Raw genomic sequence first — 144,179 nt, 5'->3', positions numbered from 1 at the left:
ACTAACTAATCAGCTGTTATTCATGACATGCAGCCAGGTGATGACCTGAGGAATACTAACTAATCAGCTGTTATTCATGACATGCAGCCAGGTAATGACCTGAGGAATACTGACTAATCAGCTGTTATTCATGACATGCAGCCAGGTGATGACCTGAGGAATACTGACTAATCAGCTGTTATTCATGACATGGGGCCAGGTGATGACCTGAGGAATACTGACTAATCAGCTGTTATTCATGACATGCAGCCAGGTGATGACCTGAGGAATACTGACTAATGCAGCTGTTATTCACTGACATGCAGCCAGGTGATGACCTGAGGAATACTGACTAATCAGCTGTTATTCATGACATGCAGCCAGGTGATGACCTGAGGAATACTGACTAATCAGCTGTGTATTCATGGCATGCAACCAGGGTGATGCAATCATAAAGTTGCAGGTCTTTGGAACTCGCACCAATCACATTAGTTCTGCCCTAATGAGATTGACTGAAGATAAACTCTAAACTCCACTGAGCATGACCCATTTAAATTGAGAGAAAGGTACTTTTCCAGGTTGTTTCTTTTTGTAGTCTTGTTGCACACATTATCTGATGTCACAACACCTGGAGAAGTTTTTTCATCAACCCCATTCATGTGATATAACACTCTTCGTGCACGTAACTGCAAAAAAAGATTTAAAGGAATAGGTGGCATTCCTGATACTGTTAATAGAGTCTCAAACATGGCTAAATAACAGTTGGCAAGTAAAATGTCAAATCATCATCTTTTATTATTATAGTTTTTTGCCAGTCAGCTTGCAGCTTGTTTTAACAGACTCAAGTTGTACGTTGTCATAGTTTTGATTGACTGAAATACATTTAAAAATGAAATGAAGATCAACAATATATTAATTACTAGAGCATATTAATCTTCCTTGAATAGTTTCAAGTTGAATTGTCTACATGCACAGTATATCTTAACTTTTAACAATCTTTGCCATTTTCTATGGAACTGTTTTGACGGTAGACTGAGGGTCACTTTCAATGACACGTTAGTATGGCAATTGTTTGATCAACAACAGTAAACAATTTCCTAATTACAAAACACATATAAACTCAGCAAAAAAAGGAACGTCCTCTCACTGTCAACTGCATTTATTTTTTAGCAAACTTAACATGTGTAAATATTTGTATGAACTTAAGATTCAACAACTGAGACATAAACTGAACAAGCTCCACAGACATGTGACTAACAGAAATGGAACAATGTGTCCCTGAACAAAGGGGGGGTCAAAATCAAAAGTAAAAGTCAGTATCTGGTGTGGCCACCAGCTGCATTAAGTACTGCAGTGCATATCCTCCTCATGGACTGCACCAGATTTGCCAGTTCTTGCTGTGAGATGTTACCCCACTCTTCCACAAAGGCACCTGCAAGTTCCCGGACATTTCTAGCCCTCACCCTCCGATCCAACAGGTCCCAGACGTGCTCAATGGGATTGAGATCCGGGTTCTTCGCTGGCCATGGCAGAACACTGACATTCCTGTCTTGCAGGAAATCACGCACAGAACGAGCAGTATGGCTGGTGGCATTGTCATGCTGGAGGGTCATGTCAGGGTGAGCCTGCTGGAAGGGTACCACATGAGGGAGGAGGATGTCTTCCCTGTAACGCACAGCGTTGAGATTGCCTGCAATAACAACAAGCTCCGTCCAATGATGCTGTGACACACCGCCCCAGACCATGACGGACACTCCACCTCCAAATCGATCCCGCTCCAGAGTACAGGCCTCGGTGTAACGCTCATTCCTTTGACGATAAACGCGAATCCGACCATCACCCCTGGTGAGACAAAACCGCGACTCGTCAGTGAAGAGCACTTTTTGCCAGTCCTGTCTGGTCCAGCGACGGTGGATTTGTGCCCATAGCCGACGTTGTTGCCGGTGATGTCTGGTGAGGACCTGCCTTACAACCGGCCTACCATCCCTCAGTCCAGCCTCTCTCAGCCTATTGTGGACAGTCTGAGCGCTGATGGAGGGATTGTGCATTCCTGGTGTAACTCGGGCAGTTGTTGTTGCCATCCTGTACCTGTCCCGCAGGTGTGATGTTCGGATGTACCGATCCTGTGCAGGTGTTGTTACACGTGGTCTGCCACTGTGAGGACGATCAGCTGTCCATCCTGTACCCTGTAGCACTGCCTTAGGCGTCTCACTGTACGGCCATTGCAATGTATTGCCCTGGCCACATCTGCAGTCCTCCTGCCTCCTTGCAGCATGCCTAAAGCACGTTCACACAGATGAGCAGGGACCCTGGGCATCTTTCTTTTGGTGTTTTTCAGAGTCAGTAGAAAGTAGAAAGGCCTCTATAGTGTCCTAAGTTTTCATAACCTTAATTGCCTACTGTCTGTTGGCTGTTAGTGTCTTAATGACCGTTCCACAGGTGCATGTTCATTAATTGTCTATGGTTCATTGAACAAGCATGGGAAACAGTGTTTAAACCCTTTACAATGAATATCTGTCAAGTTATTTGGATTTTTACAAATTATCTTTGAAAGACAGGGTCCTGAAAAAGAGACGTTTCTTTTTTTGCTGAGTTTAGTAGAAACACATTAGAAGCAATAAATAAGATGATGTAGTTAATGTCTTAGAGGTACATGTGTAGCAATTCAGGCTGTGCTTCAATCCACCTGAATGGAAAAAGGGCAGATGGTTCATACCTACATACAGTATATTTAAACTCTATATAGCTAATATTTAAACTATACATACCTGGGAGAAGCCCACCCCGTGCACCTTCCTCTTGACCGACTAGATGGACTTTCCATGCCAGTTCTCTGCTGACATTGACTGTAAACAGAGATCTAGAAACTGTACAGTATGAAATGTGTTCCTTCAAAACAGGTTTGGTTTGATACTTTGTACCATCATAAATGTTACCTGTTAATTGTTGACTCATTCTCCTACTCATAAGGTGAATGCACCAATTTGTAAGTCGCTCTGGATAAGAGCGTCTGCTAAATGACTTAAATGTAATGTAAATGTACTCCTTCACTCATCTCTTCTAAACCCTCTCAGCCCCCAGTCAATTGAATATTCCTCTAGGTGGCAGCAGAGAGGACTTTGTGGAGCTGATGGGTCCTAAGATGTTGGCAGAGACAGCAGACAGGAGTGGAGGAGCTCAGGGATGCTTTCAGAGGTACATACTCAGATGATTTGTTGAAGCTGTTGATATTGTAAAACCACTTAATATCAAATAACGTGTTCTCTCTAAACCTGCACCTCCTCATTCTCTCACTCACTTTCATACATGTTTCAGGGTTGTTGTTCATACTTATTTTATTGATACAATCTCTAATAACAATATTTTATTGTATAACTGTAACATTCTGATAACGCATTGAAACCACTTTACAAATAAAGTTATATTCAAAGCACTACATTATGTAATCAATTAAAAAATCTTGATGATTTATTCATTTATAACATATTTTGTAATTATTAAGAGTCTGTGAACAGATAAAATGTCCATTGTCACACCCTGATCTGTTTCAACTGTCTTTGTGCTTGTCTCCACCCCCCTCCATGTGTCGCCCATCTTCCCCATTATCCCCTGTGTAATTATACCCGTGTTCTCTGTTTGTCTGTTGCCAGTTCGTTTTGTCTCGTCAAGCCTACCAGCATTTTTCCCATACTCCTGTTCTCTATAGTCCCTGTTTTACATTTTTCACGGTTTTGACCATTCTGCCTGCCCTGACCCTGAGCCTGCCTGCCGTTCTGTACCTTGTGACACTGCCCTGGATTACTGACCTCTGCCTGACCCTTGTACTGCCTGCCGTTCTGTACCTTTCGGACTCTGCTCTGGATTACTGACCTCTGCCTGCTTTTGACCTGTTGCTTGCCTGCCCCCTGTTGTTGTAATACACTTTTGTTACTTCTTACTGTCTGCATCTGGGTCTTATCCTGAGGTCTGATATCCATGGTATAATTAAATAATATAAGGTAGATTGGAAGGAATTCATCCTACTCAATAGTTAAAATATTTCACTCCACAAATATTGATACCCTTGGTAAATATGGGCAAAAAGAGCTGTGGAAAAAAATGTCTTTGCTGTTTATCCTCTTGGTCTTTCATTCAAAATATTCACAAAAATCAAACCTTTAATTGAAGTAATATGATTGAAAAAAAATTATCTGAAAAATATTTTCTCCGAAACATATGTGCCACAATTATTGGCACCCCTATAAATTCTAATGAGTAAAATCTAACGGAAGTATATTCCCATTCATATTTTATGTTTTTAAATTCACCTGAGTGATTAGGAATACTTAAGTGGTAAGCCATGACTTCCTGTTTCACTGGGGTATAAATATGAAGTGACACACAGGCCAAGCTCCCATAGTCATCCATCACTATGGGAAAGATCTGAGAATACAGTAATGATGTGTGACAAAAAGTTGTTGAGCTGCACAAATCAGGAAATGGCTATAAGAAAATAGCTCAACGGTTGAAAATGCCCATTTCCACTATCAGGTCAATAATTAAGATGTTTAAAGCAACTGGAGATGTTAACAATCGGCCTGGAAGAGAACGTGTGTCTATATTGACCCCACGAACATTGAGGAGGATGGTTAGAGTGGCCAAAAAATCTCCAAGGATCACAGCTGTAGAAATGCAGACGTTAGTTGGGTCTTGGAGTCAGAAAGTCTCCAAAACTACGATCAGATGCCACCTACATAACCACAAGTTGTTTGGGAGGGTTGCCATAAAAAAGCCTTTGCTGTCATCAAACAGAAAACTAAAGCGCCTACAATTTGCCAAGCGTTACTGGAACTTTAAATTGGACCGGGTTCTATGGTCAGATGTGGGTTTGGCGTAGACAGAAAGATCGTCAGAAAAGTACCTCATCCACCAAAAGTACCTACTCCCCACTGTGAAGTATGGTGGTGGATCTTTGATGTTGTGGGGCTGTTTTTCTTCCAAATGCCCTGGACAACTTGTTAGGATACATGGTATCATGGACTCCATCAAGTACCAGTAGATATTAAATCAAAACCTGACAGCCTCTGTTAGGAAGCTTAAACTGGGCTGTGGTTGGATCTTCCAGCAGCACAATGATTCAAAGTACACCTCAAAATCAACACAAAAATGGTTCACTGACCACAGAATCAAGGTTTTGCCATGGCCATCCCAGTCCCCTGACCTAAACCCCATAGAACACCTGTGGGATGAGCTGAAGAGGAGAGTCGGAATCTGAAGGATCTGGAGAGATTCTGTATGGAGGAATGGTCTCAGATCCCTTGCCATGTGTTCTCCAACCTCATTACACATTATAGGAGAAGACTCAGAGCTGTTATCTTGACAAAGGGAGGTTGCAAAAAGTATTGAATGAAGGGGTTCCAATAATTGTGGCACACATATATTTGAGAAAAATATTTGTTTTATGGTGAGAATTTATTTTTCTTTCAATTATTTTACTTTAATTAAAGGTTAGATTTGTGTGAATATTTTGAATGAAAGCCCAAGAGGATAAACAATTAAAAAAATATATAAAAACACTGCCCTGATTTGCTCATATTTACCAAGGGTGCCAATATTAGTGGAGGGTACTGTATGAGGGAATAAAGTAAAATTAACTTCATGTCAAAACAGTTTTTATTCAAAAAGTCCTTCAATTATAAGAGTTATACATATTTGTTCGTATGATGATAAGTAGATGAATCATAGAATTATATTACATGAATTTTTCTTCAATAAAATAACGCAGAGAATTTTTTTGTGAAATCATATGTAAATACATTCTTTACATCTGAGACAAAAAAAATAACAATAGCATAATTAACTTGTTACATGATGGAAAGGCATGCATGCAACTACAGTAGCCCTTAAAGCAATATAACTACAGTAGCCCTTAAAGCAATGTAACTACAGTAGCCCTTAAAGCATAGTAACTTAACTATATACGATGCAGTCTAAAAAGAAAAGGTTCATGGAGGATCCTTTAGGGGTTCTTTAACTGACTTGCTAGTTAAATATATACAAATATTGTCACAGATGGAGCCTCTGAACAACAGTTCCTTTCTTTAAAGTTACAGTCGGAAATCGGGGAAGCTGTTCAATGGTAATTTCAGTTTTTATATTTACCCAGTGATTGAATATAAATGCCTCATGACCAGAACTGTCTGTCTTAATCATTACCCAAAATGTAGTCATTTCCATAGCCCCCTTCATCAGCTGAATACCAAAATGTAATGTTTTATTAGTCATTTCCATAACCCTCCATCAGCTGAATACCAAAATGTAATGTTTCATTTGTCATTTCCATAGCCCCATCCATCAGCTGAATACCAAAATGTCATGTTTTATTAGTCATTTCCATAGCCCCATCCATCAGCTGAATACCAAAATGTAATGTTTTATTATTGTCACGTTCGCTATCTTCATATTCCCTGTCATAAACCAGCCAAGGCGCAGCGTGCCGGTAGTTCCACATATTTATTTAGTGAACCCGAACAAAACAAGAAACAGGTGAAAACTGAAACAAACGTAACGTTCTGGGGCTGTTCAAACACAGCTGCACAAAAACAAGATCCCACGAAAACACAGGGAAAAACAGGCTGCCTAAGTATGGCTTCCAATCAGAGACAACGACAGACACCTGCCTCTGATTGGAAACCATACCCGGCCAAAACAGAGAACACAAAACATGGAATGCCCACCCACCTATCACACCCTGACCTAACTAAACAGAGAAAACACAGCTCTCCTACGTCAGAGCGTGACAATTATTCATTTCCATAGCCCCATCCATCAGCTGAATACCAAAATGTAATGTTTTATTAGTCATTTCCATAGCCCCCTCCATCAGTTGAAGACAAACTAGTGGCGGGGGCCCCTTTGTTGTTTATCAAATCACACATTGTTTTGGAAGTGCTAATTGCTATTTATTTTATACAAAAGTTCTTGATTGAATGGCTCCTAGCTTTGTGTTGCTGTGTTGCCATGTTCATGCTTGGTGAGTTATTTCTGGTCGCCATGTCTGAAATCTTTGATTGGCCAATTTTATGTTTTGGTCAAGAAGAGTCATGCTATCGTTTTCCACTTTATTTCATGTTGAATATGTTTTTCAAGCTCTTCATTGCATCATCATGTGTTAATGCCTTCCAGTCCTTTGGGATATCAGCAGGGAGTGCATCTGTGTCTTTAGCAATTCTCTCATTGTATGTGTCCATCACATACTTCCAGTAGTCTGAAGCCTTGATGCTGGAATCTCCAGTTATGGTCCAGTCAGGGTAATATGTCTGGTAGTCCTTGTAGGGGTGATATTTGTCTCCTGTCAGGGTGGTCTGGAATGTGTAGTCACTAATCACATCAGAGGAACATATGTTAGTCCATAACACTCTTGTCTTTAAGTTCCTCCTACCCGTGACACCCTGTGGACGGTGAATAGAGGTGAAGTGTTTGGCATGCTCCTTACCTCCTGCTTCACAGGGTGCTTTGCAGAAGGGACATAACTCCCCACAGCCAAACTGACTGGTGAACATATTGTCCTGAGGCTTAAATGGCAGAGATCTGAGCCTCTCTTTGATGTCAGTCCTCTGGTCATACTCTGATGCCACGGTCTGCTCCATTTCCCCCACAAACTCTGTGAGGTAGTCAGCAAACTGCTCTGTGTTTGCAGAGTTCAGAATCATAATGGAATCCAGAGCATCTTTTGGAAAGACAAGCTTCTCTCCAAGGGCACTGCAGATGTTCTGAATGAAAGTCTTTATATCTTTTATAGTGCTAGTTGTTTTTCTGATGTTAGAAATTGCATCAGTGATTATCTTGACTATCTCTGAAAGATGTTTCATCTCCAATTTCTCCAGACAGCTGTCCTTTGAGAGTTGTTGGACAATCTGGTCAAACAGCCAGTCCTTCACAAACTTTTCATAATTTCTTATGTACTTTCCATATTTCTCATATTCTTTATCAGTCAGGAGCTGTTTCAAAACCGAGAACTGGAAGGACATCCGTGTGCTGTAATCCTCTGACCCTTCACCGGTCTTAATTTCATCAACTACATCAGGACCAATCATTTTGGACACATAGTCCTGAACAGCTGGCTGTAAGAGCTTTGTGAACTCCTCAGCTTTCTTTAGGCACTGATCTTGGTTATGAAATAAGTCTATGAAATCAGTAAGGTACTTCCTCTTAGACTGTTCCAGACACTTCTTTGGGTTATTAACTTCAATGAAATCATCATGCATCTTCTGGAACTCTCTGGCTGCTATGCCACAGATATGTTGTTTGAGAGAAACCTCACACTCCTCACTAACTTTACGTTTCGTGTGTTGTTGTAATGTTTCATCAATCCTGTTCAGCAGTTCTTTGATGTAAGTGTCATGGTAACCTGTTTTACTTTTCACCTTCTGGGTTATAAACACCTGACACCGTGTTATGATGTCATCACAGAAGACTTGTAGTTTTTTCCTGTGATGGTAATGATCCATGTGCTTTGCAAGGCCTTCAGCATTCCGCAACCAATTAACTGATTTCACAACAAAGTCTGTCTTCCCACAATCTACCAAACTGCTTCCAACCAATATTTTATTGACATGACTGCCCCTATTTGATAGATTTCCACTTAACATGAGGAAGCCATCCTGAGCCACATCTCTCTCTGGCAGTCCACTAAAGTTGATATCAGACAGAGTTTCCTCCCACATACTTTCAAACTCTTCTCTGAGGTCCTGTTCTGATAAATCCGTTTTTTTCTGTCTACAGGTTTGCAGCAGATCTAGCACCTTCTTCTCCATTGTATTTGTCTGAGAACTCTTGATGTTGTTCAGTTCTATCATTCCCTCTTTGATTTCAACAGCTTCCAGTAGAGTGTTCTTCACGGTGTTTTCTGTCTCTCGTCTCAGTGTTTTAGCACTGGACACGAAGTCCTCCTTGTATTTTACCACCAGATTGACATGGCCATCTTCCTTTTCAAAGTATTTCACTAGATTGTCTTGGATTTCCCTTTCTCCAACTGCCATCTTCTCTGATGCTTCCCACATCAAGTCCTTCAGCATGTTTCTTATGCTAATTTGGGGGTTTGGATCTGTTATGCCAAAGTTAGACATTTTTGTTTCAGCACCCACCATCCAGGAATACATCTCCTTCTGGAAGGCCCATTCCCAACTACTGTATTCAGAGCATAATCTGGAGTATGCATCTGCAACCAAGCTGTTTCTGAAACTGAAAATGAATTTCTCAAATTTCACAGTCTCCCACAAGCTTTCTGTCCACTTCAGGAAATGTGTCATGTCATCATTATTCTGGAATTTTATTAAGTCTTGCATTAAGCTCTTTTTTAAATCATACACAGCCTCACTGTAGCCAGCATTGACTGGAGCCATAGGGGGAGTCCCATGCCAGAGTCCTGGGATGTAGCAGCTGCTTGTGTCTGGATCATACTCCATCACATCAGTGAACTTGGTGATATTCTCCTTCTTCTCCATTCTGGCTGCTGCCTGGGTCATTTCATTCAACTGTTCCAACAACTTCTTCCTGTCCCTCATGTTGTTGTCATGAGCAGACATGTCTGACACATTCTGGTGCACAAAATGACATACTGGCTTCTTCCCCACTTCCTTCATCCTGATAAAAGCATGAACAACAATCTGCAGGATGTCTTTCATCTCTGTGGAGTTTTCCATGGCGATGTTGATGATAGTGACATCACTGAGTCCAATCACCAGTGTTGCCAGTTCATTGTCATGTTCATAACTGTCATCTAGTTGGGCCAACTCGGGTGATTTCAACCCCTCTGTGTCAATGACCATGATGAAGTCACATTTCAGCTCCTCCTTGAGTTCTTTGTTGACTTGAATCAGTAGCATGAAGGCCCCTCTGGTGCATCTTCCACTGCTGACAGCAAACTGGACCCCAAACATGGTGTTGAGGAGAGTGGACTTCCCTGTGCTTTGGACCCCTAAAACTGTCACAACCCGGATCTTGCTGTCAGATTTCACAAGAGTATGAAGCTGAGTCAGAACAGCTGATATCCATTTCAGAGGGATATTTGATGCATCTCCATCCACAAGCTCAACGGGGAAACCATCCAACAGCATCTGAGCACACAATCCAGGGAGATGCTCCATCTGTTGCCTTTGAGGGCTGTCTTCAGGGAGAGAGCAGGAGGCTTCAAACAGCTGGCCCAACTCACGAAGAAAGTGTTCAAGTCCCAAGGAACAATTAGACATTTTCCTATCCAAATCTGCAATGTCGTCTTTTTTCTCTGGATGATTTTGGCAAAGCTCTTTGTACCGCTCCCGCAAACCAGACAAGTTCTTCCAAGTCAGATCGTCCAAATGAATCTGCATCCATTTGAGGAAGTAAGATCGCTCCACTTTTGAACTTGACATGCCAGTTATGAAGATTGTTATTGCTTCTGTCATACCAAATCTTTGTTGCATTTCTCTCTGTTCTTTTTCCTTTCTCTTCAGATAGCTCTTGTAGTGTTCAATGTCTTGACCCCCTGCTTTTCTAAGCCTACATCTCTCTTTCTCTAACTGGGAAATCTCTTTCCAGACTTGCCCTTGTAAGGGTAGTTGTTTGTCTTTGAATTTTACTGTGTCTTTTATGTTGCTGGTGATTTCATCTGCCATCTTCTTGGCACTCTGACACTCATCACTGTCTTCATCAACCAGAATCCCACTCTGACGAGCTACGTCAGCCATGTTTTCAATTGTCAATCTGTTTGGACTTGTTTCGGTGATGTTACCGACAGATAACTGCAAGGTTTTTACAAATTCTGCATCATTTTCATTTTCCTTAACAATCACATTTGTTGGATTGATATTGAATTCTGAGGTGAATTTTCTCAATGCGTCTACTGTGAATGTTTTTCTCTGAGAGTTGACAACCAGAAATAACTCTGCTTTTGAGTTGTCTTCCAAAATCGCATAATCTGTCTCTAAATCATCACAAAAAATGTAAACTGCAGCCGATGTTTGACACAGAAAGGAGAACTGTTTTTCAAAGGCCTTGATGTCTCCTCTGAGATTGGCCACAGCCATAGGTTTAGTGAAGATGTCTATGTTTCTGTTCCCACATGGAAGGTACCAGCTGATTTCAACCAGACCATCTGAGATTGTACGAGGGACATTACCACATTCCATATTATGATGAACAAATGTTTCATTGTACTGTTGAGGCTTAGTAAGTAACTTGTTAAAAATCTGAGACTTAGACAAGGTACTCTCTCCTAGCCCAACAAATGACACCATGGGAATATCAGAGAGTACAATTCTCTCCTCTATGAAGGACTTTGAGTCAGCTTGTGAAGATGGCCTGAACTTCTTCACTATGTTCCTCAGGGCCCACAGCATCAAAGTGCTTTGTTCTGTGTCACAGTTGGGCAGCAGGAGAGGAACAGCAAACTGACACATGGACATTTTCTGGACCATCTCCTGTTGCAGGAAACCATCTGAGCACAGAAACAGGGCTGTGATAAGGTCTAGAGGGTTTACCTTCATATGATCCTCCTTATCAGTGGTGATGTTCTTTACATCTCTTGCTGAGACGTTCATCCTCATCAGTTCTTTCAGAAAACACCACGGTAGAGATTGAGGAGTTAGACTATCGATTGAAATCACCTCATTCAACGACAGTTTCTCCTCAAAATGCTGTGTCAGTCCCAACTTCTGCATGAAACGTTTCAGAGTGAGCTCTGCAATCAAAAAAGGGAAATGTTAGAGTTAAAAAAAAATATTCTCGTTCCTTTTCATCTTAAAACTGCAATTGATTACTTACTTGTATGTAGGTTAGTACAGACTGGGTCACTCTCCATATTTATCTCGTCAATGGTGCAGACTGTGATGGTGTACTCCGTCCCTGGCGTCAAACCAGTGACATTTCCACAGTTTACTTTGGTAGTGAAGGACTCACTTGGACTGGCATTGTCACACCATGTCACCCTGAAGTGGTGCTGGATGTCCTCCATGCCATCAGGATGATCCCAGATCAGTTTGGCAGAGGTCGCACTATAGGAGCATATAACAAGATTGCTTGGAGGAGAAGGGTCTGTGTAACAGAAATAACACAAAACAGAGTAGTATTGGATTATTAAAAGCAAGGTGATTTGTTACATACAGTGGCGTGAGAAATGATTGAACCACTTGATAAAGATGAGCAATAATGACTGTATAAAATAAATCCAATACTGGCCTATATTGCAAAAAAAATATGGGGATATTATTTTTATACTAATACAACTGCTCATAGAAATATATATATTATTTTCTCAAAAAAGGTAGGGGTCCAACTTATTGACACCCCTAAAGATTCTTATAAATAAAGTGGTCAAAGGTTTAGCATTTGGTCCCATATTCCTAGCACCCAATGACTACATCAAGCTTTTGACTACAAACTTGCTGGATGCATTTGCAGTATTGTTTGGTTGTGTTCCAGAATATTTTGTGCCTAATAGAAATTAATGGTAAATAATGTATTGTGTCATTTTGGAGTAACTTTTATTATAAATAAGAATATAATAACATATCTACATTAATGTGGATACTACCATGATTACAGATAGTCCTGAATGAATCATGAATAATGATGAGTGAGAAAGTTACAGAGGGTCAAACATCATACCCCCAGACATGCTAACCTCTCAACATTACCAATAACAGGGGAGATTAGCATGTCTTCGGGGTATTTAAAAACAACTACCCCTGTACTGCGTCACTACACCACTCATCTCTTTAGCCTTTTACAACACTAGGCTCTAACAATTACAATTCTAAACTTCTTAGACTACCATAATAATACTTTCTGGACAGCTAAAACAAGCACACAATTTCTCTTCAGAAAAATGGTTCAGTCTAGTTCAGATTTGTCCAATTGAGCCCCCCAGAAGTGAAGTGAGTCGGTATGCGGCTTACTTGTACAGATGGTTGTAGAGAGAGGTTTGCTCTGTTCTCCATTGTTCAACACAGTTGAGACACTGATGGTGTACTGAGTACCAGGTAGCAGGCCAGAGAGAGTTCTGTAGGAGTCCTCAGTATTGGCTGCACAGGGCTCTGTTCCCGGAATGCAGTAGGATATGACAAAGCGTTGTGGGACTTTCTCCAATTCTTCAGCCTTGGACCAACTGACAGTGAAGGATGTCGCTCCTGACTGGTTTATTTGTAAGTCCCTGGGTGCTGGGACCACTAGGAAGAAATATAATATGTTTGACAAAATATAAGATAGTTATAGGCTTAATGTCTTGTTTGGACATCACATGAAAAAGCAACATCCCTAGAAGCAAATAACCAAAGACAAACTCAAGTTACTGTACCAGTAAATACAGATGCTGAGACCTGTCTGCTTCGGGTGCCATCTTCTCCCTCTGTAGCCACACTGAACTGGAACTTTTTACCAGGCTGGAGTCCATCTATTTCAACATTATACCCATCTTCCACCCTCAGGCTCCCCTGTTCCCCGTCACATCCCCAGGTCACTCTGAACTTCTGTGCTCCTGTCAGTCCCTCAGGAGAACCCCAGCTCAGAGACACAGAGTCTGACGTCACTGACAGGAACTGGATCTCACCAGGAGGAGGCAGCACTTCTAAAGAAATAAGGGAATAGAAAAATAATGACTTTAATTGCACTGACATACACTAAAAAGAAAAAGACATATTAATCAAACAATCATTATGAAATAAGAATTATTAATCTAAACAAATTCATCTTCCTCTTTTAATGGTCTTAAAATTGTATGTATGTTGTTGAACACAGTGTAAAGGTCTCAAAATACATTGTTTGGGTAATGTATTTCTTGATTGTACACCTACCGTCAACTGAGGTCAGCTTTAGTCTTTGACATTGATCTCTATCAAAAGTCTTGAAAACAGAGTAAGAATCCATAATTTTGATGAAAAACACTTGTTGTTTTACAGAACATACGATGAAAAAGCTTGTTTGACTGAACATCATTATTATCAAATTCAATATCTTCTTTAAAGAGCATCATCAGGTACAAAAAAAGAGAACAGAACCTACCTGTCTTCCAGCTTGTTTTATCTCTTCAATGATCATGTCATGACCTTTGTGCTTTGTCACTGAACATTCGAAGCAGATCAGCTTCTGGTCTGTCCTGCAGAACACCTCCAGAGCTCTGTTGTGTTCCTGGCAGAGTCTCTCCTCCAGGCTTCCAGTTACCTCCACCAGGGTGTGTCTCTGTAGTTTAGGTAGTGTGTAGTGCTTCCTAACGTGGGTTTCACAGTAGGACTGCGTGCAGGTTAGACAGGACTTCACAGCTTTGACCTCATCACAGATATCACAGACCACCTGTCCTGGCCTGAAGTGTAAGACAATTACACACATTAAAATGTAAACACTAAAACATAACAAAATACATTAATTTATTAGATTTGCCAAGCAACTTAAAATTTCACAAGAAAAATGTACTTTATATACATGTCAATCATGTACACTATATATACAAAAGTGTGTAGACACCCCTTCAAATTATATTTCAGCCACACCCATTGCTGACAAGTGTATAAAACTGAGCACACAGCCATGCAATCGCCATAGACAAACATTGGCAAAAGAATGGCCTTACTGCAGAGCTAAGTGACTTTCAACGTGGCACCATCATAGGATGTCACCTTTCCAACAAGTCAGTTCGTCTGTGGTAGGCCGCACAAGCTCACAGAAAGGGAACGCTGAGTGCTGAAGCGCGTAGCCTGTAAAAATCGCTACCTGCCCGAATGCATAGTGCCAACTTTAAAGTTTGGAGGAGGAGGAACTATGGTCTGGGGCTGTTTTTCATGGTTTGGGCTAGGCCTCGTAGTTCCAGTGTTAGGGATGGGGCCCCGTTTTCTCAATTTCCGCCTAAATGACATATGTAACAGTATAGCTTCCATCCCTCTCCTCGCCCCTACCTGGGCTCAAACCAGGGACCCTCTGCACACATTGACAACAGCCACCCTCGAAGCATCGTTACCCATCGCTCCACAAAAGCCGCGGCTTTTGCAGAGCAAGGGGAACAACTACTTCAAGGTCTCAGAGCGAGTGATGTCACCGATTGAAACGCTATTAGCGTGCATTTTGTATGAAGACAGTCTTCAAAATCGGTTTCTTCGTGTGCCCTGATGTAGTTGCGCACTCACTAAAATCGGTGTCCTATTGAACATACTTCTTTCCGAAAGATATATTCAAGTTTGATTACATTTTAGGGTGTCTGAGGAATAAATACAAACGTATTTTGACTTGTTGAAACCAAGTTTAGGGGTAGATTTTCAGATTCCTTTCTTTGCAAGTTGAATGAGTGGATTTCCCAAATCGATGGTGCCAACTATAGGGACTTTTTGGGATATGAAAAATTATTTTATCTAACAAAAACGACACTACATAACGTCTCTGGGACCCTTTGGATGACAAATCAGAGCAAGATTTTCAGAATGTAAGTAAATATTTCACCTTTATATGTGAATGTATCAAACCTGTGGCGGTGAAAAAAATATTTTGTTGTTGAAAGCATGGCATGTTTTCGCTGTAATAGCTGCTGTAAATTGGACAGTGCAGTTAGATTACCAAGAATTTAAACTTTCAGACGATATAAGACACTTATATGTACCTAAATGTTTAACCTCAAAAAGAACTACTTGAATTACGTGTCATGCTGCTTGGGTAGAAATTATACAGTTAGCTGTACACCCATCCCCAACAGATTTCACTACAGCATACAATGATATTGTAGACGATTCTGGGGAAGTCCCTTACCTGTTTCAGCATGACAATGCCCCCGTGCACATAGCGAGGGTCATACAGAAATGGTTTGTTGAGGTCAGTGTGGAAGAACTTGACTGGCCTGCACAGAGCCCTGACCTCAACCCCATCAAACACCTTTGGGATGAACTATTACAAATTTCAAAAAAATCACATTTACATAAGTAATCAGACTCAGTACTTTGTTGAATCACCTTTGGCAGCCTCACGTCTTCTTGGGTATGACGCTACAAGCTTGGCACACCTGTATTTGAGGAGTTTCTCCCATTCTTCTCTGCAGATCCTCTCCAGCTCTGTCAGGTGTAATGGGGAGCGTTGCTGGACAGCTATTTTCAGGTCTCTCCAGAGATGTTCGATCGGGTTCAAGTCCGGGCTCTGGCTGGGCCACTCAAGGAAATTCAGAGACTTGTCCCGAAGCCCCTCCTGCGTTGTCTTGGCTGTGTGCTTAGGGTTGTCCTGTTGGAAGGTGAACCTTCGCCCCAATCTGAGGTCCTGAGTGCTCTGGAGCAGGATTTTGCTCCGTTCATCTTTGCCTCGATCCTGACTAGTCTCCCAGTCCCTGCCGCTGAAAAACATACCCACAGCATGATGCTGCCACCACTATGCTTCACCGTAGGGATGGTGCCAGGTTTCCTCCAGACGTGACGCTTGGCATTCAGGCCAAAGAGTTCAATCTTGGTTTAATCAGACCAGATTATCTTGTTTCTCATGGTCTGAGAGTCTTTAGGTGCCTTTTGGCAAACTCCAAGTGGGCTGTCGTGTGCCTTTTACTGAGGAGTGGCTTCCGTCTGGCCACTGTTCCATAAATGCCTGATTGGTTGAGTGCTGCAGAGATGGTTGTCCTTCTGTAAGTTTCTCCCGTCTCCACAGAGGAACTCTGGAGCTCTGTCAGAGTGATCATTGGGTTCTTGGTTACCTCTCTGACCAAGGTCCTTCTCCCCTGATTGCTCAGTTTGGCCAGGCGGCCAGCTCTAGGAAGAGTCTTGGTGGTTCCAAGCTTCTTCCATTTAAGAATGATGGAGGCCACTGTGTTCTCGGGGACCTTGAATGCTGCCGAAATGTTTTGGTACCCTTCCACAGATCTGTGCCTTGACACAATCCTGTCTCAAAGCTCTACGGACAATTCCTTCAACCTCATGGCTTGGTTTTTGCTCTGAAATGAACTGTCAACTACGGGACCTTATATAGACAGGTGTGTGCCTTTTCCAAATCATGTCCGATCAATTGAATTTACCACAGGTGGACTCCAATCAAGTTGTAGAAACATCTCAAGGATGATAAATGGAACACAGGATGCACCTGAGCTCAATTTCGAGTCTCATAGCAATAGCAGAATACACTTGCTAAAATTTTTACTTTGCCATTATTGGGTATTGTGTGTAGATTGATGAGGAAATTGTTTTATTTAATACATTTTACAATAAGGCTGTAACGTAACAAAATGTGGAGAAAGTCAAGCTGTTTGAATACTTTACGAATGCACTGTATCATGGTGGCATGGCATATGAACTAATGGGTTATAGAGCAAACAACGCCATTATTACAACACATAGATTGTAGTTGTAATATGGCTTTTTTTCATGGCTCGTCTTCCCCAGTGATTTTATCCACGCACCACTACTGCTCGAGCAGCTCAAGAATTGCCTTCACGAAAGGCTTGCCCCTACTGTTGTGGGGGGTTAGGAAACAAGCAGAAGCCAAATTTTCTTTTTTGCTAATTTAATAAAATGCACTTAAATAAAATTAATGATCTTATGTGGAGTGGTGAACAAATATGGACTACTTAAATCTACAATATTTAACTTTTTGGGCAACCCAACCAAAATTCACATAGAAATGTGAGGGACAGATATTTTATTCCCATTGAAAGCAAGTCTAAGAAGCGGTAGATCTATTCTATGTGTGCTATTTCTATGCTTTGCATTCTGAAGTTTCATTTTTGTATCCTTTACTTTCGGTTTTGTACACCCGCTTCAAACAGCTGGATATCCAATAGTTTTCGTTATGGAAAAGTTATTTCACAGCGGTTCAGATGGTACAATGACTCTCCACACAATGACTGCTTGTTTTGTCACAAACTGAAATTAGGCAAACTATTAGAGTTTTAGCAACTAGGAAATGGCAGAGCGGTTTCTGCATAGTGCATATTTAATGTGGTGATGCCATTTGGCACCCCTGTTACTAGAGACACCTGCTGATCAATTGACAGTTTTCTCAACCAATGAGAAGTTAAAAAAGGTTTTCAGAGAAAAGAGGTGTATCTAGTGGATAACGAAGAAGGAGAGGAAATGAGAAGACATGCATGTAAAATACAATTTAACGAGAGTTACAGAGTCAAGGAGTGTATTTTGAGCTGAGAAAGTAACTGCATTATAAAGGTAAATTAAAGTGCTGACAGCGTTTTGGCAACAAGAAATCTCATTCAAATCTGTTTACTGAGTCCTTTGCTCTCTGAGCGTTCAGAGCACACACTGCACTATTGCCACTGGACACTCTGGCCGTGGAGTAGGGTTGATCCGAGCGTTCTGACCTCACAACAGCAGTCAAGCACCCAAGCTAACTGGCTTCCAGCCACAAAAAGAGAACACCTCACTCTGACCATTTTACTCACCCTAGCAAAGGTGTTTAGGCTGTTTTAATGTTATCTAGAGCATTTGTAACTGTGCTGCTGGCAACAATTTAACTATGTTTTTTTGCCGACTGTTAACTGACACGGGGCCTATTCAACGAGTATTGTGCGTTTGTAAATTCATCAGTTATATATGCTGCCTCAATTTAAGCAGCACACAATGTACCAGACCAGCTGTGATTTACAACCTGACTGCAATCAATATTTTTGGGACAACCAATAAATGTATTGGTGAATTATATTAATCATGCATTGAACTGCATCCATCTATTCAGCCAACAATGCCTCATGGAATTTTTTGTAAAAAATAATGTATTTTTAAAACCTCTTATAAAGTTGGTTTTGTAACATATAAAATGGGAATTTGACATTTTTTATTGATATTATGATTGCTCCATATCTGCAAAGTAGTTTAAAACGCTGTCAGTTCCACTTTAAATAAGATGCTTATGGATGTTTTATTGCAGATTATGCTGGTCAAATGTGCCTAGCAAAAGTGGTAGTGTAGTCAGCTAGCCTTAGTCAGGCTGCACCAGTGCTACAGTAGGCACATGAAGAGGGAAGTGAGACAGATGAGCTGCATGTACCTGAATGAGAGACTTCACCTGTCAAGAGGAGAGAAGGGCTACGGTAAAACTAGTTTGCTTATGGCCTTATACAGCTCGTTGAGTGCGGTCTTAGTGCCAGCATCAGTTTGTGGAGGTAAATAGACGGCTACGAATAATATAGATGAGAACTCTCTTGGTAGATAGTGTGGTCTACAACTTATCATAAGGTACTCCACCTCAGGCGAGTAATACCTCAAGACTTTTTTAATATTAGACATCGCACAAGCTGTTATTGACAAATAGACACACACTCCCCGCCCTTCGTCTTACCAGACGTAGCTTCTGTCCTGCCGATGCATGGAAAATCCCGCCAGCTGTATATTATCCATATCGTCGCACAGCCACGACACAATGAAAACATAAACACACCTCCTTTGTCCCACCTCCCACACATGCGGTGACTTCACCCAGCATAACTAGCGCGTCTAGAGATGCAACCTCTCTTATCATCACTCAGTCCCTGGGCTTACCTCCACTGTACCCGCACCCCACCATACCCCTGTCTGTACATTATGCCCTGAATCTATTCTACCACGCCCAGAAATCCGCTCCTTTTATTCTGTCCCCAACGCACTAGACAACCAGTTTTGATAGCCTTTAGCCGTACCCTCATCCTACTCCTCCTCTGTTCCTCGGGTGATGTGGAGGTTAACCCAGGCCCTGTGTGTCCCCAGGCACTCTCATTTGGTGACTTCTGTAACCGAAATAGCCTTGGTTTCATGCATGTTAACATCAGAAGCCTCCTTCCTAAGTTTGTTTTACTCACTGCTTTAGCACACTCCGCCAACCCTGATGTCCTTGACGTGTCTGAATCCTGGTTTAGGAAGGCCACCAAAAATTCTTAGATTTCCATACCCAACAACAACATTTTCCATCAAGATAGAACTGCCAAAGGGGGAGGAGTTGCAATCTACTCCAGAGATAGCCTGCAAAGTTATGTCATACTTTCCAGGTCTATACCCAAACAATTCGAGCTTCTAATTTTAAAAATTAATCTCTCCAGAAATAAGTCTCTCACTGTTGCCGCCTGTTATAGACCCCCCTCAGTTCCCAGCTGTGCCCTGGACACCATATGTGAATTGATTGCCCTCCATCTATCTTCAGAGTTCGTTCTGTTAGGTGACCTAAACCGGGATATGCTTAACACCCCGGCAGTCCTACAATCTAAGCTAGATGCCCTCAATCTCACACAAATTATCAAGGAACCCACCAGGTACAACCCTAAATCTGTAAACATGGGCACCCTCATAGATATTATCCTGACCAACTTGCCCTCCAAATACACCTCTGCTGTTATCAATCAGGATCTCAGTGATCACTGCCTCATTGCCTGCATCCGCTATGGGTCCGCGGTCAAACGACCACCCCTCATCACTGTCAAACGCTCCCTAAAACACTTCTGCGAGCAGGCCTTTCTAATCGACCTGGCCCGGGTATCCTGGAAGGATATTGACCTCATCCCGTCAGTCGAGGATGCCTGGTCGTAATTTCCTCACCATCTTAAATAAGCATGCCCCTTTGAAAAACATGTAGAACTAAGAACAGATATAGGCCTTGGTTCACTCCAGACCTGACTGCCCTCGACCAGCACAAAAACATCCTGTGGCGGACTGCATTAGCATCGAATAGTCCCCGCGATATGCAACTTTTCAGGGAAGTCAGGAACCAATACACGCAGTCAGATAGGAAAGCAAAGACTCCCTTTTTCAAACAGAAATTTGCATCCTGTAGCTCTAACTCCAAAAAGTCATGGGAGACTAAAGTCCATGGAGAATAAGAGCACCTCCTCCCAGCTGCCCACTACACTGAGGCTAGGTAACACTGTCACCACTGATAAATCCACGATAATCGAGAATTTCAATAAGTATTTCTCTACGGCTGGACATGCTTTCCTCCTGGCTACCCCAACCCTGGCCAACAGCTCCGCACCCCTGCAGCTACTTTCCCAAGCCTCCCCAGCTTCTCCTTCACCCAAATTCAAATAGCAGATGTTCTGAAAGAGCTGCAAAACCTGGACCCCTACAAATCAGCTGGGCTAGACAATCTGGACCCTCTCTTTCTAAAATGATCCGCCGCCATTGTTGCAACCCCTATTACCAGTCTGTTCAACCTCTCTTTTGTATCGTCCAAGATCCCTAAAGATTGGAAAGCTGCCGTGGTCATCCCCCTCTTCAAAGGGGGTGACACTCTAGACCCAAACTGTTATAGACCTATATCCATTCTGCCATGCCTTTCTAAAGTCTTCGAAAGCCAAGTTAATAAACAGATCACTGACCATTTCGAATCCCACCGTACCTTCTCCGCTGTGCAATCCGGTTTCCGAACTGGTCACAGGTGCACCTCAGCCACGCTCAAGGTACTAATGATATCATAAGCGCAATCGATAAAAGACAGTACTGTGCAGCCGTCTTCATCGACCTGACCAAGGCTTTCGACTCTGTCAATCACCGTATTCTTATCGGCAAACTCAACAGCCTTGGTTTCTCAAATGACTGCCTCGCCTGGTTCACCACTTCTCTGAGTTCAGTGTGTCAAATCGGACAGCCTGTTGTACGGACCTCTGGCAGTCTCTATGGGGGTACCACAGGGTTCAATTCTCGGGCCGACTCTTTTCTCTGTATATATCAACGATGTCGCTCTTGCTGCAGGTGATTCCCTGATCCACCTCTATGCAGACGACACCATTCAGTATACATCTGGCCCTTCTTTGGACACTGTGTTAACCTCTCTGGGCTAGGCGGGACGAATTCGTCCCACCTACGCAACAGCCAGTTGAATCCCGTGGCGCAATTTTCAAATACCTTAGAAATGCTATTACTTCAATTTCTCAAACATATGACTATTTTACAGCATTTTAAAGACAAGACTCTCGTTAATCTAACCACACTGTCCGATTTCAAAAAGGCTTTACAACGAAAGCAAAACATTAGATTATGTTAGCAGAGTACCCAGCCAGAAATAATCAGACACCCATTTTTCAAGCTAGCATATAATGTCACAAAAACCCAGAAGACAGCTAAATGCAGCACTAACCTTTGATGATCTTCATCAGATGACAACCCTAGGACATTATGTTATACAATACATGCATGTTTTGTTCAATCAAGTTCATATTTATATCAAAAACCAGCTTTTTACATTAGCATGTGACGTTCAGAACTAGCATACCCCCCGCAAACTTCCGGTGAATTTACTAAATTACTCACGATAAACGTTCACAAAAAACATAACAATTATTTTAAGAATTATAGATACAGAACTCCTTTGTGCAATCGAGGTGTCCGATTTTAAAATAGCTTTTCGGTGAAAGCACATTTTGCAATATTCTCAGTAGATAGCCCAGCCATCACGGCTAGCCATTTAGACACCCACCAAGTTTAGCCCTGACCAAAGTCAGATTTACTATTGCAAAAGTTTGATTACCTTTGTTGTCTTCGTCAGAATGCACTCCCAGGCCTGCTACTTCAATAACAAATGTTGGTTTGGTCCAAAATAATCCATCGTTATATCCAAATAGCGGCGTTTTGTTCGTGCGTTCCAGACACTATCTGAAATGGTAAATCAGGGTCACGAGCATGGCGCAATTCGTGACAAAAAATTATAAATATTCCATTACCGTACTTCGAAGCATGTCAACCGCTGTTTAAAATCAATTTTTATGCCATTTTTCTCGTAAAAAAGCGATAATATTCCGACCGGGAATCTGCGTTTAGGTGAACAGAGGAAAGAAAACAAAGCATTCGGTCGACGCGGGCACGCGCCTGAGTCTCACAGTACTGTAACCAGCCACTACCCAAACGCGCTACTTTTCTTTCAGCCAGAGCCTGCAAAGCCACGATTCAGCTTTTTGCCGCCTTCTGAGAGCCCATGGCAGCCGTAGGAAGTGTCACGTAACAGCAGAGATCCTTTGTTTTGGATAGAGATGGCAAAGAAGGCCAAGAAATTGTCAGACTGGGTACTTCCTGTACAGAATCTTCTCAGGTTTTGACCTGCCATTTGAGTTCTGTTGTACTCACAGACACCATTCAAACAGTTTTAGAAACTTTGGAGTGTTTGCTATCCAAAGCCAATAATTATATGCATATTCTAGTTACTGGGCAGGAGTAGTAACCAGATTAAATCGGGTACGTTTTTTATCCAGCCGTGTCAATACTGCCCCCTAGCCCTAACAGGTTAACTAACATCCAAACGAGCTTCAATGCCATACAACACTCCTTCCATGGGTTCCAACTACTCTTAAAACGCTAGTAAAACCAAATGCATGCTTTTCAACCGTTCGCTGCCCGCACCCGCCCGCCCAACTAGCATCACTACTCTGGACGGTTCTAACTTAGAAAATGTGGACAACTAAAAATACCTAGGTGTCTGGCTAGACTGTAAACTCTCCTTCCAGACTCATATTAAACATCTCCAATCCAAAATTAAATCTAGAATCGGCTTCCTATGTCACAACAAAGCCTCCTTCTCTCACACTGCCAAACATACCCTCGTAAAACTGACTATCCTACCGATCCTCGACTTCGGCGATGTCATTTACAAAATAGCTTCCAATACTCTACTCAGCAAACTGTATGCAGTCTATCACAGTGCCATCCGTTATGTTACCAAAGCCCCTTATACCACCCACCACTGCGACCTGTATGCTCTAGTCGGCTGGCCCTCCCTACATATTCGTCACCAGACCCACTGGCTCCAGGTCATCTATAAGTTGATGCTAGGTAAAGCTCCACCTTATCTCAGCTCACTGGTCACGATAACAACACCCACCCGTAGCACGCGCTCCAGCAGGTATATCTCACTGGTCATCCCCAAAGCCAACACCTCCTTTGGCCGCCTTTCCTTCCAGTTCTCTGCTGCCAATGACTGGAACGAATTGCAAAAATCACTGAAGCTGGAGACTTATATTTCCCTCACTAACTTTAAACATCAGCTATCTGAGCAGTTAACCGATCGCTGCAGCTGAACATAGCCCATCTGTAAATAGCCCACCCAATCTACCTATCTCAACCCCATATTGTTTTTATTTACTTTTCTGCTCTTTTGCACACCAGTATTTCTACTTGCACATCATCATCTGCTCATCTATCACTCCAGTGTTAATTTTCTCAATTGTAATTACTTTGCTACTATGGCCTATTTATTGCCTTACCTCCTCACGCCATTTGCACACACTGTATATAGACTTTCCTTTATTTTCTATTGTGTTATTGACTGTACGCTTGTTTATTCCATGTGTAACACTGTGTTGTTGTTTGTGTCGCACTGCTTTGCTTTTTCTTGGCCAGGTCGCAGTTGTAAATGAGAACTTGTTCTCAACTAGCCTACCTGGTTTAATAAAGGTGAAATAAAATGTAAACAAATCAATACCTAAGATATGGTCTACATTGTATTCGGTGCATGTGACGAATAAAGTTTGATTTGATTTGACTTCCCCAGTCAAGAGGAGAGAAGAGCTACAGTAAAACTAGACAGACTTCCCAGGTCAGGAGGAGAGAAGAGTTACAGTAAAACTAGATAGACTTCCCAGGTCAAGAGGAGAGAAGGGCTAGGGTAAAACTAGACAAACTTCCCTAGTCAAGAGGAGAGAAGAGCTACAGTAAAACTAGACAGACTTCCCCAGTCAAGAGGAGAGGAGAGCTACCGTAAAACTAGACAGACTTCCCAGGTCAAGAGGAGAGCTACGGTAAAGAGCTGCACACTTCCCCTGTCAAGAGTCAAGGGGAAAGAGAAGGACACACGTTGAAGTCAGCATACACAACAGACTGCTGATTCAGACTTGAGATACGTGGACTTAAAGGAACTTAACACCTCTGGACAGAATGCTAGTCTATCGCAGGGCCTTACCCCAAATCTATCTCCTTAATACTGAGTGCCAAGCAGAGACGATACAGTCTTTAGTATGACTAGGCCGGGGATTGAACTCCCAACCTTCCCACGAGGAATGCAATGCAACTCGATGCACAATTTGATAAGAACTATTATAATGGTGAACTGAATTGTGGACAACCCAAATATATTTCTATCTACACAAACAGTATGTATTTCACGTCATATACTGTATGTAAACCACGTTGACTTCAGATAACCACTCGCCCACACCACGCTAGTTGGACGTACTGACATTCTCCAAAACGACGTTGGAGGTGACTTATGGTAGAGATATTAACAGCTCTGGTGGACATTCCTGCAGTCAGCATGCCAATTGCACGCTTACTCAAAACTTGAGACATCTGTGGCATTGTGTTGTGTGACTAAACTGCACATTTTAGTGGCCATTTAGTGTCCCTTTCAAGTTGATATTCAATGGTGTATGGACCGGCGGCCATCTTTGTGGTAGTAATTCAATTAAATTCTCAATGGTGTAAATTGTAGCGGTCTTAAGGGATAGGCCCATTCTAAAAATTATATTTCTATGATTGAAATGACACTCACCCTGTTTTCAAGAGTATGCTGTGTCTCAACCAATACCGGCAATACAAACACCTCAGACGATATAAAAGAGGGTATATAGAAGATGGCTTTTTATGGCAGTTTTGGAGCAGTGGCTTCTTCCTTGCTGAGCGGTCTTTCAGGTTATGTCAATATAGGACTCGTTTTACTGTGGATATAGATACTTTTGTACCTGTTTCCTCCAGCATCTTCACAAGGTCCTTTGCTGTTGTTCTGGGATTGATTTGCACTTTTCGCACCAAAGTACGTTCATCTCTAGGAGACAGAACGCGTCTCCTTCCTGAGCGGTATGATGGCTGCGTGGTCCCATGGTGTTTAAACTTGCGTACTATTGTTTGTACAGATGAACGTGGTACCTTCAGGTGTTTGGAAATTGCTCCCAAGGATGAACCAGACTTGTGGAGGTCTACAATTTTTTTTCTGAGGTCATGGCTGATTTCTTTTGATTTTCCTATGATGTCAAGCAAAGAGGCACTGAGTTTGAAGGTAGGCCTTCACAGGTACACCTCCAATTGACTCAAATGATCAGAAGCTTCTAAAGCCATGACATCCTTTTCTGGAATTTTCCAAGCTGTTTAAAGGCACAGTCAACTTAGTGTATGTAAACGTGTGACCCACTGGAATTGTGATACAGTGAATTATAAGTGAAATAATCTGTCTGTAAACAATTGTTGGAAAAATTACTTGTGTCATGCACAAAGTAGATGTCCTAACCGACTTGCCAAAACTATAGTTTGTTAACAAGAAATGTGTGGAGTGGTTGAAAAACGAGTTTTAATGACTCCAACCTAAGTGTAAACTTCTGACTTCAACTGTATATATATATATATAAAAGTGTTGTTAAATTTGATATAATTTTGTTAAAGTAAAAAAAAATTAAGACAGTTGTTGACAACTGTAATTGTCACACCCTGATCTGTTTGTGATTGTCTCCACTCCCCTCCAGGTGTCGTCCATCTTCCCCATTATCCCCAGTGTATTTATACCTGTGTTCTCCGTGTTGTCTTTTGCCAGTTTGTTTTGTTCGTCAAGCCTACCAGCGTTTTTCCCCTTGCTCCCGTCTTTCTCCAAGTTCCTGTTTTCTAGTTTTCCCGGTTTTGACCATTCTGCCTGCCCTGACACTAAGCCTGCCGTTCTGCAACTTTTGGACTCCGATCTAGATAACTGACCTCTGCCTGCCCTTGACCTGTTTGCCTGTCCCCTGTTTAGTCGACACCAATAGCAACAGCTAGCCTTATTGGGTCCAACACATGCTCACTTGCGCTATAAGATGGGAGTTTCATGTACTCATGGCTCCATATATTACTGTATAGTCCTTGAATTTCTTCTGGCCCTGGGAACTGTGAAAAGACCCTGGTGGCAGGCATGTCTGGTGGGGTAAGTGTGTGTGTCAGTGCTGTGTGTAAGTTGACTATGCAAACTATTTTGAATTTCCAACGCATTGTTTCTTATTAAAACAAGAAGTGATGCAGTCAGTCTTTCTTCAACTCTTAGCCAAGAGAGACTGACATGCATAGTATTGTTATGAGCCCCCCGATTACAATGAAGAGCAAGATGTGCCACTCTATTCTAGGCAGCTGCAACTTAACTAGGTATTTCCTTAACGCACTTGACCATGTGACTGGACAATAATTAAGATTAGACAAAACTAGAGCCTGAAGGACTTGCTTTGTGGACTGGGGTGTCAAAAAAGCAGGGCATATCTTTATTACGGACAGACCTCTCCGCATCTTTAAAACCATTCAATCTACAGTGCATTCAGAAAGTATTCAGACTCCTTCACTTTTTCCACATTTTGTTACGATACAGGCGTATTCTAAAATGGATAACAAAAAAAAATAAATCCTAATCAATCTACACACAATACCCCATAATGACAAAAACAGGTTTTTAGAAATGATTCCAAATGTATTCAAAATAAAACACAGAAATACCTTATTTACATAAGTATTCAGACCCTTTGCTAAGAGACTCAAAATTGAGCTCAGGTGCATCCTGTTTCCATTGATCATCCTTGAGAATGTTTCTACAACTTGATTGGGGTCCACCTGTGGTAAATTCAATTGATTGAATTATATTATTATATTAATTATTATATAGACAGGCACACACCTGTCTATAAAAGGCTCCACAGTTGACAGTGCATGTCAGAGCAAAAACCAAGCCATGAGGTCAAAGGAATTGTTCGTAGAGCTCCGAGACAGGATTGTGTCGAGAGGAAAGGTACCAAAACATTTCTGCAGCATTGAAGGCCCACAATAACACAGTGGCCTCCATCATTCTTAAATGGAAGAAGTTTGGAACCATCAAGACTCTTCCTAGAGCTGGCCGCCCAGCCAAACTGAGTAATCGGGGGAGAAGGGCCTTGATCAGGGAGATGACCAAGAACCCGATAGTCACTCTGACAGAGCTTCAGAGTTGTTCTGTGGAGATGAGAGAACCTTCCAGAAGGACAACCATGTCTGCAGCACTCCACCAATCAGGCCTTTATGGTAGAGTGGCCAGACTGAAGCCCCTCAGTAAAAGGCACATGACAACCCACTTGGTTTGCCAAAAGGCACCTAAAGGACTCTCAGACCATGAGAAACAAGATTCTCTGGTCTGATGAAACCAAGATTGAACTCTTTGGCCGGAATGCCAAGCATCATGACTTGAGGAAACCTGGCAAAATCCCTACGGTGAAGCATAGTGGTGGATCATGCTGTGGGGATGTTTTTCAGCGGCAGGGACTGAGAGACTAGTCAGGATCAAGGGAAAGATAAATGGAGTGAAGTACAGAGAGATCCTTGATGAAAACCTGCTCCAGAGCGCTCAGGACCTCAGATTGGGGCGAAGGTTCCCCTTCCAACAGGACAACGACCCTAAGCACACAGCCAAGACAATGCAGGAGTGGCTTTGGGATGTCGCTGGATGTCCCAGCCAGAGCCCGGACTTGAACCCGATCGAACATCTCTGGAGAGACCTGAAAATAGCTGTGCAGTGACGCTCCCCATCACACCTGACAGAGCTTGAGAGGATCTGCAGTGAATGGGAGAAACTCCCCAAATACAGGTGTGCCAAGCTTGTAGCGTCATACCCAAGAAGACTTGAGGCTGTAAGTGCTGCCAAATGTGCTTCAACAAAGTACTGAGTAAAGGGTCTGAATACTTATATAAATGTATATTTCAGTTTTTTTATTTTCTTTATTTGCAAAAATGTTTGGGGTATTGTGTGTATATTGATGAGGGGAAAAAACACTTTAATCAATTTTAGAATAAGCCTGTAACTTAACAAAATGTGAAAAAGGTGAAGGGGTCTGAATACTTTCCGAATGCACTGTATATGTTTTGACCATGACAGTTTACAATCTAAGGTAAAACCAAGTAATTTAGACTCCTCAACTTGTTCAACAGCCACACCATTCATTTCCGGATTCAGCTGAGGTCTAGCCACCCATTCCAAAACTGACTACAACTCTTTGTTAAGGGTTTCAGTGACTTCCTTAGCTGTGGTTGCTGACACGTATATGGTTGAATCATCAGCATACATGGAAACACAGGCTTTGTTAAATGCCAGTGGCAGGTCATTGGTAAAAATAGAAAAGAATAGAGGGCATAGAGAGACGCCCTGCAGTACACCACACTTTACATGTTTGACATTAGAAAAGCTTCCATTAAAGAAAATCCTCTGAGATAGATAGTTAGCTCTGAATCCACAATATGGCAGAGGTTGAAAAGCCATAACGCATGTTTTCTTAAGGTCAATAACATCAAAGGCTGCACTGAAATCTAACAGTACAGCTCCCACAATATTCTTATTATCAATTTCTTTCAATTAATCATCAGTAATTTGTGTAAGTGCAGTACATGTTGAGTGCCCCTCTCTATAAGCATGCTGAAAGTGGGTTGTTAATTTGCTTACAGAGAAATAGCATTCTATTTGGTCAAACACATTTTTTTCCAACAGTTTGCTAAGAGTTGGCAGCAAGCTGATAGGTCTGCTGTTAGAACCAGTAAAGGCTGCTGTACCACTCTTGGGTAGCAGAATTACTTTGGCTTCCAGGCCTGAGGACAGACTCAGATTAAAGATATGACAGATGGTAGTGGCTATAGAGTCAGCTACCATCCTCAGTAGCTTTTCATCTAAGTTGTCAATGCCTAGTTGTCACTATTGATCGATAACAATAATTTGTCCACCTCTCCCACACTAAAAATCAAACTTACAATGCTTTTCATTATTATTTTTATACATGAACACCATGGCTCACTGTTCGTTGTTGGCATTTCCTGCCTAAGTTTGCCCACTTTGCCAATTATTTTAACAATTAGTTAATTGGCAACATCTGTCACAACGTCCACAGAAGGTGGCGCCTCTCCCCGGTCGGGCGGCGCTCGGCGGTTGTCGTCGCCGGCCTACTAGCTGCCATCGATTTCCTTTTCTGTTTTCGTTTGGTAATGTCTGGTTAGTGTAACACCTGTTTTGTGTTTAGTAATTAGTGGGGTATTTAGTCTGTCTGTTTTGTGTTTGGGGTTGTGTGGGATTGTTTCGTGTCTGTTGTTGTAGGTTGGGGATTTATTTTTTCTTGTCCTTATTCACCGTTATGCATTTTGGGCATTAGGGTTGCTGGGCTGCGTCCCGCTACATTCCTAGACTGTGTTTGTCTTGTATGGAATTATTTTTACCCTGCCTTGTCGGTTTGGTTCTTTGGACTTGCATTCTTCATTAAAACGTGTTTCACGTACCTGAGTCTCCTGCGCCTGACTTCACCCCTCCTGCAGATCTACTGAATGACAACATCAAATGGTTTAGTGATGAATAAGCCATCTGATTCAATGAAAGATGGAGTTGAATTTGTCTTTCTGCCAATCATTTCCTTTAAAGTACTCCAACGTTGTTTTTCCATCATTATATCATTGATCTTGGCTTCATAATACAGTTTCTTCTTTTTGTTGAGTTTAGTCACATAATTTCTCATTGTGCACGAAAATCAGCCAGTCAGATGTGCAGCCACACTTATTATCCACTCCTTTTGCCCCATCTCTTTCAACCACACAGTTGTTCAATTCCTCATCAATATATTGATCCTTAACAGTTCTAAGTCAGTTTCCTAACAGGTGCATGTTTATCAATAATTGGAAGAAGCAATTTCATAAATTAATAAATTGCAGCGTCTGGATGCTCCTTATTTATCATATCAGACTAAATAGAAATATTTTAATATCATTCACTTAAGTCACAGCAAAAAAAGTTAGATGATCTCGTATACACTATTTTAGGCCCAGCTTTCAGGAACTTTGTCTCTCCTGGATATAGCCACTATATTGTGATTACTGCAAACAATGGGTACGGATACAGCTTTAGAACAAAGTTCTACAGTATTAGTAAAAATCTTATCAATACATGTGGATGATCTGGTTCTTGTAGTGTTTGTAAACACCCTGGTATGTTGATTAATAACCTGAACCAGATTACAGGCACTGATTACAGTGAGAAGCTTCATCTTGAGAGGACAGCTTGATGAAAATCACTCAATATTCAGGTCCCCAAGAAAGTAGACCTCTCTGTTTACATCACATACACTATCAAGCATTTCACACACATCACTTAGATTCTGACTGTTAGCACTTGGTGGCCTATAGCAAAACCACACAATTATAGGCTTTAGATGAGGCAGGTCAACTGGCAACCACACATTTTCAATAACGCTTGACATGAGATCTTCTCTAAGCATTATATGGATGTGGCTCTGAAAATGCAGTGCTTTCAGAAATTATTCATACTCCTTGACTTATTCCACATTTAGTTGTGTTACACCCTGAATTCAAAATTGATTAAATATTTTTTTCTCTCACGCAGCTACAAACAATACCCAATAAAGACAAAGTTTGCAAATCTATTGAAAATGAAATACAGAAATATCTAATTTACATAAGTATTCACACCCCTGAGTCAATATTTTGCAGAAGCACCTTTGTCAGTGATTACAGCTGTGAGTCTTTCTAGGTAAGTCTAAGAGCTTTTCACACCTGGATTGTTTGACTATTATTCTTTTCAAAAGCTTTCAAACTCTGTCAAACTGGTTGTTGATCATTGCTAAACAACCATTTTCAGGTCTTGCCATAGATTTTAAAGTAGATTTAAATCAAAACTGTAACTCGGCCACTGAAAATCACTGTCCTCTTGGTAAGCAACTCCAGTGTAGATTTGGCGTTGTGTTTTAGGGTATTGTCCTGCTGAAAGGGGAATTCATCTCCAGTGTCTGGTGTAAAGCAGATTGAACCAGGTTTTCATCTAGGATTTTGCCATTCTGTTTATTTTTTATCCTGAAAAACACCCCAGTCCTTAACGATTAAAAGCATACCCATAACATGATGCAGCCACCACTACGCTTGAAAATATGGAGAGTGGTATTCAGTAATGTGTTATATTGGATTTGCCCCAAACATTCCATTTTGTATTCAGGGCAAAAAGTGAATTGCTTTGCCACATTTATTGCAGTATTACTTTAGTGCCTTGTTGCAAACAGGATGCATATTTTGTAATGTTTTTTATTTGATTCTGTACATGCTTCCTTCTTTTCACTCTGTCAATTGGGATAACATTTTGGAGTAACTACAATGTTGATGCATCCTCAGTTTTCTCCTGTTGGTGAATTCCCTGAGCAGTTTCCTTCCAAATCCCGGCAACAGTTATGAAGGATGCCTGTATCTTTGTAGTGACTGGGCGTATTGATACACCATCAAAAGTGTAATTCACAAATTCACCATAGTCAAATGAATATTCAATGTCTGTACCAATCAGTGCCCCTCTATGCAAGGCATTTAAAACCTCCCTGGTCTACAGTTGAAGTCAGAAGTTTACATACACTTAGGTTGGAGTCATTAAAACTCGTTTTTCAACCACTCCACAAATTTCTTGTTAACAAACTATAGTATTGGCAAGTTGGATAGGACATCTACTTTGTGCATGACACAAGTCATTTTTCCAACAATTGTTTACAGACAGATTATTTCACTTATAATTCACTGTATCACAATTCCAGTGGGTCACACGTTTACATACACTAAGTTGACTGTGCCTTTAAACAGCTTGGAAAATTCCAGAAAATTATGTCATAGCTTTATAAGCTTCTGATAGGCTAATTGATATCATTTGAGTCAATTGGGGGTGTACCTGTGGATGTATTTCAAGGCCTACCTTCAAACTCAGTGCCTCTACTTGACATCATGGGAAAATCAAAAGAAATCAGCCAAGACCTCAGAAAAAGAATTATAGACCTCCACAAGTCTGGTTCATCCTTGGGAGCAATTTCCAAATGCCTGAAGGTACCACGTTCATCTGTACAAACAATAGTACGCAAGTATAAACACCATTGCACCACACAGCCGTCATACCGCTCAGGAAGGAGACACGTTCTGTCTCCTAGAGATGAACGTACTTTGGTGCGAAAAGTGCAAATCAATCCCAGAAGAACAGCAAAGGACCTTGTGAAGATGCTGGAGGACACAGGTACACAAGTATCTATATCCACAGTAAAACTAATCCTATATCGACATAACCTGAAAGACCGCTCAGCAAGGAAGAAGCCACTGCTCCAAAACCACCATTAAAAAAGACAGACTACGGTTTGCAACTGCACATGGGGACAAAGATCGTACTTTTTGGAGAAATGTCCTCTGGTCTGATTAAATAAAAATAGAACTGTTTGGCCATAATGACCATCGTTGTGTTTGGAGGAAAAGGGGGGAGGCTTGCAAGCCGAAGAACACCATCCCAACCATGAAGCATGGGGGTGGCAGCATCATGTTGTGGGGGTGCTTTGCTGCAGGAGGGACTGGTACACTTGGGGCAGCAGGTAGCCTAGTGGTTAGAGCGTTGGACAAGTAATCGAAAGGTTGCAAGATCGAATCCCCGAGCTGACAAAGTAAAAATCTGTCGTTCTGCCCCTAAACAAGGCTGTTAATACACTGTTCCTAGGCTGTCACTGAAAATAAGAATATGTTCTTAACTGACTTACCTAGTTAAATAAAGGCAAAATAAAAAAAACTTCACAAAATAGATGGCATCATGAGGATGGAAAATGATGTGGCTATATTGAAGCAACATCTCAAGACATCAGTCAGGAAGTTAAAGCTTGGTTGCAAATGGGTCTTCCAAATGGACAATGACCCCCAAGCATACTTCCAAAGTTGTGGCAAAATGGCTTAAGGACAACAAAGTCAAGGTATTGGAGTGGCCATCACAAAGCCCTGACCTCAATCCTATAGAACATTTGTGGGCAGAGCTGAAAAAGCATGTGCGAACAAGGAGGCCTACAAACCTGACTCAGTTACACCAGCTCTGTCAGGAGGAATGGGCCAAAATTCACCCAACTTATTGTGGAAGGCTACCCGAAATGTTTGACCCAAGTTAAACAATTTACATACACTCAAATGCTAATTGAGTGTATGTAAACTTCTGACCCACTGGGAATGTGATGAAAGAAATAAAAGCTCAAATAAATCATTCTCTTGTAACGACTGTCTTCTGAAATGAACCAAGGCGCAGCAGGTATGTGAATACTCATTTTTTAATTACCCAACAAAAGGAGTAAAGCATCCACAGGAAACAATAAACGTGACAGCAGCAACAGTTTGCAGGCTAAAAAAAACGCAGTGCAAAACAACCACCCACAAACCCCAGTGACAAACAACTCCTACATATATGACTCCCAATCAGGAACAACGATTCCCAGCTGTTCCTGATCAGGAGTCACAAGACACACACAAGACTGCCACGTCCTGACCCCCAAACTACTACACCAGCTCCATCTGCTGGTCAGGACGTGACATCTCTCTACTATTATTCTGACATTTCACATTCTTAAAATAAAGTGATGATCCGAACTGGCCTAAAACTGAATTTTTACCAGGATTATAAATGTCAGGAATTGTGAAAAACTCAGTTTAAATGTATTTGGCTAAGGTGTATGTACACTTCCGACTTCATCTGTATGTAGTTGAATCTGTGTTTGAAATTCACTGCATGACGGAGGGACCTTACAATTATCTGTATGTGTAAGATGAAGTAGTCATTAAAAATAATGTTAAAAACTATTATTGCACAGAGTGAGTCCATGACACTTATTATGTGACTTGTTAAGCAGATTTTTACTCCTGAACATATTTATGCTTGCTATAACAAAGGGGTTGAATACTTATTGACTCCAGAAATTTCACCTTTCCATTTTGAATCAATTTGTACAAATTCTGAAAAACATAATTCCACTTTGACATCATCTTAATTTAACCCATTTTAAATTCAGGCTGTAACACAACAAAATGTGGAACATATCAAAGGGGTTAATACTTTCTGAAGCCACTGTATCCAGCAACACCTCCCTTATAAGCATTCCTGTCTTGTGTTATATCCTTGTATTGCTACTGCTGTATTATCAAAGGAGTTATCTATGTGAGTCTCAAAAATTGCTAATATATTAATGTTATCTGATGTTAGCAAGTTATTGACTTCATGAACTTTACTTCTAAGGCTACATATATTAATATGTGCTATTTTCAGCCCTTTCCTGGGTAGCTTATCAGAGATAGACATAATATGGAAAATAACAAATAAAGCAAGAGAAAAACAAATATTCATCAGTCCATTAATCATTTGGTGTGTGTGTGTGTGTGCGCGCTGTGGGCTTGAAGCTACGAACCAATAGGCTTGGCTCTCTCATCCCTTCCAGGCTTTTGGGAGGGAGGGTGGACAATGAGCCTGTCATATCGGATGTAAGCAATGTCCCCACGCGCTCTCGCAGATTTCATGGCTGGGATAACTTCTTTCCTCTTTTGGTGCACAGCTTCAGGAAAGTCCTCTTTGAGGAAGAAGTATGTTCCTCTCAAGGTCTTGGCTCTTTCCAGAAGAGCTACCTTTTCATTGAAACGTAGAAATTTGACCACTATCGTGCTTGTCACCTGGGACGGTGGTGAGTTTTCCAGTCCTGTTGGCACGCTCCACCTCAATCTTCCTGTGGTCCATCTTCAGTTTCTCTGAGATCCTTTCTCTCACTTTGTCCTCAGACTCCAGGTCTCGTAGAGATTCTGCAATTTCGTCCACAACAACGATGTTCCGCCTTGATTGTCCCTCAATTATCTGATTTCTCCATCATTGTTATCATGGATTCGCATAAAGAACTGATGTCCTCTCTAAATGACTTACATATTGCTGTCATATTGCAGTTTTCCTGTTTAAACTCATTGAGCTGACCCTGGGAGAACTGCAAACTGTTGTCCAGGTCCCTGACCTTTCTGGTCCTGGACCTCTTTGTGGCAACTGATAATGTAATAACAGTCAATAACGTAATACCTGCAAATAACATAATAACTTTTGCATTTATAATGTAATAAATGCTGATAATGTAATAAATATTCTGACCACATAACGTAATATCATTTTTGTGCTTAGTGTAATAATTACTATAATTATATTACATTTCCGTTGATTATTACAATATAAAGTGGTAACTTTTTTCATCAATAGTGTAATAACTTAAACCAATAATGTAATAACACAATTTCTTTAATATCATGCATACTAAGTGTCACACACTTGAGAAACACTTTGCATTTAAAATCCATTGCCACAACAGACTTGCGCCGTTACAGAGCGTAGATGGAACCAGACTCATGTCCAGATCTCTCTCTATCATTTACACATACAGACAGAGTCACTGGGTGTGTATTGGGGGGGATCAATGATATTGTAAATTGAAAGTTGATATTACTGCTAGAGTCAGGTTTAGAGCTAGGATTCAGGAATATGTTTTGGTGCACAGTCAGCTATTACAGAAGCATGACACTTGATAAGCATGAAAAAAAAAATGTTTTAGATTGTTAACATTATTGGTTAAAGTTACTACAATATTAATGATTTTTTTTTACCCACTTCAAATCAAATTTTATTGGTCACATACACATGGTTAGCAGATGTTAATGCGAGTGTAGAGAAATGCTTGTGCTTCTAGTTCCGACCGTGCAGTAATATCTAACAAGTAACCTAACAATTTCACAACAACTACCTTATACACACAAGTGTAAAGGAATGAATAAGAATATGTACATATACATATATGGATGAGCGATGGCCGAACGGCATAGGCAAGATGCAGATGGTATAGAGTACAGTATATACATATGAGATGAGTAATGTAGGGTATGTAAACATTATTTAAAGTGGCATTGTTTAAAGTGACTAGTGATACATTTATTACATCCAATTTTTTACATCCAATTTTTTATTATTAAGTGGCTAGAGATTTGAGTCAGTATGTTGGCAGCAGCCACTCAATGTTAGTGATGGCTGTTTAACAGTCTGATGGCCTTGAGATAGAAGCTGTTTTTCAGTCTCTCAGTCCCAGCTTTGATGCACCTGTACTGACCTCGCCTTCTGGATAACAGCGGGGTGAACAGGCAGTGGCTCGGGTGGTTGTTGTCCTTGATGATTTTTTTGGCCTTCCTGTGACATCGGGTGGTGTAGGTGTCCAGGAGGGCAGGTAGTTTGCCCCCAGTGATGCGTTGTGCAGATCTCACTACCCTCTGGAGAGCCTTACGGTTGTGGGCGGAGCTGTTGCCGTACCAGGCGGTGATACAGCCCGACAGGATGCTCTCGATTGTGCATCTGTAAAAGTTTGCGAATGTTTTCGGTGACAAGCCAAATTTCTTCAGCCTCCTGAGGTTGAAGAGGCGCTGTTGCGCCTTCTTCACCACGCTGTCTGTGTGGGTGGACCATTTCAGTTTGTCCGTGATGTGTACGCAGAGGAACTTAAAACTTTCCACCTTCTCCACTACTGTCCCGTCAATGTAGATAGGGGGCTGCTCCCTCTGCTGTTTCCTGAAGTCCACGATCATCTCCTTTGTTTTGTTGACGTTGAGTGGGAGGTTATTTTCCTGACACCACACTCCGAGGGCCCTCACCTCCTCCCTGTAGGCCGTCTTGTCGTTGTTGGTAATCAAGCCTACCTCTGTAGTGTCGTCTGCAAACTTGATGATTGAGTTGGAGGCGTGCATGGCCACGCAGTCTTGGGTGAACAGGGAGTACAGGAGAGGGCTGAGAACGCACCCCTGTGGGGACCCAGTGTTGAGGATCAGCGGGGTGGAGATGTTGTTTCCTACACTCACCACCTGGGGGCGGCCCGTCAGAAAGTCCAGGACCCAGTTGCACAGGACGGGGTCGAGACCCAGGGTCTCGAGCTTAATGACGAGTTTGGAGGGTAATTATCATAATGTAATAATGTAATATTTATTACATTATGCACAACATTTTTATTACGTTATTGCCATGTATTACATTAAGTAAAATACTTTAAAATACTACTTAAGATATTTTTGGGGGGTATCTGTACTTTACTATTTATATTTTTGACAACTTTTACTTCTACTTCACTACATTCCTAAAGAAAATAATGCACTTCTTACTCCATACATTTTCCCTGACACCCAAAAGTACTTGTTACATTTTCAATACTTAGCAGGACAGGAAAATGGTCACATTTTTTAAAATCTTTATTTGACCTTTATTTAACTAGGCAAGTCAGTTAAGAACAAATTCTTATTTTCAATGACGGCCTAGGAACAGTGGGTTAACTGCCTGTTCAGAACGACAGATTTGTACCTTGTCAGCTCGGGGATTTGAACTTGCAACCTTTCAGTTACTAGTCCAACGCTCTAACCACTAGGCTACCCTGCCGCCCCAATTCACACACTTATCAAGAAAACATCCCTGGTCATCCCTACTGCCTCTAATCTGGCTGACTCACTAAACACAAATGCTTTGCTTTGTTTGTAAATGATGTCTGAGTGTTGGAGTGTGCCGCTGGCTATCCGTAATTTAAAAAAAACATGAAAATCGTGAAAATTTGGTTCGCTTAATATAAGGAATTTGAAATTATTTATACTTTTACTTTTGATACTTATTTGAGTATATTTATATTTGAGCAATTACATGTACTTTTCCTCCACTGTCAGTTGCTACAAGGTCATACATTTTTTTATTAGTTGACACCAGTATTTGGACACAACACATGAAGCTATTTTCTTGTTGTTGTAACAACTGCTCATAGAACTATTTTTGTTTGTTTAAAAGATCCTTCCCCTGTGATAAAGAGACACCACTGTCCTCAACGGTACTCACAGCCAGTCAGTGGTTGTAAGCTTGTAACGCTAACGTCATGTTGCATGCAAACAACTCACTTGCAAAAATGCACTCATTGAAAATATTCAATGCGAGCTCCATGTTTACCGGAAATGTTTACTGGACATGAACGGATAGGGCTCTGGAAGGATGTCTGTCTACAGAGACTACTCTTCTTGTGTCAAGTCATTTTGAATGAAAGTTAACCCGTAACTGGTTTGCTTCTGGTATATTAACTGGAAAGTGTTAACACCAAACATGTCCGCCATGAGTGGGTGGGACTTTTAATGTTGAATCCAAATTATGAAGACACTCCCAAAGAGCTTGTTGCATAAGTCTGATTACCAAAAACTGCGATGTGCTTCATTCCAAAAACACTTTGGGAACGTGTAGGCCTCATTCTTAAAGGGATAGTCCAATATTTGGGCATTTTGAAGGAAGTTGCTAAATAGCATTAGTGCAATTGCAAGTTGTCTGTACACTTCCAATCATTGCGCTAATGCTAGTTAGCAATGGCTCACAAAACGACCTTCAACTTCCTTCCAACTGCACGCAGAGACATAACAATGCTATCCATGAGTTCATATTGAAGTCTGAATTGATCCCTAGTTGAATGAAATACCCTTAAAATAAGATGGAGTGGCAGGGTTGCTTAAAACATTGTGTGCCTCTTCCCAGTAGCAAAAAAAAAAGAACCTTCTGCACATGTGCAGGATTCTCTACTTATTTTGCTCCCAACACTGCCACTTCCCTTTCCTGTGTGTGTGTGTCCTTGTGTTAAATTGGGAGAGTTAGTTAAGTGTTCAAGTTTAATTTATTTTTGATCATTCTGGGATACAATGTTAATGCCATATTTCCTCTGAAATATTACCACAACCTAGCAACCACTGTTGCTTGTACTTTAGCTGTCACCTTGATTAAGTGGCTACACTAGCTAGCTAGCACTTTCCTTGCCATGATGTTAACAGAACTATTCAACAGTGGATAAACCCCCACAAAGGACACTGTGACCCGACTTGCCGTGCATGCTCTCCCCACTGAATAGATTGTATCCCGGTGACATCCAGATGGTTAACAATACCAATATTATAATATTTCTCATGAAGAGATCCTCTTCATGAGATCCTTGGAATAAAAAAAACTTAAGAGAAAAACATTTAGTCAAGACACTACTGGCAGTGACACTGTCTCTGATCCTGTCTCAGCTCACATGTCTCACAGCATCTGTAACACATGCGCAGAACGTGATACGTTTTTTGGCTCTGGGTAAGAAGTCTGATGAGGTCGCGCAGCCTCTGCTTAAATAAAATGTATGATCTTACTTCTCTTTTGGAGCCGAGTTCTCCTCCTCGTCTTCCTCATCCGTATCCATTGACTGGTGACTGTTTGCTGATGCATAACTCAGAGTCGGTGACTCTGCTCTCTCCAGAAGGACACTGAAAGTACAATAATTCATAACTTCGAGGAGTAGAAGCATCAAAAGTCAACTAATTAGTATTGCTATCAACTTCAACAAAATGCCATAAAGTAGGTGAATATTTTACCTGCAGATTCAAAGGTTAGTATTAGGCCTTAGGGATCGAAATTGGTTAAGTGTAGGATTAAGGTTAGGTTTAGACTTAAGGTCAGGGTTGGGGACGTGATGTTGGGGTCAAATCTTTTTGAGAAAAGTATTTTTTGAAAAGAATAGTAAAACAACACTATGAGAGGTGGATATAACAAAACAAAATAAAAAATGAATTCATTGGAATTGACGTCAAAATGAATAAAGTCCATCTGTCACCCCCTCAATTTGTCAATATGCTTTGTCATTATGGGGTATTGTGTGTAGATTGTTTAAATAAATGTTTTTCCTCATCAATTATAATGAATTTTAGGTCTGGATACTTTCCGAAGGCACTGTACATACAGTGCCTTTGGAAAGTATTCAGACCCCATGAATTTTTCAACATTTTGTTACGTTACAGACTTATTCTAAAGTGTATTAAATTGTATTTTTTCCTCATCAATCTACACACAATACTCCATAATGACAAAGGAAAAACATGTTATTAGAAATGTTTGCTAATTTATTAAAAATCAAAAACTGAAATATCACATTTACACTTTTTGGGTTACTACATAATTCCAATTGTGTTATTTCATAGATTTGATGTCTTCACTATTATTCTACAAAATAGTCAAAATAAAGAAAAACCCTGGAATGAGTAGCAAGTGTCAAAACTTTTGACTGGTACTGGATGGAGCGAGACATGATGTCCCAGATGTGCTCAATTGGATTCAAGTCTGGGGAACGGGCGGGCCAGTCCATAGCATCAATGCCTTCCTCTTGCAGGAACTGCTGACACACTCCAGCCACATGAGGTCTAGCATTGTCTTGCATTAGGAGGAACCCAGGGCCAACCGCACCAGCATATGGTCTCACAAGGGGTCTGAGGATCTCATCTCGGTACCTAATGGCAGTCAGGCTACCTCTGGCGAGCACATGGAGGGCTGTGCGGCCCCCCAAAGAAATGCCACCCCACACCATGACTGACCCACCGCCAAACCGGTCATGCTGGAGGATGTTGCAGGCAGCAGAACGTTCTCCACGGCGTCTCCAGACTCTGTCACGTCTGTCACGTGCTCTGTGTGAACCTGCTTTCATCTGTGAAGAGCACAGGGCGCCAGTGGTGAATTTGCCAATCTTGGTGTTCTCTGGCAAATGCCAAACGTCCTGCACGGTGTTGGGCTGTAAGCACAACCCCCACCTGTGGACGTCAGGCCCTCATACCATCCTCATGGAGTCTGTTTCTGACCGTTTGAGCAGACACATGCACATTTGTGGCCTGCTGGAGGTAATTTTGCAGGGCTCTGGCAGTGCTTCTCCTGCTCCTCCTTGCACAAAGGCGGAGGTAGCGGTCCTGCTGCTGGGTTGTTGCCCTCCTACGGCCTCCTCCACGTCTCCTGATGTACTGGCCTTTCTCCTGGTAGCGCCTCCATGCTCTGGACACTACGCTGACAGACACAGCAAACCTTCTTGCCACAGCTCGCATTGATGTGCCATCCTGGATGAGCTGCACTAACTGAGCCACTTGTGTGGGTTGTAGACTCTGTCTCATGCTATCACTACAGTGAAAGCACCGCCAGCATTCAAAAGTGACCAAAACATCAGCCAGGAAGCATAGGAACTGAGAAGTGGTCTATGGTCCCCACCTGCAGAACCACTCCTTTATTGGGGGTGTCTTGCTAATTGCCTATAATTTCCACCTGTTGTCTATTCCATTTGCACAACAGCATGTGAAATTTATTGTCAATCAGTGTTGCTTCCTAAGGGGACAGTTTGATTTCACAGAAGCGTGATTGACTTGGAGTTACATTGTGTTGTTTAAGTGTTCCCTTTATTTTTTTGAGCAGTGTATAATAAAAATTGCATATCTTAATTTCCATAATTAACTAATAATATGCGTAATAATGTAGGCAGTTCATGAGAAGGATTATTACCTATAACCAAGACTGCCATTAGAAAAATCAAATTTTTGGCACACAACTATTATTTTAGCATACAATTATGATTTTTTTTTATTTTACATTTATTTAACTAGGCAAGTCAGTTAAGAACAAATTCTTATTTACAATGACGGCCTACCTACAGAGTCAGCCCCTGGAGCAAATTAGGATTAAGTGCCAAGGACACATCGACAGGTTTTTCACCTTGTCGGCTTGGTTATTCAACCCAGCAACCTTTCTGTTACCCAACGCTCTAACCGCTAGGCTGCCACCCGTCAAGGCATACATAAACACACACAATCATACACACTCAACCTTTCCCCCCCGACAAACAACCACCAGCTCAGATGCTCAACAGTTGTTCCATCCTCGAGCCCAACTCAAGAGAAGACTTGTTGTGCGAATGCATATACAGTTGCATCTGTTTGAGAAGACATGTAAAATTGAGCAAGAATGGGAAGATTTGATTAACCAATGTCAAGTCCTAGCTGACGGAGATCAGAGTTACTGCAGCTAGTGTTGCCAGCACTGCCACTGCCTGGGTGGAGGCACCCCACCGGAATCCCCACCGGCTAGGTACAAGGTCGTCAAGGTTCTCAATAGCAGCTTTGAGAAATTCCTTGTATATTATGCTCACCCATCAGGAGGTTTTGGCTTTGTAGGACCAACCCTGCCAATCAGGCTCAGAGTCTTGAGGGGGCAGTGCTACTTTAGTGGGTCTCTGACCACATTTATCCTTCTGTTTTAGCTGCATATAGGCCACTTACAGTAGGCCCATGGGTGTCTAGGGTATAGGGTTGGGGACAGTTCAATCATGATAGGACAATAAATAAATAAACTACAATCCGTTCAAAAATTTGTGGTCACTTAGAAATGTCCTTGTTTTCCATGAAAGCATATATGAAATTAGTTGCAAAATGAATAGGAAATATAGTCAAAACCTTGACAAGGTTATAAATAATGATTTTAATTGAAATAATAATTGTGTCCTTAAAACTTTTCTTTCGTCAAAGAATCCTCCATTTGCAGCAATTACAGCCTTGCAGACCTTTGGCATTGAAGTTGTCAATTTGTTGAGGTAAACTGAAGATATTTCAACCCATGCTTCCTGAAGCACCACCCACAAGTTGGATTGGCTTGATGGGCACTTCTTACGTACCATACGGTCAAGCTGCTCCCACAACAGCTCCATAGGGTTGAAATCCGGTGATTGTGCTGGCCACTCCATTATAGACAGAATACCAGCTGACTGCTTCTTCCCAAAATAGTTATTGCATAGTTTGGAGCTGTGCTTTGGGTCATTGTTCTGTTGTAGGAGGAAATTGGCTCCAATTAAGTGCCGTCCACAGGGTATGGCATGGCGTTGCAAAATGGAGTGATAGCCTTCCTTCTTCAAGATCCCTTTAAGCAGCATTCGCAAATGGAGGATGGCTTTCACTTCAGCAGTAATACATTTATGAACTTCTTTGAGGAAAAGATCATGATCATTAGAAAGCAAATTACGGACTCCTCTTTAAATCTGCGTATTCTTCCAAAGCTCCATTGTCCTGAGTCTGCACAACTCTGCCAGGACCTAGGATCAAGGGAGATACTAAAGTGTTTTAGTACTATATCTCTTGACACAATGATGAAAATAATCATGGCCTCTAAACCCTCAAGCTGCATACTGGACCCTATTCCAACTAAACTACTGAAAGAGCTGCTTCCTGTGCTTGGCCCTCCTATGTTGAACATAATAAACAGCTCTCTATCCACCGGATGTGTACCAAGCTCACTAAAAGTGGCAGTAATAAAGCCTCTTGAAAAAGCCAAATCTTGACCCAGAAATTATAAAAAACTATCGGCCTATATCGAATCTTCCATTCCTCTCAAAAATTTTAGAAAAAGCTGTTGCGCAGCAACTCACTGCCTTCCTGAAGACAAACAATGTATACGAAATGCTTCAGTCTGGTTTTAGACCCCATCATAGCACTGAGACTGCACTTGTGAAGGTGGTAAATGACCTTTTAATGACGTCAGACCGAGGCTCTGCATCTGTCCTCGTGCTCCTAGATCTTAGTGCTGCTTTTGATACCATCGATCACCACATTCTTTTGGAGAGATTGGAAACCCAAATTGGTCTACATGGACAAGTTCTGGCCTGGTTTAGATCTTATCTGTCGGAAAGATATCAGTTTGTCTCTGTGAATGGTTTGTCCTCTGACAAATCAATTGTAAATTTCGGTGTTCCTCAAGGATCCGTTTTAGGACCACTATTGTTTTCACTATATATTTTACCTCTTGGGGATGTCATTCGAAAACATAATGTTAAATTTCACTGCTATGCGGACGACACACAGCTGTACATTTCAATGAAACATGGTGAAGCCCCAAAATTGCCCTCGCTAGAAGCCTGTGTTTCAGACATAAAGAAGTGGATGGCTGCAAACGTTCTACTTTTAAACTCGGACAAAACAGAGATGCTTGTTCTAGGTTCCAAGAAACAAAGAGATCTTCTGTTGAATCTGACAATTAATCTGGATGGTTGTACAGTCGTCTCAAATAAAACTGTGAAGGACCTCGGCGTTACTATGGACCCTGATCTCTCTTTTGAAGAACATATCAAGACTGTTTCAAGGACAGCTTTTTTCCATCTACGTAACATTGCAAAAATCAGAAACTTTCTGTCCAAAAATGATGCAGAAAAATGTATCCATGCTTTTGTTACTTCTAGGCTGGACTACTGCAATGCTCTACTTTCCGGCTACCCGGATAAAGCACTAAACAAACTTCAGTTAGTGCTAAATACGGCTGCTAGAATCCTGACTAGAACCATATTACTCCAGTGCTAGCCTCCCTACACTGGCTTCCTGTTAAGGCAAGGGCTGATTTCAAGGTTTTACTGCTAACCTATAAAGCATTACATGGGCTTGCTCCTACCTATCTTTCCGATTTGGTCCTGCCGTACATACCTACACGTACGCTACGGTCACAAGACGCAGGCCTCCTAATTGTCCCTAGAATTTCTAAGCTAACGGCTGGAGGTAGGGCTTTCTCCTATAGAGCTAAATTTTTATGGAATGGTCTGCCTACCCATGTGAGAGACGCAGACTCAGTCTCAACCTTTAAGTCTTTACTGAAGACTTATCTCTTCAGTAGGTCCTATGATTAAGTATAGTCTGGCCCAGGAGTGTGAAGGTGAATGGAAAGGCTGGAGCAACGAACCGCCCTTGCTGTCTCTGCCTTGCCGGTTCCCCTCTCTCCACTGGGATTCTCTGCCTCTAACCCTATTACAGGGGCTGAGTCACTGGCTTACTGGTGTTCTTCCATGCCGTCCATGGGAGGGGGCGTCACTTGAGTGGGTTGAGTCACTGATGTGGTCTTCCTGTCTGGGTTGGCCCCCCCCCTTGGGTTGTGCCATGGCGGAGATCTTTGTGGGCTATACTCGGCCTTGTCTTAGGACGGTAAGTTGGTGGTTGGAGACATCCCTCTAGTGGTGTGGGGGCTGTGCTTTGGCAAAGTGGGTGGGGTTATATCCTGCCTGTTTGGCCCTGTCCTGGGGTATTGCCCTGACCTGTTCACCGGACGTGCTTGCTGCACCCTCGACAACTACTATGATTATTATTATTTGACCATGCTGGTCATTTAAGAACATTTTAACATCTTGACCATGTTCTGTTATAATATCCACCCGGCACAGCCAGAAGAGGACTGGCCACCCCTCATAGCCTGGTTCCTCTCTAGGTTTCTTCCTAGGTTTTTGGCCTTTCTAGGGAGTTTTTCCTAGGGAGTTTTTCCTAGCCACCGTGCTTCTTTCACATGCATTGCTTGCTGTTTGGGGTTTTAGGCTGGGTTTCTGTACAGCACTTTGAGATATCAGCTGATGTACGAAGGGCTATATAAATACATTTGATTTGATTTTAACCCTGTACAAATCGCCCACTTTACCACCACCAAAGCACCCCAAGACCATCACATTGCCTCCACCATGCTTGACAGATGGCATCAAGCACTCCTCCAGCATCTTTTCATTTGGTCTGCGCCTCACAAATGTTCTTCTTTGTGATCCGAACGCCTCAAACATAGATTCGTCTGTCCAGAACACTTTTTTTCCAATCTTCCTCTGTCCAGTGTCTGTGTTCTTTTGCCCATCTTAATCATTTCTTTTTATTGGCCAGTCTGAGATATTGCTTTTTCTTTGCAACTCTGCCTAGAAGACCAGCATCCCGGAGTCGCCTCTTCACTGTTGACATTGAGACTGGTGTTTTGTGGGTACTATTTCATGAAGCTGCCAGTTGACGACTTGTGAGGAGTCTGTTTCTCAAACTAGACACTCTAATGTACTTGTCCTCTTGCTCAGTTGTGCACCGGGGCCTCCCACTCCTCTTTCTATTCTGGTTAGAGCCAGTTTGCGCTGTTCTGTGAAGGGAGTAGTACACAGCTTGTACGCGATCTTCAGTTTCTTGGCAATTTCTCGCATGGAATAGCCTTCATTTCTCAGAACAAGAATAGACTGACGAGTTTCAGAAGAAATGTTTTTGTTTCTGGACATTTTGAGCCTGTAATCGAACCCACAAATGCTGATGCTCCAGATACTCAACTAGTCTAAAGAAGGCCAGTTTTATTGCTTCTTTACATCAGAACAACAGTTTTAGCTGTGCTAACATAATTGCAAAAGGGTTTTCTAATGATCAATTAGCATTTTAAAATGATAAACTTGGATTAGCTAACACAACGTGCCATTAGAACACAGGAGTGATGGTTGCTGATAATGGGCCTATGTAGATATTCCATAAAATAAAAAAAATCTGCCGTTTCCAGCTACAATAATCATTTACAACATTAACAATGTCTACACTGTATTTCTGATCAATTTGATGTTATTTTAATGGACATTTTTTTTTTGCTTTTCTGTCAAAATCAAGGAAATTTCTAAGTGACCCCAAACTTTATATTTATAATTGATTTTAAAATGTATATCCCACATCTGCACAAAATTGAAAGCTCTCTCTCACAACCTCTGCTCGCAGACACACATTCAATTGTTTCCATACACAGCTGGCGAGTCTGTTGCTAGGTAACTAGATAACGTTAGCTAATTGTTTGCTAGCTGGTTAAAACTAACATAAGCATTGCATGCTAGATGAAAAATGTTTTAATTCAAATGAAAACTTCACAAACACTCAGAGAACATTGAACTATTAGTTTGAGGTCAATGGTAACTTGCTTACCTTGAAATAAAGCTTACATTTTTGTTAATTAGGAGTATTGTTATTGTGTCTTCATAGCTAAAGTTTGCTTGCTGTTCTCAACTGCCTGAAATATCTAGCCCGATCTTACAGAAGACACTACTTACAGTCCGTCCAGGATTTAGTGATTCTGCGTTCACAATTTCTCACTATTACCGCATAAAACAGTCAAATCATTGCAATGTTACCGCATCTAACTGTCCGTTCAACGCAATTCAAAAAGAGGGCTCACAATTTTAACCAATCACCACACTTTTACTGCATAAAATGGTTCAATCAAGCAACACGTCAACAAACGTTTTCCCTTGTCATCGCATTTTCATGACATATTGCACAAAATCATTGCAAATTTCAATGCAAAATGTCATTATTGCCGAAGCAGAATCAAGCATTTTGGCATGAAACTATGCAAAAAATAAACTGTGAAATCCTGTCATAACAAGGCAAGTGGGGACCTCTTGTGGAGGACACACAATGAACAAAACCCTTTTCTACAGACTTGAATAGGATAATAACAATATAATTGGTTACTCTTCTATATTCTACTGCACATAACCAATTATAGTCTACTACAAGCGACAACAGTAAATAGATTAATTAGTGACATCAAATTGGATAAAATGCCATAAATAAAATGTGATCTTACTCCTCTTTTTGAGTTAAGTTTCCCTCTTTGAATCCAAAAGGGATAATCATAGATTGGTCACTTTTCATGGATATATAACTGGGGGCTGGTGACACTGGTCTCTGCAGATGGACCCTGCAAGCAACAAAAGACCGTACCACAATTCAATTGAACATACAATAAACATGTACAGCACACGATACACGTATGTGTCATACAGCTATACTACTCCGCATAGGCTGTACTGGTTTACCTTTCATCCATGATTTGGTCTCCATAATCACTTGGGTCTCTGCTTGAATTCACTGACTGGTCACTCTGGTCACTCATAGACATATGACTAGCTGTACGTAGCTGGAGATGCTTCAAATTGTTTCTGTGAACATAAAACCAATTAACTGTGAGGTAATCAAGAAAAAACAAATCAGACAAGCAACAAATAATAATTAGAAGCACCTTAGTTCTCCGTCAGTCTCCAGTGTTCTAGTGGACTCACAGCTGGGTGTAGAAAAGTCTGTTTTATGCACATGGACACTGGGAACAGAGAAGATTTTTATTGCAGCTTTAGCGTTTGAGAACCTTCTGATAGTGAACCAGGGCTTGGAATGGTTCAGGGAACAGAACCGAAAACCGTAAAGGAACAAAAAACATTTTTGAGGAACGTGAACAAAACCTGGAACGAAAGTGACTTCTACTGTTCCGGAACAGAACTATTATTTTATGGGAACCTATTAATAACGTTCTTTAAAATTTTGGGGGAAAATGGCATCAAAGCGCCTATGAAAAGGACTTACTATGTCACACAGAAAACTCTCCTTCCAGTCTCTGCCTGCCAGCTAGTTTTCTAGGCTAGTTAAGGATACTATAGTTATCACATTTCACATTGGATTTAACTTCTCTAGGGCCAGTGGGACGATTTCGTCCCACCTACGTAACAGCCAGTGGAATCCCGTGGCGCGTTATTCAAATACCTTAGAAATGCTATTACTTCAATTTCTCAAACATTTGACTATTTTGCACCATTTTAAAAGACAAGACTCTCGTTAATCTAACCACACTGTCCGATTTCAAAAAGGCTTTACAACGAAAGCAAAACATTAGATTATGTCAGCAGAGTACCCAGCCAGAAATAATCAGACACCCATTTTTCAAGCTAGCATATAATGTCACATAACCCAAACCACAGCTAAATGCAGCACTAACCTTTGATGATCTTCATCAGATGACAATCTTAGGACATTATGTTATACAATACGTGCATGTTTTGTTCAATCAAGTTCATATTTATATCAAAAACCAGCTTTTTACATTAGCATGTGATGTTCAGAACTAGCAAACTTCCGGTGAATTTACTAAATTACTCACGATAAACGTTCACAAAAAATATAACAATTATTTTAAGAATTATAGATACAGAACTCCTCTATGCACTCGCTATGTCCGATTTTAAAATAGCTTTTCGGTGAAAGCACATTTTGCAATATTCTAAGTAGATAGCCCGGCATCACAGGGCTAGCTATTTAGACACCCACCAAGTTTAGCCCTCATCAAAGTCAGATTTACTATAAGAAAAATGTTATTACCTTTGCTGTTCTTCGTCAGAATGCACTCCCAGGACTTCTACTTCAATAACAAATGTTGGTTTGGTTCAAAATAATCCATAGTTATGTTCAAATATCCTGTTTTGTTCGTGCGTTCAAGACACTATCCGAATTGTAAAGAAGGGTGATGCGCACAAAAAAATTCTAAATATTCCATTACCGTACTTCGAAGCATGTCAACCGCTGTTTAAAATCAATTTTTATGCCATTTTTCTCGTAAAAAAAGCGATAATATTCCGACCGGGAAAGCGTGTTTACGTTCAAAGAGAGAGAAAATAAAAACATGGGATCCCCTTGTGCACGAGCCTCAGTCTGATGGTCCTCTGATAGACCACTTACCAAAGGCGCTAAAGTTTTTCAGCCAGCGGCTGGAATTACATCATTCAGCTTTTTCCCAGGTTCTGAGAGCCTATGGGAGCCGTAGGAAGTGTCACGTTACATCAAAGATCCTAAATTTTCAATGAACAGAGCCAAGAAGCCCAAGGAATGGTCAGAGAGGGTACTTCCTGTACAGAATCTTCTCAGGTTTTTGCCTGCCATATGAGTTCTGTTATACTCACAGACACCATTCAAACAGTTTTAGAAACTGTAGGGAGTTTTCTATCCAAAGCCAATAATTATATGCATATTCTAGTTTCTGGGCAGTAGTAATAACCAGATTAAATCGGGTACGTTTTTTATCCGGCCGTGTAAATACTGCCCCCTAGCCCTAACAGGTTAACAAAAAGGTCAAACTTATTTTGAATTCTGGTGCCGCTGCACACACAAGCTTGTTTGCTAGCTCTGGTCCAGGGCGTTGAGCTAGCCTCAGCGTTCAGCCAACTCTTGGACATTCAAAGTTCCTCCACATTAGCCGCTCCTCCGTAGCTAGGTACAGTGCCTTTAAAAATAATTCACACCCTTTTACTTTTTATGGATTGTGTTGTTACAGCCTGAATTTAAAATGTCAAAGTCGAATTTGTTTTGTATTAAAAATGAAAAGCTGAAAGGTCTTGAGTCAATAAGTATTCAACCCCTTTGTTATGGCAAGCCTAAATAAGTTCAGGAGTACATATTTCAAATAAAATAAAATAAAATTGTATTAGTAACATGCGCCGAATACAACAGTGAAATGACATACTTACGAGCCCCTAACCAACAGTGCAGTTTCAAAAAATACAGATAAGAATAATAGCAGCAGTAAAAAAATAACAATATATACAGGGGGGTGCAAAGACAGAGTCAATGTGTGGGGGCACTGGTTATTTGAGGTAGCATGTACATGTAGGTAGAGTTAATTAAAGTGACTATGCATTGATGACAAAAAAGAGTGGCAGTGGTGTGGAGAGTGGAGGGGGGGGCAATTGAAATTGTCTGGGTAGCCATTTGACTAGATGTTCAGGAGTCTTATGCCTTTGGAGTAGAAGCTGTTTAGAAGCCTCTTGGACCTAGACTTGGCGCTCCGGTACCGCTTGCCATGTGGTAGCAAAGAGAACAGTCTATGACTAGGGTGGCTGGAGTCTGACAATTTTTAGGGCCTTCCTCTGACACTGCCTGGTATAGAGGTCCTGGATGGCAAGAAGCTTAGCCCCAGTGATGTACTGGGCCGTACGCACTACCCTCTGTAGTGTCATGCGGTCAGAGGCCGAGCAGTTGCCATACCAGGCAGTGATGCAACCAGTCAGGATGCGCTCGATGGTGCAGCTGTAGAACCTGTTGAGGATCTGAGGACCCATGCCAAATCTTTTCAGTGTTCTGAGGGGGTATAGGTTTTGTCGTGCCCACTTCACGACTGTCTTGGTGTGCTTGGACCATGTTAGTTTGCTGGTGATGTGGACACCAAGGAACTTGAAGCCCTCAACCTGCTCCACTGCAGCCCCGTCGATGAGAATGGGGGCGTGCTCGGTCCTCTTTTTCCTGTAGTCTACAATCATCTCCTTTGTCTTGATCACGTTGAGGGAGAGGTTGTTGTCCTGGCACCACACGGCCAGGTCTCCGACCTCCTCCCTATAGGCTGTCTCGTTGTTGTCATTTTTGATCAGGCCTACCACTGTTGTGTCATCGGCAAATTGAATAATGGTGTTGGAGTCGTGCCTGGCCGTGCAGTCATGAGTGAACAGGGAGTACAGGAGGGGACTGAGCACGCACCCCTGAGGGGCCCCTGTGTTGAGGATCAGCATGGCGGATGTATTGTTACCTACCCTTACCACCTGGGGGCGGCCCGGGAAGTCCAGGATCCAGTTGCAGAGGGAGATGTTTAGTCCCAGGGTCCTTAGCTTATTGATGAGCTTTGAGGGCACTATGGTGTTGAACGCTGAGCTGTAGTCAATGAATGGCATTCTCACAAAGGTGTTCCTTGTGTCCAGGTGGGAAAGGGCAGTGTGGAGTGCAATAGAGACTGCATCATCTGTGGATCTGTTGGGGCGGTATGCAAATTGGAGTGGGTCTAGGGTTTCTGGGAAGATGGTGTTGATGTGAGCCATGATCAGCCTTTCAAAGCACTTCATGGCTACAGACGTGTGTGCTACAGGTCGGTAGTCATTTAGGCAGGTTAACTTAGTATTCTTGGGCACAGGCACTATGGTGGTCTGCTTAAAACATGTTGCTATTACAGACTTGGACAGGGAGAGGTTGAAAATGTCAGTGAAGACACTTGCTAGTTGGTCAGCGCATGCTCGCAGTACACGTCCTGGTAATCCATTTGGCCCTGCGACCTTGTGAATTTCGACCTGTCTAAAGGTCTTACTCACATCGGCTGCGGCGAGCGTGATCACACAGTCTTCCGGTACAGCTAGTGCTCTCATGCATGTTTCAGTGTTATTTGCATCGAAGCGAGCATAGAAGTAGTTTAGCTAGTCTGGTAGGCTCGTGTCACTGGGCAGCTCTCGGCTGTGCTTCCCTTTGTAGTCTGTAATGGTTTGCAGGCCCTGCCACATCCAACGAGCATCAGAGCCGGTGTAGTACGACTCGATCTTAGTCCTGTATTGACGCTTTGCCTGTTTGATGGTTCGTCGGAGGGATTTCTTATAAGCTTCCGGGTTAGAGTCCTGCTCCTTGAAAGCTGCAGCTCTAGCCTTTAGCTCAGTGGAGATGCTGCCTGTAATCCATGGCTTCTGGTTGGGGTATGTACATTTTTTACATATACATTTTAGTCATTCAGCAGACGCTCTTATCCAGAGCGACTTACAGTAGAGTGCATACATTTTTATTACATTTTTACATACTGTACGTACGGTCACTGTGGGGACGACATCATCGATGCACTTATTGATGAAGCCAATGACAGATGTGGTGTACTCCTCAATGCGATTGGAGGAATCCCGGAACATATTCCAGTCTGTGCTAGCAAAACAGTCCTGTAGCTTAGCATCTGCTTCATCTGACCACTTTTTTTATTGATCTAGTCACTGGTGCATCCTGCTTTAATTTTTGCTGTAAGCAGGAATCAGGAGGATGGAATTATAGTCAGATTTGCCAAATGCAGGGCGAGGGAGAGCTTTGTATGCATCTCTGTGTGTGGAGTAAAGGTGGTCCAGAGTTCTTTTCCCTCTGGTTGCACATTTAACATTGTCGTGTGTCACATCCTGACCATAGAAGCTTTTATTTTCTATGGTAGAGTAGGTCAGGGCGTGACGGGGTTTTGTCTAGTTAACATTTTCTATGTTGTTATGTTCTAGTTTCTGTTTTTTTGGGGGGGGGGGGGGGATCTCCAATTAGAGGCAGCTGGTCATCGTTGTCTCTAATTGGGGATCATATTTAAGTAGTTGTTTTTCCCACCTGGGTTTGTGGGAGATTATTTTGAGTTAGTGTATGCTGCACCTCTTCGTCATGGTTTGTTGTTTTTGTTTATTAGTTCATTGTATGTCTTGCATAATTTCACAGTTAAATAAAAATGTGGAACGATACACACGCTACGCTTTGGTCTCATTCATACGACGACCGTTACAGAATCTCCCACCACCAACGGACCAAGCAGCGTGGTCAGGAGGACTGGACCTGGGAGGAAATCCTGGATGGAGCAGGACCCTGGACAAGGCCCGGGGAGTATCGCCGTCCGAAGGAGGAGTTGGAGGCAGCGAGAGCGGAACGGCGACGATACGAGGAATGATACCAACCACGAGGCAAGCACGAGAGGCAGCCCCCAACATTTTCTTGGGGGGGCAAACGGGGAGATGGGCAGAGTCAGGGTTGAGACCTGAGTCAACTCCCCGTGCCTACCGTGGGGAGCGTGTGACCAGTCAGGCACCGTGTTATGCGGTGATGCGTACTGTATCTCCAGTGCGCATTCATAGCCCGGTGCTCACTGTGCCTGCGCCCCACATTTGCCGGGCTAAAGTGAGCATTCGGCCAGGACGGGTTGTGCCGGCTCAGCGCTCCTGGTCTCCGGTGCGTCTCCTTGGTCCAGGATATCCTGCACCAGCTTTACGCACTGTGTCGCCAGTGCGCCTTCACAGCCCAGTTCGTCCTGTGCCAGCGCCCGGCACATGCCGGGCTAAAGTAAGCATTCAGCCAGGACGGGTTGTGCCAGCTCTACGCTCCAGACCTCCAGTGCGCCTTCACGGTCCAGTATATCTTGCACCGGTTCTACGCACCCGGTCTCCAGTGCGCCTCCACAGCCCAGTACATCCTGTGCCTGCTCCCCGCACTCTCCCTGAAGTGCGTGTTCCCAGTCAGGTATGTCCTGTGCCTCCTCGCACTGTCCCTGAGGTGCAGGTCACTAGTCCGGTGCCACCTGTACCGGTCCCATGCATCAGGCCTCCAGGGCGCCTCCCCAGTCTAGTACGTCCTGTGCCTGCTCCTCACACTCGCCCTGAAGTGCGTGTCACCAGTCTGGTGCCACCTGTCACTGGCTCCACGTACTAGGCCTCCAGTGCGCCTGTCCAGTCCGGCGACAGTTCCCAGTCCGGAACCTCCAACGACGGACCACAGCCCGGAGCCTCCTGAGACGGTCCATAGCCCGAGGCCTCCTGAGACGGTCCATAGCCCGAGGCCTCCTGAGACGGTCCATAGCCCGAGGCCTCCTGAGACGGTCCATAGCCCGAGGCCTCCTGAGACGGTCCATAGCCCGAGGCCTCCTGAGACGGTCCATAGCCCGAGGCCTCCTGAGACGGTCCATAGCCCGAGGCCTCCTGAGACGGCCCACAGCCCGGAGCCTCCTGAGACGGCCCACAGTCCGGAACCGCCTGAGAAGGCCCACAGTCCGGAACCTCCTGAGAAGGCCCACAGTCCGGAACCTCCTGAGAAGGCCCACAGTCCGGAACCTCCTGAGAAGGCCCACAGTCCAGAACCTCCTGAGAAGGCTCACAGTCCAGAACCTCCAGCAACGGTTGGCGGCCCAGAGCTTCCACCGATGAGGGCGGATTCGCAGGATGAGAGGGTTCGTCGTCCTGCACCAGAGCCGCTTCCTATGCTGGATTCGCAGGATGAGAGGGTTCGTCGTCCTGCACCAGAGCCGCCTCCTATGCTGGCGGATAAGCAGGATGAGAGGGTTCTTCGTCCCGCACCAGAACCGCCTCCGATACAGGAGGATCCGCAGGATGAGAAGGTTCTTCGTCCTGCACCAGAACCGCCACCGACATTAGACACCCACCCTAACCCTCCCTTTTTTTTTGTATTGTTTCAGGTTTTGCGTTCGGAGTCTGTCACGTCCTGACCATAGAAGCTTTTATTTTCTATGGTAGAGTAGGTCAGGGCGTGACGGAGGTTTTGTCTAGTTTAAATTTTCTATGTTGTTATGTTCTAGTTTCTGTTTTTCTATGTTGAGTTTATTTGGGATGATCTCCAATTAGAGGCAGCTGGTCATCATTGCCTCTAATTGGGGATCATATTTAAGTAGTTGTTTTTCCCACCTGGGTTTGTGGGAGATTATTTTGAGTTAGTGTATGTTGCACCTCTTTGTCACGGTTTGTTGTTTTTGTTTATTAGTTTATTGTATGTCTTGCATAGTTTCACAGTTGAATAAAAATGTGGAACGATACACATGCTGCGCTTTGGTCTCATTCATACGATGACCGTGACATCGTGTCTTTGGCTATGGCAGATTAAGTGATATGACATGCTATTCTATAAAATAATTTCTCTGTAATTAATATTACCTGATTAAGCTAATCAGGTAGATAATTAACTAGAAAGTCGGGGCAGCACGAAATAATGTTTATAGAGCTGTTATCTTCCGAATAAACTCTTAAGTTTGCAGACGACACAACAGTGGTAGGCCTGATCGCCGACAATGACGAGACAGCCTATAGGGAGGAGGTCAGAGACCTGGCCGGGTGGTTCCAGAATAACAACCTATCCCTCAACGTAACCAAGACTAAGGAGATGATTGTGGACTACAGGAAAAGGAGCACTGAGCACGCCCCCATTCTCATCAACGGGGCTGTAGTGGAGCAGGTTGAGAGCTTCAAGTTCCTTGGTGTCCACATCAACAACAAACTAGAATGGTCCAAACACAGCAAGACAGTCGTGAAGAGGGCACGACAAAGCCTATTCCCCCTCAGGAAACTAAAAAGATTTGGCATGGGTCCTGAGATCCTCAAAAGGTTCTACAGCTGCAACATCGAGAGCATCCTGACCGGTTGCATCACTGCCTGGTACGGTAATTGCTCGGCCTCCAACCGCAAGGCACTTCAGAGGGTAGAGCGTATGGCCCAGTACATCACTGGGGCAAAGCTGCCTGCCATCCAGGACCTCTACACCAGGCAGTGTCAGAGGAAGGCCCTAAAAATTGTCTAAGACCCCATCCACCCCAGTCATAGACTGTTCTCCCTACTACCGCATGGCAAGCGGTACCGGAGTGCCAAGTCTAGGACAAAAAAGGCTTCTCAACAGTTTCTACCCCCAAGCCATAAGACTCCTGAACAGGTAACCAAATGGTTACCCGGACTATTTGCATCGTGTGTGTCGCCCCCCCCCCCCCCCCCCAACCCCTCTTTTACGCTGCTGCTACTCTGTTTATCACATATGCATAGTCACTTTAACTATACATTCATGTACATACTAACTCAATTGGCCCGACCAACCAGTGCTCCCACACATTGGCTAACCGGGCTATCTGCATTGTGTCCCACCACCCGCCAACCCCTCTTTTTACGCTACTGCTACTCTCTGTTCATCATATATGCATAGTCACTTTAACCATACCTACATGCACCTCAATAAGCCTGACTAACCGGTGTCTGTATATAGCCTTGCTACTGTTATTTTCAAATGTCTTTTTACTGTTGTTTTATTTCTTTACTTACACACCCCCCCCCCCACCCCCCCACACACACACCTTTTTTACGCACTATTGGTTAGAGCCTGTAAGTAAGCATTTCACTGTAAGGTCTACACCTGTTGTATTCGGCGCACGTGACAAATAAACGTTGATTTGATAATTACTATAACACACAGTTATCCTGATAATTACTATAACACACAGTTATCCTGATAATTACTATAACAGACAGTTATCCTGATAATTACTATAACAGACAGTTATCCTGATTACTACAGCGGTTCCTCAATTAAAAGTTTTGAGATTATGCCGCGGGTTTTAGAGGTAATTTGTGGTTTAGTACGTTACACGGAACCCAAACCGGATGCGCGCGTTCGCCATCGTGCATAAATGTATTTTGTCCCCCCACACCAAACGTGATCACGACACGCAGGTTAAAATATCAAAACAAACTCTGAACCAATTATATTCATTTGGGGACAGGTCGAAAAGCATTAAACATTTATTGCAATTTAGCTAGCTAGCTTGCACTTGCTAGCTAATTTGTCCTATTTAGCTACTTGCTGTTGCTAACTAATTTGTCCTGGGATATAAACATTGAGTTGTTATTTTACCTGAAATGCACAAGGTCCTCTACTCCGACAATTAATCCACACATAAAACGGCCAACTGAATCTTTTCAAGTCATCTCTCCTCCTTCCAGGCTTTTTCTTCTCTTGACTTTATATCGCGAGCGAGCAGTGTGGATGCAATAATTAAATAATATAGATTTCTAAATATATTTTGCAAGCTCGCTGTGTAGTCAGGGTATACCCTGCGTCACTAATTCACTGCTCCAGACCAGCACAAGGGGGAGTTAGAGCACTGATTCTGCTTTTGGGTCACAAGGCCTATTGTGTCTCTACCTGAATGAATGCTGTCAATGAATGGGCGATATAAACCAAATAGAAACTGATAATTGAATTTCAATTAACTGAATGATGAGGATGAAGAAGGTGATTGAATTTCGAACAATAGTGTAAGAATTGCTATTCCTCTGTCCTGCACGCACACCCGAATACACTTGTTTTTTGGTTCTACTTGGTCAGAAGAAGCTTTAACTGGACTGTAGCATATTACTTACTAAAACTGTTTTTAAACTAAGGTTTAACAAGAGAAATGATAATGTTCAATTATATGACATGATATTCTTAAGATGTGTTGACTGAATATAAGCATCAAGTGATGTCTGCTAAATAATCAAGCTGAGTGACTCAGTCATATAGCCTCGGCACATACATAAAGCTGAGTGACTCAGTCATATAGCCTCGGCACCTACATAAAGCTGAGTGACTCAGTCATATTGGCTCGGCACCTACATAAAGCTGAGTGACTCAGTCATATTGGCTCGACACCTACATAAAGCTGAGTGACTCAGTCATATTGGCTCGGCACCTACATAAAGCTGAGTGACTCAGTCATATTGGCTCGACACCTACATAAAGCTGAGTGACTCAGTCATATATGCTCGACACCTACCTAAAGCTGAGTGACTCAGTCATATAGGCTCGACACCTACATAAAGCTGAGTGACTCAGTCATATAGGCTCGACACCTACATAAAGCTGAGTGACTCAGTCATGGCTTTGGATCAAAATAAATAAGTACCAACATTCTTTCTGATAGTCTTTAATAAATACATGTTTTGACTGTCCACCTCATAACCTCAAACTGCACCATTTTGTTTTTCTCCGTCGCCCACACGCACTTTAAACATTTGGATAATAAAGCACTTAAAGCGTATTGAAGATAGAAGCCGCCTCTTAATGAGTTCTGAGAGCCGATCTGTAATACAACAATTATTATTATTATTATTATTATTATTAACCCTGCATTTTAATTATATAAAAGCCCCTTAGATATTCTCACAGACCAGATTTGCCCTAACAAAAAAATGACATAAAAAGCGCACATTTGTAAATCCCAAACTCTAAAAATAATTGGAAAGGTAGATACAAAAAGGTACAGTAGTAATCAAGTGACACGGCCAAACTTTAATGGACTGAAAATAGAAGTGATTGTAAAAAGTCACGACTCTACAATTGATCGCTAGTTTTGGTCTCAAATAATCACGGTCTGTGAAGAGTGTTTATCTAAAATAAGTGATGTATGTTAAAAAAAACACCAGGAATATATAGACCTAGACCTAGGATCACTTAAAAAACAAGAGTCAGGGTTAGTGCTTTGTGTATATTATTGGTTAACCTGACCTGGATGCCATGTATTATAGTCTCTAAAAGGAAAAATATTACCACCGTTTCTCGCGCATGTCATTTTCCTTTCATAATGCATCCTTATTTACAAAGCAATTATTATTATTATTAACCCTGCATTATAATTATATAAAAGCCCCTTAGATATTCTCACAGACCAGATTTTCCCTAACAAAAAATGCCGCTTAGATATTCATTTCGAATCCACCATTCCTCTAAATGTAATTATTGGCGAAGAGTCAGGCGGAGAATGACGCGTTGAAGAGGGCAAGGAACGAGATGGAGTCACAATGCAGCAGAAGGAGCACCCCCCATCCACATCGAAGGGACAGTAGTGGAGAAGGTGGAAAGTTTTAAGTTCCTCGGCGTACACATCACGGACAAACTGAGATGGTCCACCCACACAGACAGCGTGGTGAAGAAGGCAAAACAGCGCCTCTTCAACCTCAGGAGGCTGAAGAAATTTGGCTTGTCATCGAAAACACTCACAAACTTTTACAGATGCACAATCGAGAGCATCCTGTCGGGTTGTATCACCGCCTGGTACGTCAATTGCATCGCCCTCAACCGCAAGGCTCTCCAGAGTGTAGTGCGGTCTGCACAACGCATCACCGGGGGCAAACTACCTGCCCTCCAGGACACCTACACCACCCGATGTCACAGGAAGGCCAAAAAGATCATCAAGGACAACAACCACCCGAGCCACTGCCTGTTCACTCTGCTATCATCCAGAAGGCGAGGTCAGTACAGGTGCATCAAAGCTGGGACCGAGAGACTGAAAAACAGCTTCTATCTCAAGGTCAGACTGTTAAACAGCCATCACTAACATAGAGAGGCTGCTGCCAACATACAGACTCAAATCTCTGGCCACTTTAATAAAGGTATCACTAGTCACTTTAAATAACGCCACTTCAATGATGTTTACATATCCTACATTACTCATCTCATATACTGTATTCTACACCATCTACTGCATCTTGCCTATGACGCACGGCCATCGCTCATCCATATATTTATATGTACATATTATTATTCGTCCCTTACATTTGTGTGTATTAGGTAGTTGTTGTGAATTTGTTCGATTACTTGTTAGATATTACTGCATTGTCGGAACTAGAAGCACAAGCATTTTGCTACACTTACATTAACATCTGCTAACCATGTGTATGTGACCAATAAAATGTGATTTGATTTGGATCCATGCCAGGCACACCTGTGAGCTCTGGAACTCCCCCTCCTGTTTGTGGACTCTGCAAACAACGTGTCTTTGACGAAAATACCTGTCCATTTGTGGAAGAATCACCCTGATTAACTCTTTAGTCATATCAGTTTACCTATTAGCTTTTGGTTTTGCCTACATCGTGCAACCTGTTTAAATTATATGAGAAAAAAAAGATTGCATTTTATTTGGAATGGCAAGCAAGACAACATTAAAAGGGTGTATTGTCTCACCCCATGTTCAAGAATGGGCTTTTTCCCTTTATTCAGATTACAACCGCTCACTTTCGGTTATTTGAAAACGAAATAATCTCCAAAATATAGCTATTTTTTAAACAAGGACTTGAAAATGAGATTGTGAACTCTGCAAACAACGTTTCCACTCCGAGAATGAGAATAAATTACTGTAATTAACACATTCAATCAATACATTTGAATACAAAAGAAGCCATCCACCCATGATGGACTATTAGCAGGACAATAGACTCTTCATAGCCCGGCTACTTGCAATGTGTTCGATGCTTAAGTACTCTAAAACCAGATTTGCCCCAACAAAAAAATGCATCAACCCCTACAAATATATGAATGTATTATTAACCCTGCATTATAATTGTATAAAAGCCCCTTAGATATTAATTTAGAATCCTCAATGTCACGTCCTGACCCTAGTAAGATGTAATTTCTATAGTAGAGTAGGTCAGGGCGTGTTTTGTTCTATGTTTTCTATATCTATGTTTAGTTCTAGTTTTCTATTTCTATGTTGTTGTTTTTGAGTTGATCTCCAATTGGAGGCAGCTGGTCCTCGTTGTCTCTAATTGGAGATCATATTTAAGTAGGGTTTTTTCTTCCTGGGTTTTGTGGGTTATTATATTTTGAGTAGTGTTTGTTTCTCTCTGCGTCACGGTTTGTTTTGTCATATTCAGTTATTTATGTATTGCAAAGTTTCACGGATTAAATAAAAACGTGGAACAACAACCACGCTGCACTTTGGTCCGCTCCTTTCGACAACCGTGACAGAATAACCCACCATCAAAGGACCAAGCAGCGTGCCCAGGAGCAACAGAAATGGACCTGGGAGGAAATTCTGGACGGGGAAGGACCCTGGAGTCAGGCTGGCGAGTATCGCCGACCGAAGGAGGAAATTGAGGTAGCGAAGGCAGAGTGGCGTTATTATGAGGCGCTGTACAAACCACTAGGCAAGTGCGAGAGACAGCCCCCCGGGGGGGGGGGCACACGGGGAGATTGGCAGAGTCAAGTTGGAGACCTGAGCCAACTCCCCGTGCTTACTGTGGGGGGCCAATTTGTAAGTCGCTCTGGATAAGAGCGTCTGCTAAATGACTTAAATGTAAATGGGCGAGTGATCGAGCAAGCACCATGTTATGCTGAGATACGCACTGTGTCGCCAGTGCGCAGCTACAGCCCAGTGCGCTCGGTGCAAGCTCCTCACAGGTGCCGTGCTAGAGTTGGCATTCAACGAGGAAGGAGTATGCCTGCTCAGCGTTCCTGGTCTCCGGTGCGTCTTCTCGGTCCAGGTTATCCTGCGCCAGCTCTACGCACGGTACCCCCAGTTCGCCAACACAAACCTGTGCGACCTGTCACAACGCCTCGCGCTTGTCGGGCTACGGAGATTATCCAGCCAGGACGGGTTGTGCCAGCCATAAGCTCCAGACCTCCAGTGCGCATCCACGGCCCAGTATATCCTATGCCAGCCCCACGCATCAGGCATCCAGTGCGCCTGCCCAGTCCGGGGTGTCCTGTTCCTGCTCCCCGCACTCGCCCTGAGGTGCGTGTTACCAGTCCGGAGCCTCCAGCGACGCTCCCCAGTCCGGAGCCTCCAGCGACGCTCCCCAGTCCGGAGCCTCCAGCGACACTCCCCAGTACAGAACCTTCAGCGACGGCCTGCAGCCCAGAGTCTTCAGCGACGGCCTGCAGCCCAGAGTCTTCAGCGACGGCCTGCAGCCCAGAACCTCCGACGACGATCCACGGTCCGATGATACTAAAGCAGAGGGATCAGCGGGTGGAGCGGGGATCAGCGGGTGGAGCGCCCCAAACCGGAGCCGCCTCCTCTGCTGGAGGTTATGTGGACTGCATTTGAGCCGCCATAGACAATTGTCACCCTCCCTTTTCTTTTGTGGTTTCTTTTGTTGTTTTTAGTTGCATTCGGAGTCTGCACCTTTGGGGGGGGGTACTGTCACGTCCTGACCCTAGTAAGATGTCATTTTCTATAGTAGAGTAGGTCAGGGGGTGTTTTGTGTTTTGTTCTGTTTAGTTCTAGTTTTCTATTTCTATGTTGTTGTTTTTTTGGGTTGATCTCCAATTGGAGGCAGCTGGTCCACGTTGTCTCTAATTGGAGATCATATTTAAGTAGGGGTTTTTCTTCCTGGGTTTTGTGGGTTATTATATTTTGAGTAGTGTTTGTTTCTCTCTGCGTCACGGTTTGTTTTGTCATATTCAGTTATTTATGTATTGCAAAGTTTCACGGATTAAATAAAAATGTGGAACTACAACCACGCTGCACTTTGGTCCACTCCTTTCGACAACCGTGACACTCAATTTTATTAGATATACTACTGTAATTTATTGATCTGCCAGTATTTTCATTTAGAGATTCTGGTAAACTCCTTGATGTTTCCTTTTATGTGTCCAACCAATTATTATTGGATTATTCACCATGGCAAATAACAACATTTATTTCTTAGTTAGGTTGGCTTGTTTGCAGAATTCACAGCCTGCTACGCTTGTGAAAAACAAAATGCCTCCAGCTGTCCATCACTACTGTAAATAATATAAACAGTGGTTAGAGGGTGCAACCGAGAGCGAGAGACAGAGCGAGAGAGACAGAGAGCGAGAGAGAGAAAGGATCGAAACACACACACAGTAACGCGTGTTAATGAGTTCCGAGAGCTGATCTGTTATCCAACGATTAGTTTAATGGCCCGGCTACTGAGGTGTGAAAATCACCCCAACTTAAGTGCACTAAAGTTTTACATAGTATCTGTTCATCAACATCTTTATGCTTTCGTTAATAAAATAACAATAAAAAAGACTTTCAAAATGCAGATGTTTATTTCAACTACTCTACATCTCAGGTACATTTTAGTTGCACTTCCCCCCAGCTCCACGGCCACGAGTAAAGCCACGTTGTACGGCGCCATATTTTCCTAACGGAAACCCTGAGGGTTCCGTTTTTCTTGGAATAGAACACCATAATATGAATCAAATTAATTAAGCTACATTTCTTAAAATCAATCCAATATACTATGTTCTTACAAAAAAGGTTTTAAATTCTCTAGTACAGCCAATATTAAAAACTGTCAAATGCTTCTCAACGATGCAATCTGGTGGTCAAACTGGCACTAACTAGCATTAATGGCAACGATGGCTGACACTTAAATAATGTACCATAGAATTCTGCGATAGCCTGCAAGGTATGACTCAACTTTTAAAGGAAGAACCACTGTACATCAGATGTCATCATTAGAAGTGCAACGCGCTCCAATGGACGGACACACAGACACACACACACCTACCTCATATCAGGGTCCATGGTATCATCAAGATCCTTGTTTGGTGACCCATCCTTCTGTCTTTCTTTAGGGATGGCTCCACCCTCAGCCCCCTGCTGATAACTCATTATAACTCAGAGAGGAGGTCTCACAATCCTGAAGAGGACTGGTCTAGTCCCATATCAATCTGTAAATAAGAGTAAACACCATTATATTAAAACAAGTAGGTCTACTGTTGGCCTGCTGTGCTGGGGATTTAAATTGACATAATGACATTCTGTAAAGCATTTTGTACCGAATGCAATTGCGAAAAACACTAAATGTTGAATGTTTTTTATTTTATTATTATTATAAAAAAATGTAATAAAAAGATTTAACCCAGCAATGTACTATAATTATAGTGAATATGCAGTATAAATTAGGTTATTTAGTTGTCTTTTTCGTGTCAGTCCTCTTTTAGGAAATTGTGTTATGCCTAGGCTGGACACCAAACAGACCCAATCTGGTCTAGCCGACAGTGTAAGGTTCATGTCAAATTGCCATCAAAAGTTAACTTTGCATTTTAGTTAAACCTAACCCTTTTCTTAACTTTAACCTAATTTCCCCAACCTACTACGTTAATTATACTAACCTGTGGAGTAATTTCTCCTAACCTGCTCGGAAAAGTCAGTCCTGGTCAATTCTGACAATCTGTTTCCCTTCTAGCCAAAATGCCTCAACCTGCCCCAACCATAGAGAATGTTAGAGGCCTCTAGCGGCCAAAATGCCGCTTTAGCATGGGCAGCGCCATTGAGTGCTTCCACCATTTTAATGTAGTCAACGCGGTGGGACTTCTAACTTCATTGTCTTATTCTCCCTGGTGACCACGTTGGAGTCATGTCCAGCCGGGTCATCCGGTAGGATCAGCCAGTCCTGAAGAAGAAAATGTCTATCTCTATGTCCCAACGCAAAACCAAAGTGGCTTTTATGAATCCATTTTGTCAATGTTGGCTGGAAGTCATACTCCGTAACCGAAAGCTGTATTGCCTACTACTTACTATAACGGCATAATGTGTACTACTAATCGTACAATATACTATTTAGAAACGTACTGTTTACAAAAAATGTATGCAGTAAGCAACAAATATCAACATACTAGAGTAGACTCACCGTTCATTTGGGTACAGTGCGTCCTTCCTCAACAGTGTGCAGCGAAATATAGTAGAAATTAGTATAACATCCTGCCATTTAAAGCATAGTCGATTTTCACATATAAAACGTTATATTTTCGCATACCTAAAGTGCCTACTATTTAGAATACAAGTATGGGTATTCGGACACACATGTAAAAATATGACGGGACTCAATTAGGCCTATGACCGCCTATCAAAGTTTGGAAGAAATATACTGTATGTATACAACACACATGATTGTCTATTGTTCCTTTCCTGGTAAGCATCTCTTATTTTAGAACAAACAAATTTATATATCTGCTAAATAGCTTAAATCTCAGCGTCAGGTAGCTTTGTAAAGGAGAACACATTTCGTGGTTTTCCTTGTGCGTCCCATGCCATTATGCCAGTGGGCCTAGTGGGGTACAAGATTTTTTACTTGCCATTTATTAGAAAGAAGTTGAAAAATCGGGCCTTTATTATATATACAAGTTTCGTTGAGTTGAATAAGAATCGACTTCAAAAGAATCGTACACCTGACTTTCATAATAAAAATATTAACCTACCATTTGTCCTTCTGTCTTGCAAGTCCAAAAACCTGGGTGAAGCCACAGAAAGAGAGAACTTACTTTCAGTTTCTAACAGGAAATAACTTAGACAAACAACTCCCTCTTTAAAAAAAAACAGGTTTACGTTTTCAAAGAGGCAGAATATGTAGTTCTAATATTTGAAATGTTTGTGGTGTCAAATATTGATAGGGTCAAATTAATTAAACACATCTGGAAATAACACCACACATCTGGTACATCTTGGCATTGCATACGCCGCAAACTCTATAAAGAAAATATTTATTGTCCATTACAATTATTTGATCATTTGATATTTGAATGTGTCTTCAGCTCGTAGTTATTACATTCAGTCACAAAAAACATCAGAAAACATTCTACAGGATTCGTATCAGCTTAATGTCGTTCCTGTGATAGTTGTAATCACTCCTTTGTTCCTCTAGGTGGCGACAGAGGACTTTGTAGAGCTGATGGGTCCTGAAACGTTATAGCAGAGACAGCAGAAATTAAAGGAGTAAAGGGACGCTTTCAGAGGTACAGAGGCAATAGCCACGGGAAGTAGTTTGGGGGTGGGGGTGCCGCGATTGGGTAGGTGGGGCGGAGGGGGTTACAGCAATAGATACAAAGAAACTGTACAAAATAGGCCATTTACTTATTTAAGAACCGTCATTCTTCATAAATGTATATTCAATTGTTGAGGTTGGTTTATACTTCCTCTAATGTGTGTAAACCATTAGAATGTGTCCACAGATAGTCCTTAGAAGAACTGTAAATAAACCAACCAACCAGCAACCAACCAGCAACCCAGTAACCAACCAGTTAAAACAATGACAGATGGTGGTCTCCCGAGTGGCACAGCAGTCTAAGAAAATGCATTGCAGTGCTAGAGGCGTCACAACAGATCCGGGTTTGATCTTTAGTGTCCAGGAGACCCATGAGGCGGTGCACAATTTGCCCAGCGTCGTCCGGATTAGGGGAGGGTTTGGCCGGCTGTTCTTGTCCCATGGCGCTCTAGAGACTCCTTGTGGCGGCTGGGCTCATGCACGCCAGCTGTAAGGTGTTTCCTTTGACACATTGTTACCAGATGTGGAAAATTGTTTCATGTAACCATGGCTCTGTAGTACTGTGCACCTCCCATAGTCTGTTCTGGACTTGGGGACTGTGAAGAGACCTCTGGTGGCATGTCTTGTGGGGTATGCATGGGTGTCTGAGCTGTGTGCTTTACATCTAGACGTTCCGCTAGCGGAACACCTGCTCCAATATCCAATGATAGGCGTGGCGTGAATTACAAATTCCTCAAAAATACAAAAACTTCAATTTTTCAAACATATGACTATTTTACACCATTTTAAAGACAAGACTCTCCTTTATCTAACCACACTGTCCGATTTCAAAAAGGCTTTACAGCGAAAGCAAAACATTAGATTATGTCAGCAGAGTACCCAGCCAGAAATAATCAGACACCCATTTTTCAAGCTAGCATATAATGTCACAAAAAACAAAACCACAGCTAAATGCAGCACTAACCTTTGATGATCTTCATCAAATGACACGCCTAGGACATTATGTTATACAATACATGAATGTTTTGTTCAATCAAGTTCATATTTATATCAAAAACCAGCTTTTTACATTAGCATGTGACGTTCAGAACTAGCATTCCCACCGAACACTTCCGGTGAATTTACTAAATTACTCACGATAAACGTTCACAAAAAGCATAACAATTATTTTAAGAATTATAGATACAGAACTCCTATATGCACTCGCTATGTCCGATTTTAAAATAGCTTTTCGGTGAAAGCACATTTTGCAATATTCTAAGTAGATAGCACGCCATCACAGGCTAGCTATTTTGACACCCACCAAGTTTGACCCTCACCAAACTCCGATTTACTATTAGAAAAGTTTGATTACCTTTCCTGTTCTTCGTCAGAATGCACTCCCAGGAATTCTACTTCAATAACAAATGTTGGTTTGGTTCAAAATAATCCATAGTTATATCCAAATAGCGGCGTTTTGTTCGTGCGTTCAAGACACTATCCAAGGGTGACGAAGGGTTACGCGCCCGATGCGTTTCGTGACCAAAAAAATCTAAATATTCCATTACCGTACTTCGAAGCATGTCAACCGCTGTTTAAAATAAATTTTTATGCTATTTTTCTTGTAAAAAAGCGATAATATTCCGACCGGGAGTCGTTGTTTACGTTCAAAGACGAAAGAATAAAAACATGGGGTCGCCTCGTGCACGCGCCTCAGTCTCATAGTACTCTGACCGACCACTATCCAAACGCGCTAATGTTTTTCAGCCAGGGCCTGCAAAGCCACGATTCAGCTTTTTGCCACCTTCTGAGAGCCTAACAGCAGAGATCCCTTCTTTTGGATAGAGATGATCAAGAAGGCCAAGAAATGGTCAGACAGGGTAGTTCCTGTACAGAATCTTCTCAGGTTTTGGCCTGCCAAATGAGTTCTGTTATACTCACAGACACCATTCAAACAGTTTTAGAAACTTTGGAGTGTTTTCTATCCAAAGCTAATAATTATATGCATATTCTAGTTTCTGGGCAGGAGTAATAATCAGATTAAATCGGGTACGTTTTTTATCCGGCCGTGTAAATACTGCCCCCTATCCATAACAGGTTAAACAGACAGCTTGTTGCATTCAACATGTTAATACTTCTTACAAATACAAGTAGTGATGAAGTCAATCTCCCCTCTACTTTGAGCCAAGAGAGATTGACATGCATATTATCAAGGTTGGCTCTCAGTGTACAGTCGTGGCCAAAAGTTTTGAGAATGACACAAATATTAACCTGTTAGGGCTAGGGGGAAGTATTGACACGGCCGGATAAAAAACGTACCCGATTTAATCTGGTTACTACTCCTGCATATATGCATATAATTATTGGCTTTGGATAGAAAACACCCTAAAGTTTCTAAAACTGTTTGAATGGTGTCTGTGAGTATAACAGAACTCATATGGCAGGCAAAAACCTGAGAAGATTTCATGCAGGAAGTGGCCTGTCTGACAAGGTGTTGTTGTTCTTGCCTCTGTTTATTGAAGAGTCAGGATCTTAGCTGTAACGTGACACTTCCTACGGCTCCAATAGGCTCTCAGAGCCCGGGAAAAAGCTGAACGATGTCGAGGCAGCCCCAGGCTGAAACACATAATCGCCTTTGCCAAGTGGCCGATCAGAGGACAAAGGAATTAGGCGCGTGCCCGAGTCGACCCCATGCTGTATTTTCTTTCGGCTGTTTACCTAATTGCAGATTCCCGGTCCGAATATTATCGCTTTTTTACGAGAAAAATTGCATAAAAATTGATTTTAAACAGCGGTTGACATGCTTCGAAGTACGGTAATGAAATATTTAGAAATCTTTTGTCACGAAATGCACCGTGCGCGTGACCCTTATTTACCATTCGGATAGTGTCCTGAACACACGAACAAAACGCCGCTGTTGGAACATAACTATGGATTATTTTGGACCAAACCAACATTTGTTATTGAAGTAGAAGTCCTGGGAGTGCATTCTGACGAAGAACACCAAAGGTAATCAAACTTTTCTAATAATAAATCTGATTTTGGTGAAGGCTAAACTTGCTGGGTGTCTAAATAGCTAGCCCTGTGATGCCGGGCTATCTACTTAGAATATTGCAAAATGTGCTTTCACCGAAAAGCTATTTTAAAATCGGACATATCGAGTGCATAGAGGAGTTCTGTATCTATAATTCTTAAAATAATTGTTATGCTTTTTGTGAACGTTTATCGTGAGTAATTTAGTAAATTGTTAGTGAATTCGCCGGAAGTTTGCGGGGGCTATGCTAGTTCTGAACGTCACATGCTAATGTAAAAAGCTGTTTTTTGATATAAATATGAACTTGATTGAACAAAACATGCATGTATTGTATAACATAATGTCCTAGGGTTGTCATCTGATGAAGATCATCAAAGGTTAGTGCTGCATTTAGCTGTCTTCTGGGTTTTTGTGACATTATATGCTAGCTTGAAAAATGGGTGTCTGATTATTTCTGGCTGGGTACTCTGCTGACATAATCTAATGTTTTGCTTTCGTTGTAAAGCCTTTTTGAAATCGGACAGTGTGGTTAGATTAACGAGAGTCTTGTCTTTAAATAGCTGTAAAATAGTCATATGTTTGAGAAATTGAAGTAATAGCATTTCTAAGGTATTTGAAAATCGCGCCACAGGATTCAACTGGCTGTTACGTAGGTGGGACGATTTGGTGCCACCTAGCCCAGAGAGGTTAAAACTTCTGGTCTCTTGCTACAGTATATGTTAGCCTCCTGCACCACTGTCCTGCCGTGCCCCTTATCTGTGCCCCTCTTGCATCCAATATTTCCTGCTCTTTACACCATAAGTACTCATCCTACATTTGAGTTGGCTTTCACCTGGTTTGCTGGCTTTAACTCAAATCCAGTCAGCCATAGTGAATTATAGTATGTATTGTTTATAGTATTGTAAGTTATTTCATATATTTCACATATGTATTTTTCCCTTACCAGAACGGAATGATCTGTGGGACACTTTTCAAAAAAGCTTCTTTGAGTGGACGTACTACCACTCTGAAGTTGATCAGGTCTGTGATATACAGTACTTTGACTGCCCAGCCTGTTCACCCAGCATGCTTGCAGTGTCAGTGGACGGGAGCAAAAAGCTGTATCGATTCAAAAAAGGGTATGTAAAACTATTTATAATTGATCAAATAACACTGTACTCTATATCATTTAAACAATCCAAATAAAGTTTGCCTTTTTTTGTCCAGTGTGAAAGTTTTCAAATGCAGTTGAGCTCATTTTTGGCTTAAATGTTTTGAGTTTGTCATGAAATGAATTATCAACATTGTCAAGTCCCACAATCAATTACTGAGTTTAATTGATATTTCATATGTCATATATAATGTATTTCACGTATCCTTTCAAGGGCTGATGACAAAGGATTATTTGATGACGTATTTATCTGCAAGGATGAGGATGTGTCGGACATTGTGAACTACGTATGTCCATAGAAAGACTAAACATGTATGTTTCCTGTGTATCTTCTAATCTGTGAAATAGGACTGGCCTCGAGCCATCTGACTCAAAGGCAGACTCGTTATACACTATTCCAATAAAAACATATCATTTTGGAGAGATGGTAATCCTCTCTCCAAGTCCAGGGATGTTACACCACTCCCTCTGTTCAGAAATGCAGCACACTTTACAAGTGGTTGTTGTTTTTACAGTCAATCTCCAACTTCTGATCTCCATTGTTGCGAACACAGGGGGTAGCTCAGTGGCCTCAGCTAGATTTTAAAAACCTAACCACTGTCCCGTTAACACTTTCCCCCCAAAAAATGTTCAACCTATACTCTTCTACTTCCTTGTCTAGGGTTATGGAAAAGGGGTATGTGGAGCATCCCAGTGGACAGCAGCTAAAGAGTCGTCAAGGAAAACAAACAACAAACTTGATGAAGAGGGACTCAATGTTGCCGTCTGCCGCCACAGAATACTTCTGAGGAGCCTCAACATGATGCGTGGAGAGATCTTTGCGTACCCACTGTTCTTGCAGAAGTAATTGTCTGGCAGCAGGAACATACAATTCATGTGTATGGATGTGATCTGCAAATTTTGGCCATATTTAACCAACCAGAACCTCTACTGTCCGACGGGTTTGTTAAATTTCATGAATAATGAATTGCACACTCTTCATTTCAAAGCCATGCAATTTAAAAATAATTCCATTCTCCTTTTGTTTTGATGACAGATGGATACAAGAAAATATACCCTCTGCGCAGAAAGATATTGGAAGAAAAGGTAAAATTGACAACTGCCATAGAGGAGTACAACACCCTTGTACCAGATTCAGCAATACCATCTGCAGATGAGATCCTTTCCACAGACCTTCATGCATGGCCTTGGGAGCTGCATGGACAAAGTAGTATGTTTGTGTGTCACAATAACTGTTTCTGTTTTGCTATCTGTGTTTGTTCAGTTGTGCAAACACAGACAGCACGACCATTAAAGTTCCAAATCCATATTGCATTCTTATGAATTTACAGCTGACCTACTCACAAAGAAAATAGCCTTTGACCGGGTGACGCTCCTGAGATGGCTGGAGGAGGAGTTAATTGTCCTAAAGGAAGTCAAGCAGCACTGGGAAAGCCTAAAGAGGGAATCGGAGAATGTGCAAGACCTTGCTGGAAGAGGACCTAGATGACATCTATGACAGCATCCACTACAGCTCTGATGATGAGGAATCTATCACAGACTGACGGTGTTCGTTTGGGTGGGTGCAGTTTGCACTGGGTGAAAAGTGATTTCATTCGTTTTGCATATGTGCTTTGTCTGCCTTCCTAAGGAAAAATAGTTTGAACATTTTATGGAAAATAAAATTTTATGTTTCTTCCTTGATGACAATGTGATCATGTGGCACAGATTTGAGAAGGGCGCTCGTCTGTTGCTGATTTTGCCCGGTTACATGACCAGGTCCGATGCACCCCTTTAAATGGCCAATCTGCAGTTGTTACATCCACTTTTGGATTCATGAAAAATATAATTTATAAATGTCTCATGAAAATAGTTCAACTGCCGTACCCCATCAGAACCCACAATATAAGCTTTTTCTACTCCAATGTTTGTAAACAAAGTAAATGTAAACATACACTAGCATGTGTCAAACTCATTCCACGGAGGGCCAAGTGTCTGCGGGTTTTCGCTCCTCCCTTGTACTTTGATGAATGAAGGTCACTAATTACTAAGGAACTCCCCTCACCTGGATGTCTAGGTCTTCATTGAAAGGAAAAAACTAAAACCAGCAGACACTAGGATCTCCATGGAAGGAGATTGACACCACTGGACTATAGCCTCGAAACATGGTTTAAACTATGGTTACATTTCTTCAGCCCCATCCCTCTGCTTTTACAGAACCATTGGCGGGGAGAACGATTTATTGTTTCACCTGGTGATTTCCGATTTAAACATTGTTGAGGATACCCTAGGATAGGGGGCGCCACAGCGCATTTTGAAAATAATTCGTTCCCATTTTCAACGGCCTACTAATCAAACTCAGAAGCTAGGACATGCATATACTTATTATATATGGATAGAAAACACCCTAAAGTTTCTAAAACTGTTTGAATGGTGTCTGTGAGTATAACAGAACTCATATGGCAGTCAAAACCCCGAGACCGATTGAAACAGGAAGTGGAATTCTGAATTGTGGACTCGACTTCTCATCTTTCCCTATTAATCACACCGTTAACAATGGTTCAGTGAGCACTTCCTATTGCTTCCACTAGATGTCGCCAGTCTTTTCACAGTGGTTTGAGCCTTATACAGTCGAAACTCAGTGAATGAGACGCATTGGAAATTGGTCACAGGGGATGGGCCATCACCATTATGACGCCGGCGGCCCTGTCTACCCCCACCTTTGGAAACGTTTTGAAACACAATGAAATCATCCCCCTCGAATCTTATTGGCTCTCTTGGTGTTACAGGCCCTGAAGATTCATGTTTTACAACGTTTGACATGTTTGAACGAACCTAAAGGTGGGAAAATCTCATTTTATCCGAAACTGCAGCCCTGCGCACATCGGAGAATTTGGAGACAGCCCTAGGACGCGCTACCAACAGCAGGCTAATGGAACGTGAAGGATGGACTTTTTCGACCGAAAATACATCTGTTGTGGACCTGGGATTCCTGGAAGTGCTTTCTGATGAAGACAACTAAAGGTAGGCGATTATTGACAATATTATACAAGATGAGATGTGACATGCGATTGTTCCAAGATGGCGCCGAGCTCGGTATATTAGCTCATTTTCTGAGTATCGCATCTCCTTTTATCCCAAAGTGTGATTACCCAGTAAAGTTAATTTAAAATATGGTATGACAGGTGTTCTCAAGAGATATTCATCTATAAATGTTAGATTGACAATATAAATTTAAAAAATCGTTTTCCAATAGTAATTTAGGGAATTGTAGCACTGTTTCCCGGGACGCATTTGAGGGGAAAATAGTTAGTCAACGTCAGACGCCGATGTAAAATGCTGTTTTTATATATAAATATGACCTTTATTGAACAAAAGAATGCATGCATTGTGTAACATGATGTCCTAGGTGTGTCATCTGATGAAGTTTGTAAAAGGTTAGTGCTGCATTTAGCTGTTTTTTGGTTATTTGTGATGCAAGTGGTTGGTCGGAAAATGGCTTTGTTGCTGCTTTTTACGATGGACTCATCTAACATAATCTAATGATTTGCTTTTCCTGTAAAACCTTTTTGAAATCGGACGACGTGGGTCGATTCAGGAGAGGTGTATCTATAAAACAAAAAACAAAAATTATTAATTTCTTTAAAAAAAAAAGTATTTTTTTTTTTTATGCTAATTGGCGATATGATTTTTCGCTGGATTTTGATCCCGCTGACGGGATGAGACGCTGAAGAGGTTTTAAACTGTAATGAACTGCGCTTATTCGTTTAGTTAATGAAGAACAAAAAAAGGTTATCCTTGTCTTCAAGTAATCATTTGCATCCTGATGGAGCTACATCAGTACATTAGTTATGGGCTTTTAAGTCAACAATTCCTTATGTATGAGATGGTACTAGTTAAGCATTTGTACGAGTACTTTGACCAGTTACCTCTTTACTCTCAAGTAGTTTTCGAGAGGGCTACTTTACTTGTACTTGAGTACAAGAACTGACTCCAAAAGAGGTTAGTTGAAAAATAATGCTGCCTAGAATCTACAGGCACTCACAATTAATCATCAAAGTATGGAAACAGAATGATTGAAGTGATTATTGTATTTTATTATGCTGACCCAATTATGACCCATGACATCGGAAGATGAATGCATAGTCCTTGTGTGTTAAACTGCATACTTGGGGTTGTCCCATCATGAACTGGCCAGTTGCAAGTGACGTACTTTTAATGTGACTATTAGCAACAGCGGAGCATGTTCGCGTTTGTTTGTTTTCATCTAATAAAAAAAAACTATGGCACTTATGCAGGCAGGTCTGACATAGTGGGAGAATTGTGAACATGCACGTAACTGTGTTGTCACAGCGTTTAGCCACGTCTTCGGTTTGGTAAGAGTTTGTTTTGACTATGTGCGTCGCAATGCATCTAAAGTTTCTAAAACTGTTATAATTATGTCTGTGAGTATAACAGAACTGATTTGGCAGGCGAAACCCCGAGGACAAACCATCCAGGATTTTTTTTTTTTAAGGTCACTGTCTTTTCAATTAACTTTCTATGGGGAACTAGATTTATAAGAGACCTGGTTGCAGTTCATATGGCTTCCACTAGATGTCAACAGTCTTTAGAAATTGGTTGATGTTTTCATTTAGAGAAATGAAGAAGTACGGTGATTCAGAACAAGGCTCCAGCCTGCTGTACTCTTTGGTTTGGTGCGCGCAACCTGAAAGCTCGCTCCACTTTGCTTTCGTTTTTTATTGAACACAGTTTATCCCGTCTTGAATTTTATCGATTATTTACATAAAAAAATACCTAAAGTTGTATTAGGAAAGTTGTTTGAAAAGTTTGGATAAAGATTACAGGTAACTTATGAGATATTTTGAAGTCATGTTGCGGGAGTTGGAACCGGTGTTTTTCTGGATCAAACGCGCCAAATAAATGGACATTTTGGATATATAACGACGGAATTCATCGAACAAAAGGACCATTTGTGATGTTTATGGGATATATTGGAGTGGCAACAGAAGAAGCTCGTCAAAGGTAAGGCATGAATTATATCGTTATTTCTGAGTTTCGTGTCGCGCCTGGCGGGTTGAATTATGATTGTCTGTGTTTGTTTGATGGGGTGCTATCTTCAGATAATAGCAAGATTTGCTTTCGCCTTAAAGCTTTTTTGAAATCTGACACGTTGGCTGGATTAACAACAAGTGTAGCTTTAATTTGGTGTATTGCATGTGTGATGTCATGAAAGTTTCATATTTATAGTAATTTAATTTGAATTTGGCGCTCTGCCATTTCACTGGATGTTGTCAAATCGATCCCGCTAAAGGGATTGGCGCGGTAAGGGATCACTAACAGGTTTTAACCTGTGCGCCTTTTCTAATAGTGCGGCGGCGTTTTATTTCAGGACCACGGACAGCTGCTGTTAGCTCGTGCGGGAGAAATGCAAGGCATGCCGTGGCGAGTTCAGAACCACGGCAGTGGAGACTGGAGAGCGTCACTAACAACAAATATGAAGACCACACGATGATTTTTGCCTACTGTAAACATTGGCATTTCAAATCACGATATGAATCTGATTTTCAACCATCTGACCTACTACTGTCTGATTCATAGAGCCTGATTTTTTATGTTTGTTCTTTATTATATCAACTGATTGCTTCTGTATGGGGTGCTTTGGCTGAAAGATCAACATGTTTGATCTGGAGAAAAATAGACTATTAAACTTGCAAATGAACTGTCTCTTTAGTAAATATAATTGTATCTACGCCATAAGATAATCAGCTATGTGCATTGTGTTATAGAAATAGGCAGACTAAAGGTAAAAAATGGAAATGGGAGTGAAATTAAACGTATATATTTAATAACATAGTAAAATGAATCAATGCAAACATAAGACAAAAATACTCAACTTCTGATTACTTTAATACACATATAAGTGAATTTATCACAATACTTTTGGCCCCCTAAAATGGGGGGGGGGGCTATGTACAAAACGTGCTGTAATTTCTAAACGGTTCACCTGATATGGATGAAAATACCCTAAAATGAAAGCTGATAGTCTGCACTGTATCTCATAATCATTGTATAATTTCAAATACAAAGTGCTGGAGTACAGATCCAAAACAACAACAAAAATGTGTCACTGTTGCAATACTTTTGTAGCTCACTTTATATGAAGAACATCTAAATGCATATTCTCATGAAACTGATTGAGATCAAATGGTGGGCATGCTGATGCTCCATGAATGTTTCAATGGTAAATCATGGTGAATTTGGCCAACCATTTATGATTGACAGTGATACAAGTGAAGGGAGAGTGAGGAATACATTTGTGCATAAAGTAGGTTAAACTGGAGAAACGCGGTCCTCGGCCTTGATCCAGTCATCGTCCCATTTCTTGCCACTGCAAGACAAGAAAGAAAACATAAAAAGGAATGAAGTGTTTTTAAGCAGAAATAGAAAATAAATCATTCAATATATAATCGTGAGCAAGGGTTGCACCTATTCCTTTTAAAGGGTTTTATGATTTTTGGTTGCACCTAATCTCACGTTGGTCAAGTGCCTTCTTCTCCTCTCAAATATAATATTTCAACTACATAAAGTACCTGGAAAAAGTATTCATACCCCTTGGATTTCTTCACATTTTATTGTGTTACAACGTTGGATTGAAATTTCATTAATTTAGATTTTTTTTGTCAACAGGCAACTCAAAATGGTGGACTCTAAGGTCAAAGTGGAAGAACATTTTGGATTTTTTATAAAGGCATGCCTAAATTAGTACACAAGTTACATTTGCCTTAACAAATCACATAATATGTTATATGGACTCAATAGGGGTTGACATTATTTTTGAATAACTACCCATACCTCTGTTCTATGTACATCTGTAAGGTCCCTCAGTCAGGTATTGAATTTCAAGCACAGATTCAACTACAAAGACCAGGGAGCTTTTTGAAAGCCTCATAAAGGGCAGTGATTGGTAGATGGGTAACAATAACAAATCAGACATTGCATATCTCTTTAAGCATGGTCAAGTTAATAATTATGGTGTGGATTATGTATTAAATCACCCAGACACATCAAAGATAGTCTTCCTTCTGAACTGAGCCGCAGGACATGAATGCAACTGCTCAGGGGTGTTACCATGAGGCCATTGGTGATTTTACAGTTACAGGCTGTCATAGTAGAATAACTGAGGATGGATCAACATCATAGTAGTAACGCCACAATAATTACTTTAATTACAGTGAAAAGAAGAATACTAATATACAGAATTAAAAAAATCTAATCATGCAACAAGGCACTGAAGTTAATACTGAAAAAAACTGCAAAGGAATATACTTTTTGACCAAAATGCAAAGCCTGTTTTCCACCAGACACTGGGAGATGAATTCACCTTTCAGCAGGACAATAACCTACAAAACAATGACAAATCTACACTGGAGTTGCTTACCAAGAAGACAGTGAATGTTCCTGAGTTGCCAAGTTAATGTTTGGACTTAAATCTGATTGGAAATCTATTGCAATACTTTTAAATTGTTGTCTAGACATGATCCCCAACATATTGACAGAGCTTGAAGAATTATGAAAAGAATAATGGGCTAATTTTGCACAATCCTGGTGTGTTAAGCTCTAAAAGACTTACCCAAGAAGACTCACAGCTTTAATCACTGTCAAAGGCATTTCCAAGGGGTATGACTACTTTTGCAAGGCACTGTAACGTCCAATACCAAGGTACAGCCAAAACCATATGTATTTGGAGAGTGAAGCTAAAATGTGAAACTTGAATCTATACTCCAGAATTTAGCATTTTAAACAAAAGATTTCATTTACTATGACTTTAAGTGAATTTGTCTAAATACTTGTGGCTTCTTCAAATAGGGGGGACTATATACATAAAGTGATTTAATTTCTAAATTGTAAAAAGGTGACCTGTACTATCACCTCATATGAAACATTTGATCTGAAATCCAAAATTCTGGAGTTTAGAGTCAAATTGTACATTTTAGCTTCACTGTCCGAATACATATGGTGTTGAGTGTACAGTATATCCTCAATACATATGGTGTTGAGTGTACAATATATCCTCAATACATATGGTGTTGAGTGTACAGTATATCCTCAATACATATGGTGTTGAGTGTACAGTATATTCTCAATTCATTCTAGGAGATTAGTTGAAGTAAACATACCATCCAGAGCATGGCTTCCACCTCACTTTCTGCTCCTGACCCTTTATTATGCAACAAATACAAATGTCTGTTTTATTTTAAAGCTGCACTATGCAGAAATCGCTCCGCAATGTCATGGTAGCTAATATCAGCTGTTTGAAGCTGTTGTACAAAAAGACTCTAACAAAACTTAGGAAAGGGAAGTATAGAAATCACGGACACTGTAGAACAGATCTACCGCTTCTTAGACTTGCTTTCAAGTAGAATGATGATCTGTGACTAACATTTCTATGTGAATTTGGTCGGGCCACCCAAAAAGTTACATATTGCCACTTTAACTACAAGGTCTATGCACTGCAAGTTAACTACAATTGGTGTTGCACTAGGATTAGCTTGTAAATACAGTCACAGGAATTTCAATGTTCTGCAGATTTACCTCCTTTGAAGTTCTATTGGCAAGAATCTGGAGAATAGGGAAAATCGTTTGCCCCGGATGCACTGGACACTTTGAAACAATAAATGCATGTATTTATTTAATCACCACCCACCAGAACAATAGTTCTACCTGGAACAAAAAAGGTTTCTACCTTGAACCAAAAAGGGTTCTCCTTTGGGGACAGCTGAAGAACCCTTTTGGAACCCTTTTTTCTAAGAGTGTACAGTATGCCTGCCTCCTGAAAAGTAGGGGACCATCAATCGCTGGAATTGTTTTATTAATTTATTAAAAACATAATTGAAGTTATAGACATCATTAACATTTATGAATAAACAATATACGTTAGATACTAATTTACCTTTTTCCATGTGGTCATATTTCCTCTTCCTTGGTCGAGGTTGGATGGGGTTGACTGTCATGCTCAGTGGGTTGGAGGGTTTTTTGAGGGTGACAGGGTGACAGGACGTTCTCCCCGTCTTCTTTGGTTTGGTTTGGGTGTAGCTGGTCTCCTGGGCGGTGGGGGTTATCGGGGGTTCAACCTGGTTGGGGATGAGGGTGTAGCTGGTCTCCTGGGCGGTGGGGGTTATTGGGGGTTTAACCTGGTTGAGGATGGGGGTGTAGCTGGTCTCCTGGGCGGTGGGGGATATTGGGGGTTCAACCTGGTTGGGGATGAGGGTGTAGCTGGTCTCCTGGGCGGTGGGGGTTATTGGGGGTTTAACCTGGTTGAGGATGGGGGTGTAGCTGGTCTCCTGGGCGGTGGGGGATATTGGGGGTTTAACCTGGTTGGGGATCCGGGTGAAGCTGGTCTCCTGGGGGGCAACTGTATCAGACAGTTCTTGGGCAGCAAGAACGACACAATACGGAGTGCCTGGACACAGCCCTTAGCCGTGGTATATTGGCCATATATCACAAACCCCAGAGGTGCCTTATTGCTATTATAAACTGGTTACCAACGTAATTAGAGCAGTAAAAATAAACGTTTTGTCATACCTGTGGTATACGGTCTGATATACCAAGGCTTTCAGACAATCAGCATTCAGGGCTGGAACCACCCAGTTTATAAATAAACTTCTACACAGGATATGTGAAAAGAATGTGTTGAAATGTTGCTTGCCTGAACTAACTCCTCTACTTTAATAATAACAATAATTATACATGAAACATACATAGCTTTACAATTGTAGAAACTAACAATCTAACTAAACAACACCAGACTAAAGAAAAGGAAGAAAAACATTAAACAAAATACTTTGGCGCAAAACATGCGTCCTTTGTCCTGATCTTGTCCACATTCTGATTGTGCCCACATTTTTAGAAATGCGTCCACACGTGGACTTATCTGTCCACTGTGTCCGCTTTGTGAACAGATTTACTGGTCCCGCATTGTATGCTAATTCTTTGACAGATATTCATTCTTTCAAAATAATACTTATTTATTTATTTATTTTAAGACACACATATATTCCAGGACATATAATGCATGTTAGAACCAGATATAAACAGGGTTAAATAGAGGTAAGAAGGGCTCAAGGAAAGGATGTGATGTGTGAGAGAGCGAGCAGGTGTTGCGTGTATGTGTGAGTGTGTGTGCGAGTGTGTGAAACAGAAGAGGTGTGTGTGAGAATGGGGGAGGTAAGGGTAGGTCATGGTGAAGAGGTGGGTTTTTAGGTGGGACTGAAAGATGATGATGAACTCAGAGTCACAGATGGCTGGGGGGAGGGAATTCCAAAGCCTATGAGCAACCCTGGAGAAGGCGCTGTCACTGAAACTCTGGAGCTTGGACCTGAGGATGACAAGGTGGCCAACTGTGGTTGAGGGGGGAGCATGAGGGCTGGTACTGTAGGAGAGAAGAAGGTGTGGCGGATGAATCAGAATTAGTTGGGTAACATAGATAATTAAGATGTTTTATTTGTATAATATGCTTATGTGAGATACTTGTCATTAGGATGGCGTGCCCTTTGGACTCTGGTGTTGACAGTTGTACTTTTCCCTTAGCTGGAGCTCAGTCACTTGGGGCCCAGAGAGGGGAGAGGTCAGACTTGTCTTTTACATGTCTCTGTTGCTATGCAGAATATCAGACAGGGAGGCGGACAGAATTAAACATTGTTTACATATGTGTGTGTGTCTCATTGAGGATGGGCCTCTATGAGATAGCACTGACAGAGGAGATTTATGATGTATTTTGATAAGAACGCCTAAAGAGCATTCCAGATAACATGAGCTAATGGTTCTGTTCTATACCTTACCAGGGAGAGACGGTTCCAGTTGGAGTAGGAGGACCAGACACTGATCTATACAATGAACACTGTTGATACAGCAGTTGCTGTCTGCTATGTTTTATAGATATCTTTCATACAAAACTTAACCTTTGAACTGTTCCTAAGATCTGTGGTTCGTCATGTACGTTGAGAGGGGTGGATCTTGGGTATAAAAAGATCTTTGTACTTTTGTGTAGTCACTTTTTCAATGGTTCATTAGAGATAGTGCATTATTGAAGGTCAAAGTGCTTTTGCAAAAGTATCTTAATTATTAAAGATGTAGTTTACGTATAACTCTGACTGGTGTGTTTGTAACTCTCCTCATTTGGTAATGCAGAAATTAGCCACCACAAAGGTCAGAGAGGTGAGGGGTAGCAAGGTGGGGGAGAGCTTTTTAGGTCAGGAGGATCTTGTAATTAATGCGGTGGGAGACAGGGAGCCAGTGGAGTTCACAGAGGATGGGGGTGATATGCTGCCAGGATGATTTAGTGTGTTAGAAGATGGGCTGCTGAGTTTTGAACCATTTGGAGCTTATAGAGGGAGTTTGTTAGTGCAACTCACTACTTTCATCTTCTCCCAAAGTCTATTTGGGAGAAGATGAAAACATGGATGAGAGTTTCGGCCGGCAGGACAGGAGAGGGAGGGGCTGACTTTGGCAAATTTGCGTAAGTGGAATAATTTCTTTTTTTACAGTCTGATGGATGTGGTGGTTGAGGGATAGGGTCTTAAGGTAGACAAACATACATATTTCTGTCCAAATACCTTTCACAATTACCTCATACAACCTTTGGATTGCTGCCATTGAGGTCTGTTTCATCATACCACTGTGAGGACACAGTGTAGTTGATGACAAAATATTATCCTTCTTCCTCTTGCTGAGGAGTAGCAGGGGGTACACTCCTACCTTGTGGAACCTATGTACCAGGGATCATTAATGACAAAATAACTTCCAGAAACAACAAATATCAGTCAAATAATGACATTTACATAGCCTTCCCTGTAGCTCAGTTGGTAGAGCATGGTGTTTGCAACACCAGGGTTGTGGGTTCGATTCCCACGGGGGGCCAGCACAGAAAAAAAAATGTATGAAATGTATGCATTCACTACTGTAAATCGCTCTGGATAAGAGCGTCTGCTAAATGACTAAAATGAAAATGAAATGAAAATAAATGAGACAACAACAATAAGACAACAACAAATAAGTGCATAGGGCCTATCATTTCCATAAGCTAGAAATGCAGAAATCTTTTATTTGCCCATTCATCTGTTGACTTCATTTTTGGGGCCTCTAACTTGACCTTTAGCTGGATTATTGCACCACAGAACATGCACTTCTTTGATGCTCCTCCTATTGATGTTTTACAACTAGGACACAGCTTACGGCTGGAGGCAGGAGCCATTCTGCATGAAAGGTGGATACGAAAGTGTCTTAAAAAAATCCAGCCAGAGGATAGATGGATAGATAGAGACTAAAGGAGTCAGCCGTAGGTCTAAGTGGTCTGAATAGAAGGGTGGTAGGTGTGAAGGGTCATTATTTGGAGCTGCAAAGTAAACAGAACACAACACGTTTAGAATTGTATTTCACCGCTGTATATGTAGGATACTTATTTTAATAAAAAATTTTAACTGAGCATTAAGATGCACTTCATTTGTAAGTGGATTACATCACAAAAACTACAGGTGATGTACAGAAATGTAAAGAATGTGAATGATGGATAATAAGATGACCATTGGATAGATACACATTCACTGTGGATGGGAGCATCGCTGTCTGGTGGTCCCAATTCATCCATTGTTTGGAATTGTTTTCTCCACAAGATGTAAAACTGTCTTTAGAAAGGCTTTGCAAAGACCAGTTGAACTAGCTCTATTAGACAGGGGTGTCAAACTCATTCCACAGAGGGCCGAGTGTCTGTGGGTTTTGGTTTTTCATTTCAATGAACACCTGGACACCTAACCAGGTGAGGGGAGTTCCTTAGTCATTTGTGACCTTCATTTATCAATCAAGGGTGGAGCAAAAACCTGCAGACACTTGGACCTCCCATGGTAGGAGTTTGACACATGTGGGTTTAAGTAATTAACCACTCAAACTAGTTTAATCAGGTGTGTAGATGTTGCCCAGAACAAAACCATGAAACTCCATAGACTGTAACCTAGCTAGCTAGCTGAAACTGTTGAGTAGGCCTATAGCTAAGATTTTCCTTTGAAAACCTTGACAGATCAGTGAAAATGCATAGTGGTTTGAGAAATGTCGTAAAAAGCTATAAATCAATCTCCATAACATTACACACTAGCGATTACAACCACATTGTTTAATTGCATACTTCATTTACCGGGAAAGAGAAAGATCGCGTGAGAGGATCTGGTACATTCCAAGTTGCCTTCTTTGTTGAGGTCATGATGCGCATGTGTGTTGTAGGTCAACATACACAGATTCCGCACAGAATAAGAATATACATTCAAACTGCCTGGAAAAGCGTTTATTAGATTCATTTAATTTGATATTCTTATATAAACCGAACAACGTGGAAAGTAACCTCCCCTGCAGCCGACTGTGTTGACGAGCTGGAATGCACTCTGCATTACATTGGGTTGAAGTTGCCTATGTACAGTACTGATCTTGGGTCAGTTTTCCGTTATTTTCTCGTACGACTTTGAGAGAAAGCAACATCACCCGCAAGGGTTTTAATCGGCCAACATATGTTTTCTGACTGCAATGAGCGCAACGACACCCACAAATATTGCAGGCTGGGCTAGATATAGAGGTCCTGGATGGCAGGAACCTTGGCCCCAGTGATGTACTGGGCCGTACGCACTACTTCTACGCTCTGTAGTGCCTTGCAGTCGGAGGCCGGGCAGTTACCATACCAGGCAGTGATGCAACCAGTCAGGATGCTCTTGATGGTGCAGCTGTAGAACCTTTTGAAGATCTGAGGACCTATGCCAAATATTTCCAGTCTCATGAGGGGGAATAGGTTTTGTCGTGCCCTCTTCACAACTGTCTTAGTGTGCTTGGACCATGTTAGTTTGTTGGTGATGTGGACACCAAGGAACTTGAAGCTCTCAACCTGCTCCACTGCAGCCCGGTCGTTGAGAATGGGGGCGTGCTCGGTCCTTTTTTCCTTTAGTCCACAATCATCCTATAATGATTTCACTGTCTGGACCGCTTAGCTTCAGGAAGATTTATTGAAGTAATGTTAAATCATGGTTTGGAGCATTTATATTAACCAGAGTGATCACTTCAGAAAATATTATACCGTTGACAATTATGTATTGTCCTCCGGGATAACTATCAACCTTATTAGGAAGGGCACTTTCTTTTTTTACCAGAATGCAAGCACGTCTTGAACTGGATGTAAAGGAACTGAAAAAGAGCTGAAATCCCCAAATCTCGCCTAACTTCTCATTTTCTTTTGTACATACATTTGTTTCCTTTAAAAAATATATACGGAAATCTGACTTGTTCTTCTTAAAGCTGCTACACATAGGATTATCTTTTGTATTAGAATTTCAGAGAATGTCCATAATATATCTGGCACTAACAGTGGAATTATAGTGTTTCACAGTATTACTTACCCGCCAGTATTGTGATTGGCTGTGATATTCGCCTATTGATTTCTCCCACGGGAGCGGCGTCTGTTGTCAAACTGGGAAAGCGCTTCTGACTTTGTGGCTGTGCTATCTAGTGGAAATCACTCTGTCATTTCCCTGTTGCTCAAATTCTACACTGTTCGCTCAATTTCAGTTTGTGAGAAAACAAGTGCTGTTTAACTTAACAGAAACAAAAGCTCAACTAGTGTTTATTCGCAGTGCTAAGCTAGTATTGTTACTGACATGTAACGTTGGCTAATGTTTCATCCCCTCTCGACTGAGATGAGTGAATAAACTACGCTAGTGAGTACCTACTGTACCACAGGCAGGTCAGCTCTAGCCTCTAGTTATATGTCAGATGGCTATTATTACCATCTAACAACAGTTGTTTGTATGGAAATGTTTTGTAGCCTTTGTTTTGTCACATTTCAGAAGTAATTTAACTTGGCAAGCTTTCGCCAGTTGATGCACTGTTAGAGAGAGAGAGCTGGCAAAAAGTTGGCTTACATTAGCTATTATTTGTGCCTTAATCAAACTAGACCTGAATCAAACGATTCAACCATCGGCCAAACGATTGAAAATTGATATTCTGACGATTTTTTCAGTGCAATGTGAGTTGTATTAGTCAGTATGTCAATGTAACGTTATTGATCTGTCAGTTTCCCTAGCTAATTCCCTACTTTTCACACGGACACACTCAGTAATAAACAGCTCTAACATTACAGGCTTCACTGTCATGGTTCACAGTAGAGGTCTGCGCAGGACCGATTTCTTCATCCAGCTTCATCCAGCACCCGCTGGCTTTCTGTCCAACTCCCACCTGCTAACGCAAGAACTGGTCCCTAACCCAACCTCAGTCCCGCAATATTATTGTAATGACCTGACTAGATCATAAAGGAACAATTGTCCAGACAGAGGAATGAGTTTACGAATTGACGGTTTATTAACCCAACTTTACACAGGCCACTGTTTGGCCGTAGCCCACGCCAAATAAATGAAAGATACCCCACAAACCAACCGTGACCTCTTGTGAAGGCCAGACGTAAGAGAGAGAACAATGGCTAAACCTGGTCTTAACTTCCAATGCTCCATTCCCCTGCCCAACCCCCCCTCCATGCCACTTCGCCAACCACCAGGATGACCGGCATCAGAACATTCCAGGCATTCCCGTGATTGGCAGATAGCAGGTTGATTGGCATGTCGGACCCCGCGAACACTGGTAAGTACAACACAACCCACTAATAGCCTAAACACACAGCTGTCTGTGCGGGTCGCCACACAATTTTAGGCGTATGTGACGCGGCTCACTTGCCAGCCATGGTCCCAGCAATTTTGTGCCCTATAGGCAATATCAAATGCACAAAATAACTTAATAGGTTAAATTACCAGAGATTCTGACATGCCCCTTACATTGTATTACTGGGCTATATCAGCCAATATGCTAGATGTAGTTTGAAGAGAGCAGAGTAGGAGAGACTTGCACTTTCTCTTGAGATTTTTTATAGGCTAACTTTTAGGAGTGAGAAGATTTTCAGACTGTGAAATATGGGTGATCAATATTTAGGCCTATTTCTAGGCCATGGGTCATATTAGATTGTGTAGAAATATGAGAAATGTGCATTAGATGCCCCCCAAAATAGGAGGACCCCCAGACCCCCTGCCAAGTTATGTCCCCCTCTGCAAATAGCACTACTGGGTAATTTAAAAAGTCATAATCAATCGATCAATAATAATAATACTCTTAGCAAAAATTGTTATTTTTAATTTACATTACGTAGAATCTATGAGAATAGAAAGGTTCAGAACTTTTGTGAAACATCACAGCACAGTTGAAAAATATGGCAAATAGAAATCAGAACGGGATGGTGTTCAGAGATAGATGGGAGGGGTTGAGTGGAGCTGAAGGATGGGACAAAAAACAAACAAAAGATAACTATTGTAAAATATACTGTGTCCGTAAAATGTATATAGTATGTATAAGCTGGAAGTAAAAGCCTAAATGTTGTTGTCCATTAGTTTACTCCATTTAGGGAAGGGATGTTAGGGTTAGGGGAAAATATATTTTTAAAAATATACACTACCGGTCAAAAGTTTTAGAACACCTACTCGTTCAATTTTTTTTTTAATGTTTACTATTTTCTACATTGTAGAATAATAATGAAGACATCATCACTATGAAATAACACATATGGAATCGTGTAGTAGATACAGAAGATATCCATATTTTGGTAAAAGACCAAGTCCATATTATAGCAAGAACAGCTCAAATAAGCAAAGAGAAACGACAGTCCATCATTACTTTAAAACATGAAGGTCAATCAATACGGAAAATGTCAAGAACTTTGAAAGTTTCTTGAAGTTCAGTCGCAAAAACCATCAAGTGCTATGATGAAACTTGCTCTCATGAGGACCGCCACGGGAATGGAAGACCCAGAGTTACCTCTGCTGCAGAGGATAAGTTCATTAGAGTTATCAGCCTCAGAAATTGCAGCCCAAATAAATGCAGACACATCTCAACATCAACTGTTCAAAGGAGACTGCGTGAATCAGGCCTTCATGGTCAAATTGCTGCAAAGAAACCACTACTAAAAGGACACCAATAAGAAGTCTTGCTTGGGCCAAGAAACACGAGCAATGGACATTAGACCGGTGGAAATTTGTCCTTTGGTCTGGAGTCCAAATTGGAGATTTTTGGTTCTAACCGCCTTGTCTTTGTGAGACGTGGTGTGGGTGAATGGTTGATCTCTGCATGTGTATTTCCCACCGAAAAGCATGGAGAAGGAGCTGTAATGGTGTGGGGGTGCTTTGCTGTCTGTGATTTATTTAGAATTCAAGGCACACTTAATCAGCATGGCTACCACAGCATTCTGCAGCTATACACCATCCCATCTGGATTGGGCTTAGTGGGACTATCAATTGATTTTCCAACAGGACAATGACCCAACACACCTCCAGGCTTTGTAAGGGCTATATGACCAATAAGGAGAGTGATGGAGTGCTGCATCAGATGAGGTGGCCTCCACAATCACCCAACCTCAACCAAATTGAGATGGTTTGGGATGAGTCGGACCTCAGAGTGAAGGAAAAGCAGCCAGCAAGTGCTCAGCATATATTTTTTAACATTTATTTAACTAGACAAGTCAGTTAAGAACAGATTCTTATTTACAATGACAGCCCAGGAACAGTGGGTTAACTGCCTTGTTCAGGGGCAGAACGCCAGATTTTTACCTTGTCAGCAAGGGGATTCGATCTAGCAACCTTTCGTTTACTGGCCCGACGCTTTAACCACTAGGCTACCTTCACCCCGCATATGTGGGAACTCCTTCAAGACTCTTAAGAAAAGCATTCCAGGTGAAGCTGGTTGAGAGAATGCCAAGAATGTGCAAAGCTGTCATCAAGGCAAAGGGTGGCTTTTTGAAGAATCTCAAATATAAAGTATATTTTGATTTGTTTAACACTTTTTTAGTTACTGCATGATTCCATACGTGTTATTTCATAGTTGTGATGTCTTCATATTATGTAGAAAATAGTAAAAAATAAAGAAAAACCCCTGAATGAGTAGATGTTCCAAAAACGTTTGACCGGTAGTGCATATATATCAAAACAAAAGAAAAAAAAGATGGGGATTGGAAATGATGCAGACAATAACATTGAAGGAAGCCAAAATCTATCTGCAATATTAAAGCTGATCTACACAGTGTGTGTGTGTTGTCGGTGTGTGTGTGTGTGTGTGTATTGTGTGTGTGTGTGTTGTCGGTGTGTGTGTGTGTTGTCGGTGTGTGTGTGTGTGTGTGTTGTCGGTGTGTGTGTGTTGTCGGTGTGTGTGTGTGTGTGTGTTGTCAGTGTGTGTGTGTGTGTTGTCGGTGTGTGTGTGTGTGTTGTCGGTGTGTGTGTGTGTGTGTTGTCGGTGTGTGTGTGTGTGTTGTCGGTGTTTGTGTGTGTGTGTTGTCGGTGTGTGTGTGTGTGTGTTGTCGGTGTGTGTGTGTGTGTTGTCGGTGTGTGTGTGTGTTGTCGGTGTGCTTATTGTTCTAGGTGAAGTTATTGTATAATGGAATGAAGATATTATATCATATACATACATACACACATACAAGGTGAGTTACGTCATGCCATGTCTGAAATCTTTGAATGAACAATTGTATTGTGGGTTGACAATAGGCTTGTTAAAATTCTCCACTTTATTTTATGTTGAATGACAATCTCAAGCTCTTCATTGCATCATCAGCTGTTAATGCCTTCCAGTCCTCTGGGATATGAGCGGGAACTGACCCTTTGTCTTGAGCTATTCTTGCATTGAATTTGGCCATCACATACTTCCAGTAGTCTGTAGCCTCAATGCTGGAATCTCCAGTTATGATCCAGTCAGGGTAATATGTCTGGTAGTCCTTGTAGGGGTGAGGTTTGTCTCCTGTCAGGGTGGTCTGGAATGTGTTGTCACTAATCACATCAGAGGAACATATGTCAGTCACTAACACTGTTGTCTCTGAACACTCCAAACCACTGACACCTTGTGGACGGTGAATGGAGGTAAAGTGTTTGTCATGCTCCTTTCCCCCTGCTTCACAGGGTGCTTTGCAGAAGGGACATACCTCCCCACAGCCAAACAGACTGGTGAACATCTTGTCCCGAGGCTTGAATGGCAGAGATCTGAGCCTCTCTCTGATATCAGTCCTCTGATCATACTCAGCTTCCAGTGACTTCTCCATTTCTCCCACAAACTCTGTTAAGTAGCCAGCAAACTGTTCTGTGTCTGCAGTGTTCATAATCAAGATCAAATCCAGAGCATCCTTTGTAAAGACAAGCTTCTCTACAAGGGCACTGCAGATGTTCTGAATGAAAGTCTTGATATCATTTGCAGGGCTAGACGTATTTCTGATGATAGAAATTGAGTTAGTGATTATCTTGACTATCTCTGAAAGATGTTTCTTCTCCAATTTCTGCAGACTACGGTCCTTTGAGAGTTGTTTGACAATCTGGTCAAACAGCCAGTCCTTCACAAACCTTTCATAATGGTTTATGTATTCTCTGTATTTCTCAAATTTCCCATCAGTCACGAGCTGTTTTAAAATGGAGAACTGGAAAGCTCCTCGGGTGCTGTAATCCTCTGACCCTTTACCTGTCTTCACTTCATCAACCACATCAGGACCAATCAATTTGGTCACATAGTCCTGTACAGCTGGCTGTAAACACAGCTTTGTGAACTCCTCTGCTTTCTTTTGGCACTGGTCTCGGTCCCGAAACAAATCTTTGAACTCTGTAAGGTACTTGTTCTTAGACTGTTCCAGACACTTCCTTGGATCATTGACGGCAAAGAAATGATCATGGTTCTTTTGAAATTCTCTGGCTGCTATGCCACAGATGTGTAGTTTGAGGGAAACCTCACATTCTTCACTGACTTTACATTTGTTGTTTTGTTGCAGTGCTTCATCAATCATTATAAGCAGCTCTTTGATGTAAGTATCATGGTAATCTGTTTTGCTTTCCACCTTCTGGGTTATAAACTCATGACACTGTGTTATGATGTCATCACACAACTCTTGTAGTTTCTTCCTGTGATGGTCGAGATCATAGTACTTAACTAAGCTCCTACGTTTCTTTACCAAAACCACTACAAAGGCTTTTTTCCCACAATCCACCAGACTGTTTCCAACCAACATCTTGTTGGCATGACTCCCCCTCGTTAACAGATTATCACGTAACATGAGGAAGGCATCTTGAACCACAACTATTTTTGGGAGTGTTTTGAAGTGTATCTCAGACAGAGTTTCCTTCCACATGTTTTCAAACTCTTCACTGAGTTCCTTATCTGATAGAACAGATTCTTTCTTTCTACAGTTCTGCAACAGAGCCAGGACCTTCTTTTCCATTGTACTTGCCTGAGAGCTCTTGATGTTGTTCAGTTCTGTCATTCCCTCTTTGATTTCAACAACTCCTTGCAGTTTGTTCTTCACAGTGTTTTCTGTCTCTCGTCTCAGTGTTTTAGCACTGGACACAAAGTCCTCTTTGTATTTTTCCACCAGATTGACATGGCCATCTTGCTTTTCAAAAAAATTTACTATATTGTCTTGGATTTTCTTCTCTCCCTCAGAAAGTTTCTCATACGCTTCTCTCATCAAGTCTTTTAGCACATCTTTTATGGACCTCTGGGGATTTTGATCTGTCATGCCAAAATTGGAAATGTTTGTTTCAGCACTCACCATCCATTTATACATCTCCTTCTGGAAAGCCCATTCCCAACCATTGTACACAGAGCATAATCTAGAGTATGCATCTGCAACCAAGCTGTTTCTGAAACTGAAGATGAAGTTCTCAAATTTCACTGCCTCCCACAAGCTTTGTGTCCACTGCAGGAAATGTGTCAAGTCATCATTTTTCGGGCATTTTATGAAGTCTTGCATCAAGCTCTTTTTGAGGTCGTACACCGCCTCACTGTAGCCAGCATTGACAGGAGCCATAGGGGGAGTCCCATGCCAGAGTCCTGGGATGTAGCAGCTACTTGTGTGTGGGTCATACTCCATCAAGTCAGTGAACTTGGTGATATTCTCCTTCTCCATTCTAGCTGCTGCTTGGGTCATTTCATTCAACTGTTCCAACAACGTCTTCCTGTCCCTCATGTTGTTGTCATGAGCAGACATGTCTGACACATTCTGGTGCACAAAATGACATACTGGCTTCTTCCCCACTTCCTTCATCCTGATAAAAGCATGGACCACGATCTGTAGAATGTCTTTCATTTCTGTGGAGTTCTCCATGGCCATGTTGATAATTGTGACATCACTTAGTCCAATCACCAGTGTTGCCAATTCATTGTCATGTTCATGGCTATCATCTACTTGCGCCAACTCTGGTGACTTCAACCCCTCTGTGTCAATGACCATGATGAAGTCACATTTCAGTTCCTTCTTGAGTTCTTTGTTGACGTTTATAAGTTGCATAAAGGCGCCTCTGGTGCATCTTCCACTGCTGACAGCAAACTGGACCCCAAACATGGTGTTGAGGAGAGTAGACTTCCCTGTGCTTTGGACCCCTACAACTGTCACAACCCTAATCTTGCTGTTGGATTTCACAAGAGTGTGAAGCTGAGTCAGTACAGCTGATATCCATTTCAGAGGGATATTTGATGCATCTCCATCCACAAGCTCAATGGGGAAACCATCCAACAGCATCTTAGCACACAATCCAGGGAGATGCTCCATCCGTTTCCTTTGAGGACTGTCTTCAGGGAGGGAGCAGGCAGACTCATATAACTGTCCCAACTCACGTATGAAGTGTTCAAGACCCAAGGAACAATCAGACATTTTCCTATCCAAATCTGCAATGTCTTTTTTCTCTGGATGATTTTGACAATGCTCTTTGTACCGTTCCCGTAAACCAGACAAGTTCTGCCGAGAGAGATTGTCCAGATTAATCTGCATCCATTTGAGGAAATAAGATCGCTCCACTTTTGAACTTGACATGCCAGTTATGAAGTTTGTCATTGCTTCTGTCATATCAAATCTTTGTTGCTTCTCTCTCAGCTCTTTCTCCATTCTCTTCAGAGAGCTCTTGTAGTGTTCAATGTCTTGACTCCCTGCTTTTCTCAGTCTACATCGCTCTTTCTCCAACTGGGATATCTCTTTCCAGACTTGCCCTTGTAAGGGTAGTTGCTTGTCTTTGAATTTCACTGTGTCTTTTATGTTGTTGGTGATTTCATCTGCCATCTTCTTGGCACTCTGACACTCATCGATGTCTTCATCAACCAGAATCCCATTCTGACGAGCTACGTCAGCCATGTTTTCAATTGTCAATCTGTTTGGAATCATTTCAATGATGTCACAGACAGATGACTGTAACATTTTTACCAATTCTGCATCATTTTTATTTCCCTTAACAATCACATTTTTTGGCTTGATACTGAATTCCGTGGTGAATTTTGTCAATGTGCTTTCTGTGAATGTTTTTCTCTGTGAGCTGACAACCAGAAATAACTCTGCCTTTGTGTCTTTGGTTTTCAACACCTTGATATCTGACTCGAAATCATCAGTGAAAATGTAAACTCCAGCTGATGTTTGACACAGAAAGGAGAACTGTGTTTCAAAGGACCTGATGTCTCCTCTGAGATTGGCCACCGCCACAGGCTTAGTGAACATGTCTATGTTTCGGTTCCCACATGGAAAGTACCAGCTGATTTCAACCACTCCATCTGAGATTGTACGAGGGACATTACCACATTCCATTTCATGATGAACAAATGTGTCAGGGTACTGTTGAGGGTTACTGAGCAACTTATTCAAAATCTGAGACTTGGACAAGCTACACTCTCCTAGCCTAACAAAGGACACCATAGGAATATCAGAATCCACAACTCTCTCCTCCATGAAGGACTTTGTGTCTACTTGTGAAGACGGTCTAAACTTCTTCACTATGTCTCTCAAGGCCCACAGCATCAGAGTGTTTTGTTCTGTGTCACAGTTTGGCAGCAGGAGAGGAACAGCAAACTGACACATGGACATTTTCTTGACCATCTCCTGCTGCAGGAAACCATCTGAGCACAGAAACAGGGCTGTGATAAGGTCTAGGGGGTTTACAATTATATGACCTTCTTCCTCTGGAAAGAAGCACTTCACATTCCTTGCAGACACGCTCATTCTCACCAGTTTCTTCAGAAAACACAAAGGTGAGGATTGAGGAGTTGGAGCATCTTTTAGCATTTGGTCATCAAGTGCCAGCATGGTTTTCACTGACAGTTTCTTCATACAATGGTCTGTCAGTCCCACTTTCTGAATGTATGATTTCAGGCTGAGCTCTGCAATAACAAATGGGGACAACATACTTTGGACAGCAATCAAGAAAATATGAGACTTTGTTAACATTAGCTTGTGGTGACCGTAGCAAGGTAATGAAGTTTGCAGTCACTGTTAGGCCATGGATTACTTCCAAGGTAAGAAAACTATGAAAACATATTAAATGAAGATATGGGCATGCCTCAAGGGAAGGCATGAATTATGACTAATTCGGCTGCCTTCATAGATTTGAATTATGTTGATGATGTTTGCCCCGCCGTACATGATGATGTCATCTTGCTGAGTGTACCATTAAAAACACCAAAGATGATGAACTGCAAAAGTATAGAAAATCACTTACTTGTGCAGATGGTTTTAGAGATAGGTTCACTCTGTTCCCCATTGTTCAGCACAGTAAAGACGCTGACAGTGTACTGAGTGCCAGGTCGCAGGTCAGAGAGTCTCATATGGCAGTCTTCAATATGTATTGCCTTGGGCTCTGTTCCTGGGCTGCTGTAGGATATGAGGAAGCACTGAGGGGTTTGCTCCATTCTGTGAGCTTTGGACCAGTGGATAGTCCAGTAGATCTCTGAATGGTCAATTCTTAAGTCCCTCGGTGGTGGGACCACTAGGATAAAAAGTAGGATTTGTTTTAGGAAAGATAACATTGAACTCATTGATCATTTTGGGCACTACATGAAGAAAAATACAATATATAGTGCATTTGGAAAGCACTAACTTTTTGCAAATTTGGTTTTGTTCCAGCCTTATTCTAAAATTGATGAAATTGTTATTTTTTCTCATCAATCTACACACAATACCCCATAATGACAAAGTAAAAAAAGGTCTTTAGAATTTTTTGCAAATGTATTAAAAATAAAAAACGGAAATATCACATTTACATAAGTATTCAGACCGTTTCCTCAGTACTTTGTTGAAGCACCTTTGGCAGTGATTACAGCTTAGAGTATTATTGGGTATGAGGCTACAAGCTTGGCACACCTGTATTTGGGGAGTTTCTCCCATTCTTCTCTGCAGATCCTCTCAAGCTCCGTCAGGTTGGATGGGGGGGTGTCGCTGCACAGATATTTTCAGGGGTCTCCAGAGATGCTCGATCGGGTTCAAGTCCGGACTCTGGCTGGGCCACTCAAGGACATTGAGACTTGTTCCGAAGCCACTCCTACGTTGTCTTGGCTGTGTGCTTAGGTCGTTGTCCTGTTGGAAGGTGAACCCCCAGCCCAGTCTGAGATCCTGAGCGCTCTGGAGCGCATCAAGGATCTCTGTACTTTGCTCCGTTCATCTTTCCCTCGATCCTGACTAATATCCCCACAGCATGATGCTGCCACTACCATGCTTCACCGTAGAGATGGTGCCAAATCTTGGTTTCATCAGACCAGAGTATCTTGTTTCTCATGGTCAGAGTCCTTTAGGTGCCTTTTGACAAACTACAAGCGGGCTGTCGTGCCTTTTACTGAGTAGTGGCTTCTGTCTGGCCATTACCATAAAAGCCTGATTGGTAGAGTGCTGCAGAGTTGGTTGTCCTTCTGGAAGGTTTTCCCATCTCCAGAGAGGAACTCTGGAGCTCTGTCAGAGTGCCCATCGGGTTCTTGGTCACCTCCCTGACCAAGGCCCTTCTCACCCGATTGCTCAGTTTGGCCAGATCTAGGAAGAATCTTGGTGGTTCCAAACTTCTTCCATTTAAGAATGATGGAGGCCACTGTGTACTTGGGGAACTTCAATGCTGCAGAAATGTATTGGTTCCCTTCCCCAGATCTGTGCCTCGACACAGTCCTGTCTCGGAGTTCTACTGACAATTTCTTCGACCTCATGGCTTGGTTTTTGCTCTGACATGCACTGTCAACTATGGGACCTTATATAGACAGGTGTGTGTGTTTCCAAATCATGTCCAATCAATTGAATTTACTTCAATCAAGTTGTAGAAACATCTCAAGGATGATTATTGGAAACTGGATGCACCTGAGCTCAATTTCTACTCTCATGGCAAATGGTCTGAATACGTATGTAAATATAGTATTTCAGTTTTCTATTTTGTATAAATTGGCGAACATTTCTAACAACCTTTTTTCACTTTGTCATTATGGGGTATTGTATGTAGATTGATGAGAATTTTTTTATATTTAATCATTTTTAGAATAAGGCTGTAACGTAACAAAATGTGGAAAAAGTCAAGGGGTCTTGTATCTCAACACAGATAACTTTACCTGTTGATTTAGATGCTGAGACCGATCTGCTTAGACTGTCATTATCACCCTCTGTGGCCACGCTGAACTCATACCTTTTACCAGGTTTGAGGTCCTTTATTTTAACATTAAGCACAGCTTTAACTCTTAGGCGGCTGAGTTCCCCATCGCACGTCCAGGTCACTCTGAACTGGTGTGGCCCTTTAACCCCCTCAGGAGAACCCCAGCTCAAAGACACAGAGTCTGATGTCACCGACAGGAAGTGGATGTCACCAGGAGGGGGCAGCACTGGTAAAGCAGGGAATAAGACAGACACAGTAGGCTATGAATAGAATACTAAAATAGAATGTGATGCAATATTTAAGTTCTAAATACTTACTGAATACTAAGCCCTGTCTGGGGCGGGGGCGTCTACTAAGCTATATGGAATTGTTTTGAAGAACGGTCATACCATGGATAATTTAGTATTTGATTTTGAATTGTATGATTATTTGATTATTTTTTGGGGGGGTGGGGGGGCTTACTGCTATTAGCCCATACAAACACATTGAATAACATATTCATTACATGGAACAACAGATAAGTCCCCCCAAAAATATTTGACCCCATATTTTTGGCAACAAACATTCTCCATATATACTCCTCCTTCAGACGAGTCTTGTGAGGCCTGTGGGCATCCTAGAGCAAAACAACCAACACGTACATGTTCGAGAGAGTCTCATCTTTGCACAGAAGGTTTAGACACTACAGACAAAAGTTGGCAGATTGGCTATACCAACTTCAGACGAGTCTCCTGACTCTTGTGGAAGTCGTAGAGAGAACACAAACGGAGAATACCATTGCAGTTCTTGACACAAACCGTTGCGCCTGGCACCTACTACCATACCCTCTTCAAAGGCACTTACAGTGGGGGAAAAAAGTATTTGATCCCCTGCTGATTTTGTACGTTTGCCCACTGACAAAGAAATGATCAGTCTAGAATTTTAATGGTAGGTTTATTTGAACAGTGAGAGACAGAATAACAACAAAAAAATCCAGAAAAATGCATGTCAAAAATGTTATAAAATGATTTGCATTTTATTGAGGGAAATAAGTATTTGACCCCTCTGCAAAACATGACTTAGTACTTGGTGGCAAAACCCTTGTTGGCAATCACAGAGGTCAGACGTTTCTTGTAGTTGGCCACCAGGTTTGCACACATCTCAGGAGGGATTTTGTCCCACTCCTCTTTGCAGATCTTCTCCAAGTCATTAAGGTTTCGAGGCTGACGTTTGGCAACTCGAACCTTCGGCTCCCTCCACAGATTTTCTATGGGATTAAGGTCTGGAGACTGGCTAGGCCACTCCAGGACCTTAATGTGCTTCTTCTTGACCCACTCCTTTGCTGCCTTGGCCGTGTGTTTTGGGTCATTGTCATGCTGGAATACCCATCCACGACCCATTTTCAATGCCCTGGCTGAGGGAAGGAGGTTCTCACCCAAGATTTGACAGTACATGGCCCCGTCAAATGATATGGTGAAGTTGTCCTGTCCCCTTAGCAGAAAAACACCCCCAAAGCATAATGTTTCTACCTCCATGTTTGACGGTGGGATGGTGTTCTTGTGGTCATAGGCAGCATTCCTCCTCCTCCAAACACGGTGAGTTGAGTTGATGCCAAAGAGCTCAATTTTGGTCTCATCTGACCACAACACTTTCACCAGTTGTCCTCTGAATCATTCAGATGTTCATTGGCAAACTTCAGACGGGCATGTATATGTGCTTTCTTGAGCAGGGGGACCTTGCGGGCGCTGCAGGATTTCAGTCCTTCACGGTGTAGTGTGTTACCAATTGTTTTCTTGGTGACTATGGTCCCAGCTGCCTTGAGATCATTGACAAGATCTTCCCGTGTAGTTCTAGGCTGATTCCTCACCGTTCTCATGATCATTGCAACTCCACGAGGTGAGATCTTGCATGGAGCCCCAGGCCGAGGGATATTGACAGTTCTTTTGTCTTTCTTCCATTTGCGAATAATCGCACCAACTGTTGTCACCTTCTCACCAAGCTGCTTGGCGATGGTCTTGTAGCCCATTCCAGCCTTGTGTAGGTCTACAATCTTGTCCCTGACATCCTTGGAGAGCTCTTTGGTCTTGGCCTTGGTGGAGAGTTTGGAATCTGATTGATTGATTGATTGCTTCTGTGGACAGGTGTCTTTTTTACAGGTAACAAGCTGCGGTTACGAGCACTCCCTTTAAGAGTGTGCTCCTAATCTCAGCTCGTTACCTGTATAAAAGACACCTGGGAACCAGAAATCTTTCTGATTGAGAGGGGGTCAAATACTTATTTCCCTCATTAAAATGCAAATCAATTTATAACATTTTTGACGTGTTTTTCTCGATATTTTTGTTGTTATTCTGTCTCTCACTGTTCAAATAAACCTACCATTAAAATTCTAGACTGATCATTTCTTTGTAAGTGGGCAAACGTACAAAATCAGCAGGGGATCAAATACTTTTTCCCCCCACTGTAAATCTTTTGTCTAACCCATTCGCCCTCTGACTGACACACATACACAATCCATGTATCAATTGTCTCAAGGCTTGAAAATCCTTTAACCTGTCTCCTCCCCTTCATCTACACTGATTGAAGTGGATTTAACAAGTGACATCAATAAGGGATCATAGCTTTCACCTGGATTCACCTGGTCAGTCTGTCATGGGATGAGCATAATGTTCATAATGTTTTGTACACTCAGTGTTTATGATGGGTGGCCGTCTGCGTTTTTTAAAGGTTCTTTATATCAAATAGTGTCTGTTACTGGTGCATAGGTTTCAGTAAGAATACTAGGAGAGATGGAAACCCACACACTGTGGTATATGGGGGTATGACATAAGCCTTTTGCCCTTTTTCTTTAACAAGAGGTAAGGTTTTGAAGGGTAAAACATTTATTCCCGATTTAAATAAAGTGATCTATAATGACGCTTAACTCAGTGATGCTTTAGGCTAGAAACAAGCTGTAAACAAGCTAATTTCTCAAGAAAGACGTGATTCTGATGCACACGGGTATATGGTTGGTTTGTCTCTGATATTCAGAGGCTGAGCAACAACCTTCTAAAGTCGAGGAGACAGAAAATGTAGCTTGGGAAGCAACTAAAGGTGTAGGATCTTAATTTGAGCCCGTTTGCTACAGCAGGAAAATAATCCTGCCGCAATAGGGATTTTTTATTACTGTGTGGATTATATAATTAATTGTCATTATTTGTAGGGGTTGATACACTCTACGTTAAGGCAAATTAAGTCATTTTAAGTGGAAATTACAAACTTTAGAAGCTTACGGCTCTAATTTAACAAACCAAAATCAAATGTAAACCTTAGCGCATTTCTTAGTTGAGTTGTGGGTGTTTCACTAATATTTTTGCTATTTTGACGACAGGAATTATGGGTGCAACACCTGGCGTAGGCGTAAAAAGGCAGGCTTTATTAGCTGTCGGTGTGATGAGGGCTTGATCACTCACTAGCCAATTAAAACCTGCTGGGAAACTTTTTGTGGTTGCTTCAAGTTGTGTATTTACAGTTTTTGATGTTGCTTTGTCATGAACTCCAGCAGGAGAGCATGGATGTTCGTTGAAGATAGGCCTACTAGTTTTTAAATACATACAGTAACCCTATAATAGGCCTAGTTATAACAAACATGTATCCAGTTTCTCATTAATTTGCTTCAGCATATGAATATTAGCCTACACATTGCAGTTGCATTTTGGTTTAGCCTAAATCTATAGATAATAGGTAGAATCTACCGCGCACCCAAAACCAATCAGTTAAGGTGTTGGGGGTAAAATGCAAAACTGGAGAAAACAGGAAAAAGTTAAAATAATAATAATGCTCTGATGAAGATCAACAGAAGGTCAACTGACCGAAAGCTTGTAATAAACACATTTGCATCTGACTGGAAGTGTGCGATTGGAATTCCCACGATTTGACCTATTTAAGTCAAACAGAGGACAGTGAAATAGTTTTATTTTTTAAGGCACCCCAATTTTGATTTTTTTTTCACTAATTGCTCTTTCGACCAATCAGATCAGCTCTGAAAAAGAGCTGATGTGAAAAGACCTGATGTGATTGTTCAAAAGACCAACTAGTGGAACTTTTTTTTTTTTTATTGGGCTGCTTGTCTAAACACCGCCTTTGAACCTAAGTTTTCTGTACTTTACTTTAGTGATTTGCTGTGCCTTCACGTACTAACTTTTGAGTGGTTTTGGTCTCCTGCTGTGTCAAATACCTGCAACACTAAAGCCGCCATGTTCATTGCATTCTGAGAGCAGTGTTGCACCTAACCTTATTGTATGCATTTTAATCTAATATTGTAATAAAAGTTGTTATATTTTTGTATCTGTGTTGTGTGTCCATGATCCAGTACCCAGTTCAGGTCTCTTATTGGTCCTGCCCTATCCAGAACCTGTCTGTCATAAGCTATTGTTTGAAAACAATATAATTGTAAACAAACACTTTAGCCTCAAAACATGGTTTAAAAAATGGTTCTGATATCATGGACGGTCAGTCCTTGCACAACAAAGCTCTGTCTATGCATTTCATTGGTTACATCTCTCCAGGCCCATCCCTCAGCCTTTGACAGAAACAGTGATGAGGTAGCCCCTTTTTTATTGTTTGAACTGCAGATTGCCCCTTTAACAACTTTGACAAATGTCAATAACTTTGGTGAGTCATTTGTTTTTTTATCAACAATGAAACCGTATTCTGATACAGTAAAGGTTTGAACATACCTTCAATTAAAGTCAGACTTTGGTTTTGTTCTTCGTCCGGTACCTGGTATCAGAATAGAACAAGAGGCAGTAAGAAAATGGAACTAACGTACTTGCACGTAGTTTATTCTAAAACACTGACTTTGCAAGAGAAACTAGAAACTCTGACAATGTGGTATTGTTTTACATTAATTCATATTAAGAGAGGAAAGATCAAGTTAAGTGGCTTGTTCCATGTCTGACAGAGAACAGACTATCTATTATCAATGTATAAAATTGCCATGGGTTATCCAATATAAGATGCTTTCGGAAAGTATTCAGACCCCTTGACTTTTTCCACATTTTGTTACGTTACAGCCTTATTCTAAAATGTATTTTAAAAAATCCTCAGCAATCTACACACAATACACCATAATGACAATGTGAAAACTGTTTTTTAGAAATGTTTGCAAAACAGAAATACCTTATTTACATAAGTATTCAGACGCTTTGCTATGAGACTCGAAATTGATCTCAGGTAATCCAGTTTCCATTGATCATCCTTGAGATGTTTCTACAACTTCATTGGAGTCCACCTGTGGTAAATTCAATTGATTGGTCATGATTTGGAAAGATACACACACCTGTCTATATAAGGTCCCACAGTTGACAGTGCATGTCAAAGCAAAAAAACATGCCATGAGGTCAAAGGAATTGTCCGTAGAGCTCCGAGACAGGATTGTGTTGAGGCACAGATCTGGGGAAGAGTACCAAAACATTTCTGCAGCATTAAAGGTCCCCTAGAACACAGTGGCCTCCATCATTATTAAATGGAAGAAATTTGGTACCACCAAGACTCTTCCTTGAGCTGGCCACCCGGCCAAACTGAGCAATTAGGGGAGAAGGGCCTCCTCTCTGGAGATGGCAGATCCTTCCATAAGGACAACCATCTCTGCAGCACTCAGGCCTTTATGGTAGAGTGGCCAGATGGAAGCCACTCCTCAGTAAAAGGCACATGACAGCCTGCTTGGAGTTTGCCAAAAGGCAGCTAAAGGACTCTTAGACCATGAGAAACAAGATTCTCTGGTCTGATGAAACCAAGATTTCATGGCACCATCTCTACGGTGAAGCATGGTGGTGGCAGCATCATATTGTGGGGGTGTTTTTCAGCGGCAGGGACTGGGTGACTAGTCAGGATTGAGGCAAAGATGAACGGAGCAAAGTACAGAGAGATCGTTGATGAAACCCGCTCCAGAGCGCTCAGGACCTCAGACTGGGACAAAGGTTCACCTTCCAACAGGACAACGACACTAAGCACACAGCCATGACAACGCAGGAGTGGCTTCGGGACAAGTCTCTGAATGTCCTTGAGTGGCCCACCAGAGCCCAGACTTGAACCCGATCAAACACATCTGGAGAGACCTGAAAATAGCTGTGCAGCAACACTCCCCATCCAACCTGACAGAGCTTGAGAGGAACTGCAGAGAAGAATCTGAGAAACTCCCCAACTGCAAGTGTGCCATGCTCGTAGTGTCAACAAAGTACTGATTAAAGGCTCTGAATACTTATGTATATGTGGTATTCTGTTATTTATATACTGCTCAAAAAAATAAAGGGAACACTTAAACAACACATCCTAGATCTGAATGAAATAATCCTAAATACTTTTTTCTTTACATAGTTGAATGTGCTGACAACAAAATCACACAAAAATAATCAATGGAAATCCAATTTATCAACCCATGGAGGTCTGGATTTGGAGTCACACTCAAAATTAAAGTGGAAAACCACACTACAGGCTGATCCAACTTTGTCAAAATGAGGTCAAAATGAGGCTCAGTAGTGTGTGTGGCCTCCACGTGCCTGTATGACCTCCCTACAACGCCTGGGCATGCTCCTGATGAGGTGGCGGATGGTCTCCTGAGGGATCTCCTCCCAGACCTGGACTAAAGCATCTGCCAACTCCTGGACAGTCTGTGGTGCAACGTGGCGTTGGTGGATGGAGCGAGACATGATGTCCCAGATGTGCTCAATTGGATTCAGGTCTGGGGAACGGGCGGGCCAGTCCATAGCATCAATGCCTTCCTCTTGCAGGAACTGCTAACACACTCCAGCCACATGAGGTCTAGCATTGTCTTGCATTAGGAGGAACCCAGGGCCAACCGCACCAGCATATGGTCTCACAAGGGGTCTGAGGATCTCATCTCGGTACCTAATGGCAGTCAGGCTACCTCTGGCAAGCACATGGAGGACTGTGCGGCCCCCCAAAGAAGTGCCACCCCGACACCATGACTGACCCACCGCCAAACCGGTCATGCTGGAGGATGTTGCAGGCAGCAGAACGTCTGTCACGTGCTCAGTGTGAACCTGCTTTCATCTGTGAAGAGCACAGGGCGCCAGTGGCGAATTTGCCAATCTTGGTGTTCTCTGGCAAATGCCAAACGTCCTGCACGGTGTTGGGCTGTAAGCACAACCTCCACCTGTGGACGTCGGGCCCTCATACCACCCTCATGGAGTCTGTTTCTGACCGTTTGAGCAGACACATGCACATTTGTGGCCTGCTGGAGGTCATTTTGCAGGGCTCTGGCAGTGCTTCTCCTGCCCCTCCTTGCGGAGGTAGCGGTCCTGCTGCTGGGTTGTTGCCCTCCTACGGCCTCCTCCACGTCTCCTGATGTACTGGCCTGTCTCCTGGTAGCGCCTCCATGCTCTGGACACTACGCTGACAGACACAGCAAACCTTCTTGCCACAGCTCGCATTGATGTGCCATCCTGGATGAGCTGCACTACCTGAGCCACTTGTGTGGGTTGTAGACTCCGTCTCATGCTACCACTAGAGTGAAAACACCGCCAGCATTCAAAAGTGACCAAAACATCAGCCAGGAAGCATAGGAACTGAGAAGTGGTCTGTGGTCCCCACCTGCAGAACCCCGCCTTTATTGGGGGTGTCTTGCTAATTGCCTATAATTTCCACCTGTTGTCTATTCCATTTGCACAACAGCATGTGAAATGTATTGTCAATCATTGTTGCTTCCTAAGTGGACAGTTTGATTTCACAGAAGTGTGATTGACTTGGAGTTACATTGTGTTGTTTAAGTGTTCCCTTTATTTTTTTGAGCAGTGTATTTAATAAATCAGAAAAGAAATCTAAAAACCTGTTTTTGCTTTGTCATTATGGGGTGTTATGTGTAGATTGATGAGGATGTTTAAAAAATGTTTGTTGAATAAGGCTGTAACGTAACAAAATGTGGAAAAAGTCAAGGGGTCTGAATACTGTCCGAAGGCACTGTATCACTTAAAATAATTAATTAGGCAATCATGCAACAAAAGATGCTATGAATCAGGCAAACAAGGAATCACTGCAGCTCAACAAGACTGGACCCACACAAGAGGTAAGTAAACACATAATAACAGAACATATAACTTACCTGTCTTCTAGCTGGTTTTATCGCATCATAGATGGTATCATGTCCTTTATGCTTTGTCACTGAACACAGGCTGCAGATAAGCACCTTGTCTGTCCTGCAGAACACCTCCAGAGCTCTGTGGTGTTCCTGACAGAGTCTCTCCTCCAGGTCTCCAGTCACCTCCACCAGGGTGTGTCTCTGTAGTTTAGGTACTGTGTAGTGCTTCCTGACGTGGGTCTCACAGTAGTACAGGTTGCAGGTCAGACAGGACTTCACAGCTTTGACCTCGCAGACATCACAGAGCATCTCTTCTGGCCTGCAGATGCTAAGTGGAAGACAATTACACACATTAAAACTTAACATTATAAAACACATTATACCATAGCACTGTTGAACACTCAATTTTGATTGCTTAGAAGGGCATTCTAGGGTGTGCATTAATTTCAGTTGAAAAAGATATTGGACACCTCTGAAGTAGTTCCAACAATAGGCACCTTATTATCATTCTAAATCACTGCACCATGCAGACCTTACTTGCTACAAAGTGACTGAAAGCTAAACCAACATCCACACAAACTGAAATTGTATACATTGTAAACACAGGTCCAATGAGAAAAAAGGTAGCTAGCTAAATAACAATCATTTCTTTTGCAGCATCTTATGACCTTATGTGGTGAGTGATGAACATTCATTTCTTCGGTCCGTCTGTTACAATGTTGCAGTCATGACGCAAGTGGCTACTCCTAAATGTTTCTTGTTTGACCAGCTGCTTTCAGCAACTGGTATTGTTGAATTCAGTTATTCAATCATATTGGCAGATTTGGTAGCAACAAACAATTTTGCTAGTGTTTAATTTGCAGTGCATACTCCTCTACTGTAATGAACCGTTTCCTGACATCAACTCATTGTTATGGATGTATCCAAATAAATGTCACTAGAAAACAGATTAAACAAACTTAAATGCAGCTACTTTGCTTTTGTTCAACCTGCAGTTTGACGTGACTGTGTTAGCCATAGTTGCCTAGCTAGGAAGCAAGGCATAAGAACGTTGCCAGCCTGCATAGCAATGAACAAATAGAATGAATGACCAGTGCACTTCTCTAGCAACCTAAACAATAGAACTAACGACAAGGTTTAGTGGAAAGATGAAATAGTATGAATTTACTTAAATTAAAATATCAATGAAAACATGTAATTTCTACAGGTAAATGTGTGCTTTAGTATAGTTCTTTTTGGCAACCGTGGTTTAGTTTATTAGGATCTGAATCTGCACATGTAGCAGCTACTCTTGCTGGGATCCACATAAAACACACAAATACATGACAAAGTACAAAACAGTTATAGACAAGGATGTTAAATTCTAAATAAAAATACAATTAAAATTTAAATAAGTTATATATTGGAAAGACGCCAAAAGACACCAAAAATGCTATTTACACACTACTAATTTATACATATTAATATTCGTATATACAGTACAGTTATTTTAGATCTTTAGAACGAGGAGAGGTGCTGAGTAATCCATGTTTTTTGGTTTGGGTACAGTGAAGAAACCCATAGTGGCATGTCTGGTGGGGTATTTATGTCTGTATGCAAATATATTATACAAGTGGTTCAGTGGCTTGCATTCATGGATGCCAAGGGAAGCCAGGCTTCCCCAAATATTTGACCAATAAAAAAATACAAATGATAAAATAATTTATCTTTTGTCTCTCTCTGTGTTTTCATAATTTTCAGTCAATTCGCAAGTGGCTGAATCTCACCGGAGAAATCATCCGGGTGAGGGAAACAGTACTCCTCTGTCTCAGTATGTGTAGCTCATGTATCTAATGCTGTCTGGACCAAAATAATATAACATGTTGCCACAGTTGCATTTGATTGGTTGATGACAGAAAGCATTTGGCCTCACTTGATAAAAAAATATATAAATTCATTTGCCAATCAGCATTGAGCTGAGCTCAACTGTGGGTTGTCCTGGTGCAGCAAAATGCCCCCCAAGGGAGAACAGATTAGATTTGGCTTCACACCAATCAAATCACTTCCTAAGCAAAACATCATTTTCAGAAAATCGTGTCTGTTTCTGGATTGCTTGTGTTGATGTCCTATAGTAGCTAGCTTGCTAAATAGGCCTTTCCTAAGCCATGGATTGAGATGGGGATTTGGACTTGTGGTTTTGACTTCATTCTCTGTACAGACCAATGATTCTGACTGCGATTCTGATGTAACCATAAATTAATATGTTGTGCCACTGGCCTGAGACAATTGAAGTTCAATATGTAGCCTAGAGGTATCCTAATAGGCTCACATAGCTAGCTAGCTAACTTAGCTTGTTCATTGTTGCCCATGCAAGGAAGTTAGGCTAGAAAGCATTTTAGCTAGGTAGTCTATGACAACACAACTAAAAGTGTACTGTAAGACAGAGCCATAGATCATTTTGCCATCATGAAAGACAGGAGGATGGCACTGGCCTTCTACTAGTCTACAAGGAGGGAGAGTCAAAAAAAAATAGTTTTACACAAACACACACACACACACACACACACACACACACACACACACACACACACACACACACACAGAGAGAAATCAGTACCATGGACAGCCACATGGTATTTAACAACATTGATTGGACTAAAATGTTTTTGGTATCTTATCTTTAAGTTTGTTTCAGTGTATTAAACTAAGCAAACATAGTCTTGTTGATTTGATGATGTTTACATGTTTAAGTTGAAATGGTGCTGGAAGCGCGGAGGCAGTGATCCTGTTGTCTTTGTGCTGACTTGCGGTAACTCTGTGGTTCTAAATCAGTAGTTGTTTCGTAAACTATCAAAAACATTAATTTGCTTGACCATGCTACAGGTGATACTACTCTTTGTTATATGCAATATTTGCTTTGTGGACTTCACCTGACAGATGTTGCTCTCCGGTTTTGTGATGAAACAAGCATACAGTGAGGGAAAAAAGTATTTGATCCCCTGCCGATTTTGTACGTTTGCCCACTGACAAAGAAATTATCAGTATATAATTTTAATGGTAGGTTTATTTGAACAGTGTGTGACAGAATAACAAACAAAAAAATCCAGAAAAACGCCAAAGCTCTTTGGCATCAACTCAACTCGCCGTGTTTGGAGGAGGAGGAATGCTGCCTATGACCACAAGAACACCATCCCCACCGTCAAACATGGAGGTGGAAACATTATCCTTTGGGGGTGTTTTTCTGCTAAGGGGACAGGACAACTTCACCGCATCAAAGGGACGATGGACGGGGCCATGTACCATCAAATCTTGGGTGAGAACCTCCTTCCCTCAGCCAGGGCATTGAAAATGGGTCGTGGATGGGTATTCCAGCATGACAATGACCCAAAACACACGGCTAAGGCAACAAAGGAGTGGCTCAAGAAGAAGCACATTAAGGTCCTGGAATGGCCTATCCAGTCTCCAGACCTTAATCCCATAGAGAATCTGTGGAGGGAGCTGAAGGTTCGAGTTGCCAAACGTCAGCCTCGAAACCTTAATGACTTGGAGAAGATCTGCAAAGAGGAGTGGGACAAAATCCCTACTGAGATGTGTGCAAACCTGGTGGCCAACTACAAGAAACGTCTGACCTCTGTGATTGCCAACAAGGGTTTTGCCACCAAGTACTAAGTCATGTTTTGCAGAGGGGTCAAATACTTATTTCCCTCATTAAAATGCATAATTTTTAACATTTTTGACATGCGTTTTTCTGGATTTATTTGTTGGTATTCTGTCTCTCACTGTTCAAATAAACCTACCATTAAAATTATAGACTGATCATTTCTTTGTCAGTGGGCAAACGTACAAAATCAGCAGGGGATCAAATACTTTTTTCCCCTCACTGCATGTGTAGTTGAATTTATTCCTCCACTGTGTGACTCTTGTCTTTTTGTTGTCACGGCCTTATTGTATATCGCGGTTGCGTATGAATAAATGGGTTATAGAGCAAACACAATTATCACAACATAGGTAGTAATATGGCTTTTTTATTGGCTTGGCTTCCTCAGTGATTTTACCTACGCACCGCTACTGAAGTGGTTAGGCATTTTCAACACACAAATGTTTTTTTTTAAAGAAGAGAAGTAGTCTATTTCTCCTCAACCATCAACCATGAAAGACTATCATGCATGTTGTTGATGTTAGTTCTGTTTGTGCAGTTAAGGGCAAGACGTGCTGCTTTGTTTTGAGCCAGCTGCAACTTTTCTAGGTCTTTCTTTGCTGCACCTGACCATATTACCGGACAGTAATCAATATGGGACAAGACCAGAGCCTGAACATCTAGTACAGTTGATATGTGTGTCAAAAACGCAGAACATCTTTTTATAACAGACAGACTTCTCCCCATCTTCGCAACAATTTTGTCAATATGACTTGATCATAATTGCTGACCATCCAATGTTACTTCTAGGAGTTCAGCTTCTTGAACTTGTTCAATGGTCACACCCTTTATGGACAACTCCAGTTGAGGTTTAGGTCTAAGAGAATGCTTGAAACAAATAAAATGCTTTTGGTTTTAGATGTATTTAAGACCAGTTTATTGTTAATTACCCATTCTGACACTGACTGTAACTCCTTGCTAAGAGTCTCAGTGAGCTCACTGGCTGTAGGTGGTGATGTGTTAAGTGTGCAATCGTCAGCGTATATAGTAATTTTAGCTTCTAGTAAGACAAGTGGCAAATCATTTGTAAAAATAGATAAGAGTAAAGGCCCAAGGCAACTGCCCTGAGGGACATCACACTGTACATATCTGATGTTGGGGCGGCAGCGTAGCCTAGTGGTTAGAGTGTTCGACTAGTAACCAAAAGGTTGCAAGATCGAATCCCCGAACTGACAAGGTACAAATCGGTCGTTCTGCCCCTGAACAAGGCAGTTAACCCACTGTTCCTAGGACGTCATTGAAAATAAGAATTTGTTCTTAACCGACTTGCCTAGTTAAATAAAGGTAAAATAGAAAATGTTATAGAAGCTTCCATTGTGGTGTATATTATTTGGAAATTATAAACTTCATAGAGGGGCTCCGGTGCGCGTTGTCCCTACCACGTCGTCCATTATATCCAGCAAGGCATTGTGGAACACTCGTTTCTGATTGGCTTGAAGGGCATTCTAGAACATGCATTATTTCCCTATAATATATAGCAATATTCAATGGCTATGAAGTTAATTCTTACATGTTCTATGTTTGAGCTGATTTCGAAAGAAAAAGTTGATTTGAAAATATTCTAGGCATTGATGAATTCGATTTTCATAATAGCAAGCTAGCAGGACTGATGGTTTGGTTAACTTAGCTAGCACATAGAGATCCTATTAATTATTCTAATTCCTTCTTCTTTGAGCAAATCTGTTTGTTTTAGAGAACAACCGATAATCGCCCGAGCCTTTTCTAGTCTATCTGCTATTGGCCGATTGTCCCTCTACATAGTAAAACTGCTGCTATGCCAGCCTCCAACCGCCTGAGCCATGAGCACTGCATAATGCTAAGCTGGAAAAATCATCAACAACAGCAAGCTAGCTCATTCTCCAACAGAAAAGTGCAGTGTTGAGAAATGTATGAATTGACACAGTAACCAAAATCAAACTCCTGTTGTGAATCTTAGTTTAATTCATGAATAATAAGGCTTGTGTCGACATGCCGGGACATTCATGCAATAAGCAAGCAAGCTAGCTAGCTAAGCAGATAGCTATGTGACCTGTTAGCAAAGATTATGATAACTAACCCATTAATCTGTGCTGTTAGCAAGCTAGCTATATTCGCTACAATTATATCTAGCTGGCTAGATAAACATGGTGCTAAGATATCAGATAGGCGCTAATAGCCAACGTACCTAGCTAATGTTAGCTGGTTATTATTTTGAACACGTACCATTTGACACCAAGTCATCTGACTTGCAGTGTAACCACAGAGTTTCTAAACCTCTTTAGTATAACGTTTGCTATTTACTGGCGTGCTGATCTGACCAGCCGCAATCGTATCCGTAAATTGTCAGTTGATAGCCGTGTTAGAGGATTGTCATAATAGGCAAAGAAGTAAGTGTTTTAAAATGTCCAAATAAAGATTGGCAACAGGTTTAGCTACCTAAGAATCTTCCTGCATGTTTATGGACCAAGAAAGCTGTAGATTAGTGTGTGTGCATGTGAGTTCTCACTTCTTAAACTATGGGAAGATTTGAGTCATTCAGACAACGTGCATCATCGTTTCATATATTTTCCTTCCCTTTCTCTCCTTGCTAGATATTATGCACATTTATGAAATGTTATCGCCATTCAGCTAGTTATCATAGTATCAGTAAACAGCAGCAAGTGATATGAGCAATGAAGAGCGATGTGAAAGGGAGCAGAGTTACAGCCTCGCTCTATTCAATCGTAGCAGTACGATCAAGTTACAACCTGCACATTTCTGGACAGATAGCCGAAATAGCCAATTTAGTTGTTTAGAATTTCGTCCTGGCAGGTGAGTTGTTTAGAGATGCGTTGAAAAAAAAACTTTTTCCCAATCATGGAAAATTACTAGTTTCATAAGCATTCATGATCACCAATCATGATGTTAAATTGGACCCATTTTCATTGAAGATAGGTTATTTCATGTTCTTAAACTAACAGCAGTGCCTTTATGATGTCCTTCCATACAGGCGAGACATGCTGGAGTGAATGGTTAGTGAGGGAGGCCCTGCTCTTTCGCTTCCCCAGTTGTTTAGTTAATTTTCATTCCAATCTCCTTTGCATTAGCGTAGCCTCTCCTGTAGCCTGTCAACTATGTGTCTGTCTATCCCTGTTCTCTCCTCTCTGCACAGGCCACACAAACGCTTCACACCGCATGGCCGCTGCCACTCTAACCTGGTGGTCCCAGCGCGCACGACCCATGTGGAGTTCCAGATCTCCGGCAGCCTCTGGAACTGCCGGTCTGTGGCCAACAAAGGCAGAGTTCATCTCAGCCTATGCTACCCTCCAGTCCCTCGACTTCTTGGTGCTGACGGAAACATGGATTACCACAGAAAACACTGCTACTCCTACTGCTCTCTCCTCGTCTGACCACGTGTTCTCGGATACCCCGAGAGCATCTGGTCAGCGGGGTGGTGGCACTGGAATCCTTATCTCTCCCAAGTGGACATTCTCTCTTTCTCCCCTGACCCATATGTCTATCTCCTCCTTTGAATTCCATGCTGTCACAGTCACTAGCCCATTCAAGCTGAACATCCTTATCATTTCTTGCCCTCCAGGTTCCCTTGGAGAGTTCATCAATGAGCTTGACGCCTTGATAAGTTCCTTTCCTGAGGGCGGCTCACCCATCACAATTCTGGGTGACTTTAACCTCCCTACGTCTACCTTTGACTCATTTCTCTCTGCCTCCTTCTTTCCACTCCTCTCCTCTTTTGACCTCACCGTCCCCCCCTACTAACAAGGCAGGCAATACGCTTGACCTCATCTTTACTAGATGCTGTTCTTCTACTAATCTCACTGCAACTCCCCTCCAAGTCTCCGACCACTACCTTGTATCCTTTTCCCTCTCGCTCTCCTCCAACACTACTCACTCTGCCCCTACTCAGATGGTATTGTGCCGTCGCAACCTTCGCTCTCTCTCTCTCCTGCTACTCTCTCCTCTTCCATCCTATCATCTCTTCCCTCTGCTCAAACCTTTTCCAACCAATCTCCTGATTCTGCCTCCTCAACCCTCCTCTCCTCCCTTTCTGCATCCTTTGACTCTCTATGTCCCCTGTCCTCCCCTCCTGCTCCGTGGCTTGACGACTCATTGCGAGCTCACAGAACAGGGCTCCGGGCAGCCAAGCGGAAATGGAGGAAAACTAGCCTCCCTGTGGACCTGGCATCTTTTCACTCCCTCCTCTCTACATTTTCTTCCTCTGTTTCTGCTGCTAAAGCCACTTTCTACCACTCTAAATTCCAAGCATCTGCCTCTAACCCTAGGAAGCTCTTTGCCACCTTCTCCTCCCTCCTGAATCCTCCTCCCCCTCCCCCCCTCCTTCCTCTCTGCGGATGACTTCGTTAACCATTTTGAAAAGAAGGTTGACGACATCCGATCCTCGTTTGTTAAGTCAAACGACACCGCTGGTCCTGCTCACATTGCCCTACCCTATGCTTTGACCTCTTTCTCCCCTCTCTCTCCAGATGAAATCTTGCGACTTGTGACGGCCGGCCGCCCAACAACCTGCCCGCTTGACCCTATCCCCTCCTCTCTTCTCCAGACCATTTCCGGAGACCTTCTCCCTTACCTCACCTCGCTCATCAACTCATCCTTGACCGCTGGCTACGTCCCTTCCGTCTTCAAGAGAGCGAGAGTTGCACCCCTTCTCAAAAAACCTACACTCGATCCCTCCGATGTCAACAACTACAGACCAATATCCCTTCTTTCTTTTCTCTCCAAAACTCTTGAGCGTGCCGTCCTTGGCCAGCTCTCTTGCTATCTCTCTCAGAATGACCTTCTTGATCCAAATCAGTCAGGTTTCAAGACTGGTCATTCAACTGAGACTGCTCTTCTCTGTGTCACGGAGGCTCTCCGCACTGCTAAAGCTAACTCTCTCTCCTCTGCTCTCATTCTTCTAGACCTATCTGCTGCCTTTGATACTGTGAACCATCAGATCCTCCTCTCCACCCTCTCCGAGTTGGGCATCTCCGGCGCGGCTCACTCTTGGATTGCGTCCTACCTGACAGGTCGCTCCTACCAGGTGGCGTGGCGAGAATCCGTCTCCGCACCACGTGCTCTCACCACTGCTGTCCCCCAGGGCTCAGTTCTAGGCCCTCTCCTATTCTCGCTATACACCAAGTCACTTGGCTCTGTCATATCCTCACATGGTCTCTCCTATCATTGCTACGCAGACGACACACAATTAATCTTCTCCTTTCCCCCTTCTGATAACCAGGTGGCGAATCACATCTCTGCATGTCTGGCAGACATATCAGTGTGGATGACGGATCACCACCTCAAGCTGAACCTCGGCAAGACGGAGCTGCTCTTCCTCCCGGGGAAGGACTGCCCGTTCCATGATCTCGCCATCACGGTTGACAACTCCATTGTGTCCTCCTCCCAGAGTGCTAAGAGCCTTGGTGTGACCCTGGACAACACCCTGTCGTTCTCCGCTAACATCAAGGCGGTGACCCGATCCTGTAGGTTCATGCTCTACAACATTCGCAGAGTACGACCCTGCCTTACACAGGAAGCAGCGCAGGTCCTAATCCAGGCACTTGTCATCTCCCGTCTGGATTACTGCAACTCGCTGTTGGTGGGGCTCCCTGCCTGTGCCATTAAACCCCTACAACTCATCCAGAACGCCGCAGCCCGTCTGGTGTTCAACCTTCCCAAGTTCTCTCACGTCACCCCGCTCCTCCGCACACTCCACTGGCTTCCAGTTGAAGCTCGCATCTGCTACAAGACCATGGTGCTTGCCTACGGAGCTGTGAGGGGAACGGCACCTCCGTACCTTCAGGCTCTGATCAGTCCCTACACCCAAAGAAGGGCACTGCGTTCATCCACCTCTGGCCTGCTCGCCTCCCTACCTCTGCGGAAGCACAGTTCCCGCTCAGCCCAGTCAAAACTGTTCGCTGCTCTGGCACCCCAATGGTGGAACAAGCTCCCTCACGACGCCAGGACAGCGGAGGCAATCACCACCTTCCGGAGACACCTGAAACCCCACCTCTTTAAGGAATACCTGGGATAGGATAAGTAATTATTTTAACCCCCCACCCCCAAAAAGATATAGCTGTACTATTGTAAAGTGGTTGTTCCACTGGATATCATAAGGTGGATGCACCAATTTGTAAGTTGCTCTGGATAAGAGCGTCTGCTAAATGACGTAAATGTAAATGTAAATGAGTGATGCTTCTATGCTAATGTTGTTGATCAGTAGGCTAATATAAGCAAACAGATTGTCATCTGTAGCACCATAGACTCCACTGATCAACCAAAACAAGCCCAATAACTCAATGCGTGCACACACTCCTACTGAATATTAATTCACCTGTATTTTGAGTAGGCCTATGATTTACCATTCAAATACAATTATTACCATTATGTAGTTAGGTTGGTAAAAACAATGTAAAATGTATTGTTTGATTTAAAAATACATGCATTATTGCATACATTGTCATCAAAATGTTCTAATTTTATGATATTGAATATTTAAATATCGCCACCTTGACCCCCAAAAATCGGTATTGGCCTCAACCCTAAAAAATCTTTGTGTAGTTTGTGTGGTTACCTAGGTAACTACTGTAGCTATCTAGTAAACTTGCTAGCTACGTCAGTGGATGTTGAACACATTTCTACTTGCAAATGAACACGTTTCTATCTGTAAATGTGTTAAATTATAGCCGTGGTATAATCATAATAATCAACTCAGGGCTCTATGCATTCTCTGGAAAATAATGCAACTCCATGGAAGGTTAGTTCCACTCCACTAGCGTATCGTGGCACTCACCTTCCACATCGTGCATTATTTTCCACAGAATATAAAGTGTCGCTGCTTATCCCTTACTTAATTTTTTTTTATTTTTTTAAATACTCGGAAACTTTCAATTTTTACAAGAAAACATATAGCCTACATGATCCTGTAAAACTTCCATTAAACGCAGAGCCTTCAACAAACGCCTGTCTCTTATAATGTCCGGGAATCGCTTCACATTTAAGCCAGACCTGCCAACCTTGAAGAATCTGTATGAGTACCATGTCAGCATCGCCCACACCACTCAAACCAAGTATATTGTGGCAAATTCAGGGGGCAGCCCCGAGCAGAACTTGAACCCAGGTCCAGTTTCTGCTAAGCCAAGAGGTCCAACTCCTGGTGTAACAATTAAGGTGTTGGCTTGACAGTCACTGAATCCAGGTTCGAGTCCTGGTAGGGGCTACACCCCGAAAACGCTACAATGGTGTCAGAAGTAGGAAGGCACCCGTAAGGCCATCCGTGTACATGTGAGGAACTAGGTATAGAGAAGCGTGGGGACACGCTCTCCTGAAGGAAGGGGGTAGTGTATTGACCTTAAGCCAACACCTAGCGAGCTAGTCAAGAAGATTTGGACATCTTGGCATTAAGGTTAAAGTGTTGGCTTGACAGGCACTTGACCTGGGTTCAAATCCTGGTGAAGGCTACCCCCCCAAATTATAATATGCTTCCCAAGGTTTGCTTCTATTGACTTTCGCCTTTAACTGCCCCTAATTGACCCATTTTTTGCTACAACTTCGGAGTCCGTTGGAAAGGATCAGCTTGAGCAAAGTGAGGTGCAGAATCACTGATCTTAAAATAACAGGTTACAGTATGTGCAATTAAGATTTGCAGTGCTACGCCTCCCCTGGCTCAGGCGATCCCTCCGGCGATCCCCCCGGCAAACACACATGCACAACCAGACATTGATTAATTCATTGATTGGAGACAGCTTGTGTCAATAACAGAACATTTCCTAGGATTTCCTACCTGCAGCAACCCTAGTGGTTATTGGCGGTAAAAACACAGTGTCCATTTCTGCACCAAAAATCTGAGCCTTCGTCATAAGATATAGGTCTACTAGTGTTGAGAATAACACAAGTATAAAAACTGTGACAACCAGCCCCAGTCTTCCCTAATCTGCACCCGTGGATATGCTCATTGATGCTCTGCTACCCACAAAATGTTTCAGAAAATTTAAGTTGATGTCAACTGTATTCCCCACCAAAGATAGTTTATATACTTTTCCCACCCTCTCTGTCTCTACCTCGCACTGGATGATCCCTGCATATCAAAATACAAGTCTGTCCGTGTAGCTAGCAAGAAAAATATATCACTTCGCTGACTTTGTAGCCTGACATTTTCTGTGCATTCCAAATGTCATTTTTTTATTTTTATTATTGAACGGGGCTGTCATTGATAGAACGTATCAATGATAGTAGCTGTTTTTATCAACTTGTAGAAATAGGGCAAACTGGGCTTTCCAAACCTCAAACTGTATTAAACGCCCATCCCAACAAACGGCAGAGCAGCTCGGCGTTTTAAAGTACATGTCATAGGTGCATGTCATACAACTCTGCATGTGTTGTTGGTTTACCTTTCATTCCTGGGTTGGTCTCCATCATCACTTGGGTCTATGCTGATTGAACTCACTGACTGGTCACTCTGGTCACTCATAGACATATGACTAGCTTTACATAGCTGGAGATGCTTCAAATTGTTGCTGTAAACATAGAAAGACGCTCAAATCTTTGTTCACAATTTCAAATAACAAAAATGGGGGAATTGGTCTGGCAAAACGGATCCTAACTACAATCTCCTAGCCCTTGAGCAAGGCACTTAAACCCACAACTGCTCCAGGGGCACTGCACAGTGGCTTGACCCTGTGCTCCTCTCAGCTGTGTGTGTGTGCGTGCATGCGTATGTGTGGTATTGAGCAGAAGACACATTTCCTTGTTCACTTATTTGATCAAATTCCCTTAAAATAAATGTACGATCTTACTTCTCTTTTTGAGCTGAGTCCTCCACCTTGTCCTCATCCTCCTCGTCCTCCTCCTCCTCCTTCTCATCCATATCCATTGATTGGTGACTCTTTGCTGATACAAAACTCAGAGTTGGTGACTCGGCTCTCTCCTGATGAACACTGAAAGTACAGAAATGCAAAACTATGAGAAGAGGAAGCAACATAATTCAACCAATTAGTGTTGACATCAACTTGAATAAAAAGCCATAAAGGAGGTGTATATTCGACCGTCAGAGTCAGAGGGTAGGATTAAGATTAGGTTTAGGGTTAAGGTCCGGGTCAGTGGTGCAAGGTTAGGGGTAAAATGTGTAATCTCACTCCTCTTTTTGAGTAAAGTCTCCTTTGAAAAGAATAGAAAGATCCATAGAATGGTCAGTCTTCATGGATAGACAACTCGCAGTTGATGAATCAGCTCTCTGCAGATGAACCCTGCAAGTAGAAGACTATGAGACTTGGACGTAACAAATGTTGGATGTAAATAATATGTAAATAATATTGAATTTACATCCAAATTAACTAAGTGCCATAAACAACCTCTCACCCCTCATTTTGAGTACAGGCCTCCTGCTTGAATACAACTGGGGTATCCATAGTATGGCCAGTGTTCATCTGTAGACAACTCGGGGTTTGGGAGTCAGCTCTCTGCAGATGAACCCTGCAACTACAGCAAAGGTTTTCAAAGTGTGAGGTGCGCCTCCCAAGGGTGGCGCCAGAGTTTCTGGGGAGGCTTTAAAGGAAAGTCAAACTGTATATAGTTTTCTACTATACATTTCCATCACAAAAACATGATATATTGTAATGAAACAGCAGGGAGCAGGTCTCGAACCCTTAACCTTCTAGCCCGAAGTCCAGCACGCTATGGACTGTGCCGCAAAAGCATGCTCAAGCGGCAGAGTCGATATCCGCGCTTATAAACCCAGGGTCGTTAAACTGTAGCAAATATGTAGTATATGTAGGCTACTGAAAAAAAGAGAATTGTAGCTTTCTTGTAAACTTCATATCTCACTTTATATTAAGCAAATGTCACCCTATTAAAACAGTAGTAAACGGTGAGCAGGGATATTGATAAGACGGATGCACCTCTATTGCTCATCTATTAAGAGGGGATACCGCTGACTGACAATTAATCACCCATCAGACCGACTCCTGCAAACTCCTGCAAAATTTTGCAGTTGTGTCAAAAAAAAGTTACTTTTGCCCCAAATGTATTTTTTTACCCTAAACATTACCGTATTTATACTTTTCAACAGGGAAAAGTAAAAAAAAATAGCTGGCGGGGGTCTATAAAGTTCCAAACTATCATTGGTATGAATGGTATGAGCAATTTTTATCTTGTATTCTTTTTAAAGGTAGACTCAACAAAATGAAGTTGCCATGAGTAGCAACGCAGATATTGCGGTGAGGGAGATTAAAAACACTACGCTCACACACAGTGTCTGCACATGTGCATGGGTTTGCTTCATGTTAGAGTGGTAGGTACGGGACCAAAACAGCTGAAAAGTTTAGTCTCACGCTTCAACACTCTTAGTTGTTGCGGAAATTGACCGACTATGCTGGTTATGTTGTGCACCTACGTCATATCACTGAGTCTACCTTTATTTTAACAACACGATTTGAGGTATTTAGAATACTTTATAGGTATAGAGCATTGTACAGAACAAGGCTATGTCAATAACCCTGTTTTGACAAAAATGCAGATAGAACCTTATAATTCCAAGCTCTCAATTTGGTTTCGCTGTGCAGTGTGCTCGCTGGCTCAAGTGTGCTAGCTAGCCAGGGTGTTTACAATAAGGCTACATGAATTTGAGATGAGGAAAAGGCTTGTGGAAAAACCAACTCCCCTCCTCACCATTATAGGGACAGTTTGCAAAAGAAAAATAAGATTTTTTTTAATTGCTTACTATTAGGCTACTGACTGTAGAAGGTTAGTGTGGATATGCAAGCCACATTATGAATACATACTGTCTTAGCAAGTTAAAGAGACCTACTGTTAATCTGCTTTCTGTTATGGGGCTGCCTTGATGTTTTCTGAAAACTCCTGCACTAAAGTAATGGAAAACTATGAGGAGTGGTGGGATTGGAAAGAATGAGCAAACACCTTGAAATAAATATTACAATTGTATTTAATTAGGTGCTTCGTATCTGCTTAGCAACAGTTGGCTTGGCTTTCTGCACTAAATTATCATATTAACTTAATAATAATAAACATTCACAACAATAAGGTAAGACATTTGTTTCCATACAGAGCTAGTGAATCGGTTGCTAGGGTAACTAGCTAATGTTAGCTACGTTGGGGATAATTACTAGCTGGCTAAAGCTAATGTAAGTTCTTGTGGCACAATACACTTTTCTATTGATTTGAATGAGATAGTAGCAAATTTGGTTATTCTGGATAAAATTACACAAGTAAAATGTATTATCTGACTTCTCTTTTTGAGTTAACTCTCCATCCTTAAATACAAGGGAGGGATATTCATAGATTTGTTAGTCTTCATTGATAGACCAACTTCACCAGAACCCAGTTATCTATCTGGATGGATCCTGAAAGCAGTGAAAGACAGTCTCACAATTCAATCGAACAAGAAACATACACATTTCATACAAATCATACATATTATAACATTACTGTCATAGAACTCTGGGTTCTACTGGTTTAGCTTTTATCCTTGGTTTGGTATCAGCATCACCTGGATCTACGCTAAAATATCCTGACTGGTCACTCACTACTCATAGACATATGACTCGCTGTGGCCCTGATGATAAACATAAAAAGATGCTCAAAATGCTGCTGAGGATCAAATCTTATCCCAATATCACTCAAAAGAAAATGCTGAGAAGAACTATCATCACAGCAATTATTAAGGTATTCAGAGTATGAAAGACATATGTGGATGAGATCTTTAAGGTTAGGAACCTCAGCAAAGCTCACAAGATCCTTTCTGACCCTCTGCATCTTGACTTTGACATACTCCACTCAGGCAGGTACAGGGCACCAGCTTGCAGGCTCATAGGGGTGCCATATATGAAGAAAGCGACAGAACACTTTTTGGTTCTATCCCCCCCAAAAATTCTAAGAGTATATAGTAACAGTAGAAGTAGTGACTGCAATAGTGGTGGAAATAGTGACTGTAATATGTAGTATTAGTGACTGTGGTTATAGTAGGCCTAAAAGTAGTAGTACTAGTAGTAGTAGAATATCTAGAGTGGTCTTGCTGTCACACTAACTATAAGTCAGAAGTAAGAGGAATAATTGAGTAGTCACAATATAAAGTCATCAATAAGTGATAGATTTCAAATGCGACTAATTTTGAATGTGTGTGTGTTTTCGTAAATGTGGAGGGTGGTATGTGCATCAAAATGAGGGAAATAGTGCATAAAAACATTAACTTTTTTATTACATTATCCGTTTAACATTTTATTACATTATCCGGCAAATTATTACATTAACCGTAAAAAAAAAAAACGTATTACATTTAGAGGGCATGACATCTAAAACACGCTAAATTGACTTACATCTTGTAAATCTTAAAACCTACCTCTTCTCCATTTCACGCTCCATCATCTGTACCAGGTCATTGCGGGGGATCTTCCCCAGGATGTGCATTGTCATCTTCAGGGCTCTTTCATCACCATAGGCTGCCATCATCTTCTCCACAATGTATGTTACATCATAGTGTTCACATTTAGGCAAATGGCCTCTTGAAATGGGTTTGAAACCCTCCAGAGTTTGGTCAATAAGATAAAACCTGAACCTCTTCAGCTCATCCTGCTCCAGGTGATCCAGCAGGTCAGTAAGAAGAATGTGGGCCATGCTTTAACACTGGAAGAAAAACAGAATCACATGATCAGTTCAGGGACAGATAATGACATTAAAAGCTGAAACTTCCTCAAAATACTTCAAACTAAGTTCAGTAGTTGGTGGAGATTTCATAGATTTTTTTAACATGCATACTGCTGAAATAATCACTGGAATTGTGTTACTCTAAACTGGAACTATTTCCACATGTAGTCTCACAGCCACATCTGTTTCTGTTGTTGGCTTTAACATGGACAATAAAGTTGTATTGTATAGAAAGAAAAAGTAAAGGTGTCTTTTTGTAGGCACTAACTCAATCAAATGTATTTATAAAGCCCTTTTTACATCAGCAGATGTAAATGCAGAAACCCAGCCTAAAACCCCAAACAGCAAGCAATGCAGATGTAGAAGCACAGTGCCTAGGGAAAAACTACCAAGAAATGCAGGAACCTAGGATATAAACTTAGAGAGGAACCAGGCTCTGAGGGGTGGCCAGTCCTCTTCTGGCTATGCCAGGTGGAGATTATAAGAATGCATGGCCATTAAGGCCAGATCGTTTTTCAAGATGTTCAAATGTTCGTAGATGACCAGCAGGGTCAAATAATAATCACAGTGGTTGTATAGGGTGCAACATGTCAGTACCACAGGAGTAAATGTCAGTTGGCTTTTCATAGCCAAGCATTCAGAGGTCGAGACAGCAGATGCGGTAGAGAAAGAGACAGAGTCGAAAACAGCAGGTCCGGGACAAGGTAGCACGTCCGGTGAACAGGTTAGTGTTCCATAGCCGCAGGCAGAACAGATGTAACTCTGCCACGGATCATTGGACAAAGACTATGGGGAAATTAATGGAGTTTTGTAGGGTTTTTGGATGAACGCCAAAAATAAGGTCTGTGGTAAACACAGGATTAGGAGATTTTATACGTTTTGTTTTATGAGATAATCTTCATCAGCTAATGTAACTTTTTGTGAATTTTGAAAAATGTACAGTACCAGGCAAATGTTGACACATATACTCATTTAGGGGTTTTTCTTTATTTTTCATATTTTCTACAATGTAGAATAATAGTGAAGACATCAAAACCATGAAATAACGCATATGTAGTAACCAAAAAAGTGTTAAACAAATCCGAAAATATTTTAGATTTTAGATTCTTCAAAGTAGCCACCCTTTGCCTTGGTGACAGCTTTGGCATTCTCTCAACCAGCTTCACCTGGAATGCTTTTCCAACAGTCTTGAAGGAGTTCCCACATATGCAGAGCACCTGTTGGCTGCTTTTCCTTCACTCTGCGGTCCAACTCATCCCAATTGGGTTGAGGTCGGGTGATTGTGGAGGCCAGGTCATCTGATGCAGCACTCCATCACTTTCCTTCCTGGTCAAATAGCCCTTACACAGCCTAGAGGTGTGTTGGGTCAATGTTCTGTTGAAAAACAAATTATAGTCCCACTAAGTACACAACCAATAGGATGGCATATCGCTGCAGAATGCTGTGGTAGCCATGCTGGTGTCATGACTTGGCCTCGTGGGCTGAGAATCAGAGATGCCGGCGAGGCAAGGGTTTGAACACCCCCTCTCCTGGGGGGGGGGGGGGGGGGGGGGGGCAGTTTAATGACCATCATAAATACCAGGCAGACTTTCTCTTCCTGGCCATGCAGTATTGAGGGGGAGAACCTCTATGGAACAAAGGAGTCCTCCCGCCAAAACGCAAACCTCCAAAAGTGGAGAATGAAACAATATTCTAATATAAAGAACGTGGGAAATGGTTGGTGGGGACCCAAACAATAATTCTGTCATATCATTTGTTGTTTTGTGATATCATTAAGGACAGCATAACTAAAGCACTGTAACTCTACAAATGTATATGTCCCAGTTATCAGATTTGCATCTAATTGTTGTATAAAACAAATGATTAAGTATAATCATATTTTTGTGAAGATGGAGTGTGATTTTAGCCTTCTAAATGAGATAATTCGGTTTCATATAAACTTTGCCCAGTCAGTAACCACGCCGACGTGAGCACAGACATTGTGGCAACTTGATGGAACACCCCGTTTTTACCCGAGTGCATAAAAGGACTGCTAACAAAATGTACATTAGAACAGACAGCGTGGAACAATGGCTACACGGCTGACAAATTGTTTAAAACTACAAGACCAGTATACGTGCAGCGCGAGCTGAACACTACGAAATGTTTAGGAACTCTACAGACCAGTCGAAGAAGATAAAGACTACACGGGAACCCTCAGTCTGCAGCTGTTTAAGTACTGGTAGTCTAGTAAACTTGACCAAAGACCACCGCATGTGTAACCATTGTGGTTCTCTGATGTAGCCATTCTTATGAACACTCCAGAACAAAAGCCTGCTACAACTACAAAGGACGTTGCGAACTCTAGTGGACAACCAGAGACTTACACAACCAGTCTTACAACCATGACGATCAAGGACAGCTACACATAAATATGTACATTGCAATTCTTGTCAAATGAGCGGTCGTTCATGTGCAAAGTTGTCATATTCCCATGAGCATAGCTTACAAACATCCCGATAGTTGAACTCCTTTGTCTCTCCCTTTCCCTCTCTTTTGAATACCCAATTTTGTGTAACAAGCCGTTATATCAGTTTAGTCCACTAGGGACCTTTCATTGCATTATGTTAGTAATCAATAACCATACCGTGTGTGTTTATGTATTTCTGTGTGATTATTTTGATAGTTAGTAAATAAATAATTAACCTCTTACATCTAGATGTGCCGCTAGCGGAACGCCTCGCCAATATCCAATGATAGAGCGTGGTGCAAATTACAAACTCCTTAAAAATCCAAAAACTTCAATTTTTCAAACATATGACTATTTTACACGATTTTAAAGACATGACTCTCCTTTATCTAACCACATTGTCCGATTTCAAAAAGGCTTTACAACGAAAGCAAAACATTAGATTATGTCAGGAGAGTACCCAGCCAGAAATAATCAGACACCCATTTTTCAAGCTAGCATATAATGTCACAAAAACCAAAACCACAGCTAAATGCAGCACTAACCTTTGATGATCTTCATCAGATGACACTCCTAGGACATTATGTTATACAATACATGCATGTTTTGTTCAATCAAGTTCATATTTATATCAAAAACCAGCTTTTTACATTAGCATGTGACGTTCAGAACTAGCATACCCACCGAAAACTTCCGGTGAATTTACTAAATTACTCACGATAAACGTTCACAAAAAAACATAATTATTTTAAGAATTATAGATACAGACCTCCTTTATGCAATCGCGGTGTCCGATTTAAAAATAGCTTTTCGGCGAAAGCACATTTTGCAATATTCTGAGTAGATAGCCCGGCCATCACAGGCTAGCTATTTTGACACCCACCAAGTTTGGCACTCACCAAACTCAGATTTACTATAAGAAAAATTGGATTACCTTTGCTGTTCTTAGTCAGAATGCACTCCCAGGACTTCTACTTCAACACCCAATGTTGTTTTGGTTCCAAATAATCCATAGTTACATCCAAATAGCTGCGTTTTGTTCGTGAGTTCAAGACACTATCCGAAGGGTGATGCGCCGGTGCATATCGTGACAAAAAAATTCAAAATATTCCATTACCGTACTTCGAAGTATGTCAAACGCTGTATAAATCAATTTGTATGTGATTTTTCTCATAAAATAGCGATAATATTCCGACCGGGAGACGTTGTATCCGTTCAAACACTGAAAGAAGAAAATGGTGTCTTCACGTGCACGCCCGTGTCATTGTTCTCAGATCAACCACTTTCCAAATCCCCTACTGTTTTTCGCCCAGGGACTGCAGAGTCATCATTCCCCGTTCTGGCGCCTTCTGAGAGCCTATGGGAGCCTTAGAAAATGTCACGTTACAGCAGAGATTCTCTGTTTTCGATAAAGAGGCTATAGAAGGCCAAGAAATGGTCAGAGAGGGCACTTCCTGTATGGAATCTTCTCAGGTTTTGGCCTGCCATATGAGTTCTGTTATACTCACAGACACCATTCAAACAGTTTTAGAAACTTTAGGGTGTTTTCAATCCAAATAAAACAATTATATGCATATTCTAGTTTCTGGGCAGGAGTAATAACCAGATTAAATCGAGTACGTTTTTTATCCGGCCGTGAAAATACTGCCCCCTATCCTAAAACAGGTTAAGCCAATTTGTATATCGCTGATTCATCATTTATGCTAGGGTTTGTGCAGATTTGAAGTCAACGACGTTTGAATGAGACTGATATAAGGTAACAATTAATTAATGACTGATTGATGATGGGTATAATAGCGATATTCTGATATTCTTGAGTTAATTCGGGAAACGGTAACTCGTAAAATAAACTTTTCCCGTGGTGCCCAGGTTACTAAAGAGTTAATTGTTGCATGATTAATTTAATCATGTAATAATTAAACGTTAGGTAATCGATTGATAAAATAGCATGTCATCATATTAAAGTACTCACGTCACGACACTGGTTAAGTGTGCCTTGAATTCTAAATAAATCACAGACAGTATCACCAGAAAATCACCCCCACACCATCACACCTCCTCCATGCTTCACAGTGGGAACCACACATGTGGAGATCATCCGTTCACCTACACCGTATCACAAAGACAAGGTGGTTAGAACCAAAAATGTCAAATTTGGACTCATCAGACCATAGGACAGATTGCCACTGGTCTAATGTCCATTGCTCGTGTTTCTTGGCCTAAGCAAGTCTCTTATTATTATTATTATTATTATTGGTTCCCTTTAGTAGTGGTTTCTTTGCAGCAATTCGACCATGAAGGCCTGATTCACGCAGTCTCCTCTGAACAGTTGATGTTGAGATGTTTCTGTTACTTGAACTCTGTGAAGCATTTATTTGGGCTGCAATCTGAGGTGCAGTTAACTCTAATGAACTTATCCACTGCAGCAGAGGTAACTTTGGGTCTTCCTTTGCTGTGGCGGTCCTCATGAGAGCCAGTTTCATCATAGCGCTTGATGGTTTTTGCGACTGCACTTGAAGAAAAGTTCAAAGTTCTTGACATTTTCCCAATTGGCTGACCTTCATGTCTTAAAAAGTAATGATGGCCTGTCGTTTCTCTTTGCTTATCTGTGCTGTTCTTGCCATAACATGGACTTGGTGTTTTACCAAATAGGACTACCTTGTCACAACACAACTGATTGGCTTAAACGCATTAAGAAGGAAAGAAATTCCACAAATTAACTTTCAACAAGGCACACCTGTTAATTGAAATGCATTCCAGGAGACTACCTCATGAAGCTGGTTGAGAGAATGCCAAGTGTGTTCAAAGCTGTCAAGGCAAAGGGTGGCTACTTCGAATAATTTCAAATCTATTTTGATTTGTTTAACACTTTCTTGATTTCTACATGATTCTATATGTGTTATTTCATAGTTTTGATGTCTAACCTATTATTCTACAATGGGTAGGTGTGTCCAAACTTTTGACTGGTACGGTATGTAATTATTAAAAACACAAAGCACATCAAGGCTTCATAATTCATAAAGGTCATGTTATCTGACTGCTGTTATCACATAGAAAAAAACATAAGATTTCCTAAGCCTATTGTAGCGTGTGCGTAACTGGCTGCAGGGAAGTCAGTTGTAGGAGAGCAGAATTGGGTAGCAAACGGAGCCCTTTATTTCGGCGAACAAACACACGGCATAAGAAACCTAAACAACTACGGGTTGACATAACCCGGTGCAAACCAGTCTGACGTGCACATACACGTAACAACAAACAATTCCACACACAGACATGGGGGGAACAGAGGGTTATATACACGTCAAGTAATGAGGGATTGTAAACCAGGTGTGTGGGAAAACAAGACAAAACAAATGGAAAAATGACAGGTGGATCGGAGATGGCTAGAAGACCGGTGACGTCGACCGTCGAACGCCGCCCGAACAAGGAGAGGAAACGACTTCGGCGGAAGTCATGACACCTATGTTAACCTCCAACCATATTTTCTGTGTTTATTCCAAAACCTTATTCATTCCCCATTCATTTTTCCCTCAGGGATGGCTGAAATAACCAGAGGTAACTTATTTCCGAGTTTTCGGACTACAAACTGGCGAGCTCTTTCGGTCTTCCATTGGACACGGATTGATTATCAGCTGTAAAAAAAACTCACTGGTTGCTTGATGGTATTATCAGAGCATCGGAATATTCAGATATTTTGCCCCAAAAAAAGTTAAGTGTTTGAGGAAGTTTGTTTTTTGTTGGAATCTGTTCAAATCTGACATAGCGATTGCATAAAGGAGTTCTGTATCCATAATTCTTAAAATAATTATGTATTTTGTCAACGTTTATGATGAGTAATTTAGTAAATTCACTGGAGGTTTTGGGTGGGAATGCATGTTCTGAACATCACATGCCAATGTAAAAAGCTGTTTTTGGATATAAATATGAACTTGATTGAACAAAACATGTACGTATTGTATAACATAATGTCCTAGGAGTGTCATCTGATGAAGATCATCAAAGGTTAGTGCTTCATTTAGCTGTGTTTGGGGTTTATGTGACATATATGCTTGCTTGGAAAATAGCTGTGTGATTATTTGTGGCTATGTACTCTCCTAACATAATCTAATGTTTTGCTTTCGCTGTAAAGCCTTTTTGAAATCGGACAATATGGTTAGATTAACGAGAGTCTTATCTTTAAAATGGTGTAAAATAGTTGATTGTTTGAAAAATTGAAATTATTGCATTTTGGAGGTTTTTGTATTTTGCACCACGCTGTTCCACTGGCTGTTGAATAGGGTGGAACGGTGACGTCCCACTTGCCCAGACAGGTTAACAGCTTCTACCCACAGGCCATAAGACTCCTGAACAGCTAATCAAATGTCTGCCCATGGAGTATGTCTCCCCCCCCCCCCCCCATTTTTACCCTGCTGCTACTCTCTGTTTATTTTCTATGCATAGTCACTTTACCTCTACATACATATTACCTCAATTACCTTGAATAACCTGTGCCCCCGCACATTGACTCTGTATCTGTACCACCTGTATATAGCCTCTCTACTGTTATTTTTTTTTTGCTCTTTAAATTTAGATGCACTATTGTAAAGTGGTTGTTCCACTGGATATTATAGGTGAATGCACCAATTTGTAAGTCGCTCTGGATAAGAGCGTCTGCTAAATGACTAAAATGTAATGTAAATGTAAATATTTTTCTATTTCTTCTTTATTTTAGTAAATACTTTAACACTTATTTTTGTTGAAACTGCATTCTTGGTTAAGGGCAAAGGGCTTGTAAGTAAGCATTTCACTGTAAGGTCTACAGCTGCTGTATTCCACAAATGTGACAAATACAATTTGATTTAATTACAGTTGGAACTTAATTTGGCCAAAGAAAATGGCTCAACAGAATTAAATATGGTTTAAACCTCAACAAAAGTTCTGTACAGGCTATATTGCAGAAATTAACAACAAAGGCAAGTGCCTACCCTACCCAACAAATGCCAGAAATAGATTGAATGTAATTTAGCCAATGAACATTTCTCAACAGAATTAAATAAAACAGGATCTGAATTTTTTTAAATCCGGATTTGATTAATGAATAGGCTTACAATAACAACAATGATATAGGATACAATAATAATAGTGGTAAAACGAATTATTATAAATACATTTTAGTTCCACAATTGCATCCTACCTGAATAAGGAGTTGCACAGTAACCTGCATTTGGCCATGACAAATCTTCCACTACAGTATTAAAACTATTTCTGTAGGCTTTTCACTAAAGGCATAATATTTTTCCTCTAACTTGTATTTTACTTCAATGAAAAAGTCCTCCAACAAAGGTTTGACAACCCTCCGCTATTTTGGTCCACCCCTCCCCCCAGTAATTTGCAATCTGGGCCTAAATCCATGTTTGTGGGACATGAAAGAAGCTATAGGGGAAAGACACACAGACAATGTATTCTCTGCAGTGTAGTTGTTTATTGTCATTTGTTTTTATTAAATAAGAAATTGACAGAAAGTTTGTTAAGAAAAGGCTTGAACTGTTTAACCCCGTTGTACACGTGTCAAACGCAAGGCCCGCGGATGAATAACAAATGTATATCTGGCCCGCCAATGATTTGGGTTGCCAATTCACTACAAGTCACAGCAAGCATTGCCAACGTTCTGCACGCAAAAAAAGGCAGTGCATTGCCACACACACACACACAACCCTCATTCCAGACCCACACACACGCAGGAGCCAGCCAGTGTGCTGTATCATACCGTCACATGTGGCACTGACCGAATCTTCAATCGGACCGAAAGTTTAAACGTGTTGTAGCCTAAATGTCATGCCAAGTGTCGGTTCCAACGGGTCTTTGTTGTAGCCTACCATCTTGGTTGTCAAAAAGTTACAAGATAAAGGATTACAACAGGACACACAAGCGAGTCAACAGTTGAGTCACCTACTTTATGAATGTACAGCCTGAAGCGCTCGCATTGGTGAATTCAACTCAATTGCGCTGCTTTCATGTGCGGTTTACATCTCTCAGCGGCATGGTCTCAGAGCATTTCGTATTATTCTGTACGTAAATCCGAGAAAGTCCTTTAGTATGTGTGTTTCCTATTGTATGTATTAATTTGAGATGTCCAACACACATTTCGTATGATATGTTACGAATTACAATTAATAGTATATGTTACAAATTAGCAAAACGTACAATATGTTACAAATGTTCTAAATGTATGATATGTTATGAATTCTAGCTTCTTAGCTAAAAAGTTGTCCGTAATGAGATTCAAACTTGCAACCTTTGGGTTGCTAGACGTTCACATTATACGACTACTCATCCACCCAGACTAACCAACCTCCTTTCGTTTTTAGTAACCATCTGTCTTATGTAACCATACCAAACGGAACATATCATACTAATGGAGTGTCTCAGATTTATGTACAGAATAATACGAAATTCTCTGAGAACAGGTTGAGTGTACAGACATGCCACAGTCCTAGCTAGTCTACAAAAATTTTGCAGTCTGGTTTCGTTTTTTTTAAGCTTGACAATGTATACACCCCCCCCCCCCCCCCCCCCACACACACACAAAAAAAATAGCAACAAAACACCATGCAATGGAGAAACATGTAGGTATATTACAGAAGAATTTTAGCAGTAGCCTAGGCTGGCTACTCAACGACAAGACATGTTGAGTGCACCATACAGAAATGCTCCATTCAACCACACCAGTGATCCATGCAGTGAAAAACAATTTTATAACAACCTAGCTAAAGTTTTGTTATTTGGGCCAAGTGAAGAAAAAACTAAAACAGCGACAGGTGGTGGTACTTGGATTTTAATTTTTTACACGAATAAAGTGGCAATATTTTGAGAATAAAAAGTGCATATACTAGGTCCATGACAGGGGTTTGGGGGCAGCACTTGAGCCCGACAGGGACGTGCAATCCTACTCCACGAAATCCATGACCTACATTCACAAGATAATAAACTGGTTTGCATAGGCCTATACACCTACTTCATTGGAAGTGTAGTCTACATAAAACACCATGCCATTACGCACACATTTGTAAATTAACTTCTCGTTTCGACGTATAGGCTGCTGGCCTGGCTGTTACTCTCTAAAATATACTATGCACGGTGTTGGCACGCAGGGGATTGAGGATACCACTGTAGCGACTTCGAAGGGCAACATAACAAGGACTGATGCACGTAAACTCCGTCTCTTCGCAGTCTGACAAAACACCATGGCGGTTAGAATGGTATTGCTTTGGGGTCTCTTATGGCTCAGTTGGTACAGCATGGCCCTTGCAACGCTAGGGTTGCGGTTTCGATTCTCACGGGGGAAATTAAAATGTATGCACTCATTACTGTAAGACGCTCTGGAAAAGAGCTTCTGCTAAATGACTCAAATGTAACAGTGCCCTGTTTGAGTGTATTAACTCCACACACCTGTCTCTACCTATGTATTTAACCACACGGACTTGAATGAAATACCTTGTCCGTGTGGTTCCTAAAAATAATCTGCGGCATAACCTCTTCCAAATCCTGATTAGCCTGCTTATAATACTATGCGTATGTGCTAAAATAGAAAGGATTTCCTTGTTACTAAAGCCAATTCTAAAGTATTGTTTCACCAGGTCATCTAACTGCAGGCATTTCAGCGGTGGCGCGCACGGCAACAGGGAGCCAGAGAAACGTGTAGTTAACGAAATCCCCTACTTTAATCTTGAAATATAACTGCGACTTTATGCTCTGTTTAACCCCATAGTACACGTGTGTCAAACGCAAAGCCCGCTGGCCATATGACACATTTGCATCCTGCCCGTGCAAAGATTTTGGGTTGTCAATTCATTTGGGCCCGCTTCCATAACACTCGAGATTCGCTGCAAGTCACAGCATATCCCCTACTTTAAGCTTGCAATATAACTGCGACATTATTCTCAATTTTGACTTTATAAAAAATACAAATAAAAATGTATTCTTCAAATTATATTTCGAGTTTATTCTTGAAATATTGCCACTTTTTTCACGAAATTTAATTTAGACTTTATTCTCGAAATATTGCCACTTTTTAAAAGTAGACTACTATCCAAACAACAACAAAAATATCTTCACTCTGCCATAATACTCTTCCGTAATTTGGAGTTATTAAATAGGCTTTTTTATTTTATGGTCGCAGCATATTATGCACATCTGCATGCATAGCAGCAACGGCTGGACAAATATTATTTATCTATTTTGTTTTAATATGTTAAAACCTGTTAGGGCTAGGGGGCAGTATTGACACGGCTGGATAAAAAACATACCCGATTTAATCTGGTTACCACTCCTACCCAGTAACTAGAATATGCATATACTTATTACATATGGATAGAAAACACCCTAAATTTTCTAAAACTGTTTGAATGGTGTCTGTGAGTATAACAGAACTCAAATGGCAGGTCAAAACCTGAGAGATTCCTTTACAGGAAGTGGCCTGTCTGACCATTTGTTGAACTTCTTTTCCATCTCTATCATTTACTAAGGATCTCTGCTCTAACGTGACACTTCCCACGTCGTCCATAGGCGCTCAGAGCCCGGGAAAAAACAGAATGTCGTCATTCCAGCCCCAGGCTGAAACACATTATCGCCTTTCTCAAGTGGCCGATCAAGGGACACTGGGCTTATGCGCATGACCCCGACCGCCCCCGCCTTTGGGATTTTTTTCCTCTGTTTGCCGAAAAGGAGATTCCCTGTCGGAATATTATCGCTTTTCTACGAGAAAAATGGCGTAAAAATTGATTTTAAACAGCGGTTGACATGCTTCGAAGTACGGTAATGGAATATTTAGAATTTTATTGTCACGAATTGCGCCATGCGCGCGACACTTCTTTACTATTTCGGATAGTGTCTGGAACGCACGAACAAAACGCCGCTATTCGGATATAACGATGGATTATTTTGGACCAAACCAACATTTGTTATTGAAGTAGCAGTCCTGGGTGTGCATTCTGACGAAGACAACAAAAGGTAATCAAACTTTTATAATAGTAAATATGATTATGGTGAGTGCTAAACTTGCCGGGTGTCTAAATAGCGAGCCCGTGATGCCTGGGCTATGTACTTAGAATATTGCAAAATGTGCTTTCACCAAAAAGCTATTTTAAAATCGGACATATCGAGTGCATAGAGGAGGTCTGTATCTAGTCTGTCCCTGCATATCTGTCCCCAACTCTGCTGTCTGTGTGCCATCTGTTGCCTGCTCTGCCTAATGACATCATTGTGAAACATTTCCATTAAAATTGAATTTCTTTCTTATGAACATTTTATGAACTAGTCTTTGAGATATTAGGCTACTAGGGTTCTTACTATGCGTTTTGATGTATTGAAAAATACTCTGATGTCCGTCTTTTATTTTTCTGCCATTTTTCTACCTGGCTGGCTACACACACACACACAGTGTGTAGGTTATTTACAGTAGGAGATGGGCTTCTATCATCTTCTATCATTCTATTTGGGCTTCGATCTAAAAGGTAGCTAGCAAATGTGAAACGGATTAAAATGACAAGAGTTGACAGCTGTATGAGTTCACCATTTACACAACATATGCTGCAACCTTTTGTAATTTTAAGAGTTTGTTTCATATTGGCTGGCTTCCAACAATAGCTGAATTTGCAAAGCTAGCGAGCACCAATTCAGTTTCAGTGGTGTTTGCTATAATCTTTGCTACCCGGGTTAAATAAAGGTGAAATAAAATAAATAAATAAAAGTTCCCTTGCGACAATTTAGCTTTTGCAACGAGACCATTAAATATATTTAAGACAATGGTAGATGAGAGTGTAGTTCTGTTCAGTTTGGACTTCAGTTTATCGCTAACCTTATCACAGGGACTTTGAAGCACTAATTTACATCATCTGCATGCTGATTCCATCTTTGACGACGCCACATAAATGGAATAGGTACTAGCTAGCTTAATAGTTAATATTTGCGCGCTAGCTCTGCATATACAGCTAGTGTGTGTGTGCGCGATTGACTGGATGAACCTCACGGCAGTTACGTAGCAAGCTAAGGAACTGGCAGTGGATCAAACCATTGTGAGGCAAAGGGCGGGGGGGTCGCAATCTTTTGAAACTTAAAAACGCGCTATTAAGTGTCTATAATCAGCACAATTGCTTTCATTGCGTATTATTAATATTATTTAAATTACATAGTTATTTTTCAGTGATATATTGGGGGGGACAAATCATATTTTTCCCAGGATGGGGGGGTCGTGTCTCCCCCGTCCCCCCCGGGATTTCCGCCCCTGAGAGATGGTAATGATAGGCCTAACTGTCTTCTGGTAGATGGAAAGGCTTTCCCAAAAACCTTCTCTATTAAAATGTTAACTAGCTACAAAGTACCCTATGCCAACCTGTCACAATGATGTAATGATTTTTTGTATCAAACTAGAGGCCATTTATTTTGCAAACTTCATCTCATGTGCTAAAGAAACACTGCTAATCAAACAACTTCTACCCCCAAGCCATAAGACTGTTGAACAATGAATGAAATGTTTTTACACTGCTGCTACTCACTGTTTATTATCTATGCATAGTCACTTTAACCCCAACCTACATGTACAAATTACCTCACTAACTTGTACCCCCGCACATTGACTCGGTACCGGTACGTTTTATAGCGTCGTTATTGTTATTTTATTGTGTTACTTAAAACAAAGTTTACTTTAGGTTATTTAGTAAATATTTCCTTAACTGTATTTCTTGAACTGCACTGTTGGTTAAGGGCTTGTAAAGTAAACATTTTCACAGTAAGGTCTACACATGTTGTATAGTATGCGACAAATACACATTTATTTGAATAGGGCTAGGTGCCTGCACACTTGAATTAAAGGGTAACTACTCTCAAAAATCATTTTTTTTATTCTACAGCATTAAACTGGAACAGGCGAGGCAGAGACACTAAGAAAAGTCAGAACATTGACTGCTATATTAATAGATATCCAGTAATAACAAATGCACTGTTAGCTATGGACTCTCATTGAGTCCTGCATATATTTACTGCTACAGTAGTTCCATCTACTGCCCCCACTGCGTCACAACTTTTCTATTTTACCTACTTTTTTCTCCCCAATTTTCGAGAAGCGAATGTGGAGTCATGCGTCCTCCAAAACATGACCCGCCTAACTGCGCTTAACAGCCGCCAGCTTAACCCAGAAGCCAGCTGCACCAATGTGTCGGAGGAAACACCGTTCAACTGGCAACCGGCGTCAGCTTGCAGGCACCCAGCCTGCCACAAGCAGTCGCTAGAGCGCGATTAGCCACGTAAAGCCCACCGGCCAAACCCACCCCTGACCCATACGACGCTGGGCCAATTGTTCGCCATCCTATGGGCCTCCCGGCCATGGCACAGCCTGGGATTGAACCCAGCTCTGTGGTAACGCCTCTAGCACTGCAATGCAGTGCCTTAGACCGCTGCACCACTCAGGAGGCCCACAACTGTCCTTTCAACACCAAATCTATCCCTTGGACGCTCTCTTTCAAACTTTTCCATCTCCCCCTCACTCAGGATCCTCTCGTCCTCTTCTTCATTCTCTCTCAGGATCCTCTCCTCCTCTTCGTTCTCTCTCGGGATCCTCTCTTCCTCTTCTTCATTCTTTCTCAGGATCCTCTCCTCCTCTTCATTCTCTCTCGGGATCCTCTCTTCCTCTTCTTCATTCTTTCTCAGGATCCTCTCTTCTTCTGCTTCATTCTTTCTCAGGATCCTCTCTTCCTCCTCTTCAATCTCTCTCACATCCTCTTGTAACATCTCATTATCCACAATGTCTGTATACTGAACAATTATCCACAATGTAAATATACTGAACAATTATCCACAATGTGTATATATAGTGAACAATTATCCACAATGTCGATATACTGAACAATTATCCACAATGTCTATATGCTGAACAATTATCCACAATGTATATATGCTGAACAATTATCCACAATGTATATATACTGAACAATTATCGACAATGGGTCTATGTACTGAACAAAAATATAAACGCAACATGTAAAGTGTTGGTCCTTTGTTTCATGAGCGGAAATAAAAGATCCCAGAAATGTTCCATATGAACAAAAAGCGTATTTCTCTTAAATGTTGTGCACAAATTAGTTTTCATCCCTGTTAGTGAACGTTTCTCCTTGTCCAAGATAATCCATCCACCTGACAGGTGTGGCATATCAAGAAGCTGATTAAACAGCATGATCATTACACAGGTGCACTTTGTGCTGGGGACAATAAAACCCCACTCTAAAATGTGCAGTTTGGTCACACAACACAATGCCACAGATGTCTCAAGTTTTGAGGGAGCGTCAATTAGCATGCTGACTGAATGAATGTCCACCAGAGCTGTTGCCAGATAATTGAATGTGAATTTCTCTACCATAAGCCTTCTCTAACGTTGTTTTAGATCATTTGGCAGAACGTCCAACCGGCATCACAACCCCAGACCACGTGTAACCACCCCAGCCCAGGACCTCCATGTCTGGGTTCTTCACCTACAGTGATTGTCAGAGACCAGCCACCCAGACAGCTGATGAAACTGAGGAGTATTTCTGTCTGTAATAAAGCCCTTTTGTGGGGAAAAACTAATTCTAATTGGCTGGGCCTGGCTCCACAGTTGGTGCGCCTGGCTCCCAGTCCTATGCCCTCCCAGGCCCACCCATGGCTGCACCCCTGCCCAGTCATGTGAAATCCATAGATTAGGGCCTAATTTATTTATTTCAATTGACTGATTTCCTTATATGAACTGTAACTCAGTAAAATCTTGAAATTGTTGCATGTAGCGAATACATACCTGTATTTGTTCAGTATATAACAGCTAAACTTTTCCCATCCACCTCTCCTTTGGCCTTTTCACAGACTGATGAAACAGTTGTGAGATGCACTAGATTTAGATTCAGAAAACTTTAATGTCCTCAAAGAGGCAATTCATCTTACAGCAGTCAAAAAACATATAACATCTAAAAATGTTAAATAAATAACAAAGGATATTTACAAACAAATAGGCAGGGTAAGTGCAATTTAATAGTGCAAGTGCTAAGTGCAATTATTCCAACATTTGTTAAGTTGCAGAATTGCATTCGGAATATAGAGACCTTGGCCCTATTTTTTAACCTTAGGTAGTCTGTACCTGCGTCCAGAGAGAATGAGCTGGAATTCAGGGTGGAGTGTGTGGGAAGAGTCAACCGCTATTTTATTCGCCTTCTGGAGGGATCTGCCCAGGTAGAGAGATGACAGTTCTTGCTGTTCCTGCCCCATGATTTTTCTACAAGTTCTGACTATCTTGCCCAACCTATTTTATTTTTATTCAAAAGCTTTCCTGCCAAGGATGGTGTTTCCTGCTGCACTCTTTCCAACTCCAGTCTCCCCACCAGCACAATCTGGACTTCATGTTCTGTTGGATTACAAGGACACTGTTGTTACCTTTGACATGAGTATAACCTTGATGTTCTTCCTGTTAGCACATTTACAAACAGAATTTTTCAGTAAAATAGTTTTCCCTCCACAAAGTGAGTGGAACAAGGGATGGTATCAGTTCACAGTGTGAACAGTCAAGAGAATGTGTTTCAGTTAAATAGTTTCAGTAAAAAATGTTTAAGTAAAATAGTTCTCTCTCCAGATAATAAAATAAATAATGTGACATCACCACATGAGAACTCTGAGGACTCAAGGTCTGCTACTGAACTGATTAAGATGATGCAGATAGTTGAAGGTGGACCATGCTTTAACGCTATGGAACGCTGATTGGGTCTTAAAGCACGTGGTCAAAACTCAATCTTTTTAATGCTACGTGTGTAAAGTAAGCAGGTTCAGGCGCTAAATTAACGCCTACACGCATCAAATAAATGTGTGCAAATGTGCTTGCAGGCGGTCCAACGTGCTAAATAAACAGCTGCAAGCGTACCTGCACACGTCAAATTAACACCTACAGCTGCTAAATATACACCTACACACGCTAACTTAACGTGTTCTTTAATATGCTAATTTTACTAGCCAATTTCCCTAGCTCCTCCTTTCAACCAGATTTCATTAATCAGTGTACAGCCAGTTTGATGCAACAACACCACAATTGAAGATGAAGAGAAGAAACTTTCTTATCCGCTGCAAACAGACCCTAAATGACTGCACTCGGCTTCTGCTCTCCGATAATCCTGGACTTGATGCCCTTCAGTCCACGTTATCAAGGTTGATTATTTTGAAATACTATTATTAATCATAAAGTTGATGAACTAGCTAACACAGAGGATGGATCTGTTTGTCTATGCAGCTATGTTGGATGCTCAGACACTGAGACAGCAGTGTGAGTAACTTAGGCCTATGTGTCGCTAATATTGTAAGTCTGATTAGGCCAAGGGAGTAATATATATATTACCTCTTCAAAGCTAGGAGCGTTTGTCACAAATTAAGTGGGAAACTGTCACCAAAGTCAGCCCAGAATTAAAGTTCTTTCGAACATGACAGTACCTGTATGTTTGTTTCTCTGTCCTGGTTCACCCAGGCCGCAGGTAAGGTCAAGGATAGCAGGGTTCGGTACACAAATCTGGTTCTCGGTAGGTCCAGGTCTAAACGCCAACAGGTAAGTCCAAAACAGTCCAGCTCGTACACGGTAAATCCAGCCAATGTAGATTGTCTCTCTCTCTATGGTTCATAGATCCTTCCCGCCCTCTCTCTCTCTTCCTGGTTTTTCTTGACCTTTTATCTGTGGGTCGGCTCCACCTTCACCTTCCCCTTGCTTCTGGGAATTGTAGTTTTGGCAGTCGGCCATTTTGTGATCTGTAGTTCTGATCGGGGTGGCCATTTTAGTGATCGGGCAGAGCCCGTTTATTAGTTCTGCCCTCACATATCTGCCATTTATCACTCGACCCCCTTCTTTGCCACAATATATATATATATATATTTTTTTTTTTCTTGGAATGCTGGTATTTAAATGGCTGGATTGCTAAATGAGTTAATAGTTAGCTTGCTAAGCCGCACACCCCGGCCATAGCCGCAGTGAACGGCGTCGTCTTGTAACATTTTTACAGCCTTGCTAGCTACATAAAGGTGACTTATTATCGAGGAGTACTGACGTTAAACATGTTTTTGTACTTTAAGGCAAAACAACAACTGAAGGTCTAAAACTTCAGGCAGGCTGGCTAGATATAATTGCAATGCCACCTAGCCTTAGCCGCGCTCACGATTAGCATGAAAACATTTAGAAAACTCACATAAAGCTCATTTCACCTAAGACAAGCCTGTAAAAACTTTGCTAATATCTACAACATACCAGCTTTCCAACAGCACAGATATTAATTTTGAATACCCTTTGAAATATTAACATTTAATCTAAGCCTATGATGTAGAAATTAACAACTTCAGAACCAGGAACGTTAACGTTAGTACTATGGCACTGTTTGAACAGGAATCGCAGTCCCATGGCCTCTATTTTCACAAAACTCGTCTTGCAGAATGGAAACCATGCAGAGGAGCCTTGAGTGGGCTAGGGGGAGGCTGATAAATGTTTTTTCAGCAGATTATCTAATTGATCAAGTATCTCAGTTCATTCAGGAGATTCGTACCTCTGGCTGGCATGCACAACAAGATAAGCAGCACTGTAGGGGGTGTGGTTGGGCTTACTGTTATTTTTTTCACTCTTCGTTCTCCTGTTGTCCATTCTATTCGTTCTTGGTCAAAATTTCTATTTATGTCTTGGCTTTAAAATCCAATATTATAAAAACATTACTTGGCCACAATTTGTGACAATTTGTTTTTGGAATGAGGGGGGTGGGCTGTGTCACAATACATTAAGTAGCCTAAACACAGTGTTGTATTATTGTTACAGCCAGATCCGGTTACCGGGCTCCTCGAACTAGGAGAGGAGCTGGAGGTGCACCTTGTTATGCCATCACTCAAGAGCAACTGAGGTTTCTGATGTCCTGTGCTTTCAGTGTGTCTCAGATGGCAGATATTCTACATGTGTCTACACGTCGTCTAAGGTTAGTTGTGCTTGGGAGTAATGCTATAAACTACATACTTTAGATGCATGGTTTCCAGTTTCTTACCAATCAAAAATGTAGAATGACTACAATCAAGACAGGACTTTAAAATGACTATGATGATATACATTACCTCATCCCTGTCCATTGTTACTTTTTTTCCAGACACTTCAATCTGTCACATGCACCGTTATATTCTGACATGTCAGACTTGGCTCTGGATGAAAAGATTAAGGACTTGGTGGCTGCGAACGACAAACTTGGACCGGAGGCTGTTCGAGCACAATTAAGGGCATTGGGAATGTGGGTGCAGAGACGCAGAGTGAGGGACAGCATGCTTCGTGTGGGCGGCTGCCCTCAGAGCCATGTCGCAGAGGCTGCATAGAAGGTCATACCGTGTTGCTGGACCAAACTAGTTATGGCACCTTGATGGAAACCACAAACTGATAAGGTATCTTTGTGATAGACACAATTATCTACATCACTGGTGAGAAGTTGTACATCTCAAATTGTTCATCAACAACTAACAGTTCAGTTTAGCAACCAATGGCCCAATATGTCACTCATGTGGACAATAATTGTTTTATTGTGCTTCTGCTACTTCTGTGATCGATAGAATATCTGCATCATGAAATTAACAAACATGCTTATACTGAGGACACACTGAGACAAAAACAGTTGGAGCAAAGTATTTGTGCCTAAGTGTGAACAACAGGAGAGTCTGTCCTCTTGACTCATCAAGATAAACACAGTTATTTTTCCAATTGAAGTAGATATTGTAATCCCACATCTTCTGCTGCAGGAAACAGTCTAGAACAAACAGAAGTACTTATATTTGTGATTCGCAGTAGATTGTTCATTAACATTGTTCCACATTTTGGATGTTAATTTAATATCTGGTCTGCTGCTTTGTTATATACTGCAGGGACCTGATGCAGCATCTAAGTGGTAAAGGAGGATGGTGATGTTTGTATATTTAATGTCTTTTGTATCAACCAGTGCTGTGTTTTCTGATTTAGGTGGAGGATAGTCATACATGGTGGCATTGATGGGTACAGCCGCCTCGTTGTGTTTCTCCGTGCTTCCAGCAACAATCGCAGCAGTACTGTAATGGATTGCTTGATGAATGCTGTCTCCAGATATGGTGTTCCCTCCAGAGTTAGGACGGACCATGGAGGAGAAAACAACACTCTGCTTGTTCGTGAACATTTTCAGAGGCTCTGGGAGAGGAAGTGCTCTGAGAGGAAGGAGCACACACACAATCAGCAGATTGAGAGACTATGGGGTGACCTGTGGCGTGGTATGACCGATGTGTACCATTGCCTGTTCAATTTCTTTGAGAGCGAGGGCATTGTGGATGTGGACAATGAAATGTACCTCTGGGCTCTGCATTACATGTACCTGCCGAGAATCAATAGAGACTTAACAGAATTCTGCAACCGGTGGAACCATCATGGTTTAAGGACTGAGATGCACCAGTCCCCTGACTTTACCTCAAAACCTGTTTGTTTTGGACAATGCTCACATGCAACTAGTTGTCGAGCAAATGAATCCCCTCGGAGGCTCCAGAGTAGGCCTAGGAATGGACATTCTTCAACAAGTCATATCTTTCCTTGGTTCCTCAAATGTTCAATAACTGTTGTGCATGTAAGATGTCTTTTGCCTCTTGCCAATGCATACAAAATACATCTTGAAAATGTGAACATTGTTGCTTTCTTATTCCATAACTTTTTATAAATGTTTTAATTCAGTCTATGCTCAGCGCAGGAAATGAGTAACAGTTCAGTGAGCAGTGAAGTCCTATCTAGTATAAAGTACACCATTCATTAGGCTGACATGGTATGACGGTTATTGAAAAGCACATTTTCATGAATAGCTGTCTAATGCTGTCTGTTCTGAAATTATCTACATAACTGAAGCTTTTTATTATTTCACTGAGTATCCATGTATTCTACAGTCAAGTAAGACTGACATCTAGTGGACAAATAAATTAAAACCTTATTGCAATTTTGATTAGTTACTACCATTAAGTGTTGTGCAAATTTGAAGCTGTATTGTGTAATATAACATATGTGTTGTCAGAGGTTGCCTAACACAGTGAAAACTAAACATTTATTTTGTTTTTACCTTAAGACCAGTTGCTTTTACTAAGTTACATCCAAACACGCCAATGTGTGTCGTCCTAACCCACGAAATGAGAGATCGAATAAATACACAATTTGATCGCTTGCTTGACGAGACACCACAGGAGCAGGGAGAATATAACCTTGTTGACAGGTAAGGTTATAAACTTTTGAATTAGATGAACCATGACATGCAGGCCAAGGCCTAAGTTTTTTAAATATTCATCAGCTTTGGTTTTATCAAACACTAATCGTCTAGAGCTACTAATTCAAATTTCTCCAGGTGACTTTTCGGATTTAATGCTTAAGAAACAATGGGTGAGAAAAATAAATGTACAGACTTAAATATTACCAACGCTTCCTTTTTATACTACCATATAAGGAAATTATATCAAACAAAAGTGTCTTTTTAAATGTGTCAATTTCTTTCATGGTTGTATATACACCTACCATCAGCGTTCAGTGTTGCGTGTTGATCTCCATCAAAACTCTTAGGCTGTGAAAACAATGCAAGAATCCAATCAACAAAATTATAATTTTACTGAATATAAAACTGAATAATGAATGTATCGAGATACTTGCATATTCTACATCAACCCAATGAAGAGCAAAGATAAACTATCTATCTTCCAGATTAACCCCAGTAGATACCCATCTTCCTGCTTTCTTTATCTCATGGAGGATGGTATCATGTCCTTTGTGGTTTGTCTCTGCACACTGACTGCACTGAAGATCAGCATCTGGTCTGTCCTGCAGAACACGTCCAGATCTTTGTGGTGTTCCTGACAGAGTATCTCTTCCAGGTCTCCAGTCACATCCACCAGGGTGTGTCTCTGTAGTTTAGGTACTGTGTAGTGCTTCCTAACGTGGGTCTCACAGTAGGACTGAGTGCAGGTCAGACAGGACTTCACAGCTTGGACCTCATCACAGACATCACAGACCATCTCTCCTGGCCTGAAAACAATTACACACATTAAAATGTTAACATATTAAAACACATACCATGGCATTGTTGAATACTCAATGCTTATTGCTTAGAAGGGCATTCTAGAGTGTGCATTCATTTCATATACAGTTGAAAAAGATATCGGACACCTCTGAAATAGTTCCAAATATAGGCACCTTATTCCATTCTAAATCACTGCACCATGCAGACCTTACTTTCTACAAAGTGACAGAAAGCTAAACCAACATCCACACAAACCGAAATTGGATACATTGTAAACACAGGTACAATGAGAAAAAACAAAGCTATCTACATAACAATACCTTTTTTTGCAGCATCTAATGACCTTATGTGGTGAGTGATGAACATTAATTTCTCCTGTCCATCTGTTACAATGTTGCAGTCATGATGCAAGTGGCACTAGTGCTGTAAACTAATCCTGAATGTTTCTCGTTCGACCAGCTGTTTTCAGCAACTGGTATTGTTGAATTCAGTTATATTGGCAGATTTTCTAGCAACAAACTATTTTTGCTAGTTTCTAGCCTACAGTAGTGTTTGATTTGTAATGCATACTCCTCTACTGTAATGAACAGTTTCCTGACATCAACTCATTGTTATGGATGTATCCAAATAAATGTCACTAGAAAACAGATTAAACAAACTTAAATGCAGCTACTTTGCTTTTGTTCTACCTGCAGAGTTTGACATGACTGTGTTAGCCATAGTTGCCTTGCTAGGAAGCAAGGCATAAGAACATTGCCAGCCAGTATAGCAATGAACAAATAGAATGAAGGACCGGTGGATTTCTCAAACAACCTAAACGATAGAACTAACGACCAGGTTTAGTGGAAAGAATGAAATAGTATGAATTTACTTAAAAATGAAAATATCAATGAAAACATTTAATTTCTAAAGATAAATTGCGCCAGAAAAATGGTAGCAGTTTTACAGGCGTCTAACCAATTGTGCTATTATGTGGTTTTTTTCGCATTATTTGTAACTTATTTTGTACATAATGTTTCTGCAACCGTATCTTACGGCAAAAAAAAAGCTTCTGGATATCAGGACAGCAATCACTCACGTCGGATTAGACAAAGATATTTTCTTCAAGCAAGAAGCACAGGATATACTGCGAACACCCGAAAAGGCCGACATCCCCGTTATTGGCAAGAGAAAGAGACGCAGGTACAGAGGACTCAGAGCGGGGTACCTCGTAAGGATCCGGAGAAGGCAAGTGGGAAAGCTGCCGTTACAGTCAATATTACTCGCCAACGTACAATCATTGGACAATAAATTAGATGAGGTACGAACACGAATATCCTACCAACGGGACATCAAAAACTGTAATATCTTATGTTTCACGGAATTGTGGCTGAATAACAACATGGATATTCAGCTAGCGGGATATACGCTGCACCGGCAGGATAGAACAGCACAGAACAGTAAGTCGAGGGGGGGCGGTCTGTGCATATTTGTAAACAGCTGGTGCACGATATCTAAGGAAGTCTCTAGATTTTGCTCGCCTGAAGTAGAGTATATTGTGATAAATTGCAGAACACACTACTTTCCTAGAGAGTTTTCAGCTATACTTTTCGTGGCTATTTATTTACCACCACAGACAGACGCTGGCACTAAGACCGCACTCATTCAGCGTTATAAGGAAATAAGCAAACAGGAAACCGCTCACCCAGAGGCGGCGCTCCTAGTGGCCGGAGACTTTAATGCAGGGAAGCTTAAATCAGTTTTACCTAGTCTCTATGAACATGTTAAATGCGCAACCAGAGGGAAAAAAATCTAGATCACCTGTACTCGACACACAGAGACGCGTACAAAGCTCTCCCTCACCCTCCATTTGGTAAATCGGACCACAATTATATCCTCCTGATTCCTGCTTACAAGCTAAAATTAAAGCTGGAGGCACCAGTGACTCGGTCAATAAAGAAATGGTCAGATGAAGCAGATGCCATCACAGACTGGAACATGTTCCGGGATTCTTCCGATTGCATTGAGGAGTACACCACATCAGTCACTGGCTTTATCAATAAGTGCATCGAGGACAATAGCCCCACAGTGACTGTACGTACATACCCTAACCAAAAGCCATGGATTATAGGCAACATTCGCACTAAAAGTTAGAGCTGTCGCTTTCAAGGTGCGGGATGCTAACCCGGAAGCTTATAAGAAATCCTGCTATAACCTCCGATGAACCATCAAACAGGCAAAGCGCCAATACAGGGCTAAGACTGAGTCGTACTACACCGTCTCCGACGCTCGTCTTATGTGGCAGGGCTTGCAAACTATTACAGACTACAAAGGGAAGCATAGCCGTGAACTGCCCAGTGACACGAGCCTACCAGACGAGCTAAAATCACTTCTATGCTCGCTTCGAGGCAAGCAGCACTGAGGCATGCACGAGAGCATCAGCTGTTGCGGACGACTGTGTGATCATGCTTTCTGTAGCCGGCATGAGTAAGACCTTTAAACAGGTCAACATTCACAAGGCCGCGGGGCCAGACGGATTATCAGGACGTGTGCTCCGGGCATGTGCTGACCAACTGGCAGTGGTCTTCACTGATATTTTCAACATGTCCCTGATTGAGTCTGTAATACCAACATGCTTCAAGCACACCACCATAGTCCCTGTGCCCAAGAACACTAAGGCAATCTGCCAAAATGACTACTACAGACTTGTAGCACTCACGTCCGTAGCCATGAAGTGCTTTGAAAGGCTGGTCATGGATCACATCAA

The 144,179-nt window shown here is 41.7% G+C and overlaps 2 protein-coding genes across 4 annotated transcripts; both read right to left on the bottom strand.

Annotated features, from left to right (window-relative positions):
• Positions 1 to 5,613: 5,613 nt before the first annotated feature.
• Positions 5,614 to 65,538, bottom strand: LOC106610529 (interferon-induced very large GTPase 1). 3 transcript variants are annotated; one of them, XM_014209914.2, is made up of 12 exons: positions 65,400 to 65,538; positions 63,707 to 63,869; positions 48,364 to 48,441; positions 48,161 to 48,283; positions 47,929 to 48,042; positions 39,888 to 40,001; positions 13,996 to 14,293; positions 13,788 to 13,836; positions 13,292 to 13,561; positions 12,894 to 13,163; positions 11,761 to 12,030; positions 5,614 to 11,677 (listed from the first exon to the last, which is right to left on the bottom strand). In XM_014209914.2, exons 2-12 carry the CDS (start codon positions 63,808 to 63,810, stop codon positions 7,080 to 7,082), a joined length of 6,288 nt encoding a protein of 2,095 aa, XP_014065389.1. In that variant the 5' UTR covers positions 63,811 to 63,869; positions 65,400 to 65,538; the 3' UTR covers positions 5,614 to 7,079. The 3 variants fall into 3 exon arrangements, with proteins under 3 accessions (XP_014065389.1, XP_014065391.1, XP_014065392.1); XM_014209916.3 differs by lacking the exon at positions 65,400 to 65,538 and adding an exon at positions 64,832 to 64,908; XM_014209917.2 differs by lacking the exon at positions 48,364 to 48,441.
• A 22,946-nt stretch (positions 65,539 to 88,484) lies between these two features.
• On the bottom strand, positions 88,485 to 119,902 carry LOC106610514 (interferon-induced very large GTPase 1). The gene is made up of 7 exons (XM_082973947.1): positions 119,628 to 119,902; positions 116,071 to 116,211; positions 103,651 to 103,954; positions 100,268 to 100,310; positions 95,533 to 95,799; positions 93,672 to 93,938; positions 88,485 to 93,333 (listed from the first exon to the last, which is right to left on the bottom strand). Exons 1-7 carry the CDS (start codon positions 119,900 to 119,902, stop codon positions 88,727 to 88,729), a joined length of 5,904 nt encoding a protein of 1,967 aa, XP_082830073.1. The 3' UTR covers positions 88,485 to 88,726.
• Between the last annotated feature and the right edge of the window lie 24,277 nt (positions 119,903 to 144,179).

This window comes from Salmo salar, chromosome 04 (genome assembly GCF_965601325.2).
Source record: "Salmo salar chromosome 04, fSalSal1, whole genome shotgun sequence".
NCBI lineage: Eukaryota > Metazoa > Chordata > Actinopteri > Salmoniformes > Salmonidae > Salmo > Salmo salar.
This window is presented reverse-complemented; position numbering and strand designations above follow the sequence as displayed.

Coding starts and splice junctions, on each gene's coding strand:
- LOC106610514 (XM_082973947.1), bottom strand. CDS start 119,902: ATGGCCCACATTCTTCTTACTGACCTGCTGGATCACCTGGAGCAGGAT. Junction 93,939..95,532: donor CTCAGCATCTAAATCAACAG/GTAAAGTTATCT, acceptor TTTTTATCCTAG/TGGTCCCACCACCGAGGGAC. Junction 93,334..93,671: donor CTCTAAAACCATCTGCACAA/GTAAGTGATTTT, acceptor TTGTTATTGCAG/AGCTCAGCCTGAAATCATAC.
- LOC106610529 (XM_014209914.2), bottom strand. CDS start 63,810: ATGAGTTATCAGCAGGGGGCTGAGGGTGGAGCCATCCCTAAAGAAAGA. Junction 40,002..47,928: donor AACTTAACTCAAAAAGAGGA/GTAAGATCACAT, acceptor TTGTACTTTCAG/TGTCCTTCTGGAGAGAGCAG. Junction 13,562..13,787: donor AAAGCTGACCTCAGTTGACG/GTAGGTGTACAA, acceptor TTATTTCTTTAG/AAGTGCTGCCTCCTCCTGGT.